The 144,179-nt window shown below is 42.2% G+C and overlaps 2 long non-coding RNA genes and 1 pseudogene across 2 annotated transcripts; 1 reads left to right on the top strand and 2 right to left on the bottom strand.

Moving 5' to 3' along the window:
* Positions 1-33,174: 33,174 nt before the first annotated feature.
* LOC120435212 lies at positions 33,175-124,453 on the bottom strand (annotated as a pseudogene).
* Positions 59,679-61,873, top strand: LOC120437997. The gene is made up of 3 exons (XR_005611568.1): positions 59,679-59,739; positions 60,853-60,964; positions 61,716-61,873. It is a non-coding gene; the product is annotated as an uncharacterized LOC120437997 (long non-coding RNA).
* Positions 66,955-67,795, bottom strand: LOC120437999. The gene is made up of 3 exons (XR_005611570.1): positions 67,759-67,795; positions 67,187-67,660; positions 66,955-67,074 (listed from the first exon to the last, which is right to left on the bottom strand). It is a non-coding gene; the product is annotated as an uncharacterized LOC120437999 (long non-coding RNA).
* Positions 124,454-144,179: the final 19,726 nt, after the last annotated feature.

Below are 144,179 nucleotides of genomic sequence, written 5' to 3'. Positions count from 1 at the left end.
GTTTGATGGTTGTTGAAACTGTGGGAGCTTTAACCTGAGATTCAGGCGTTTCAGCTAAAATACATTTATATTTAAACATCGATTCAGGATTTTAATGAATCAATATGACGTTATCCAAGCTAGAATCAATTTCAATCACTAATCAAAACCCACCCCTACCTGCTAACCATCGGCATTATGGGTAGTGCAGTAGGAGACACTCACCTGACTTAAAATAGTGCCGGAAATGAAATAAAAGACCTCCAGAGACGATGAGAACAAGAACCAGGAGAACCAGGAGAGCCAGGAGAACCAGCAGAACCAGCAGAACCAGCAGAGCTGTGGCCCAGGATGGAAATGGTTCTGTAGAGAAACACAAATTGTCAGGTGACCTTTGACTGAATGTAATGAATGAAAGAATCTGCTTAGATTTAAAATGGTGAAGCAAGCATGCTTGATGTTGGAGCTTAGACAGTTCAGGCCAATATTTTACTTAGTTACATCATGCCATATTTAAGTATTTGTCATGATCTTTGAGTTTCTAGTTATAATCTTCATTATTTTATGTTATAATGTAATATACTGTGCTCCATAAATTAATCCTGCTTTGTTAATCTTTTGTGTTGTTGTAAAGTGTTGATAGATGTCGTAAAGGGGGTGTGTATTTTGCCCGCATGTGGGGGGGAGAGGTCAGGTTAGTCTTAAGCAGGACGTGGAGCAACAGTTTTCTGACCGTCGCCGTTTAATGTTGTTTTCGTTGTAGCATAAATGGAAAGTAAACGGAGCTCCACCGGAGGCATTTGTTTTGTATTTTTTTGGTTGGTACTGAGAATAAATGTTTTGCCCTTTTTTCCTTCGCCTCGTTTTTGCTACCGGAACGCATCCAACTGATTTAACAAGAGCACGAGTCAGAAACTTTACGTCCTGCAGAAACGGCAAAGAAGGACCGAAGGTTGCCGTTACATTAGTCAGAAAACTGCTCCGAAAGTGAGAGGATTACACACGCGTCATCGGCGCACGGAGTTAATCGGCCCGCGGCGCGGCAAGGAAAAACGGAAAAAGTGCTTTACAAGTGAGGACGTTAAAGAGGATGCTGCTTCAGTCTTCCCGTGTTTCCTGGATCCTTTCGGCAGTAAGAGAGCCCCGCATCTGAAAAGTATGATGCTGTGCCTGCTTTAAGGTTTGTGAAAATTCCTGTAAGGTTAAGAGGTACATGGCTGGTGTAAAGGATTAATTGCATTGAAAGGTTTGTGGCAGCGCAATTAATATGGAACTGCCAGATAAGAGAGTTTCAAAGCCAACCTTTAAAGCACAAGAGGAAAAGCTTCAGCAGCTTAAAGTGACAAGGAAAACCAAGTTGGGTTATCTTACTAGAAAGATAAAAGAGACTGAGGACCTTATGGAAGATGATGGCAATTTTGAGGAAGTGTCTGTTAAATTAGCCACTGACTTCTCAAAAATGTATATTGAGTTTTGTGAAAACAACGATGCAGTTAAAAATCGCTTGACTGAGTCAGAACTTCTTCATGATCAGACACAGTGGTATGAGCCAAAGGCTAGCTATTTGAGAGGTTTTGTGGAAAAAGTCGAGAGATGGTTAAAAAGAGTGGAAATGCAAGTAGATGAAGCAAGAATGATTGATGCTGAAGTAGAGCCTGCAGACAGTGCTTCAGCGATGTCGTCCAGACACAGTAAAGCCCATCGAAGCAGCCGCACCTCTTCTGCTGTGTCTTCGGCCACATATTCGGCCAGGCTAAAGATTGAGGCAGAAAGGGCTGCTCTTGTAGCACGTGCTGAAGCCTTAAAGCAAAAGATGGAGATTGACAGACAAGAAGCTGTTCTTAAGGCAAAAAGGGAGGAATGGGAGTTGCAAACAGCTATTGCTGCAGCTAGCGCAAAGCTTGACGTGCTGACTGTGAAGGAGCCAGCCCATAACACTTCTGCTGACTTGGTTAACGAAATGGCTGCCTGCCAAAGAGCTCCGGGCCAGAATATTGGGGCCAGTTTTGGTTTCGTTCAGCCAGAACATGGAGACGTTTGTCAAAAGTGTGAGTCGGAAGTAATGCAGTGCTCAGAAAGGAGTAGCAGGCTTCCTCATCCATTGAGTAAGAAGGGTAATAGCCAGTCTATTACTAGTCAAAGCAGGATGGCTGATGTTAAAGACTTGTTGAATGTCATGAAGCGACAAAACGAGATTACAGAGCTCCTAGTAAAACAACAGAAAGCATCCACTCTCCCTCCCTTGGATGTTCCAGTGTTCAGTGGGGATCCACTGGAGTTTGGGTTTTTTATGAAAACATTTGAGCATGGGATTGAGGAAAGGACAGACAGCAATAGAGATAGGTTGCGCTTCCTGGAGCAGTTCACCCAAGGGAGACCCAAGGTTCTTGTTCGTAGCTGTTCGCACATGCATCCTGACAGGGGCTACACTGAAGCCAAGAGGCTCCTGCGTAAGCATTTTGGGGATGAATATACTATTGCCTCAGCCTACATTGAAAGAGCTCTAAAATGGCCTGTAATCAAGCCAGAGGATGGTGATGCACTGACGGAGTTTGCTATGTTCCTCACTACTTGCTGTAACACAGTAGACAGCATGGAGTACATTGAGGAGATGGATAGCCCTACTAATATGAGAACTGTCATCTCCAAGCTTCCTTTTAAATTAAGGGAAAGGTGGAGGGGTTTCGCCTGTGACATTCAAGAACGCACAGCAATGAGAGCTAGATTCGCTGATCTGGTCAGTTTTGTAGAAAAGCAGGCAAAGATTGCTTCTCACCCATTGTTTGGTAACATTCAGGACACCACTTTGTCAAGTGACAAGGGCAAACCAAATGTACGCAGAGAGAATGCTCTGAAATTCAAGGAGAGGGAAAGCATCTTTGCTACTAATACGGCACCTGTGTCAAACAGTGCTGAGCAGACAAAGAGGGAAAAGGAAAATGTAGGCTCTGCAGGTGGAAGACAGTGTCTTTTCTGTCATAAGGGAGGGCATAACCTCAATAGCTGCAGACTCCTCAAGCAAAAGCCCCACAGAGAAAAGCTTGATTTCCTCAAATCAAAGAGTTTGTGTTTTGGTTGCCTGTCACAGGGGCATTTGAGTAAGGGTTGCCAGCAAAGACACACGTGTGAGACTTGTTCTCAGAAACATCCCACCATTCTGCATAAGGAGCAGTACTCTCCTCCTGATAGTGACGCTAAAAGTATCAGGGAACCTGCAGCAAGTTTTTCTCCAGCAGCAGGCAGTGAAACATGCGGTTGTACCGGGGCTGGCGAAGCAGTCTGTGCGCTTTCAATTGTGCCTGTGAAGGTCAGATGGAGCAAGGAGCAACGCAACAGTTGAATCGTATGCATTCCTAGACCCAGGAAGCACTGGAACCTTCTGTACAGACGAGTTGATGAGGGATTTACACGTCACAGGAAAAAGGTCCAACATTCTGCTACGCACCATGGGAAAAGAAGCGACAATCAGTACTCATGTCATTATGGGTCTCGAGGTCAGTGGTTTGGATGAGGACAACTTTTTGAAGATTCCCCAGGTTTTCACACAGGCAGAGATTCCAGTAACAAAGGAGAACATTCCACAACAGAGCGATGTGGACAGATGGCCCTATTTGAAGGAGGTTCAGCTCAAGCAGATTAATGGAAAAATTGGTATGTTAATAGGAACGAATGTACCAAAGGTGCTTGAGCCCTGGAAGGTTATTAACAGTGAGGGCATATGCTGTAAAAACTGCACTAGGCTGGACAATTAATGGACCTCTGCTAAGAGAAGAAGAGAAGAGGGTATTGCTCAAGGAGCTGTTGAGTGGCCACCGGTGATGGTGAACAGGATATCGGTGACAAAGCTAGAGGAGCTCTCACAGCAGCAAATGAAGTATGACTTCCCTGAGCATGAGTCGTCCGAGAAAATGGAAATGTCAGCCAGAGACAGACAATTTATGGAGTCTGTGTCACTGTCAGTGAAGCAGGTTCACGGACACTACACCATTGGCCTTCCTTTAAAGAACAAGGAGGCTGCATTTCCAAACAACCGAGTTGTGGCGGTACAAAGAGCAGAAGGCCTGAAACGGAGGCTGTTAAGAGACAGTGAGTTTCATCAAGAGTACACAAAGTTCATGACAGAGACACTGGACAGGGGCTATGCCGAAGAAGTTCCCGTGGCAGAAACTTCTAAAAGTGGTAGCAGAATATGGTATCTCCCACATCATGGGGTCTACCACCCAACCAAGCACAAGTTGAGAGTGGTATTTGACTGTGCATCCACGTATCAAGGCATGTCACTGAACTCTCAGCTGTTGCAGGGGCCAGACTTAACCAATTCCCTTATAGGTGTTTTGATCAGGTTCAGGCAGGAGCCAGTTGCCTTCATGTCTGATATTGAAGGCATGTTTCATCAAGTCAGGGTTCCCGCTGAAGATGCTGATCTGTTGAGATTCTTGTGGTGGCCACAGGGAGATCTTGGTAAAGGCCTCAAGGAATACAGAATGGTAGTTCACTTGTTCGGTGCAACTTCTTCACCAAGCTGTGCATGCTACGCGCTGCAAAGGTGTGCTGAGGACAATCAGGCGAGGTTCAACCATATTGCAACGAACACTGTTCTAAGGAACTTTTATGTGGACGATTGCCTGAAATCTGTTGGCACTGAAGAGCAGGCAATCTCACTGATTCAGGACCTCAGGGCTTTATGCGCTGCAGGAGGTTTCAAGCTCACTAAGTGGATTTCCAACAGCAGAGCGGTGCTTGCATCTATACCTGAGGATGACAGGGCCAAAGAAGTCAAGGAGCTCGATCTTGAAAGGGACTGCCTCCCTATTGAAAGGGCTTTAGGGGTTCAGTGGTGTGTGGAGTCTGACACGCTGAAATTCAGAGTTCTGGTTGAGAGCAAACCACTCACAAGGCGAGGACTGCTTTCAATGGTAAGCACTATATATGACCCGCTTGGGATCTTATCCCCTCTGATCTTGCCAGTGAAGCACATCCTGCAAGAGCTAAGCAGAACAAAGCATGCATGGGATGATAGCATGCCAGAAGCTCTGTCTCTGCAGTGGCATCAATGGGTCGGCAGTTTGCACCACTTAGCTCGGTTTGAGGTAGACAGATGTGTGAGACCAGTCAACCTTGGCAAGATCACTTCAGCTCGACTTCACCACTTTGCCGACGCAAGTGAAAGGGGGTATGGCATAGCCACATACCTGGTTTCAAAAAACAATCTGAACCAGCCACATAGTGCTTTCATTATTGGTAAAGCCAGGGTTACACCATTGAAGCCAGTTACCATACCACGACTCGAGCTTACTGCTGCAGTGGTGGCAGCAAAGATGGACAGGATGGTAAGAGCCGAACTGGAGTTGGAGCTGGACGAGTCTGTCTTTTGGACGGACAGCACGTCGGTGATTAAGTACCTCAAGAATGAAACAGCGAGGTTTCGTACGTTTGTTGCCAATCGAGTTGCTGCCATTAAGGATAGATCAGCTGTCTCTCAGTGGAGATATGTGAACACCTCGGCCAATCCTGCAGACTTTGCTTCCAGAGGGCTCAGTGTTGGTGCCTTTCTCAAGGCAAAGACATGGATCACGGGTCCAGATTTCATCACAAAACCAGAAATGGAGTGGCCAGAAATGCCAGACAGTGTATGCCAGCCGATCTGTAATGACCCAGAAGTCAAAGAAGCATCAGTATATGCTCTTATGGTTGAAGAAGGTGCAGACGCCACCACTCAGCTCATTCATCATTACTCAAGCTGGCATCGGGTTAAAAGAGCCGTTGCATGGATCCTGAGATTAAAAGGTGTGCTGAAGCTTCTCGCTCAAAAGAGGAAGGATTTAGAAGCGAATCTCTATGATGGAAGGCTGGAGCAGGAGAAGCAAATGACACACCTCAAAGCTAACCTTCCCATCTTGCCACTTTCTGTGAGTGACATGGTTGAGGCCGAAGTAGAGATCGTGCGCTTCAGTCAAGGGCAGCGGTTTGGCGAAGAGATTGCCAAGCTGCAACAAGGAAAGACAGTGTCAAAGGATAGCCCTCTTTGTCAGTTGTCGCCAGTTGTACAAGATGGCATTCTGAGAGTGGGCGGCAGACTGAGCAGATCTAGCATGCAAGAGGAGATAAAACACCCTGCAATCTTGGCTAAGGATCAGCATATAGCCACTCTCATTCTCAGATCTGCTCACGAGGATCTTGGACATGGTGGCAGGAATCATGTCCTATCAAAGGTACGGCAGAAGTACTGGATACTAAGATCCCATGCTGCTGTCCGGAAGATTTTGTCCCAGTGTGTTGTCTGCAGACGGCATCATGGGAAAGCGGCAAGTCAGATCATGGCAGATCTTCCTGCTGAAAGGCTCATACCCGATGAGCCACCGTTCACGAGTGTCGGTGTGGACTACTTTGGTCCCTTCGAAGTCAAAAGGGGTAGGTCAATGATCAAAAGGTATGGCGTAGTTTTTACCTGCTTGACGGTGAGGGCTGTGCATATTGAACTGGCAAATTCATTGGACACGGACTCTTGTATTCATGCATTGCGGAGGTTCATTGCTAGGAGGGGACAGGTTCAGTTGATGCGTTCTGACAATGGAACGAACTTTGTAAGTGCAGAGAGGGAGCTGCGGGAAGCAGTGCGTGCTTTGGATAATGCAAAGATTCAAGAAGCCTTGTTGGTTAAAGGCATCACATGGATATTCAACCCCCCAGCTGCCTCGCATTTTGGAGGAGTTTGGGAGCGGCAGATACGGTCAATACGCAAAGTGCTCAGCTCCGTTGTTGAGCAGCAGGTCCTTGATGAGGAGGGTCTGCACACACTGCTGTGTGAGGTAGAGGCGATTATCAATAGCCGCCCTATCTCAAGAGTCTCTACCGACCCGAATGACCTGGAGGCCTTGACGCCAAACCATTTGCTTTTGATGAAAGCCAGAACTCCGCTACCTCCTGGAGTATTCAGCAGGAGCGACTTGTACTCGAGGCGTAGATGGCGTCAAGTCCAGTACTTGGCGGATTTGTTTTGGAGACGGTGGATTAAGGAGTATCTGCCGGACTTGCAAAGGAGACAAAAGTGGGCCCTTCCACAAAGAAATATCAGTCAAGGTGATATTGTCCTCATCGTGGATGACTCCGCTCCAAGAAATTCATGGCTAATGGGTCGAGTGATTCAGACGTTGGAGGATGCCAAAGGTCGGGTTGTCAAGCCAAGGTGAAAACCAGCAAGAACATTCTCCTACGACCTGTGGCGAAACTTTGTGTGCTGCTAGAGTGTGATATGTAGCGCCCCTTCTACATATCACTCTAGAGACAGCGGTAAAGGCTGGTCTCCTACGGTGGGTCATGTGCTTGAACCTCTGACTCCATTCCCTAATCCCCCCAAAACACACACACATGCACGCATCCATGAAGATATGTTCCAGCTTAAGAAGAGTTCCTGCTGTAACAAGGCGGAGCGAAGTTTCTGTTGGAATAAGGACATTAATGTGCCATATGGGAAGTTCAAGTACTTTGTATATTTGCCTGTTCGTTATCTGGAAAGTTTGGTGTTCTGAACAATATATATGTATAAGAGTAATTGTTTTGTGGCTTACAAGAACAATTAGGGGCCAGGATGTTGGAGCTTAGACAGTTCAGGCCAATATTTTACTTAGTTACATCATGCCATATTTAAGTATTTGTCATGATCTTTGAGTTTCTAGTTATAATCTTCATTATTTTATGTTATAATGTAATATACTGTGCTCCATAAATTAATCCTGCTTTGTTAATCTTTTGTGTTGTTGTAAAGTGTTGATAGATGTCGTAAAGGGGGTGTGTATTTTGCCCGCATGTGGGGGGGAGAGGTCAGGTTAGTCTTAAGCAGGACGTGGAGCAACAGTTTTCTGACCGTCGCCGTTTAATGTTGTTTTCGTTGTAGCATAAATGGAAAGTAAACGGAGCTCCACCGGAGGCATTTGTTTTGTATTTTTTTGGTTGGTACTGAGAATAAATGTTTTGCCCTTTTTTCCTTCGCCTCGTTTTTGCTACCGGAACGCATCCAACTGATTTAACAAGAGCACGAGTCAGAAACTTTACGTCCTGCAGAAACGGCAAAGAAGGACCGAAGGTTGCCGTTACACTTATTGTGACAATATTAAAAGTTCAGTTTGAGTGATTGTGATCGTCTACAGCAGGGTTTTGGTTTGATGTTGACCTTTGACCTGCAGTGGGACATCTCTCAGTCTAAATGATCTGACGGCGCAGGTGTAGGTGGCGCTGTCAGACAGGTGGAGGTTGGTCAGGTTCAGGCTGAGGTCTCCAGTTTCCAGAGCGTCAGTCTTCATGGATGTTCGGCCGCTGTAACGCTGCTTTGGATCTTTCAGTTCGTCTCCTTGAAGCTGGTGGACGGTTGGAGGACTGAGGTGGGAGCGACTCCACACCACTGTGGGGCTGACCAGCTCAAAAGTGGGAAACTCACAGGGCAGCAGGACAAACAGCTCTCCCTCATACAGCTCCACAGCCGAGGCATGCTGGGAAACTGAGGACACAGACAGAGTCCATGTGTCACTTTGAGATCAAACGTGGACACAGCTTCAGTTACACAATATCAAATATCTACATATAGAAATAAAATCACTGCAGGTCAAATAAATAAATACAATAAAGAAAGAAATAAGACGTGGTATAAGTGAAAAGTCTGAGTTCAGCTCGTCGGCTCACAGAAACACTGACTTCCTGTTATTAATGAGGCGGCTGTGGGAACAGGTAGGAGGCTCCTGATTGGTTCATAAGGTGTGAATAAATGTGTCATGTAGCAGGAAGCAAAGCCACACACTCACATGAGACGCAGACCTTCACAATAAAACAGGAAACGAGAACAAATCCTTAAACATAACATAAAACAAAACACTGACAACATTAAATCGTAACACTATACTAGAAACAAACACAACTGTGTTGGTGATTCATGCAAACTTGCATATCAGCCTTTGAAGGTTTTGTAGTATTGAGAACAAAGAGGTTGTGTTAGGGCTGAAAAGCCCGACTTGTTCTCCTCTGCAGGTCATCAAATGCACCACAGAAGTTTGTATTTGCACAGCCTGTATATGTTTGATGGCTTTATTATTCTCTGTTCAAAGACAATAAATGTGCAAAATGTCTCATGTAGTATCAGCTTCATTTAAAATGACTGCAAACATTTAGAGAACATGTGCTGCTGTTTGTCCTACATTTCAACACTGAATGAACCCTGAAAACGTGATGGCAGGTGGCAGATTGGAGTCCACATGAAATATAGGCTGTATGAAGACTGGAAATATAGATGATACAAACATGCAGCCAAACATTTGTGGACATGGATAAACTCTCTGATCCAAAAAGCAGGAAGTGCCACAGCTAGAAAATGAAAGTGTGTAACAGCTGAAGTCAAATGTAATGCAGAGTTGAATCTGCACTTGGATCCATGTGTGAAAGGTCCACATGTAGGGATCACATGAGTCCTGATGTTTGTCAGTGCAGCTTGATAACTCCATCTACTGTGGGCTACATATACTGGGCTGGTAGCTCCATAGTGTTGCAAAGAAACTATTCAATGTGCAAATTTAAAATCAGAGGCTCTTCTAACACAGGAGCCATGTTGAGTTTAGATCACAGCGACCACCGGCAGTCTGAAATGGAATGAAGCCCATTGACAGCCAGCAGGTCTAAACAGGAAGGCAGCCATTTGTATGCGTGGCAATGATGTGGCTGCAGCTGACACAGGATTGGTTCAAACTAAACATCATTTCACAGAGTTCACAAATAAACTCACGTTTTTATCTCTGAAGATCATCATAAAGTAGAATTGATGGTCCAGCAGACAACAGCAGGAGGTTTGAGCCCTTCTGATGCAGCAGAAACAGGATTTGGAGGAAGATGTTAATAGATTAGAAAGAATTGTACACTGTGAATCAATGCAAGTCTTTCTAGATAGACAGATCTTTAATAATCCCTCAGGTAGGTTCCTCTGGGACAGTCACAGATAGAGACACCAATTCTGACGTCCTTTGAAAGTTTTCATCACTTGTCATGTACACAGATGTTAATTCTACATATTCCTAGTACTGAACTCTAAATCAATATGAAGAAAATGCTCCTACTAATCTGCATATATGTTGATATCAAATCCTTTTCCAGCACATGGATAAATCTCTATAAATCTTTCAGTCTGATCAGAATGGGCACAGTGTTGTTATTGCAGCACTCCCTGATGTTTGAAAAGCTAAATGTCCATTTTAAAATGCTCGTGTGTAGGATTGTGTTTCCTTCCTTTGTGCAGTTCTTACAGTAAACATGTTTGAATGTTTCCTGTTCCCCTGATGCTTCTTCCTGTTGGATAAAGTTGGTTTGAATAACATGTTCTTATAGGTTTCAATGAACTTCAAACTGGGATCCACTTACAAAACTGTCTCATTTTATTGGAACGATCCACATTTGCATCCATTCACGGTACATTTGACATCTGAACACGTTTGTACACATGATGAAAGGACAGATGGTGTTTGTGTGTCCTTCTTAAACTTAGTGTGAATGTTTCATCATGTAGAACTACTTAGAACAAAGTCTTTGGGAGCATTTGGAGAACACGTTTAGGAAAGTAACATCCTGGTAGAACATTTTCTTAAAGCAAAGCAGAGCTGCAACATGACTGTGAGGATTCACAATAATAAAGTCACAATACTTTATTATTATGAAGACTAAAGTGCACCTTAATGCTGCCAATGAATACACATGTTCTTTGTGAAAGCATGAGCACAGCTGACATGCACCACACTGACCCCACTTGCCCCATTTCTTCATCCACTTCTTGTTCTTGAAATGAAATGAGACGCAGACGCAGCAAAAGTCAGAGGCTCTAAAATCCACAAAAAGGGGGCTTGTTAGATCAGGATATTGATGTGATCCATAGAAAACATGGATAATACACCACTTTATTTGAAGACATCTGTAGCACTGCCTCAGGATGTTTCCTCCTCTGTGCACCTAAAGAAAAGGTCAAAGGTCAGCAGCACATGTAGTTGGGACAATTCTTCAGTCGCACAAACTACACAATTATTTTCCTCCAATTAGGACTTTTCACTTGCAGAAATGGTCCTGTGTGATTTCTAGGCTGTGATATAAAAACTAGTTCCTAATGGCAGCGATTCACTCAGTAAACATGTGTTTCCTTCACCAACCTCACACACAGATCCAATAAGATCAGGAAGTGGGCAGTATAGTACAATATGTCTTATTTTGTACTGTACTGCCCAAACTAAAGATCTGCTGAAGTGTTGGAAATGATTCAGATGTTTATTTTGGACGATACAGCAGAAGATCAGACATGAAAGTGGAGATAACACAGAAGACCTGCAGCAAAGGGTCAGAGGTCAGACTGGGCCACGTGATTCAACAATGAGCCAATGATCATCAAGTAGTGACTAAAGCAGAGCCCTGACGTTCTGACATTTATCACACAGTTAGAACAAATGTCTGCTGATGACTTCATCTCATGAAATGACTGATAGATGTCAATTCATTGATCAGCTGAGCTGCTGATCTTCATCGTGCACAGAAACATTCAGCTTGTTTCAATCAGTAAATAACTCCCACTACTCCCAGTTTGAACTGTTCCCACTCAAAATGCTGTCAGAACAATGATCATTGTAGAACTTCACAAACATCACGTGTTGTTTTCCACATGGAAGATCAGCAAACATACAGAAACTTCCTGTTGCCACACACGGCCTCTAAAATCTCTTCCACGCTTTCTGTCTGAAGTCCACTCTCTGTGTCGGATCCACAGGAAACAACAAGATCTTATTAACATGGTTTTCAATGTGTCTCCTTCCAAAAGTCCAACCAATGAACAAATGTGTATATTTGTGGAGGCCGAACAAAAGCATGACACATTTGTCTGTTTCTATAAACTGGTGTCAAACACAAATATGAAGAGTTTCATTGACAGACTCCAAAATGCCCCCAGTGTGAATCACAGGAAATCCTACAGTGTGCAGAGAATCTTAATGGCTCCAACATCAACACATCCACAATGTTGGATCCAGTTCTACCTCACAGAGTTACTAAGACACACCCTCTGCCAGCATTACAACAGCTCCACCTGCTTCACCTGCCTCCTCAGCCTCTGTACACCTGAAGAGAAAAGAAAGGCTCCAAAAGCTCAAATCTACAAAGGATTCATGAAGTTTCATCCAACAAGAACATGTTTGCCTTCCACAGTGTGCTGTTAGACACCACTGTACCTCTGCCATTTCAAAAAGAGCAGCTTGGGAACATTTTGGCTCCAAACACTTTGTGTTTAACTTCCTAATCTTTGTTTTCTTTGTGAACAACATCTGGAGCTTTTTGACTCATAGAAACATCATTTTGTTCTTTAGATGACAGCAGATTGGGACTGAATAATCAATCACTATCAAACCAATAAAGATGCTGATTTTACAGGAACTTTGTTGGAGAAGCTGGAAAGACATGAAACTGATCCCAAACCAGTTGATAGTGCTGATTATTCCAAATAAAGCTGTTTTCCATTTGAGATGACTTTCTGTCCTGATATATAATAAAGATGTTGGTTTTTTTTTTTTGAGCCCCTGTATTAAAAGTAGATCCAGTTTAAAGTCAGCTTGAGTTTGATGTCTTTATGTCAAAGCTGCTCATGATGTTGAGCTGCTGATGGAATAAAAACAGGTAAAAATCTGCCTCAATATAAAAGCATGTAGTCCAGACTTAAATGTAGCCTATTGTTAGCTGAGGTCCACACACAGTGTTTGACAGTGTAAACTGTGTGAAAGGGCTGCTGGTGGAGCTCACTAGGATGAGCAGGTGACCATGTGCCACGAGGTGGAGAGCAGCTGGCCTGGCTTTGATTCTGACCACGCCCCTTTCTCTCTCCCTCTGCTTTGCTGTCACTTATCTTCACTGCTCTGTCCAATAAAGCTGAAAAAGGCCCCAAATCAAAGAAATCTGCTGCAGCCTCTGAAATGTCTTCTGTTTCCTTCCCGACGGCTTTTTCACCGTCAGCCCATCAGACAGTCCAGCAGCATTTATGATGATGTCATGATGTTGAAGAGACTGCTATGGTGGCCTCCCATGACCCCCAGCCTCATCTACACTGAGATGCAGACATTTGAAAAGCACACAACTGAATAATAGTCCAACACAACAGTCTGTGTACAGACACACACTGAGCTTTCATAGAGTCAAAGGAGTCAATCAAACACAGCTAGTTGAGTCATTTCTTGTGTGAGTCTAAAGTGAATCTAGTATTTGAAAGTCCACTTCCTGTATTTGTTGTTGAAGACTTCTTCAGCTTCTTCTCAAGGACATCAGCTGCTTGTTTGGCAGCAGAGGCAGTTAAAAGCTTCCTGAAAACACTGAACAGTGAGTTCACTGTGGCATATGACAAATTCAGCTTTCTATGTGCAAATGTGTCTGTGTCAACCTTTCAAATGCTGTTGAATCCAAAACATCAGCGGCTCCTTGGCTGCTCACTTCATGCACTTCTGTCTTTGTGACAGTCCAATGACATCACAGCTGTTTCCACCCCCAGTGTCTCAGGACTGGACACCTTTAAACATGTGGAGGATCAAACAGCCGTCCAGCTAAACATACATGAAACTATCAAAGCTGACAATCATTCCAATAACATCTAATGCTACATATATATAGACACAGGACTACAAGGAAATGGCTCTCAGCATCTGGCTGTGGGAACAAATGATCCCTGTTTGTCTTCAAATTGTGTGCATGTTTTAGACGTGTGTCACATGTAGAAACACAAAAATGACACAAAGATGTGTTTGACACAACTGTGCAGCTGTAAGTTGTTTCTAATGATTCATTGAAGCTCTTCTAACATTCTGGAGACAATCAGTCCATGAATCTGTTCAACACCACAACAATTTGACTTCAATGTGAACGTTTGCCATTAAATAACCTTCTTCATCCAGCTGACAGCATCCTTCATTCTATGATATGAACAGTTCCTCCTGTTGATGACAAACCTCTGACATGATCTGCTTGAGGAGCTTTTTCATGTGAAGCTCTCTGAGCTCAGGGCTAAGTTGCTGTGTTTCATCTTTAAGAGCTGCTGCCTCCTCGCCGGACTTGTTCTTCTCTTCTTCTCCTAATGACTGATTGAGAGAGATGGCGGCGCGGCAGTAGCACGCAGCGGCCACTCCGGAGCCAAAATGGTGCTACATTGTTTACGTTTTTTGTGTGTATCGTGTTTTTATTTTTTACTCCATGTATGGATATCGTCGGAACTGGTGTCCGTACATACAACACTTTGCAACCTAAATAACCCAGTTAACGACATCCAAGAAGGGCTGCGGAAAACGCTACGCGAACTCGGCTTGCTCCGCGAACCAGGCCTCGAAGCCTCGTCGTTGCCTGATGCCGGCGGCCGGAGGAGGGGACATCGGAAGCGGTGCGCGAGGAAGCGGAAGCGCGGCAAGCGGGCGGGAGTCTGTGCTAGGCTAAAAACAAACCCTAGCCGGCCGGCTCTCCCGTCCATCATCTTATCCAACGTCTGCTCCCTGGATAATAAACTGGACTACATCCGACTCCAGCAGGCTACACAGCGTGAGGTTAGAGACTGCTGTGTCTTTATTTTCACGGAGACATGGCTCAGCGACAGAGTACCGGACGCCGCTATTCAGCTGACCGGGCTGGCCTCGTTTCGTGCCGACAGAAACGCAGCTCTGTGCGGTAAGACTCGCGGTGGCGGCCTGTGTATTTACATCAATGCGAAATGGTGCAAGAACTCTGTGCTAGTTTCTAGCTATTGCTCATCGCTGGTGGAGTTTGTGACTGTTAGATGCAGACCTTTTTATTTACCACGGGAATTCACCACTGTTTTCATTATTGGAGTGTACATTCCACCTAGCGCTAATGCTAAGGAAGCGTTAGGGGAACTGTATACAAATATCAGTGAACTGCAAAACACACACCCGGATGGACTGTTCATTGTTACTGGAGATTTCAACCATGCAAATCTCAAGTCAGTGCTTCCTAGATTCCATCAGTATGTGGACTTTGCAACGAGAGGGGAAAACACGCTGGATCTTGTTTATACAAACATCCCCGGCGCATACCGGGCAGAGCCCCGCCCCCACCTTGGCTACTCAGACCACATCTCTGTTATGCTAATTCCAGCATACAGACCACTCGTCAGGTGATCAAAACCGGTTCTGAAGCAGGTGAAAACCTGGCCAGTAGGAGTCATCTCTGCTCTTCATGACTGTTTTGAGAGCACTGACTGGAACATGTTTAGGGAGGCTGCAACTTACGGCGACTTCACTGACTTGGAGGAGTACACGTCATCAGTGTCCAGCTACATCAACAAATGCACCGATGACGTCACTGTCTCCAAGACCATCATCTCACGACCCAATCAGAAACCGTGGATTACTGCGGAAGTGCGTGCACTTCTGAGGACCAGAGACTCTGCCTTCAAAGCGGGAGATAAGGTGGCGCTTAGCAGAGCTAGGGCCGAACTTTCTCGGGCCATCAGAGAGGCGAAGCGTGCACACGCCCAGAGAATCCAAAACCACTTCAAGGACAGCGGCGATACACGGCGCATGTGGCAGGGCTTACAAGCCATCACCAACTACAGGACGACAACACCTGCCTGTGATGGTGACGGCTCCCTCCCAGATGCGCTGAACAACTTCTACGCTCGGTTCGACAGGCAGAACTACGTGGCGGCGAGGAAGTCCACCCCTCCTCCGAACGACCAGGTGTTGTGTCTCACTACAGCTGAGGTGAGGAAAACTCTACGCAGAGTCAACCCACGTAAAGCTGCTGGTCCAGACAACATCCCAGGCAGAGTGCTCAGAGAATGTGCTGAACAGCTGGCAGATGTTCTCACCGACATCTTCAACATCTCTCTGAGCAGTGCCGTCGTTCCCACGTGCTTCAAGGCCACCACCATCGTCCCCGTGCCCAAGAAGTCTTCTGTGTCTTGTCTCAATGACTACCGTCCTGTTGCACTTACACCCACCATCATGAAGTGCTTCGAGCGGCTCGTCATGAGACACATCAAGACCCTGCTGCCCCCCTCACTGGACCCACTGCAATTTGCATACCGCCATAACCGCTCAACGGATGACGCCATCTCCACTGCACTCCATCTTGCCCTCACACACTTGGACAAGAAGGACACACACGTTCGAATGCTGTACATAGATTTCAGCTCAGCATTTAACACGATCATCCCCCAACAACTGATCGGAAAGCTGAGCCTGTTAGGCCTGAACACCTCCCTCTGCAATTGGATCCTGGACTTTCTGACCGGAAGGCCTCAGTCAGTACGGATCGGAAACTGCACCTCCAGCACCACCACACTGAGCACTGGGGCCCCACAAGGCTGTGTGCTCAGTCCTCTGCTGTTCACACTGCTGACTCATGACTGTGTAGCAACACACAGTTCAAATCACATCATTAAGTTCGCTGATGACACGACCGTGGTGGGTCTCATTAGCAAGAACGACGAGTCAGCGTACAGAGAGGAAGTGCAGAGGCTTTCGGACTGGTGTAAAGACAACAACCTGTCTCTGAATGTTGACAAGACAAAAGAGATGGTTGTTGACTTTAGGAGGACACGAGGCGACCACTCACCGCTGTGCATCAACGGCTCCTCTGTGGAGATCGTCAACAGCACCAAATTCCTTGGCGTTCACCTGGAGAAGGACCTCGGCTGGTCCCTCAACACCAGCTTCCTGCACAAGAAAGCCCAACAGCGTCTCTTCTTTCTGAGAAGACTGAGAAAGGCCCAGCTTCCACCACCGATCCTGACCACCTTCTATAGAGGAACTATCGAGAGCATCCTGAGTGGCTGTATCACTGCCTGGTTTGGGAACTGTGCCATATCGGACCGCAAGACCCTACAGCAGATAGTGGGAATAGCAGAGAAGATCATCGGAGTCTCTCTCCCCTCTATTAAGGACATCTACACCACACGCTGCATCCGCAAAGCCACCAGCATTGTGGCTGATCGGACACACCCCTCTCACACACTCTTCACACTACTGCCATCTGGAAAAAGGTACCAAAGCATTCGGGCACACACATCCAAACTGTGCAACAGCTTCTTCCCACAAGCCATCCGTCTCCTCAACAAAAAGGGACTGGACTGATAAACACACACACACACACACACACACACACTCTTTCACTCAGCTCAACTCAACTACCTCAAAGCATTGAGACTGGACTTACACATCAACCTGTAAATGCTCTTTTTGCACAATATTTCTATGTTTACTGTTCCTTGCACTACCTACATACCAAGTATGTTTACGGTTTCCTTTGCACTACTTACCTAGTTAGAATAGTTAGTTTTAGTTAGATAGTTAGTTTTTGTTAATTTATGTTTGTAATTTATGTTAGGTCAGTCTGCCCTGTCTCGAGTTAGCTAGTTTAGTGATTTTCTGTTAATTTATGTTGTAAATTTATGTTGCATGTAGCACCTTGGCCCTGGAGGAACGCTGTTTCGCCTCACTGTGTACAACTGTATATGGCTGAAGTGACAATAAAGCCAACTTGACTTGACACCATTTCTGCTTCAGATCTTTCACTGGGCCTAAAACAGATGAAGAGTAGATCTACTGCTGTTCACTGTTTGTGTCAATATGGAGAAATATGAAAGACAAACACAGCACATACAGAGAAATGTAGACAGAATGTGCAGCCAGTGCAGTAAATGGTCTAAATATCAGCTCTTTAGAAAATGATCCTGATGAACATGAAACTAACATCCAATGAGAAACACAGCTTCCTTGTTTCATGTCCAATAACAATAAATGAAGAGCTAATAAAGAGCTATTCTATTGTAAAATGCTGAGATGATTATTAGACAGAAGCCAGCGGCTCACCAAAAGCCTGCATTGCAAATCTATATGAAAGTAATCTATGCTCATATATGGCAAAATCCTTTAAGTGTCACTGTGTTTTCATCTGTGCTCTTGTTGGTTGGACAAGTTTGTAAATGACAAAGAGCTCAGTGGACTTTGCATCCATCAAATCCTGTTAGATGTTTGTTTTTCCTTCACAGCTTTGTGATGAAGGCTAAAGAACAGAGATATGAACTATTGCCAATATGAATCCTGATGCATGACGTGGGCACAGACCCACCAAAGCAACACTCAGCTCACCTCATTCCAGGCGCTTGTCTGCTGGAGACCATGAGCCTTGTTAGTCACACATTAGCACCGTGGTAGGAAACAGCCTCCATCATTTCATTAGATCTGAATTTGGACTGTTTCCCTCTGGATGAGAACCAAGTCTGTCAAATCTATTGATCCAACACAAACTATCAAACACATTGGCTCACAGTCAGATTGGCTTTGTATCATAGATCCTGTTTGACAGACGAAGCTGTCCCTCTAAGTGTAATCTAACACAGCTTTTTAAACTCACTGCAGTCTGTCCTACCTGGACATCGGGATAGACATCAGCTAGTTTTAGTGATCAGTGATGGAGTGTAGAAGAAGATGGATGATGACATATTTGTTACTGTGAGGAACTGAAGCAAAGGCTGAGGACAGACCCTGGATTAATCTGAGGACTTTGGTGGGCCTGCTGATGTGTTCAGTCTGTGATTGGACAGAGAGCAGGGGTCCAGGACCTGATGGGATTCGAACCATTAACTGTGTTTATATCTGTCACCAGAGCTTGACATTTTTTCTTCTTAAATGAGCTTCATAGTGATGTTCTTCACTGGTTTTGTGTTTGCTCTACACATCCTTCCACAGACGACACCATCATAAACACCAAAGGTGGTTAAATAAGTCCAAACTGCTCTGACTGAATCAAACACTTTCTATGTCTCTTTGGTGTCAGGCAGAACATCAGTCTAACACCTCATTATTTCACTCTGACCTCCATGTTGGTAGAAGGTGTTAGTAGAAACATACTGAGCTGTGTGGATGGACTCAAACGTACCGATAAGCCATGTATTAGAAACAGTTCTCTGTGTTCGTCTGTAGAGCTGAAGTAAGAAGACACAAAGAACACCAACTGGGTGAAGTCCAGGTGTTTGACTTGTTCAGTGTAGAGCACTGTGACCTGGATGACTGAGAACCTACGCACCACTATGATGTTCTAGATCATAGACTATGGTTTCATTATGTTAGAGACTGTCTCCCAGTTTAACCTACCAGTGATGGACACAGTGGAAGTGATCTTGGTCCTGCTGATGTTACAGATGTCAGGCTGATCTTTATTATCACTGATGCACAGATACATTTGGTTTTTGTGTTGTTCAGACTTCAGTATCACTGCTGCAGGTTGGATGAACTCTTATACTACGAAACAGGTTTGTGTTTCTTTTATTTGACATGATTCACCAGGAAGTTCTGATCAGTTTGTCTTTCCTGTCTCCTTTTACTCTGAAAGAACTTGGTTTAAAGGTGGTTTTATTTTGGAGTCCCCTCTGACTATAATCATATATTTAATGTTATTGTTTGAGTGGAGCCTTTGAGTGGTTCATCTACACGGATCTATATTCATCAGGAAAAATCCTGTTTCTATGACATTATTGTTCTTACTGATCAAACCAACAGTAAAGATGTTTAAAGGGTTTAGTGTGAAGACTGTGATCCAGGTCTGAAAGAGATCCACGTTCTGTCAAACCTGTCCCTCACTCAGGACTAAAAGTCTTTATATTTTCTGACATCACTTCCTGTGCTGTAAGTCCCGCCTCCCTCAGTTTGAGAAGCTCTGAGGTTAATAACACACATATAAGAGTCAGAGTTCAGCATCAGCCCACAGTCATGTTACAGGTGACTCCAGGCTGCCAGCAGAGCTGAGACACTGACAGAGGAGCTGTGAGTGTGAATGTGATGAAGCATCACTCAGTGTTTCACATCCATCATGTTAAAAACACTCAGAAAGTGTGACTGTGTGGCTGTGACGTTTACAACAGTCTAACATGTGCTGTCAACCAAATCATTTCATGTTTCTACACAGCAAATTCAAAAGTGTTAAATTTATTGGTGTTGGTAGTCTTCTTGCAAAAGTAGAGTTAATTTTACTCTTAGTAGAGTCACATTCCTTTAATGTAACTCTGATGTGTAAAATTAAAGTAGTTAAAACCGAGTGTTACAAATGACTGTTTCTATGTCAAATCTGGAGGCGTTACAATGGAAACATTAACGCTTGAGCTCTTAACTCCGAACTCCTAGAGGGGCTATGACACTAATAGAGTAAATTCACAGACTCCGCCCCCAGCACCATAGGCTCCAATTGAAGCTGAAGTGAAACATTTCAGAACCTTTTGCTCTACATATTTGAGCTGTTTGCCATGCTTGGTAAATCATTTTTTCAAAGATTGTTTCAATTTTTATTATTAGCTTTTAATTCTGTGGCTCTTTGGAGTTGAGACAAAGCTGTGTGAAAGGCATTAGCCATGTTGCTCGGGGATAGCATAATATTCTGTTTTAGCTAGCTGAAAGGTATTGTTTCCAGGCAAATACTACAGCCTTGAAAAAAAGCTTGCATGTGAATTTTCAGTCAAATCTTTGGTCAACTTAAATACACCTAAAACAATGTCTAGAATGTGAAATGTTGTTATAATGGTGCTACTTGAAGCCTGAAAACGATCTCCTATAAAAAAACAAAACAAAAAAAACAACAACAAAAAAACAAGCAAACAGCAGTAGCAGATGTCCTGACTGGGTTCTACGTTAGCATTTAAATCCCTCTAGAATTTTGTGCACTCGGTTTAGGTAAAAATGAAAAAGGTTGAGGTTTTAAATTTAGTTCAGTATTACCTGTTGTCTGTGTCCTTGTCTTTTGGGAAAATACTTTACACAAGTAATGGCTCAAAAATGATTCCTTTTTTTTACTGTGCTGCAATTGATTACCGGGTTATTTGTGCAATTAATTAGTGTCAACTAATTTTTAATCAATTTTTAATCAATCTCCACACAGAATATGCTGTGAATATGAAGGTGGAATATTGGAGAGAGCAGAAGTGCGTTGAAGTTCCACAAAGTGATGAATGAAGGACATGCATATTGTATTGAAGAAATAAGTGATGAGAATGCTGTTATTGTTTTGCATTGACCAGCTCACCTATGTCAGACCTTTTGATAAACAAAATTCTATTGAAAGTGAGAACATTGTTACATTTTTGAGAAAATGTTTTGAAATTGTGGTGCACAGGTCAGAATAAATGTTTTTCAAAAACCATTGCATCTTTTTAATAAATGTTTATTTCCAAAGGAATTTCTAGAAGTTCAGAACACTAGAATTTCTACTTTTTTTAGAATTAATTAGAAGATAACTCTTATGTAGTTAAACTAAAATACTCTTTGAGAGTTAATATATAAACTCTTAACACCTAGTTAGCATTCGTAAGTGTTTAATTATGAACTCCAGATAGATTTGGTGTTTAACACTAAATCAGAGTTAACTTACCAACTCGCCAAAAAGAGTTAAATTAACACTCTCTGGTGTGGACCCATATAGACACTTTAATAGTGTTGAAATCAAATCTGACAGTGTTAATTTGGACATGCTGGATTTGCTGTGTATGGTAACTAAATCATTAGGATTGAATCTGTTCTTGTTGAGGTGACCTGTTAGTGTTTGGACTCGTGATCACGTCACAAGATCACGTGAGATTTCAAACCACAGGAGAATCACTGTGGTTATAAGAGGCAGACACCCACACACACACCACGTGTCTGCTGTTTTTGTTTATTGTGTTGAACCTGTCAAAGATACAAACATGAAGAAAAATCAGCACCAAGCCCTGTAATCATAACTGTGCTACTGATTTTAGAGGGTCAGCTCTGCTGCCTCACAGCAACAAGGTCCTGAGCAAGAACTTTGTGCTGAACATTGGGGGGTCAACATCTCTGTCTAAATAAATAAATACATTTGTTTTAAACAGCAGAGGACCACGGGCATTTTTGCAACGATATATTCATCCATTTTTATTTAACAATGTCAATAATGTTAATATATGCAATACAATCATGTAATATATTGTTACTGGTGTCAGTACAGTGATGTAAATGATTGAATATATCCATAAATAAGCAGAGTCACCATGTGGTGTTGTTGCTATCTGGCAGTACAGCAGCGGAGAGCTGACAGCATTCTCACCTGATCATCTGTCTGACTGTTGTGAACCAAACAAAGATCAGTTCAGTGTTCTGACAGTGTGTGTTTCCACGCACAATTATTGTGTTGTTTTTACCTGCTCATCCTTGTGCAGCCTTTCTCTCTTTGCTGACCCACTGTCACCTCCTCCTTTCTCCTGCCCAAGCTCTGCACCTCCTCTGTCACCACCTTCATTCTCCTCCGCACCTCCTCTGTCACCTCCTTCACTCTGTTTCTACCTCTGAGGAAAACTTTTATTATTTCATCATTTTATTGTGTCAAGAAATGATTTTTCGCAGTGGCCACTATAATGCTGTGATTGTAGCTAATCAACAAGCTAAATGTAGGACATCCTAGTTAACGTCAAAGTTTGCAGTGATTTATGGTGGAAGACGTCAACAAACAGGGCAAATATTTCCTTTTTCTTACATTACAATTATTTTACATTCAGTATTTCAGATTTTTTTCAGATAAGCTAAAGAACATGCAGCGTCATTCACCGTAGGTCTGTGTGTGCAGGCGTGTGTGCTGGAAATGATTGGAGTCGTCTCTGAACCTTACTGTCTATGCTCTGAACAAACCATCAGCAGCTAGCTGTCAATGACAGAGTTAAGCAGGAGGGATGGCAGAGAGCTAAACGATGCTAACACGTGTGACTGTATTGTAGCAAACAGCTACTTAAGTTACAATTCAGTGAAACTGACATTGATCCTAGACAGTCGGCTACATCACTGGCAGCCTCTGGCTTTTCCTCACAGGAGGCTCGGCTGGCAATCAAACAACTAACTAACCAACTCCAGTCAACAAATCATCAGCTAACTTAACAACACAGGTATTTACCTCCTTTGGGTCGGACATTTTTCTTTTTACAACCGGTTGGTCTCGACCAACAATTAAATAGTGTCGCTTGTCCGCCTCTTTTCATGTCTGATGTCTCCACAGTTCAGTTAGCAAGCATTTAGTTAGCATTTAGCTAACAAACATACAGCAAACAGTGAAGGTTTGGTAGAGAAAGCCGGTTGGGTAATACCAAGTATGCAGCGAAGGAGGCGGGGTTACATTACTAAATAATTAAACATGAAACTATTTTGCTGATAATAATTGAAACGATTAAAGAAAATCAACAAGCTATTTATTCAAGATAATTCATAATTTTATAAACTGGAATGATGAAATTAAATTGGCTGGATCTGATTATTGGGGGGTCATGACCCCCGTAAGCCCCTTGGAAATTACGCGCCTGGTCCTGAGGTCAAATCCACCATCTTTGTTTCAGTGCTTCATGTTCTCCCGTGTTTGTGTGCATCCTCTTCGGTACTCCGGCTTCCTCCCACAGTCCAAACACATGCAGTTAGTGGGGTCAGGTTAACTGTGAGTGGTTGTGTGTCTCTGTGTTATTCCACCTTAATCAATGACTTCCTGTTAGCATTAAGTGCTTCTGTAGGACTGATGTCATTTTCATGATTGGATCATTTAAATGAAGCTGGACTCAGATGCAGTAAATAAACTGATCATTAATTAATAAAGCTGGTCAAATCCATCACGTGGACACATGTGATTGTGTAATGTAGTATTGATCCAATGCTGGTATTAGTACTGGATCAATAATACTGGATTAATGCGTTAACAGCTGTGTTACAGACAAACATGAAACTGACAGGTCTGTGTCATTCACAGTCTGTAACACTTCTAAACAACAGAGGCTGACCCAAGTGCCTCAGAGCCAGGCACGCTCACATCACAGCTCTCTAAAGAAGTTTCAAAATAAGAGCTGAAAGCTGTGTTTGCTTGTGTTAGCTTATTATTGTGGAGACTAACATTCAGTGATCATGTGTTCAGACTCATAATGATTACTCTCATAAATCCTGATCTTTGTATTTACTGTGTGTTGGATCAATAACTGAGATTCATCGTATCACACAGCTGTGCTGCTGCTGGTGATGTCAGCACATCTGGAACAATACGAGGTATCTGCTACCAGACTGAGCAGGACGTGAGACCTGTGGACTGTTTAAAGCTGTCCCTCCACAGGTCACTCAGACCTGATCCACACCTCAGTAAGATTCTCTGACTTCCTCAGTAGAGACAGAAACCATTCAGATCTGGGACGATCAGCTGACTGATGATAATAATAATAATAATGATAAATAATAATACATTTTATTTGAGGGCGCCTTTCAGAAACCCAAGGTCACCTTACAAAAATACAATTAATAAATGATGAATAAATGATGTCACACAGACTGTGTTTTTCAGGAACAGTGATTCTGATGTGAGCCTGCTAGCTGACAGCAGACCTGATGAAAGCACATGTTGACATCTGTGAGGACAGACTGGACTCTTTGACTGCACCTTGGTTCTCCTCAGAGGTCTGTACAGGAGCATGTCCACCCCCACTGAAGATCTCAGTCACTGTGAAACATAGAAACCTGCTTGTGTGGCCTCTGCCTCACATGTAGATGCAGCTACAGGTTTCTCTGTCAGTCAGACTGAAACAGTGTCCTGATGCTGCATCATTCAGCTCTGTGCCCCAGTCAGCATCACTGTGTCTGCCAGTGTCAGTGTTTCTTGCCCTCTGTCCTGATGTTTCTCTGGCTCAGCAGCTTCTCCATCAGAGGTTCACATGGAGCTGATCCAGTATCTCCAGTAACTGTGTTATGTGCCTCACTGGCTCATCCTTCTGTCTTTGTGACATCAGTCAGATGTTTAAGTCTGCTAAAGTCTGTAATCTTCACTGTGTCCCTTTTACAGAGTTCAGTGAGTCCCGTTATTCACAGTATAAATCCGATCATCCGAGAACAGCTGATCAGCAATCAGTGGTGACAACAGCTGACCTCCTGTGGTGAGAGGATGCAATAATGCAATGTAGGATTTTTTACCTTGAACACTTCCAGTCATGGAAACTGTCTGTTGGATCTGTGTGACGTTGCTTTCTTGTTTTGCTTTCTTGGTTAAAGTTCCTCACAAATGTCCAGATTATTCTTCTAATGAGGCGTTGACCATGTTTTCAGTTCTTTGGAAGAAAAAATCGCCCTTTGCAATCGTTAATTTTTTTTTTAATTCTTCAAATGCACCTGAACTCCAGCTGGTATTTGTAGTGGATTTTGGAGCTGTTTATGGTCATCAGTTCATTCCTGGAAACCTCTGAACCTGAACAACAATGATGCTGCATTGCTGGCTGATCCCAAAAAGTTGATTATATTCATCTAGATGTTTTTAGTGGGAGAAATGTTTGGTCACTGATCCAGGTGACTTCTTCAGTCTCAGCTGACTGCAGGTTTCCCCAGTCTTATAAACAGCACATCTGCACAATGACTGAAACTAGCAGCAGTGGCACCTAATATATATTATACTAATATAATACACATACAAATATAATACATACTAATGATGAAGGAACTGAGCTCACAGTCCATTGTTGATTCAATGAACTACTACTGAATTTATTTTGGGCCTCAGAAATGCTCACTCTGTTTGTACATCACTTATTGTCAGCAATAGAGCTCATTCTGCTTTGTGGACAGAAATACATGTAACATCACTTCCTCTTTGCTTTTGATGCAGCGTTTGATCAAATTAGAGCTGCATGAAAAACAACAGATGGCAGCTATACAACAGCAGCTTGCAGCTTTGACAGCACAACAGTGTAATGTCAAACCACTGTTTGCTGCCTGCCCAGCTCCAAAGCCCTATGGGCTGAAGAAGGTTGGTAAGAATCCAAAACCTAGCGTCCCCAGCCCTAAACCAGGGTTTTGCTTCCGCTGTGGAGAAGATGGTCACATTAAGCCACAATGTGAAAATGCACCCAATTCAGCATTGGTAAGTGCTAAGCAGAAACAATTTGACAACAAACAAAAGTGGCAGAAGCAAAACTCCTCTGCTTCTGTTGATTTAAACTAGTTCCAGTTCCTGTTGAGGGGCAAACAGGAGCTGAGCTGGAGCAACCTTGTCCCGCTGAGAACAAAAAGCATGCCAAGTGTGCAAAATTGCAGACAAAGACAAAGATCCACACTAGATTACCGCCAGGATTAGTTGGATCCAGATGTACAGCAGAAGTCAGCATTGCAGGTTGCAACTGCCTGTGTCTACTGGATACTGGTTCACAGGTTACCACAATTCCAGTTTCATTTTATAATGAGCATCTCTCCGATCAGCCAGTTCACCCATTGAATGAGCTTCTTCATGTGGAGGGGGCTGCTGGTCAGTGTGTTCCATACCTTGGGTATGTTGAAGTTGCCATGACATTTCCAAAAGACTTTCTTGGGAGTGACTTCACAGTTCAAACGCTTGCACTTGTTGTTCCTGATGTGAGACCTGATTTTCCAACCTCAGTACTTATTGGCATGAATACACTTCAAATTCTTTATGAACAATTCTCTTCTAGTAACTGTTCCAGCCTACCTCTTATGGGTACAGAGCAGTTCTGCAAACTCTCCAAGTGATGTGCCAAAAGAATTGTAATGATCATCTTGGTGTTGTGACCACCCTTAGTAAATCTCCTGTGCTAATTTCAGTTGGCTGCACAGTTGTGGTCGAGGGTGGTCGACTGGAAGGAGGAGGTCTCTGTGCAATGTGCGAATTGGGCCGTCTTTGCATTCTGGTTTTACGGTGTAGACGGGGAGATCTTTGGCAAATTTCAGCACTACAAAGACATCTAGTTCCCATTTGTCAGCAAGTTTATGTTTACCTCTCAGCCTCATGTTCCGCACCAAAACTCTGCTTCCAACTTCCAGCTTGGATGGTATAATACATTGGTCAAATCGAGTCTTGTTCCTCTCAGCGTTCTTCGCAGCATTCTCTGAAGATAGCAGATAACTTTCTTTCAACCTAGCTTTAATCACACACATCCACAAATGTGCAATAACACAATGTGCAATAATCTTTCTGGCAACCGTTGTATTTTTCACTCTGTTGTATATAACATTTGTATTCTATTTTTATCCTATTGTATATTTTACTCTATTTATTCTACTGTATATATTATTCTATTTTTATTCTATTCTGTACAGTTGTGTACTGTATTTATTCTTTTTTATTTTATTCTAATTGTCCTTCATAACTTTTGCACTGTCCACTTCCTGCTGTGACAAAACAAATTTCCCACGTGTGGGACTAATAAAGGTTATCTTATCTTATCTTATCTTATCTTATCTTAAACTCTTGTACATACTGTGAATATGGGTGATGTTCTTTCTCATGTACTTCTCTTGGTTCAACTCCTGGCTGGCTCGCCAAGAAATGTAACACTGATGAAGCACTAATGAATTAATACAGGCTAGGTATTAAGTGAAATAGTATGGTAATTATTAATCAGAAGATTTATGAAGGCTACTGGAGCTGATGGGCAGTAATTAATAAATACACACAACACAAAATGTTTTTACAGGTACCATGTATTTAACTGAAAGCAACGAAAAATAACAAGAAAGGAAAAGGAAAACTTAAATAATCAATCCTGCTGCAGCTATTCAATTAATCGGAAAACCCAGTGGGGGTGCACAAAGACAACTAAGCAAATTCTTCTGGCTTATACCAAGCAATATAGATTCTCAAAAAAACGTTCCCCATAAATAACTTATATTAACATAAAAAAAATGATCCACACTGAAGTCCGTGAGTTTTATCTGAATGTCCATGAGAGATGTCCAAGCGCTATTGTCCATAAATGGGGGGAATGGTGTGTGTGATTGTGGAAATCAGTGTATTCGGAAAAGGGGGACAGAGCGTCGTCTTTGATAGCTTCCTACCCAACTAGTGGAAGCTTCAATGCAGAATGAGTCCTGCTCCTAGATGTTCATTGGCTCGCCATCCTTTTTCACACCCAAAAAAGGTTCACCTGGCCTGCATTAAATAAACAAGGCCAATAAGAAATCACAAGAATAATACAAAAATGTCAGCCAGTTAAGCTAAATACATTAAGTTATTCTTGTTCCTGTGTACACAATTTATAAATAAATAAACAAACAGTATATTTAACCAATAAGGATTTAACTAAAACATTTCAACTGCTATATACATATTATATAGCTTCACAACAATTGTTATTCAACAACTATCGTCAAATCAAAAATCAAAATCAAATTGTTTGAACTGGCAGCAGCCAATTAGCGTCATCTGGTAGCAATACAAACAGTCAATTAAAAGTTCAAACTCACCAATTCCGTTCTGTTCAGTGCACAACAACACTATGGCTCTGGCTCACAGTAATCAGCGTCTAAGTTGCATAAGTTAGTTGGTGTTAAAAAAATGCATTAAAACGGGAAAAGCAAGTGTTTGCCAATACAAACCTGCAACACCTCTGTAACCTGGCTTGCCTCCACGCATCTGACGGGAGGAAGCTGGGACAGGCTTACTATGACCTACATGCCATCCGATTGGCTAAGCAAAGTCTTGTCATTGGAGTCATGTATTGGTGATGTGTTCAATGTAGTAGTAAAACAGATTTTACTCTGGGTTACAAAAGAGCTTCTAAAAGTTTGACATCAAAGCAGATTGTTCACCAGAACCTTTTGTGATAGTTTTCATGTTTCATACGAACTAAAGTGATACACAACATATGCAGTGCTATACACACATATTTACATGTTTCTAAGAGTTTGATAACCAAGCTGTTACCGACATCCTACACCATGGTCTTGTTCAACATGAGAAAAACACAAGACTAGTTTCAAATGAGAATTGAAGCCGTTGCTGTTTATAAGCCACATGCATTATGATCCCTCAATACAATCAGATTGTGCTTAGAACCGCATTTAAAACTATTGAGCCAATATTTTCAGCTGATATGGCTGAAACATTTTAAAATGATGAGCTTCCAACAATGAGTGAAACAGTAACAGCATGTGGAGAGTCTGGAAACATCCCATTAAGAAAAAGAATTCAAACATTTGGATTAATTTTAATGAGCTCCCTCTCCGTGAATTGCTACCCTATCGTGGTGGAGGGGTTTGCATGTCCCAGGGATCCCAGGGGCTATGTTGTCTGGGAGCTTTTGCCCCATGGTACGGTCTCCCATGGCCAATTGGTCCTGGGTGAGGGACCAGACAAAGAGCGATTCAGACGACCTTTATGAGAAAAAACATCAAGGGAACAGTTTACCCTCCCCGGGATAGGGTTACTGGGGCCCCGCCCTGGAGCCAGGCCCGGGGAGGGTGCCCGAGGGTGAGCATCTGGTGGCCAGGCCTTAGTCCATGGGACCCGGCTGGGCACAGCCCGAAGAGGAGACATGGGCCCATCCTCCCGCAGGCCCACCACCCGCGGGAGGCGGGTGGTGGGTCTTGGTAGCCAGGATCAGTCCGCCAGGGCCTTCACTCCTGGCCGCCGCACGGCAAACAATGCACTCAACCCCTCACGGCGGCCAGGGAGTGAAGGCCCTGGCGGACTGATCCTGGCTACCAAGACTGGAATTTGGGACATAGAATGTCACCTCTCTGGTGGGGAAGGAGCATGAGTTTGTGCGTGAGGTTGAGAGGTACCGGCTAGATATAGTCGGGCTCACCACTGCGCATGGCTTGGGCTCTTGAACCAGTCTCCTGGAGAGGGGCTGGACTCTGTCTCAGTCTGGAGTTGCCCCTGGTGAGAGGCAACGGACTGGGGTGGGTATTCTAATATCCCCTCGGCTTGCTGCCAGTACGTTGGGGTTCTTCCTGGTGGATGAGAGGGTTTGTTCCCTACGCCTTAGGGTCAGGCCCAGACTGTCATCTGCGCCTATGCGCCGAAGGGCAGTTCAGAGTACCCAGCCTTTTTAGAGTCCCTGGGTGGGGTGCTGGAAGGTGCTCCACCTGGAGACTCTGTTGTCCTACTGAGAGACTTCAATACTCACGTGGGTAACGACAGCGAGACCTGGAGGGGAGTCATTGGGAGGAACGGCCTCCCTGATCTGAACCCGAACGGTGTTTTGTTATTGGACCTCTGTGCAAATTACTGTTTGGCCATAACACTTTGTTCGAACATAAGAGTGTCCATACGTGCACGTGGTACCAGGAAGCTCTAGGCCGCAGGTTGATGGTCGATTTTGTAATCATATCGCCAGACCTGCAACCATATGTTCTGGACACTCGGGTAAAGAGAGGGCCTGAGCTGTCAACTGATCACCACCTGGTGGTGAGTTGGATCAGGTGGCAGGAGACGACGCTGGACAGACCTGGTGCACCTAAACGCATACTAAGGGTGTGCTGGGAACACCTAGCAGAGGCCCCAGTCTGCGAGATCTTCAGCTCTACCTGCACTGTGTATAGTGCTGGCGGAGTGCTGCTGACTTTGACTGAGAAAATTGTCGGATGGTGGAAGGAATACTTCGAGGACCTCCTTAATCCCACTGACATGTCTTCCAAGGAGGAAGCAGAGTCTGGGGATGACGGGGATGACCCGCCAATTTCCCGGGACAAGGTCACTGAGGCAGTTAAACAACTCCTTGGTGGCAGAGCCCCTGGTTTGGATGAGTTCCGCCCCGAGTTCCTGAAGGCTCTGGACGTTGCAGGGCTGTCCTGGTTGACACGCCTCTACAATGTTGCGTGGAGATCAGTGGCAGTACCCCTGGACTTGCAGACTGGGGTGGTGGTCCCCATCTTTAAGAAGGGGCACCGGAGGGTGTGTTCCAACTATAGGGGGAATCACACTCCTCAGCCTCCCCGGGAAAGTCTATGCCAGGAAAAATGCTGGAAAGGAGAGTTCGTCCGCTAGTCGAACCTCAGATACAGGAGGAACAACACGGTTTTCGTCTTGGTTGCGGAACACTGGACTAGCTCTTTATCCTCTCAAGGATACTTGAGGGTGCATGGGAGTTTGACCAACTAGTCTACATGTGTTTTGTGAACTTGGAGAAGGCATTCAACCGTGTCCCTCGGGGTGTCCTGTGGGAGGTGCTGTGGGAGTACGGGGTGTCGGGCCCATTGCTTCGGGCCATTCGACCGCTATACAACCGTTGCAAGAGCTTGGTTTACATTTCCGGCAATGAGTTGGACTCGTTCCCGGTGGGTGATGGGCTCCACCAAGGCCGCCCTTTGTCACCGATTCTGTTCATAAATTTTATGGACAGGATTTCTAGGTGCAGCCAAGTGGCTGAGGGCTTTCACTTCGGTGGCCTCAGAATCTTATCTCTACTCTTTGCGGATGCAGTCTCGGTCGTTGTCTCCTTGGGCAAGACACTTCACCTACTGCCTACTGGTGTTGGCCAGAAGGGCCGATGGCGCGATATGGCAGCCTTGCTTCTTCAGTCTGCCCCAGGGCAGCTGTGGCTAAAAACTGTAGCTTGCCTCCACCAGTTTGTTAATGTGTGTGTGAATGGGTGGATGACTGGGTGTGTAAAGCACTTTGGGGTCCCTAGGGGGGACTAGTAAAAGCGCTATACAAATACAGGCCATTCACCATTTACAACAGTGGTTCTGTTGGCTTCATCGGGTGATTGCCTCCAGCTCGGAGAGTTCCTGCCCCAAGTGGAGGATTTCAAGTATCTCGGGGTCTTGTTGGCAAGTGATGGGAGAAGGGAGCCGGAGATCAACAGACGGATAGGTGCTGTGGCCACAGTGATGCGGACGCTGCACCGGTTCGTCATGGTGAAGAGGGAGCTGAGTGTAAAAGCGAAGCTCTCAATTTACTGGTCAATCTATGATAGGTTTGTAGCATAAACCTATTCGCTGGAACGTTCAGGACAATTTGCTACACAGCAAGAACAAGACACAAGTAGGCAACATTCTTTGTGTTACTCATGCATGAGGAGGCCTGCCTGGAGCCAAGTGTCGTTCCACCCACTTGACCTCCGTTAGACTCTCAGCCAGGTTCCCCATCGCTCTCCTTTTATTGTGGTTACATCATGAATATGCATAGGTTCATTAACATATAACATCTTACATAGGTATGCATGTGAACAAAGAATACCTTGTGTGTGTGTGTGTGTGTGTGTGGGGGGGCTCAGAGTGCGACCCCATAAATGACTACCCTAAACCTGCTGGTCTGGAAGTCCAGCAGTTCATCTAAACAAATTGCACTTACAGTAAAACAGACATAGATACGTTTATCCTGTCATAAAACAATAAAAGAAGGTCTTGATGCATTCTCAATCATCCAGGAAAGTAAATCTCCAAAAGCTGAATCTGTTCATCTGGACGTAGCGTTTTGTGGGAGAAACGTTTCGTCACTCACTGAAGGAACAATGGAGTCAAGGAGGCCATTTACGTGAAGAGGAAAAGACCATCTCTGAATCGAGGAAGGGGCCTAAGGGTACATCTTTCGCCATCTTACAATGCTGTGATTGCAGCCATTCCCCAACTCTCTGTGGATGGTACTCATGGCCATTGATCAGTGTTCTTTGATCAGTGGGTTTTGGTCAGTGATTGTTGATCAATGGTCATGGGAATTTGCATAATTATGATTAAGGAACTGACCTCACAGCCCATTGTTCCTTCAGTGGGCTGGTTTCAGTCATTATGCAAATGTACTGCTTATAAGGTTTGGGGAAACCTGCAGTCAGCTGAGACTGAAGAAGTCACTTGGATGAGTGACGAAACATTTCTCCCACAAAACGCTACGTCCAGATGAACAGATTCAACTTTTGGAGAATAAAAGAAGGTATGACCTCTCCCATGCTCCCAAAATGTGGGTGTGAAAGACAGAGCACTCTGGAATGCACACAAAGCCTACTATTACTACACAATCGATTATACACCTCTAAGCATATATGGTTAAATATTTCTTAATACAAATGATAATAATAAAATATAAACCCAACAATCTACGTCCTACCCTCACCTATGGCCACCAGTTGTGGGTAGTGACCGAAAGAATGAGATCGCGGATACAAGCGGCGGAAATGAGCTTCCTCCAAATGGTGGCTAGCCTCTCATTTATAGATAGGATAGGGTGAGAAGCTCAGCCATGCAGGCGGGGCTCAGAGTAGAGCCGCTGCTCCTCCACATCGAAAGGAGGTGGTTCAGGTATCTGACAAGGATGCCTCCTTGGCGCCTCCTGGGTGAGGTGTTCCGGGCATGTCCCACCCAGAAGAGGCCCCAGGGCAGACCCAGGACACGCTGGAGAGAATATATCTCTCGGCTGGCCTGGCCTCCAGATAAGCTGGAGGAGGTGGCTGGGGAGAGGGAGGTCTGGGCTTCTCTCCTTAGGCTGCTGCCGCCGCAACCCGGCCCCGGATAAAGCGGAAGAAGATGGATGGATGGATGGTTGAGCTCAGACTTATTGAAAATGCAGAGGAGCTGGTTGTGAACTGAGTTTCAGAGAAACACAACATACTGATACTCACTGTGAAGCTTTGAGTGGAAAAGACAGAAAAACAACATGTGGATCCTGGAATAATAGGAGCTTCTATCTTTAAAGGAATGAAGAGGAAAAGTTTACAAGGAATCATTTAAGACAGTTTCAAACATCAACTGATTGAATCCATGAATCTGAAAACGTGTTTGTAAGTGAAAGAGACAGACATGTACAGACTGAACTATCTGTTCAACAGTCAGAGTGTTTCTCTAACAGGAGACACTCTTTACACTCAGCACAGAGACACTGAGGAACCACGATAGACTCTAAACCCTGGATAAAGAGTTTCAGTGAATGTGGTGTTGAAGGTGTTGAGGTGGATCAGAGTGTCAGAGGAGACTCTGTAGAAGGACAGAGTGCCAGCAGGACAGTCCACATACACTGCTACTCTGTTAGAGACAGAGGAGGAGGAGGAGGAGGAGGAGGAGGAGTTGGAGAAGGAGATGGATTTTTCTCTCTTATTGTGCCAGACACGACGAGGACCTTTATCAGAACAGCTCAGACTCCAGGACTGATCATTCCATCCAAACAAACAGTCATCACTGCGTCCTTTCCTTCTGAGTCTTCTGTAACTCACTGATATATAAATGTCTCCTCTCCACTCGACCTCCCAGTAACAGCGACCAGCCAGACCATTTCTACATAGCAGCTGAGCCCAAACATCAAATCTGTCTGGATGATCAGGATATGACTGAACCTCCTCCACACGTGTCACCTTCCTGTTGTTGTCAGACAGTTGGAGGTTTGTGTGTACTGTGTTTGGGTCAATTGTGAGTTGACAGGAATCTGATGGAGAGAACAAACACAATCCAGCTGCAGTTATTGATCCATCATCTGTTCATTGATTGACACTTTGATGATGACTCCTGACATCACAGATGTGAATGAGTGATGTGACAGGTTGAAGATGGTTGAATGTGTGCTGCTTTGCTTTCATGAATCCCATTAAAAACACACTTACACTTCCTCAGACCTGGTCTCAACCATCGGACTCCAGCAGGCTCCACCCTGAAAGGAGGAGGGGGGTCAGAACAGCACAGTCTCTTTCAGCATGCACACATGGACATTACATGGCTCTAAATACACATAGTGTTAGACACCGAGGATCCTGAGGTCAGATGGCCCAGGATGTGAGTGGGCGTTAAGGCATCAACGTTAATTGCGGTAGTCAAGCCTACAATAGATAAATGTATGTATTACTCTCTCAAAGTCGGCGGATAACAACATGGTCTTGGTTTTTGCAATGCCCCTCAGCTGGAAAAAGCTGGTTTTAATACGAGAAAATATTTGTTTCTCTGATGAGAAAGAGCTATCAAGAAACACTGCCCCTACATCTTTAGCAAACAGAGTTCTGAACTTTTCCAGTGGACCAAAGTCAACATTAAGGGAAGAACAGGGGTCAGAAGGGGCGAATAGTATGAGCTCCACTTTTTGATAATTTATATGCGAAACATTTAACACGAACCATGATTTAATCTCATCAAGATAGTTAAGTAAAACTTTAAAGGAGTCTGTAGAGTTCTTTTTAAGTGGAAAATAGATTTGAGAATTGTCAGCGTAACAGTGGAACGAGATTCCATGTTTTCTAAAATAAGAACCTAGCGTGAGCATATACAGGGAAAAAAGTATTGGTCTAAGGACAGACCCTTGTGGGACCCCACAGGTAAGGGGAGGTGGATGTGGAAGATCCTGACAGAAAAGCTCCTATCAGTTAGGTATGATGTGAACCATGTAAGTGCAGTACCCTTAATGCCCACACAAATTTCCAATGTTGATAGCAGAATTCCGTGATCCACTGTATTAAATGTAGAAGCACTAAAATGACGGGATTACCAGAATCGGTAATCAGGAAAAGATTCAAACCGAATTGAATTGAATCAAATTGAATTGAATTGAATCAATCGAATCAAATTGAATCAAATCGATTCGGGACCTTGTGAATCAGAAACGAATCGATTCTAGAAATCAGTGACGATACCCAGCCCTAATTATAATGATGTGATAGTTAATGCTAAATAGGTTGCCATTAGCGGCTGATTATAATTAGGGCTGAATAATTATTAGCAGCTAATGCAAATACCGTTGTCCTATTCTTTATAAGAATGTGAGCAGCTAGTGCTAGGTAGGCTGATGTTAGCAGCTAATGCTAATTTGACGTGAATTAGCATTATATTAGTGAGGAGTTAATGCTAAGTAGGCTGCCATTAGTGGCTAATGCTAAATTTAGGTGAATAAGCATTGGCAGCTAATGCTAATACCATATTTCCTTGCTTTATAACAATGCGAGCAGCTAATGCTAAGTAGGCTGTCGTTATTAGCTGGTGCTAATTTCATGTGAATTAGCATTAGCACATAATGCTTATATTGTTTTCCTTAGCTATATCTAATTTGATGTACGTTAGCATTATCCGCCAATGCTAACGCTGTTTCCCCTTCAATCTTGAAAATGTGACTAATGCTAATACTCTTTTCCTTTGCTTTATAATGATGTGAGGAGTTAATGTTAAATAGAATGCAATTACTGACTAATGCTAATTTTAGGCAAATGAGCATTGGCAGCTAATGTTATTACTATATTTCCTTGCTTTATATAAAGGTAAGAAGCTAATGCTAGTTAAGCTGCCATTATTAGCTAATGCTAAATTAATGTTAATTAGCATTATCCGGTAATGCTAACAATGTTTTCCCTTACTTTTTAACAATGTGAGTAGCTAATACAAACACTATTTTCCCTTGCTTTATAATAATGTGAGCAGCTAATGCTAAGTAGGCTGCCATTAGCCGCTAATGCTAATGTAAAGTTTCAAACCATTAGCAGCTAATGCCAATACCGTTTAATTTTGCTTTTTAACATTGTGAGTAGCTAGCGCTAATACTCTTTTCCCTTGTGTTAAAATGATGTGAGGAGTTTATGCTAAATAGCCTGCCATTAGCAACTAATGCTAATACTGTTTTCCCTTGCTTTCGAACACAGAGAGATGCTTAGCTAAGTAGGCGCTATGCTCCAATTAGGATTTGTGTGACCATGATATATTCTGACAAACTCTTCTTTCACAGCTGAATTCACATTAAATGTGTTCTCAAGTGCATATTTTTCTGTTATTGTTGTCAAACAACAGAATGAGATTGAAAAATTGATTTTAACACAGCCCATTAGCAGCATTAGCTTAGCAGCATCAACTTATCAGAGTTTTCAGTATTTAAGCTTCCATTTTCAAATATTTGCTGCTCCTGTCTGCCTCTTTGTTACACAGACAGACTGAAATGATTCACAGCCTTGTTTCATCCTTCTGTCACTGTGACTGTGGACATACAGCATGGGAAACATACACATTTAACATGACTGAAACTTTATTAGGTACAGAGTGGCCATTATCTCAGGTACAGTACACCTGTGACCTAATAAAGTGCATCTAAATTTAAAAAATGTTGTCTCTGTCCAAATATTTATGGAACTAACTGTAGGTCTACTTTTAATGAAACTCTCAACATGACTTATCAGTTATCATTAATGTTCCTGCAAACAGACTCCAGGGAGACCCCCTACATAAATATCCATGTACTATCCAGCTAGATTCGTGTGTCTGTCCCTGAAAATATTCCATGTGTGATTGTTCATGTCTCATCTGCACGAAACAAATAGGAAGTGAGTGAAGGACACTGGAAATGTTTTCAACTCTTCCTCCTCCATCAGACATTCTCTCCATACCTGAGAGTGTCCAGTCTCCAGCCTGGATCCTTCAGTCCAGCCGACAGCAGCTTCATTCCTGAGTCTCCTGGATGATTGTAGCTCAGGTCCAGCTCTCTCAGATGAGAGGGGTTGGAGCTCAGAGCTGAGGCCAGAGAAGTACAGCCTTCCTCTGCGATCAGACAGCCTGAGAGACTGCAGACACACAAAACAAAAATCCATCTGTCAACAACCATTTTCTCTTTGTCACATACAATAACATCTATCCATTTACATCCATTCAATGTAACTTTATTTATAAGTGACAATTCCCAACAGACAACAACAGTCATCTCAAGCTGTTTAGCTGTGTAAGGTAACAGCCTCCAATATTAGAGAGAAAGCCCCAACCATCAGACAATCCACTGTGAGCAGCACTTGGTGATGGTGGGAAGGAAGAACTTTCTTTGACACAAAGATCCTCCCAGTGAAAACAGGCTCCAGGAGGAGCATCTACCACGACTGGTTGCAGGGTGAGGGGAAAGAGAAGAGATGAGCTCAGGGAGACAAGAACAAAACACAAACTAAGGAGAGAGAAGACAAAAGTTAGGGACATGCAGTAGTGACATTTAAAAGCAGCACAAGTTAGAAGAGGGGAGTGGAGAAGAAAGCAGAGCATCATGGGATGTCCACCAACAGCCTGAGTCTATAGCAGCACAACTAATGGATGGCTAGCTGATCTTCAAAGTAGAGAGGGTGTCTGTCTCCTGAAATCAAACTGGGAGCTGCTTCCACACCAAGTCCAACATAGCCAGGCTGAGTTGTTAGATTAGTCCAAAGTAAAGTCAGAAAGTCATTATTTGTGTCACATAATACTGCAAATGTAGATCAAATATCCAACAGTTATTTCTAAATCTGATATTAAACAGTTTAAATTTTGAAAAAAAGCTGTAAAGACAACAGAAAGAGTCAATAAAAGCCTCTTTAGAGGGTCACCAGTTTAAAACTCAGATATTTAAACTGGTGATTCTCCTTGTCTGCTCCATTTCCTCTCTTTTAGCCTTTCTTTAGTTCTTTGGGTGGTAATCAAAGAGGAAAACACACGAGTCATGTGACGTGACATAAGGAGCGCTCTGACTGGTTGGGATTGACAAACTATGGTGCTGTTTGCAAGCTTAGCTTTGCAGTGCCAAGGAGATCTCTTAAATAGGGATGAGACACACCACATTGACGTTTCCAGACTTTGGAGCTTCTGAAGTGCAGATGTTTGGAAACGCTGCTCCAATGCATGATTCAAACACTCAGATCACGTGACCTCATCTGCCACAGGTGGCATACCTGCTGCTTCCAGGCATTGCCAGGCTCAGGAATTCCCATTTTTGATTGGCTGGTCTTTTGGACTGAGCCTTGTAATAATTGAATGATGCTTTTATAGCACTGCTTCAGTTTATTCCACACACATTCAGTCCTATCAGCAGAGAGAGAGCAACACACTGTCTGTAACACCATTAGAAGATCTCAGAGTTTTCACAACTTAAAGAAATGCATGGAATGGACGCTCGTGACTAGTCAAAATGAGCCTGTGAAAATGGGACAAACTTTGTATAAAGAAAGAAAACACATTTAGTCTTTTCATGGAAATCTATTGTTTTAAAAGTGATTCCAAATCAAAGCTAATGCCATGCCAGCTTGTAGCTTTGATTGACAGTGTGTAGATCAAGCCTAATGACACAAACTCCCAGAAAACCTCAAAATCAACATAATGCATCCAAAGTTTCATGGCTGGGAGCAAAACATGAGGCCAACAAACAGCTGTAAACCTGTGTGCTTATTACAGGAAACACAGCAGTTTGTTCTGTTTGACTAAACTGATTTGTCTGTAGTTGTGTTGTGAACTGTGCTGGTCTCGTCTGTGTCCCTGTTTCACAGAACAGCATCTTCAAGATGCACAGGCACAAATGCTTCCAATGTTTCAGTTTGACGAAGCCTGGCTTTGCCCATCACTGCTTTTAAAAGAGCGTTTGTGTTGCCAAGGACATCTTGTATTGGTCTCATGTCATGAATGGGAGTGTTTCAGGAGGCAGACTGAACCTTTGATGAGTTTGGTGTCTTAAATGAGGAATAAAAGGACACAAGCAACAAACTAAAGAGCATCTAAAAGAGGCCGGCAGCACATGAGGAGGATAAACTGAGACTGACATAAAGACTGAGGGAAGGACAGAGCCATTCATACACCTGAGGTCATCACAGGAGGGTCATGTGACACAGCTGAAACTCATCTAGACAACGTCTGACACCAGAGACCATACTTACAAAATAAAACAGGTTATACTGAACAACCATGAGTGGAACAGCGGAGTGACCTGAGCAGCAGGAGGGAGGGTGTTTCTCCAAAACATGTGTCCATCACAATTATGGACACATGTTGTGTATAATAAGTAGACTTGTTCAGATTTGTCAAGCACTTTTCTCTGTCAGTGTTTCACAGAATATCATCAAAGAGTCATGATAGTAGCTTGCCTCCACCAGTGTATGAATGTGAGCGTGAATGAATAATGTCATTGTAAAGCGCTTTAGGTGCCTTGAAAAGCGCTATATAAATCCAATGCATTATTATTATTATTATTATTATTATTATTATTATAGTGACCATTAGTTTCACTGTGGAGATGCTTATTCCAGCATCACTGACTTCATGGTTCCAGTTTCCATCACTAAGGACAACATGTAGCAATGCTGCTGTTAGCCATGTTAGCATGTTAGCTCCAACTGGTGGTCAGTGTGAGAGCAGAAGATGATATCAGTGACATCCAAACAAGGACGGAAGAGACTGTTGAAGGCAGCGAGCTGTGACTGCTGTGAACAGTGTTCTCACTCTATTGTCTCCCTGTGTCAACATGCATGAGGCTGTTTCAGCTGCTTAGTTATTCAGTGCAACACACCACAAACACCTTTATGAAACTAAATATACTGAGAGCACACTGCTATGGTTGCTGTGGTAACCATCCATATATTCAGCTGTTTGTGGCCGAGTCTGCTTCGTCATCCTTGGAAAAAACCCTCAAAGTTTGACGTGTTTTTGACTTGAAGCTTTTTGGGATTTGGTTTCATTTGTTGTTCTACACACTGTGAAACAAAGCTAGAAGGCGGTGGTGCAGTGGGGGACTCAAACCCAGGGCCTAACCTGCTCCAACAACGGCCACAGTCAGAAGGCTTTTATTAAGTCTTATTTTTTGTTCATTAGGAAAAAATCATTAATGAAGAGCACATGTTTATAGGGGCACATTCAGACCAATTACAACAGTCCATTCACACTGACCACCATCTTTTTAAATGTGAGTAAACACAACATGGTTCTGGTGCTGATGTGGTATCTGGGACAGGTGATGATTGATTGATTATACTTTATTCATCCCCAGGGAAATTGGGTTAAGGCTGCCAGCCGTGCCTGCGCCGTCTAACCCTTCCGACCATACATACAGTACACAAACATCACATGGGGAAGACAGGTCAGAGGGCTAAAACATGGAAAAGCACAACATGAGGAAAGATAAGGAGAAAAAAATAACTCCCCCCAGACTGAGCTCCAACAGGGAGATCAGTTTGAGAACAGAAAATAAACACCTCTGCACATAGCACATGAAAAAACTCTTAATACACCAAAGAAACACATGACAAGCAACAGGGATTGGTAAAGGGTAAGAAACATCCAATGTAGACAGTACATCCGGGCCTGCTGTCATGTTTCGGCTGTGTGCAGGCAGGAGAAGGACCCAAACGCAAAACTCACCGAAACAAAAGTGAACTCAAAACACTGATTTATTGGAGGCTAGCACGAAAAATATAACAAAACTAAACTGGGACATGGATAACTAACACACAGGGAAACACAGCCATGAGGGAGACTACGACACTGAAAAGAGAAACACAGGGCTTAAATACACAGAGGGATAACGAGGGAATGAGACACAGAAGGGGAGCACAGCTGGGAGTAATCAGGCTGGACGAGACAAGGGAAGCAAAACTAGAAACACTGACATGAGACACGGACATTCAAAGTAAAACAGGAAACACTGACTGAACTCTAGACATGTAAACTTAACAGCAACCGAGGAGACAGAACATAGGGACCTGAAACATGGGACAGAAAGGCACAGTAGACACAACATGGACATAACAACGCCACAGGGAAAAAGTAAAACAAAACACAGAACCTCTTAGAAAATAAAATAGAAACCTATTGACACGCAGACATGACTACATGAACTTGACGACAAAACAGACATGAAACACATGAAGGGGAAGGAAGACTAAACGGGTTGGAAGACACAAGGGGAATCTAATAACAAAGAACTATAACAACCTAGGCATGATGAAAAATGAACTGAAAACCTAGAGGGCTTAAACATAAACATGAACATAACCTAAAACTCCAAGACGCTGGGTCAAAAGACCCAGGATCGTGACACCTGCAGCCTATGCGCTGGTCTCCATGATCCACCGTCAGCATCGGAAGGGAATAAGCGTCAAAGGCGTTTGGAGGGGGGGGAGTAAGTGTATATCTGCATGTGTATATGTCTGTGTGCGTGTGTGTGTATGTGTCCAGAGTTCAGCTGAGACAGTGTCCTTCGCCCTGCCAGGCTAAGTAAACATTCTGATGATGATTTTGAACTCAGTCTGAGGTTTGATTATGCTGAACCTGCACTGCTTTCTCCTGTTTATGACAGATTTATACCCAAAGTCTCAGCTGGATAAAAAAGAAGTACCCAGAGGGACAAGTCCATTCCAACTACCGACCAATAACCTGCCTCAGTGCTACATGGAAGCTCCTGTCAGGCATCATATCAGCTAAGATGAACAGGCACATGGGTCAATACATGAGTGAGGCACAGAAAGGGATGGGCAAGAATACCAGAGGCGCAAAACACCAGCTACTGGTAGACAGAACAGTCAGGCAAAACTGCAAGACCAGGCTGACCAACCTGTTCTCTGCCTGGATTTATTACAAGAAGGCCTATGACTCAATGCCCCACAGCTGGATACTGGAATGCCTAGAATTGTACAAGATCAACAGGACCCTAAGAGCCTTCATCAGGAACTCAATGGGGATGTGGCGTACAACACTAGAGGCCAACTTCAAGCCCATAGCACAAGTTACCATCAGGTGCGGGATCTACCAAGAAGATGCTCTATCCAGATACAGACAGACAAAATGGTGGCAGCTAACCAACTGGACATAGTGGTGGTAGACAAACAGAAGAAGACCGCCGTAGTGATAGATGTAGCGGTTCCCAATAACAGCAACATCAAAAGGAACACGAGAAGCGTGAGAAATATCAAGGGCTCAGAGAAGAGCTTGAGAAGATGTGGAGGGTAAAGGTAACAGTGGTCCCAGTGATACTCCATACAAAACATTTCATTAATGCCCAATAGATACCAAAAACATGCAATTTGGACATTTCATTCCTACAGAAACAAATAAACAAACACGACTATGTAGAATTTTATATCGTAAGTCAGAGTTTAATAATCCACTTAAATGTAAATAAAACTTTCCCTGACAGCTTTATAAAGGTTACCTGTTTATGCAATAATACAATTCACATTTTAAATGATCATCTGTGGAAAAGCTTGAATCCTGACCTGAGAGTTTCCACTGCACACTGTGAACTCTTTAGTCCAGAAGACAGAAGCTTCACTCCTGAATCCTGCAGGTCATTGTTACTCAGGTCCAGCCGTCTCAGACTAGAGGACTGGGAGCTGAGGATTGAGGACAGAGCTTCACAGCTTCTCTCTAAGAGGTTACAGAGACTCAGTCTGAAAAACAAATTGTCTTTACATTAAATAACTTCATATGTTGAACCAAGACAACAAAAATTCATTTAACACAAAAAATATTAAATAAATAAACTCATTATAATATACATATGAAAAAAATGATTAAACATTTATAAATATATGAATACAAACATTAAAATTACATACAAAAACAGAGCATGTGGAATTTGTTAGGTAAACACAATGATTCCTCTACATCTAAATTGAAACCAGTGTGTAGATTTAATGTTACTTTACATGCTGGCACAGGCTTCAAAGTACTGTTGGACACTTTTGAAATTCTAATGTTTGTTATTACATACAGTTAAAAGTAATCCTTACTTTTAGCATGTTGTTGTTTACCATGTTTACCATGTTGATAGTTCCTCGCTAAATGCTTTATCTAAAATAAAACATTTTACCTCCTTCCCCAGAAAGACCACCTTATTTTGATTGGCCAGTTTCAGGAAGCATGCTGCTCGACCTCCTCTACCTTCTGATGTAGAAATTGTGAAAACAAACTGTAAACCTGCTTGTTAGAAGGTTTTATTATGTTATGCTAAAAAGTACATTTCATTTAATTTTACTAGATGTGTTTGCTCTTTTAGTATCCAGTTTAGATAGAGAAGTTAAACTCTGTGTAACCTTATCAGGAAGCCAGCTGTGCAAGTTAAACAGGAAGCTGAACGGTTGCAGGATGTGGAGACACAGCACAGTTCCTTTATCAGGTTTCCTGCACGTTTTTGTGAAACATGATATGCTTGGGTATAAATAAAGGCTGACAACTGCTGCAGGGTGTGAGTCTCCGTTTGAGTCCTAACCCGTGCACGTTAATCTGCAAACTTGTCTGAGTGTCATTATTCTGACCTGAGTTGCATTACAGGAAAACTCCTAACACTGCTATAAACATCATTCATAGCTGATGACTGAAATGAAAATTTCAACAAAGATGACAGCAGAAAAAAAGGGGCGTTTATGGCAGCTTCTTTGGACTGGTCTGCTGTAGTTTTTGACAACTGTGTTTTGACAACTGACAACCCCAGCTGTCATTAATAAAAATAAAATTAATTTTTAAAAGTATTTTACTAGTCATTTAAAACACAGAACAAGCTTTTCCTTTAAACTGGATGCAATTGTGGCAATTATAAAAAATAATAAACCGGCACTTTATTAATATCAGTGTGGCATGGGTGTGGTCTCTGGCCCGCTGCAAAGGAGGGGTGTCACAGTGAGTTCCCGGGGGGCGTGGAGGCGGGGTGACCAGGTGTGCTAGGGACACCTGATTGATTGTGTTCACAGATGGGGTGGTGTGGCAGCAATTTTTCACACCAGTCTATTAATCAACGAAAGACCAAGACAGACTTTTAATTCATTTGAGAGCCTGATGCTTAGCCTTGTCCACCTCAGCTGTAAAACTCAGAAACCAGTCTTATTTGTTATCATCTATCGTCCACCTGGGCCTTACACAGAGTTTCTGTCTGATTTCTCAGACATTTTATCTGATTTAGCGCTCAGCTCAGATAAAATAATTATTGTGGGTGATTTTAGCATTCATGTAGATGCTAAAAATGACAGCCTCAACACAGCCTTTAATCTGTTATCAGACTCAATTGGTTTCTCTCAAAATGTAAAATAACCCACTCACCACTGTAATCGCACTCTAGATCTTGTTGGGGAGTAGACTTTATCACAGTAGATAATAATAATAATAATAATAATAATAATGTACTGGATTTATATAGCGCTTTTCAAGGCACCCAAAGCGCTTTACAATGACATTATTCATTCACATTCATACACTGCTGGAGGCAAGCTACGGTTGTAGCCACAGCTGCCCTAGGGCAGACTGAGAGAAGCGAGGCTGCCATATTGCGCCATTGGCCCCTCTGGCCAACACCAGTAGGCGGTAGGGTAAAGTGTCTTGCCCAAGGACACAACGACCAGGACAGAGAGGCCGGGGATCGAACCGGCGACCTTCCGGTTACAGGTGCCCTTCCCAACCCCCTGAGCCACGGTCACCCCCCGTGTCTTTCTGAAAGCGCTGTAACTAAGTTTAAAAATATAATCCACCAACTGTTATCATCTTCAATGCCCTATACCAACATAGAGCAGAGCAGCTTCCTGAATGCTACTCCAACAGAGGTCGATTATCTTGTTAATAATTTTACCTCCTCTAGTGATGTGTCGGTCGCGAACAAAACGGCTCTTAGAGCCGACTCTCTGAAGTGAACGATGCGAGCCGGCTCCTTATTGGGAGCCGTGGGGTTTTTTTTCTTTCTCTCACCCTCTCCCTCTCTCTCGCACGTTTTTTTCTGCTTCACTACGCAAGCGAGCCTTGTGCTTTCCACTGGGAAGAGGGGCAGTAGTTACACTCGCAATAGCACAGGAACAGAGCGGGAGGGACAGAGAGCCAGGGACAACAACGTCACATTAGAAAGGTATAGTAATCATCCACAACTATTTTCAGTTGTGGATGATAAAGGATTCAGAAAGTTTATTCATGCAGGCCCATATGACAGAGAATGTGCATCTTCTTTTTGTTTACAAATTATTTCATATTTCTATTTAATTATGTTGTGGTTTGCACTGTTTTGTGTTGTTTCACTTTAAATTTGTTTGAAGGGAAAAAGTAAAATTTAAATAGTTAAAAGTTGAAACATAAATAGTTGGTTTTTGTATTATATGATTTATTTATTACATTTTATGTGGAGTGAATAAATAAAAGTATAGTTACGGTGGCCCCTAGAGACAAAACATGTACAAACCCCGAAGCACGTAAAAACTCCAAAACACGTAAAAACTCCAAAGCAGGTACAAACCATGAAGCACGTACAAACCCCAAAACATGTAAAAACTCCGAAGCACGTACAAACCTCAAAACACGTAGAAACACAACAGAAGTGCTCCAGGATGCTATGCGTAGTGTTGGGCTTTTGTTACCTAGTGGCTACACAAGCCAGGAAGTACCGACGGCCGGATTTGGTGTGTGGTAGTAACAGGTAAATGAACATTTTTTTAAATTATTTGAATATATAAGAGTGTCTGAGTATAAATACACAAACAATACACACATGCTTTCAATAGTGCAATTTAAGTGATTTAGGTAGCTCTGTTTTGGAAGTTCAGTTAATGCTAGAAATGTGTTTTGGAGTTTGCACATGCTTTGTCTCTAGGGGCCACCATATATATTTATAAATAATAAATATATATAAATAAAACCACGTTGTTGTTTTTTTTTACATTAGTAATTCCTTTTGTGCATGATTTTATATTGTTGTTAATAACAAATTAATTAAAGCAACAACACAACCTGAAGAGCCGGTTCGGAGCCGAAAGAGCCGGCTCTTTTTAGTGAGCCGAGCCGAAAGAGCCGGTTCTCTAAAAAGAACCGGAAATCCCATCACTAGCCACCTCACTGCGTACAAGAAGCACCTGTTAGGGTACCTGGGTCGTTGAGCCAGTGGTTTCGGTTTTGTACCTTTTTATGTTCTTATCTTACTTTGTTTTTGTGAAGGTTTTGGTTTCTGTTTTGCATTTCTAATTTTCCCCAGTTCGTCTTGATGTTTAATTATGTAGTTCTCAGGTTTGGGTTTCCATACTCCCTCTATACCAGTCAGTATACACAGTCCAGTCAGTTTCTGTGTCTGCCCTGTTCCCAAGTCTCTGTTACAGTGCCTGCTTGTGAGTCTGTGTCTATAAGTTCAGTCTGTTTCCTATTTTATTTTGAAGGTCCATGTCTTATGTTAATGTATCTGGTTTTGCTTCCCCTGTTTCATTAGGCCTGATTTGCCCCAGCTGTGTATCTCTCCTGTTACTCATTCCCTCTGTGTATTTAAGCCCTGTGTTTCTCTCTGTCTGTGTCGCGACCTACTTATAATAATAATAATAATAATAATAATAATAATAATGGATTGCATTTATATAGCGCTTTTCGAGAACCTCAAAGCGCTGGAAAACTCCATTATTCATTCACTCTCACATTCACACACTGGTGGAGGGAAGCTACAGTTGTAGCCACAGCTGCCCTGGGGTAGACTGACAGAAGCGAGGCTGCCATATTGTGCCATCTGGCCATCACCAGTAGGTGAAGTGTCTTGCCCAAGGACACAACAACCGAGACTGTCTGAGTCTTCTATCTGGGGCTCGAACTGGCAAGCTTCCAATTACAAGATGAACTGCCACCTCTTGAGCCACGATCGCCCTTGCTGTGTGTTCTGTCTGCGTAAGCAGCAGATGGCCCCGCCCCTCCCTGAGCCTGGTTCTGCCGGAGGTTTCTTCCTGTTAAAAGGGAGTTTTTCCTTCCCACTGTCACCAAAGTGCTTGCTCATAGAGGGTCATATGATTGTTGGGTTTTTCTCTGTATCTATTTTTATAGGATATACTGTATAATATAAAGCGCCTTGAGGCAACTTTTGTTGTGATTTGGGGCTGTATAAATAAAATTGAATTGAATTGAACTTTTTATGTTGCAGAGACAGTTGAGGAGTGCTGGTGAGCAGACGTGACAGCTAAGCAGAAGTGCTTGTGTCCCGAGCGTGTGCCGAAACCACAGTGAAGTATTACAATAAAAATAAATGTGCTGTCACCACACTAAGTGCCCTTGCGTTTATACGGCGGGGTTTTCCTCCTCCTAATTCTTTAGTTTTTTCATGCATTTATTAAATATTTTTGTGGCTAAAAATAATGAACTTACTGAGCTAAGTATGGGGTACAACTACCACAGGTAGGTTTGAAATTGTTGTGCCTTTAATAAATAAAATCATCACATGAAATGACATTTTGTGTTTAAATGGGTTATTTTTGTATAAAAGTATTTTTTTTTTGATAATGCTGAAAATTGCAATTATTAAAAACAAGTTTACTGCTTAGTTTAGAAGAGTAAAATAATTTAATATTAGGTTGTTCCATGTGCTATTGGGATGACCCAAACATGTCATAGACCTTTTTATAATTATTTGTATTTGTTTTCAACCAGTTAGACTGATTACCTATGGACCCACCATATGTTGGTTCACTGATGTGTGTTATAGGAACAAAGGTTTTAGAAACGCTGACTCTATCTGCTGCTATGAAACACTAAATTCATCACAGACTTGAAGACAAATAGTTAAACTCATTTTATTTAACAGTTTTACAGCACCTGTTAGCACCAAAAGTTTCGTTTTTTAATGGTTCATGCCTTTTATTAAGCAGAATCAACAATTTACAAATTAAGGTACAACCACATATTTACTTACAGAGCTTTGTTGGAGGCTTTGACCACTGGCAGCAGCCTCAGAAGAGCCTCCTCGGAAGCAATGTATTTCTTCAGGTCAAACACATCCAGATCTTTTTCTGATGACAGTAAGATGAAGACCAGAGCTGACCACTGAGCCGGAGACAGATTATCTGTCCGGAGATGTCCTAATTGTATAGATTGTTGGATCTCCTCCACTAGAGAACGATCATTCAGTTCATTCAGACAGTGGAGCAGATTGATGCTTTTCTCTGCAGACAGATTCTTACTGAGCTTCTTCTTGATGTACTGGATTGTTTTCTGATTGGTCTTTGAACTATTTCCTGTATGTGTCAGCAGGCCTCGTAGGAGAGTCTGATTGGTCTGCAGTGAAAGACCCAGGAGGAAGCGGAGGAACAAGTCCAGGTGTCCATTTGGACTCTGTAAGGCCTTGTCCACAGCAATCTGATGGAAAGATTGTAGGTTTTGTTTGTTAAATAATTTAGACTTCTGGGAGGTTATTTGTTCTTCCAGCAGATTGAGTCCAGAGTTGATGAAGGTCAGATGGACATGAAGAGCAGCCAGAAACTCCTGAACACTCAGATGGATGAAGCAGAACACCTTGTCCTGGTACAGTCCTCTCTCCTCTTTAAAGATCTGTGTGAACACTCCTGAGTACACTGAGGCTGCTCTGATATCGATGCCACACTCTGTCAGGTCTGATTCATAGAAGATCAGGTTTCCTTTCTGCAGCTGATCAAAAGCCAGTTTTCCCAGAGACTCCATCATCTTCCTGCTCTCTGGACTCCAGTGTGGATCTGTCTCAGCTCCTCCGTCATACTTGACCTTCTTCACTTTGGCCTGAACCACCAGGAAGTGGATGTACATCTCAGTCAGGGTCTTGGGCAGCTGTCCTCCTCTCTGGTTTCCAGCACATCCTCCAGAACTGTAGCAGTGATCCAGCAGAAGACTGGGATGTGGCACATGATGTGGAGGCTTTGTGATGTCTTGATGTGAGAGATGATCCTTCTGGCCTGCTTCTTATCTCGGAACCTCTTCCTGAAGTACTCCTCTTTGTTTGGGTCAGTGAACCCTCTGACCTCTGTCACAATGTCAATACAATCAGGAGGGATCTGATTGGCTGCTGCAGGTCGTGTGGTTATCCAGAGGTGAGCAGAGGGAAGCAGTTTCCCCCTGATGAGGTTTATCAGCAGCACATCCACTGAGGTGGACTTTCTAGGGTCAGTTAGGATTGTAGTTTTGTGGAAGTCCAGAGGAAGTCGACACTCATCCAGACCATCAAAGATGAACACAACCTGGAAGTCTTCAAAGCTGCAGATTCCTGCTTCTTTGGTTTCAGTAAAGAAGTGATGAACAAGTCCCACCAAGCTGAACTTTTCCTCTTTCAGCACATTCAGCTCTCTGAAAGTGAATGGAAATATGAACTGGATGTCCTGGTTGGCTTTGTCTTCAGCCCAGTCCAGGCTGTATTTCTGTGTTAAGACTGTTTTCCCAATGCCAGCCACTCCCTTTGTCAGCACTGTTCTGATTGGTTCATCTCTTCCAGGTGAGGCTTTAAAGATGTCTTCTTGTCTGATTGTTGTTTCTGGTCTGTCTGGTTTCCTGGATGCTGTTTCAATCTGTCTGACCTCATGTTCATCATTGACCTCTGCAGTCCCTCCCTCTGTGATGTAGAGCTCTGTGTAGATCTGATTCAGAAGGGTTGGGTTTCCTGCTTTAGCGATCCCCTCAAACACACACTGGAACTTCTTCTTTAGTGCAGATTTAAGGTTACGAGAACAAACTGCAGCTTGAAGTTCTGAATGAGAAAAAAAGTAGACTATTATTTGAAAGTGGAAATAAACACTTAATTCCAAAAATAATTAATCTTTAAAACATGTTGCTCCAACTCATAAGACATCAGTAAGTGTTTCATTCTTCCAGCAGCTTAACTCTTTAGGGCATGGGTAGGCAACTTCAAGCCTCAAGGGCCGGTGTCCTGCAGGTTTTAGATGCGTCCTTGATCCAACACAGCTGATTTAAATGGCTAAATTACCTCCTCAATATGTCTTGAAGTTCTCCAGGGGCCTGGTAATTAACTAGTAATTTCATTCAGGTGTGTTGACCCAGGGTGATATCCAAAACCTGCAGGATACCGGCCCTCGAGGCCTGGAGTTGGAGACCCCTGCTTTAGAGAAATCCTCTTACTGCTCTCCAGGCGGTCAGCCATCTCCTCCTGCTTCATTCTCCTCAGGAAGTCCACTGTGATCTTCACAAATGCCTCTCTGCTGCTGCTCCTCTGACTCTCTAAGCATTCGGAGTAATCTGGACTCAGAACCTTTTGGATCTTCTTTAGCTCGTTCTTCGCAAAAGTGATAATGTTGTCCTCCAGCAGCTGGAACAGAATATTTATGAATGAGCCAAACAGACTGAAATCATGGAGCCAAACATCAGATCCATGTTGGACACACTGACAATCCACTGGTCTACAAAGAGCAGCATGGAGATGACTGTGGACAGAACAGATGTAACAGTAGTTGTTGTACATGTACAGACCATAAATATGGAGTCCAGTTGTGTTTGATGCTGCTGGGCAGACTGACCACTGGGAACCTCTGAGCTCTGCTGGTCCACTCTGTGGAGGAACCATGAAGGATTAGTTCAATCACAGGATAAAGAACCAATAGTTTTTCACTCAAATAACTTCATCTGAATTATGTTTGTCAAGTTTTAAATTCTCAGATTCTGAAAATATTGGTAATTTACAGTATGGGTTTTATGGACTCCCTTTCAGTGATGATGGATGATGTTGCAGAAGCTCAGAACAAAGTTTGAGATTTCATTAATCGGAAAAAATAGCAAATATTTTTGAACCTCCTCGCTTAACCCCACAATTTTATATGCTAACCTTTTTTTTTTTTTTTAATTACTGTTCATACCAACAATATTGATTTGTAAATGATTATCTACAAAATGCTACAAGATATTTTCAAAAAACAGTTTTATTGATTATAAAATAGACCATATCATTTCAACAGATATCCAAGTTTATGATATTAGCATCGGTATCAGACATAAAAGTAGTATTGTACCATCTCTAGTTGAAATAGTTTTTGATCTTTAACCTGAGTGTCACGGTTAGCCGGTGCTAGCCGTGTGGAAGTATTTAGGACCAGAAGCAGCAGCTCAGGTGCAGGTGAGTATTTATTGACAGGAGTACAAATCAACAGACATGGCGGGCGACATGAACAGGAAAACCTAAACTGGGTAAACTAACAAAACAAACCAGAAACAAAGAAGCAAGGAGGTCCGGGGAAATACACATGGAGAGACGCAGGGAGACCGAGGGGAAACAACACAGATGAACCAGCAACGACAAAGACACCAGACACGACTAAATTACACTCAGAGAACACAGGGAGATTACACACAGCTGGGAGAGATTAACCTGACGAGACAAGGGAGGCAAACTGAAAACACACACATCAGACGCAGACCCTCACAATAAAACAGGAAACACATACACACAAAGACACAGACTAGGAACGCGGACTTAGCACAGGAACAGATGGGCAGAACAGAATAACACTAAACAGGGGGAAGAACAGAACCAACATCACACTAAAGGAAAACACAAAACGCTGGGTCAAAAGGACCCAGGATCATTACACTGAGATTCTGGTGTTTCTGCTAAAATACATTTATATTTAAAAGTCGATTCAGGATTTAATGAATCGATATCGCGTTATTCAAGTTACTCACCTCTCTCTAACTCCCTGCACTTTCAAACGTCCACATGCGAAAGACTACAGGAATATCTGGACCACGGCCCATCAGAGAGGTCCAACCCCTGACTATCTCTGATTGGTTTATACCATGATATGGGCATAATGTGTGTCTTTTGTTGACCACATGAAGGCTTTAAGGGTGCGGAGACTAAAGTTTTGTCAGATGCAGTGAAATCTACAACAACAGCAGGAGATGTTTCTGGAGTTTAAACAGTCACAGATCTCAAACAACCTGTTGTCATGGTGATAGTCTACACATTCATTGTCAGTGTAGTTATGCTTCAGCTCTGGATTTTCAGTTCAGAAACTTCTACAATGTTTCTGCTGGATTAGGAACCAGAGTTTGAGTTTGTTTGGTGCTTCTAAACCATTTTATTGTGGAGGTAAGCATGAACAACACAGAGCTCTAAGTTCTCACTCCTTCTTTCTTCCTCTCCAACATCAACTGAACACATTGCACCACAAAACACAGCAACACACTTCCTCAACACTGGGTGTGAGTGGATCCCTCTAGTAGTCCACCACATTATTATTATTCTTTGATTGTCCTTTGGAAGAACGACTTGTTTGCTTTGTGTCCCAGTCTGACTTTCTCCTGAGACTCAGTGATTCTACAAGAGGAGCAGCAGTAGGGAGATTTAGAGCTGAGTTAATAACACTAAATAAAATATGAGGTATGTGACATTTATTAGACATGATCTTGGAGAACAACAGTGATCTGGTAACATTATTCAACCAAGGCTGGGTTTTAGGTTTTAGACTCCTGGTTGTGAGATGACCAATGGAATCAACGATTTCAAAACTGGTTGAATTAAACAGAAAGTAAGTCGTTGTTTGTCTGAGTAGATGGATCAATGAAAAAGAAAGGCATGATTCAAGTTTTTATAAGAACAAACAAAATGATCAGCTGTATCTGAGGTGGAGGAACATTGGTACGATCTCTATCATGTGTGCATAGTGGGATATTTGATCATTTCTGATATCCTGGGACCAGTCAGGACTGCTCCTCAACAGTGGCTCAGGTATTTAAAACAGAAGAGTAGAAGAAACAAAGTGACCATGAAAAGAACAGGTAACAGCAGGCAGCAAGCCACACACACACAGCGCCATCTTGTCACAACCCTATGACAGGCAGCCTGGAGCTGAGCCTGCATGAACACCACTGTTGTTCAGTGTTGTCCTGATGTAGTCTCATTAACAGCAGCCAGCGTGATCCAGGCTTTAGCTGCTGAGTCTCTTTGTGACCTCTCAGACTGTTTAACAGATCATACACAAAGACATGAGAATCAGAGACAGAGCAGCTCTGTTCTTTAAAGACAAACATGAAAACCTAATCATTACAGACTTTCCCCACAGATATGAGCATCACTGTCCTCAAACAGCAAATGACCAAGTCTAACATTTTCATCTTTTCTCTTTCATTGTTTTCTTTTTAATGAATCTTTGTAACAATCTGAGGATTTTTCAGGTCAGATTTATCCAGGAAACACAAACATGTAAAGGAGTCATCACAGCTTTCTGACCTCATTGGTTCAGGTTCATCACTGAAGACTAGAGGCGGATCTTTGGACCTGTCACTCCTCAGAGACAGAAAGCTGGATCCTGCAGACTGTGACCTCTGACCTCTGCAGACACAAACATATTTTATTCAATGATAAATTCTCTGATAAAGTGATTGAAGCAGCTGTGATCACACAGACTGCAAATAATGCAGCTGTTTCCTGTCAGTAACAGTCCTCTTAGATTAGAGTTCAGCTTTTTACAGAAAAACAAATATCCCTGAATGCAACAGTGAGAAACAGTCTGCCTCTGTGGCTGTGATAGCTGCTGTTTGCAGTTGGACGAGGAAGGTGGCACAAACCTTTGTTTGCTTTCTAAAGCAGCGTATCATCCTCACAGAGCACAGCTGGCACGCTTGTTTCTGTTAGCTTAGCCACCAGACTACAGTCAAACTACTAGCAGCTGTTTCTATCATAGTTTAGGATCCAGATGTGTGAGGTCTAAATGTACACCTATGATTAAAATAAATAGTTAAAAGCAACCAAATATGTCCAAATGTGTCTTAAACCAGATAAACTGACAGTTACAGCTGAGCCTGTGTGTCCTTTGAGATCTCCTACAGAGTTGCATTTTAGAAACCAGGAAACATCAAAATCATTTAAATCAGACAACAAACAACAAACAGTGCCGCAGCAGCCATGGGGTGGAGTGCTGAGCTGTGACATGGAGAAGAGTCATGGACAGTTAGAGATGGTCATCTCACCTCTGATCTTTGGTCTGGCTCTCATGTTCCCCACACAGAGTGCTTTTAGAGGGAGGGACTCCCTCCTCTCTGTCCTCACACTGATCCATGCTGCTCAATTCAGCTCACACACACTTTCTACCATCACCTGCAGAGGAAACACAAATCATTCATGTGCACATCAACTGAAATCCTCCTTTCCATCATGTGTGCTGTCCAAATATCAGCTGCTTCTTTCCTGCTTCATCTCAGTGTCAGCTGAATGCAGTCAGACAGCAGTGTGAGGCAGAGGAAGCTGCCATCAGCTGCTCTACTATCAGTCCACTAGATGGAGCCATGAAGCTCACACGATGCATTCACTGACACACACTGATTCACTGTGACTGGAAGCTTCAGTCAGTTCAACACGCGTGAACAACATTTTAAACATTTCAGCTGATCCATGATTCAAAGAGGATCAGCAGAGTTAAAGCTTCTCACTAATTATTCCTACTGAGTTTGCAGAGAACTGCACACACACTGATTCACTGTTTGGGAAACTAGAAAAACATTCTTGTCATGAACTGGAGAATGATGTAGGAACAGAAAACACACGGGGGAATGCAGCTGAGACCAATTAGACACAATGAGACCAGGGGAAAAAATGAAACACACTGAACAAGGAATGCAAGACTTTGGCAATAAAACAGGAAACAATAGGACACACGACTGACACGTGAACTTCACAGAGGAGTTGAGGAAAGTCAGATGACAGGGATCTAGGGAACAAGAGAGACATGACGTGCTTGGGAAACATACAATGGATTACAAGGAGAGAAACAAGACACAAGGACTCACACAAACACACATGAATACAGACACACACAAAGACACAAAGGGCAAAGACACAAGGGGGAATCTAATAATCAAGGAACTAAACAGGAAATATAAGACACTCAAAGCAGCATAACAAAGACTATAAATGACCCAGAACATAAACCATAATACAAAATATCACCAAAACACAAGAAACTCAAAATGTTGGGTCAAGAGGACCCAGAACCATCACAGTACTTTCTTTTCTCTTCACTGTTGAGTGCAGACAGACTCCACATTAAACTATGACATCAGTATAAACTGAGACCATACTGTACTATGACAGTATCGTCTCTGCTGCTGCTGTCAGACTTTTTATTCACTCACTTCTCCCAGAGTTTCTAGTGAAGGTTTTACTCATCAATGAGAGTTAAAAACTTGCACTTACACGGTGACTACCAATAGAAGTTAGTGTGCTTCACTGTCAGGGCTGCGATGATTCATCCAGTAAGTCGAATGACTTGATAATAAAAATGTTTGTTTGATGCTTTGCATGGAGGCCCATTGTTGAATTTGCAGAGACAAAATAACCTCAGAACAAATGTGCAAACCACTGCAGTATAGAGCCATGTTATAAACAATTATAATAATAATAAGGTCAATATAAGTGATTTTTTTGTTTGACTGAACTAACAAAAAAGCATCACATATAATGTAACAAACAGTCAAATCAGGTTAAGTCCATTATCAGCATTTGGAGGATCTTCTTATCTTTCTCTTCACTGCTCACCTCTTACACAGTGTTCACACAGTTTGCTAGCTTCACCGTCATCAGTCCTCTGTGTCTGCAGGCTGCCGTCACAATAAACACTTCACACCAGCAAAGAGGCTGAAGCTCACAGGTTAAAGATAAGCTGCCACACTGTATATAATAATTCACTTTCAACAGTAGATAGCCTGACTGTGGGCGTCTTTGCAGCCATAAACAGTTTAAACATTAAACACTGAATCATAAAAGAAGCTTAACCTGCAGCTCACAGGTTAAAGCTCAGCTGCTGCACCCAGTTATGAGTTTAAATAAATCATCAGTCAATATTTTCCCTCTCGGCACATTCACTTGGGCTTGGGGTGTTTTGAATGAGTGACACAGTTTGTTTCAAATGTTGTAAATAACAGAAGTCTTGAATTATGGAAGAAATATAGTATCATCAGAATTCACCTATTTTTAGACATTGAATTTATAACACTGAATTTTTATGCTCCACATTTCCCAGCAAAAATATTCACCTGCAAAAATTCACCTGCAAAAATTCACCTGCAAAATTGATGAACTTAAATGACCAGAGCAATCAGGACTAGATCGAGCCGAGAGGCTCTAAAAACACTTGTGTTGGGTTTGTGTTTCCACAAGCCCCCCTGGTTTTAGAGACGTATACACCATGAAGAAAACAAGTGAGTCAGCAAGGGAGGTCTCGTTGGTGTCTACCACGAAAATGACCCCAAATCCGACCTCCTCCCGCTGCCTTTTTATTGAGAAACAGTTCACACAAAAACACATCACAGCAAAGCAACTCCCACATGGTTCTAAGACAAGGCATTGTATGTATATGTGTGAACTTCTGTATGTATGTAAGAATGTGTGTGTGTGTGTGTGTGTGTGTGTGTGTGTGTGTGTGTGTGTGTGTGTGTGTCCTCCTCCTTACATCAAAAAAACCTTCACAAGGATGTGTCTTGTTACGAGTTCAAAATATTGGGGATGGATACAAGAGGAAAACCAAAATAACAACACTGGTCAGGCCGGGTCAGGTCAAAATGATGATTTTAATGCACACGTGTGGGAGATGAATACTGCATGCAGACAGCATCGATCTCTCACCAAAAATCACACAACAATAGTTTTTATGAACATCAGGGTATTAGAACGCCCCCTCATGCGTAAAGTAGGTACAATACAATCAACGTTGACAACTTTTAACACATTGAAAGAACATCTTCTTCTTCCCAAGGCCAGATCCTTCCCAGTAATCTTCCACTCTGCTTATCCCCTGGAACAAACAGTCTCTCCTGCAAGCACAATCAAACAGCTACAAGGCCTTGCAAACTGTTTTCTAAATATTTGAACTCTCACCTACACATGAGTTTAACTACTGCTTGTGTGTGTGCGTGTGTGCCTCGACCTCAGCACTCACTCTGTCTATAAGGACAGAGGCCAACTCTTCATGTGTGCAATAACCTAACTGAAACCATACATGTAATAAATGTTCTAATCAAATGCCACTACTCAAAGCTTAATAAAAGAATATAAATGAATAAAGGACAATAGTGAATAACATGGTATATGTGTTTTGTAAGCGTGTTCTTTCTATAGCTCAAGATCCTGAACACAATAGATTGTTCGGTCCTCGCGCTGAACAAAGTTTCCGACCCTCCACTAGTTGACCGAGCCCCCCTCATTGGCAAGCACAAAAATACAATGCATGTATATGAAAAGGATTATCACTGCACCTGTAATAGAAAATGTTAATATGGGATTATGACCATACCTGTAATAGAAGTTGTAACATAAGGCCGACAGCCTAGAGAAATTCTCTAATGCAATAACAATTAGTGATGATAAGTAAATGAAGTAATGAGTAATTATTGCCAATACAGAGGTTAACAAAAGATATCACTAAATAAAAGATCATAAAACAACATGATGTAAGTGTCTTGTAAGCATGTGCGGCCTTCTACGCTCTACATCACTTCCTTCAATAGATCAGTCAGACATCCTGCTGACTGTAGCTTTTAACCCTTACTGACTTGAGCACAACTCCATAATGAGCACCAAGTGGCAATATGTATAAAGATGATCCTGGTTACAAAACAAAAATAGAAAGAACCCACTGTCCCCCTCCTGAGATGGAGGAGCTCGAGTGTAGAGGTTTCCTAACAGCAGAAGATACTTTCCTGCCCAGAAGAAAAAAGAGAGAGAAAAAAAACAAGAAAGCACCCCAGGAGCTCTAGCAACGCTTGCAACGTACCACAAATGTTCCACAGGATGATTCTAGTCGACCTCGTAGCGAATGACAATAATAGTGAAACGTTGTATGTGCAACATCCGAAAAACAGGAAGAGAAATCAGCACTCACTCGTCATCAGGTGCAGGGGTTAAGTCCGCGACTCGATGAAGCCTTCTACCTCAGCCGCATCTCTGAAGATCTTAGTGGATCCACGATGGGTCACCTTAAGCAAAGCGGGGTAGATCTGCCTATAGTCAACTCCAATGGACCTAAGGTGCTTCTTTACTTCGTCAAAACTTTTCCGTTTACATACAACCGCGGCTGAGTAATCCTGGAAAATCATCACTGTGGCGTTCCCGTGCTTCAATGGCTGGTTATCCCTGCTCATCGCCCATGCTGCGTTCATGATCCGCTGTTTGTCTTGATAGTTGTGCAACCTCACCAGTGCAGGACGTGCTCTCTGTCAAGAGGACGAGGCTTGCACTACTGAAAGATCTCTTGTGTGTCCTTCTTAAACTTAGTGTGAATGTTTCATCATGTAGAACTACTTAGAACAAAGTCTTTGGGAACATTTGGAGAACACGTTTAGGAAAGTAACATCCTGGTAGAACATTTTCTTAAAGCAAAGCAGAGCTGCAACATGACAGTGAGGATTCACAATAATAAAGTCACAATACTTTATTATTATGAAGACTAAAGTGCACCTTAATGCTGCCAAGAAATTCAAGGTCAGTTACATTATGGATGTACTGTTTTTCATGCACTTGAATGTCACTTTTTCACATAAACAGCAACTCCACCACCACTTCTGTTTGCCATCTGGGGAAAGTTTGTGTAGGACAGGTGTCTGTTGCGTTTGAACAAACTGTAATTTTCCAAGTGGAGACTCTCTGCGACAAAAGACCCCCGCAGGTGTGTTTCTGTTAGGCACAAAACATCTGTTAGACACAATTTATGGTGACTCTTGATGTCATTAATGTGAGCCTGCAGTCCTTCTGTGTTATGATGAACAATGGTGAAAACATCTGACCTGCTCAGTGTTTGTCTCACGTGTAGAAGAGGCATCATGTCATCAAGGTTGGCTTGTCTCATGTTCTCAAGCGCCGCAGTGATTTCTGGGTTGGTGAATATTTTTTTCTCCTCCATATCAAGAAGATACTGAGAGACTTCACTCTACTGACAGCTACGTAGGCCATGCCGGGCTCAAAAATGCTCTTAAGAGAGACAACAGCTGATGTCATACCCTGTACCTTATGTATTGTACATGCAAAGGCCAGCTTCACCAACACGTTCTCGCTCCCAACTCGTCAAATGTGTGACGCATGGTCAGGCTCCCTCTGCTTCACTTATCGACGCGCAGGGTCCCCCTGGCGTCGAGAATTGACGTGCAGGGTCCTCCTATTGAATACTATACTGATCCCTAATCGTTGTTTATCGACGAAAAGAGATTTCCGCAGAAGAGCCTGTTGTCCGTATATTTATACATTTCCAAAATCACATTGTAGTGACGTGTACTGAACACAATATATTATATAATGTAAACAACTACCTGAGAAACAGCAGATACAGCAGATAAATTAATTATAGGCCATTACTTTTGTATCGTTTATTGCATTTATGGAGGGAGAGGTGTATGCTGGGTAATGGCACAGCTAGCGACTGGGTGACTTTATTCACCCGCTTCGGCTGTTATCAGTCCATACAATGGGCGTTATTAGCAGAAATCAGTCCCATAGATATGGGCCATCCACCTGCTAGATTGTTCAGAAGGTTGTTCTCATCCATCCAGATGGAGGATCAGTAACAGGAGCGTGGAAGACTCCAGAATCCACTCTGGCTGGAATCCGGTGGATACAGCAGTGTTACAGGTAAGACCATTTAAACGGACAGCATTTATAGAATGACTATTAAAAGTCAGCGAGTGTCAATAATGTTAATGTGGTTATGTTAGTAATACACCGAGTGCTAATATAACAGCTTTAAGATGCATTTGTAGATATTATTACGTGTTTTACCGTCTTTATGGTGCTAGCTTAAAGTTACGGTGTAAACGTTAGCTTATATTGTAGTAAAGCTGTTACTGTTTAAACGATGTTAGCACAGAAATATTAGCTTCTGTCATGACTGATGAAGTTACTAGTTAATAAAGGTTCCAGTAAAGTGATTAATCGCAGCCACAGATTGACAGTAAATATGCCGATTAGCTTCAATGCATCTGTAATGAATATGTGCAAGTTTCAGTGCTTCGTTTAAACTGTATGATACTTATACTGACCCAGGGTCAGTGTAAATACAATCCTAGCTGTGTGAACAAAGCCTGGCTCCTTTAATCCTGCATGACAAACCTCAGGATGCAGGTTATTATGACTCTTTCCTGCTGGCACACCTGTCACACCTGCTAGTCAGCATGATGTCCACAGTGACGTGGACATCATGCAAAGACTGACGACTCTGTAATACTGTAAATGATCAGTGACTCAGGTTAACACTAAACTTTAAACAGTCCCTCTGTGTCTCTGTGTGTGCTGAACATCTGGATTGATTCAGGCTGCATTGACTGTGGGACTTTTCTGTGTTAAAAGCAGGTTGAAGACAGCTCAGAAACATTTGAAGATTAAAATTTAGCATCATGGCTGCCCGCAGTGTGTGAAGCTTCAACTCAGCTGTATTTTTGTTACCAATTTATGTTTGTTGTTGCTTAACACAGATTTCAGAAGAGCAAAGATGAGCACTGTTGCTTAATCCCTAATAGTTTAAAGCAGGACTGGATTGGAAATAAAAAAAAAAAAATCCAGATTCTTCTTCCACAGAAGTTTCATTTGTCAGTGTGGGACTGCTGAGTCTCCATGATGTTGATTTACAGAAATGTTTCACAGGAACTGATTCCTCCCAAAGGGTGAACTAGTGTGTTTCCATAGATTATCTCTGTATGAATGTACTTCTTAAATGAAGGCAAGTGTTTGTCCTCTTTTGTTCCTCAGGTACAGTACGTGATATTAAGGGCAGGCGGTCATCACTGGGGGAAGACAAGAAGCAGACGTACTTCCAAGAGGGAGCTGCAGTGAGGACACAGCCTGGTCACTGAGGTCAGAGGTCAGAATCTGAAACAGCCCAGGTTTATATTCTAGGGGTTATAAAAAATTCTAAATGTATTTATAAAGAAACCTTTAAATAATATTTTAAATAATAGTCATAATTATGATTATTATTAGAAATATCAAACATTTAAGTGGATTTTCTGTCACACGTATTGTGTTAGCCCTGCGATAACTGGCAGCCTGTCTTTGTCCTGTATCAGCTGGGATAGGCTTCATCCTCCCACGACCCTGAATTGGATACATGAATTATATTGAATTGTATTCCAATTATGTAATCTGATCTTTTACAAATTCAAGGTATCCAATCAAAATGTAAGTAATAATTATAAAATGTGAAAGCAGAAATAAGTGTGACATGAATGTAAATGTGTGAGCTGACATAGAGGACAGCTACATGTAGTCTGAAAAACCTTTGTTGTCAAGTTTGTAGGTCCATCAGTACGAGACATTCTTACATAGAAGAGACTGTTAAAGTCTCTAACTCAGTGAAGCATTATTGGTCCCGTCTGTTTGGATAAATATAGTAAGCTGATGTTTGTCCATTTATTCACACATTTTCTTAAGTGCTTATCCAGTTCAGGATCACAGTGGAGCTGCAGCTGGATATGTTCAGTAAAGAAATCTTACAAAAGTTAACATAAACCTGCATCTCTGTACATTGTTGTCCACAGGATGAGAAAATCAAACTGGAAGACTGTGGAACATGTTAATAAATGTTTGTGTGTTTATGCCTGTGTCTTTCACAGGAGGCACTGAAAGGTTTCCCTAATAGTTCCTGGTGAATCAAAGCAGAACCATAAAGGTTGCTGGACTGCATGATGGCCTTACCCCTGAGCAGTCATCCTGTTAAAGGAGGAACCAGTTAGAAGCTGTTTTCAAAGTAGCTGAGCAGATTTCATCTCAAGTAAGCGATTAACTGTTTGTTCATTTGTTCTCCCACTTAAAGAGCATTTAAGGACGTCTTTTGAGTGTTTAGTTGAATTAATTCTACTGGTTCTCATGGTCATTTGTGATTATGGACATATTTTTCATGTACATCAACCATTTAGTAAATTCTATCTTACAGTCTGAGAAATCACAGTGTTGATATTCAGCACGAAGAGAAAAGCTCACTTGTTTGATTTTATTTACAATCATAGTTTTTGTAAATTCGGACTGTAAACAGCTTTTACAGCTTTGATATTGTTTGACACTCAATATCAGGTGATGGTATTTAATTTAAAGGTTTCTATGTCCCAATGAGCCATTTACACTGACCAGTGTCAGTTTGACTGTAACACATTCATTATTTAGATCCAACATTTCTAAGAGAAATAACTGAATGTAAAAATGGCAGCACTCAGACCAGGTTTAATTGATAGAGATATATGCATGCATTATGAAATTTATGTATCCCAGATAATTGTTATTCATCTAGTCCTGGCAGACCCACCCCTTCCTCCCAAGTTAACTGGAAACCCAAAAGAACTAGTGGGGCTATTTACACACTCACAACCAGTGTGGGGTAGAAAGAGCCACCAAAAACCTGTCAGCCTGCACAGCTACAGATGTGCTAAAAGCTATAAGAGTTAGAAGCTCTGTTTATGGAGAAACTTTCTAAGCCTAACAGGGGACAGGTACTCCTGCCCAAATAACATGATATAACCCCACATACAGCCCAGCCATAAAGTGAACCAAGTCATTTGGTTAAAGACAGCATGGGAGCAAATGCATGTAACCAGCCTGCACCAACCTGACATTTCTTCCTCCTGAATTAAATGAATGAATGGATGAAAGTTAAATGACTACAAACCTAAAGCCACTAGTTCCCACACTGGAGTTCCCTGACACTGTGTGTTAACCATATTTAGCTTGTATCAACAGTTGTAACAGGCTAAGCTACCTGAGACACTGCATTGAACGATTGTTTCTATCTTAATGGTTTCAGCTCATATGTTCTTTTTCCTTTCAGTAGATCAAAGCAGCTCGTGCTCTGTCTGCTTCCATTTTGATGGCAAGAAGAAGAAGAAGAAGAAGAAGAAGAATGCTTCAGCGAAGTGGCGTTCATGGTCTCAGTGTACAGTCATGGTCACACACTGCATGTGGTTTTAAAAGCAACATGTCTGTTCACCACAACAATGCAGATGTGTAATATCAGTGCAGCTACAGTTTGTTCTTGAACATCAGTTCTGTTTTCTACTTTGACCACTTAGACCAAAAAAAGTGTTGTTTTCAGATTCTTTCTTTTTAAATCTGTAAAGCACCTGCTCATTTTTTATTACAATTAGTTTCACATAAATGTTAGTGTTTCCTTTATGGTCTTTTAATGCATACACTACACTGTACACGTCTACATTAGAGACATTTCTGTTACTTATTTATGAGACTGGGCTGCTTAACTACAATTTGGAAATGGATGCAAAATCGTGCTATTGTTTGTTTTTTAATATGATTCAATTCAAATCAATAAAACTTTATTGATCCTGAAGGTTGACCCCGAGCAAAATTTGGGTTAAGGCCAACACAGGACGTGTCTGACTAAGCAAAGATTAATCTGATCCCATTTCTACCTGTCTCTACTGTTTCAACTGTAATTGTTAGGATATATATTTATTCCAGCTCTCATAGGGCAAAGGAATGACTCAGACTTGTCAAATGTTCTTTGACTTTATAAACAATTTGAAGTTCACAATTTTCTTACAAATAAAACTATAATGACAAACATGAACAGCTGTGCTTATTTCTGAGACATGATTTTTTTTTAATGTGTTCATATTTAGACAGTGTGCATCTGTATGCTGAAACTGTAATGGTGAACCTGAGGTGATGGTCAACAGAAGGCAAATATATATAAATATAAAACAATACTGAAGTAATGTCATTACCTTCTGCAGCGTGTGGACGTTGTGCACACAATCACCTTAATCACTGTAGTAAACATGCACCGCTAGCTCACGTGACTGACTGTCTCCATGGTTACATCGTATATTATTAGCTATGCAAACAGCTTCCAAAGATACCGCCATAGCTCTCTGCAGCTGTAACACTTTCACGCTTTACAAATCATTTCACGTTTTTGATAGTTATGAAGACAGAATATGTTTTTAAAGTCATGCTAGGCTGTTGCTATGGTGGTTGCTGTGGACTAGGGTGGACCGCGTCCGATTCCTGTTGTTAGCTGTCCGCCATAGGAAGGCTGCGTTCCATTTAGTAGCGACAGTCTGCCGTAACTCGAACTCAAACCCCGCTTTGTTCTGTAATTAAAGGCATTTTATAGCCGTTCATGACACACACGCACACACACATAAAGCACTTTGCCTCACCATGAGAATGCAACTTTACTAAAACCTTTAAAGTTTATGATATAAAATAGAAAAATGAAGCAACCAGAGATTTAATGATGAAGACTCTGGGTTCTGTAGTTCACGTTTTACAGTCCTGAATGACTCTCTGCACATCCATATAATTTATTGAAGAGGAGTTTAGAATGCACTTTACATTTAGACTGTTGCTGTTTAATTTTTTGCATTGTTACTGTGTTATGTCATGAATAAGGTTCACCTACTGGGGGTTTGATGGATCAGCTGGACAATACAGTCAAAGACAGACTTCATTCATCATATGCAAGAATCCTAATTGGATTTTTGTTTTCACTCATATTTTAGAACCAAATATTGAAAACAATTCTGACAGACTGGATACCTGGTCAGGGTGTACATTACCTTTCACTCAAGCATCCCAGGACAGAGCCCTGCCCCACCATGAGCCTGGGTGGATACGTGGTTATAATATAAAATGACTGATACTGAATATGAATATTTCATGAAAATCAAATTATAATATGAATTCCTAGGTGTTTGTTATATCCAGCAAGAGATTGATTACATATGTCTGAATTGCTAACCCTAACCCTAGCTCAACAGACCACAATGCCCTGGACTGTCACTATTATTACATGCTGTGAACATAAGTAGCTTTGATCACAGTTTATGTTGTAAAAGAGAAGGAATATTGAAAAAAAAGATCAACATTGTGATATTATTTCTTCCAAACTGACCAGAAACATGCTTATCATACTCTCACAGCACAGGATCAGACTCACTGTGCATGATGGCTCAGGCCAATAATGTTTGTTAGATTGTCAGTTGTTTAGTGCTTCTGTACAGTTAGTGTCACCGTCTCTATTTCAGTATAATTAATATGCAGAAAACACTAAAAGCTGATTGTCTTCCAATATTCTAGCATAATTAAAAAACTTTGACTTTGTTAGTACATATTGTTACAGTCCTAATGCCAATATGATTCTTCATAACTCCTGCTTTGAAATACTGAACTTTAAAATTGACCTGATGAAAGATAATTTACAGTGGCAGTCTGTCAGAATAATTCTGACTGTAAGATCACTGTATTAATCTGAATCCTTCTGCAATGTGCTGTGAATGAATGCTGATGCAACTGACTGTGGGAAAGCTGTTAATAAAATGAATCTGTGACACATGCAACACATTCACAGAGGAAGAGGACACAAAGGGAGGACACGCAGAGACTGTGTTACAGTCAGAAATCCAAATCTTTAGTCAAAAACAGGCGTCGGTTACAAACAGGAAGACAAGCAGTCCATCAAACAGTTTACAGGGTCAAACATGCAGAGAATTCAAACAGCAGTAAAAAATAGCTGGACACTGGAAAGATGTAAAGATGGAAACATACAGAATGTAAACTGTGTGAGTTTGGTGAACTTTGTTAGTAACAAATGAAGTAAAAAACAGACAAAACACAGAAAGAGGCTCTCAGTATTCATTAATAATTAGAAAGCATCTAAACATTCTGATTTTTACAGTCTTAGTTCCGCTCGCTGTCATCATTATAATCATCATGATCAATGGCGAGGTCCTGAGGTGGGCGGGGCTGTCTCTGGTGATGTCACCATGAAGGAACAGCGTCTGGCACGTGTTGGTGAAACAGCCCAGTACACTGGTGTAGTTTCCTCTCCAGCTGTTTGACATTTGACACTTCAACATTAAGGGGAAGAAGAAGAAACAGTGTTAGGTCAGGTGACCACATGGTTTCTAAAATAACTGACAGGAAGTAACCAGGCTGTTAGAAATGGATATCATGTGTTTAGAGTTACTGTAGTTAGGTAACTCTACTTACCAAAAGCAAAGCTGCTGAATGTTGCAGGAACATGCTCATGTGTGGTGGTCATTCAGTGCTGCTCCGGCAGGTTAGACAGTCCAATAGTGATATCCTGCCCATCTGAGAGTTTGAAAACACACATGCAAAGATTTAATTGTGTTACAGTCAAAGTTGGATGTTCGTTTTTGTCCTTTAAAAATGTTTGGGTATTTGAAAGCACTAACATTTGAGGATGACTCTGATCGTCTCTCTCTAAGAGTATCTCCTTTAAAGGGGAGACAAGTGTGTCCACTGATCAACAAGTCAAGGTGGTGAGATGGACTCGTGCCCTTGGTGACTCCGCTAGTTCTTCTGAGGAAACACCAACGTCTCTCCACACCGTCACCATCTGTGAGCACAAACTGCTGCTCTGCTCTGTCAGCATGTAGGAAATCACATATAGCACACACAAGGGTGAAGAAACATTAGAGCTCGAGTATGGATACTTTAGATCTAAACTAGTTCTTAGTTTCAGCAATCAGACAAACAATGATACCAAACTGATTCTGTATGAATACAATATGGTATTTTCAATACAGGTGTCAAATTAATGTATAAAAACTAATACAGATATATGTATATATATTTTTGATAAATTAGTTTGCTAAATTAGAATATATTTTTTTTATTATTGATTTAACAATTGCAACTGAAAGAAATTAAATATTGAACCAAAATATATTGTCACATTCTGCATTCTCAAATACAAATTTCACAAAGTAAATTTTTGATTAACAGAAAAAATATGAATTACAAAAAATAATTGTATATTATTAAAATATTATGCAACCGTGACCAAAGTCAGAATCATCATTACAGTACTGTGGACTTAATGCTTGTATAATAGTGATAAACTTCAGGGGAGATCATGATGACAGAAAACTGTAAACAACACTCTGAAGCTTCTTTTCTTGTTTCTGTGACCTCAGCACGCTGACAGACCTGAAGTTGCTAAAGATTTTAAAAAGTGATAATTATAGGGAAGAAACTTTTTCATCCGTTTAATCAAACATTTGATGCCTCAGCTGTCTCAGTCCTAAAGCATTCTGCAACTACAACTAACCTGAGGAGGCTTGGATTTGGCTGCAGGTGCCCCTGTACATCCTTCTCAGCAGCACACATGTGGGTACAATTTAATCACACTTTGTCCTGAGCTTTGCTTCATCACAAGACTAAAGGTGGCATCCCGTGTCACAGTCTTATCATCATCCAACTGGAGAAGAAACATTTACGGTCATCCTGGGTTTGTTTTCTGATCCTGCAAACAGACTGAGGACAACAAAGCCCAGAGAACACGAGATACACAACATCCAACATTCAGACTCAACAGCCTCCATAAATGAAGAGCACCAGGTTGGTCCAGTTATACTAGTTATGAGCATACTTCACATTACTGTGTATGAATAATAATCAAGAGACAAACTTTGAAGATGCAGAGCATGATGTCCCATCATCAGTCTGTAAACAAACATCCACCAGGCTTCTTTGTTGGCAGAGGTGATGATTCTCCCATCAGGGATCAGTAGCATGTATTAACCTGTGATATAAGCAGCAGTCACTGAAATATTACTGTTTCAGATAAGAAATCTAGCACATAAAAGCCAGGGTGGGAGGGATCTCTACAAACTGACTTACCTCTGCAAGTGTGAGGCTGTTCCTCCAGCTCCAACAAATATCTGACTCTCCAGTCACAAACAAAAAACTCCAGCTGGGAGATAGAAAACATTGCCTGGGTCTTGCTGGATGTTGCTGGTCAGAGTCCTCACATTAGCAGAGCGCTGCTTGGTCCCACTGACCCGTGTGGACAGCGACTGTGGCGAACTGTTCTGGAAAATGGAAAAGAGAAGTAAAATGACAAAAAGCCAAACAGGATTTCCACAAAGACTCTCTTAGAATCAGCAATCTAGAAATCATTGGTTCATATTACAATTAAATATGACCAGGCTCCTTAAATGTAAGCAGTTAAGATCTGATTTGATTTACATCCTTCACACAGCACATTTGTCCAGGCTGACAGGTAAACATAGAATTAATCTCAGGTAACATGACTCACAGTAGAGATTCAGTAAGAAAGATTGCTAGCTCTAATATTATTACCACACCAACAGCTCAGATTTCTAGAAGTATTTAAACAAATGTCTGGTACATCGCTTCACTGCAGTCTTAAATATTATCCCTACACCTGAATAAAAAATATTGATATTTACAAATAACAGATTCAGCTGATGTAGCCTGACTCAATCTGATTCCAGATGCTCCCCAGATAGCAAGACGACATTGAATCTATGTTGATTTTTCATCCGAACCGTCGTATATGGTCGGGGTTGAAATGCCAATGTTGTAACAACATTGAAATACTGTGGTAAACCGACGGTCTTACTATAGGGACATTGTAACAATGTTGATTCACCGTTGTTTTTTTGTCATTGATATTTGATCTATTTGTAGTCGACCAGGTGACAACAACAACATCGAGAAAACGTCTATTTATAGTTGACGATCATTCGGCTCCGGTCATCATCAAAAACCATCGATTTGTAGTTGAGCATTAAATTGCATTGCAACTGATCGGGTATAAAGTACCAGAGAAAGTAGATTTATTGTTCATTTGTTATCAATGACTTGGTCTAGTTCACCAGCTTTAAAAATCGTGTCTACGTGCAATTTATGTATAGTTGACCGGAAATTAAAGCAGCGATCACTTGGACTATTCCGCAGCACCCCTCTCACATTGGTACATCCCCCCAGGTATTGTCTTGTACAGTAGAGCGGGCAATTTGATTTACTCTCAGCGGAATTGACCGAAGAAGGCATCAGTTTATGCACGACCTGCACCACGATTAGTATAAGGTAAGAATGAATGATTTTTTTTTCTACTCGTTATTTCCATGTTTGCATTTGAATAACAGTAAAAAAAAAAACTTGTTAATGTTGTACATTAACAAGTTTTTTACTGTTATTTACGTTGTGTATACTTCTTACAATCCGGCAACAAATAAATTGCACTGCGAACAAAGTATATCAACAAAGAAAACATTTTCGTTTCATAATTTCTTCGTTATATTCCCTTACAAAGCTAGCTTTAACGCTTCGAGCTTTCCTTTGTTCTTGCCGTGGCCTCGGCGCTTGACCCAGACTTTCGCTCTGTAGTTGCTTAGTACTACAAAAAATTCTAAATCTGTGATATATGATTGATAACCGTAATGGTAACTGTATAAATGTGTTCAAGGACTTTGTTACTTTTAATGATTGGAGAGCACCCGCTTCAATTCGCACTCAATTCAAACTTTACGTTGCACGCTCACCGACCAATTGCGTTTGCACCTTTCGTCCACACGTAAACAGCGTTTTTGGTCACTGAAAATCTAGATTTCTAAAAAAGCCTGCCAAGGTGGATATTTTCGAAAACTCTGTTTTTGCATTTATGTGTGGACTGAAAAACGGCGAAAACGCAGCGTCAAAGGTCTGCGCCAATTTTGACGTCACACTGTGCGCCACGTTTTTGTCTCGCTGCCATGAATTCCTACAATGGCAGCCTTAGACAAAATACTGTTAATTTTAGTATATTCAGTGTTTAAATGCTTACATATACACACACAGTAACTGTCCCTTCACACATACGACTAAGTGAACACTGTGATACGTCTGACCTTCAGTCTGAAGCTGAAACTCAGACCAGTCATAAAAGAAAGCACAAGTAAAACTTTTTTTATTCACAAACATATCTTTTATTTTTAAGAATTTATAATCTTGTCTTTTGTACATATCTGTGATGCATTTTTAAAAAAATGCAAAGCCAAACTTACACTTTTTGGACTATATTATGTGTACATAGTGTACATGTACACTTGTGCACTTCAAAAATTCATTGTATACTGCACCTTCTTGCACATCTCCGTTTCCTGTGTGTTTGTTATTATAAATCAAACTGTACCTTTAGGAAAAAATATGCCAAAAGCACATTTGTAATTACTTCTGAACTTTTTCTACTTATTTCTTTAGACCAAATCCCCTGTACACATATAGTGACTCAGAGGATGAGCAGCACACAAAAAAACGGTTTCCCCAGGCACCTCGAGTGAAAATACCAGGTAATAAAATAATGTCCAGTGTCTGTGTACATATCTGTGTGTGACACATGGAAACTTTTTGGACAAGTTGTCTGTATTTTTAAATACTTTAAAAAATTTATCTTTTTCTAAACAGCCCTCACCACTCCACAGTCTTCCCCCCAGCCCACTGACAGCAGGCATCATAATGCCCCTCCCAGCTTCCGGCACCTTTCGCCACTCCGGCAGAACACTCCAAACGACACAGCTTTGCAATCAGCATGCAGAGTCTGACGTCGAGGCCTTCCCTATAGATGGTATGCTTTTAAAATTGTTTTGAAGCTGAATCACAATGTCATTGTGCACTTATCTACAAAACACCAGTTTATACTCCTGAATGTCATCTTGTTGTGATTTGTTTTTCTGTAGATTCCAGAGACTCTGTGAGGCCACTATTACAAGGCAAGTTCGAACATCTTGGAATTTCAGATTTTACATGGTATAAATGGTAAATTGCCTATATTTGTACAGCGCTTTGACTAGTCCCTAAGGACCACAAAGCACTTTACACATTCAGTCATCCACCCTTTCACACACATATTCACGCACTGGTGATGGCAAGCTACATATACAAATATATATATGTGACAGGCAAAATCTATCAAACACTTTTAGCAGTTAAAACAACTAATACTTGAGTGCAGAATGTTACACCATCACTTATGGTTTTCTTTGTGTGTGTGTGTGTATTTTTGTCCTAGATGGCCTGACGCAGCAGTTAGGGGCAAACTCTATGTCAGAGTTTGTCTTTGCACAGGCAGTGCAGAAATGGCTCCGATACGCCCCAGACCGTTTGGGTGGTGCAGGACGCACATCATCCGTCCCCATCCCGGAGTAAAAACTACAAAGTTATGTTAAAATATAAATGTAAATAGAAAACTGTGTTTTAATAAAGTATTTAGCAAACGAAACATGTCTATTTAACTTTTTTTTGTTTAGGTTTTTTTTCTCTGTTACATCACATGCAATGCTTTCTTATTTTAGGATATTAATATTGACATGATACATTGTGAGACATTTGATTTTTATAAAGGGTGTCCAGTTTGAGGAATAAGTGCAATTATGTGTTCAGGTGGTTTAAGTATTGATGGAAACATGCAGTAGTTTAGTATTGGTTAAAATAACTATAAAGAAAGGTAGATTTCCAGTCATGATTTAACTGTTGTTTTAATGAAAAACAAGAGTGACGTTAGGTCAACGTCACACTTCAACGTTGATTCAATGACGTCGCCTGATATTGACTCAACATTGTTTCAATGTTTCCTTGCTATCTGGGTCAGCACACACAGAGACACAGAGGTACTGTTTAAAGTTTAGTGTTAACCTGAGTCACTGATCATTTACAGTATTACAGAGTCTGGCAGTCTTTGCATGATGTCCACGTCACTGTAAGTTTCTAGCTGACTCTCAGGTGTGACAGGTGTGCCAGCAGGAAAGAGTAATAATAACCTGCATCCTGAGGTTTGTCATGCAGGATTACAGGAGCCAGGCTTTGTTCACACAGCTAGGATTGTATTTACACTGACCCTGGGTCAGTATAAGTATCATACTAAGCACTGAAACTTGCACATATTCATTACAGATGCATTGAAGCTAATCGGGATATTTACTGTCAATCTGTGGCTGCGATTAATCACTTTACTGGAACCTTTATTAACTAGTAACTTCATCAGTCATGACAGAAGCTAATATTTCTGTCCCAACATCGTTTAAACAGTAACAGCTTTACTACAATATAAGCTAACGTTTACACCGTAACTTTAAGCTAGCACCATAAAGACGGTAAAACACGTAATAATATCTACAAACGCATCTTAAAGCTGTTATATTAGCACTCGGTGTATTACTAACATAAGCACATTAACATTATTGACACTCGCTGAATTTTAATAGTCATTCTATAAATGCTGTCAATCTGCATCTGCATCACAATCTGCATCAAATCTGAATCCACAAAAATTATTTGTGCCACTCCAAAAAATAATTTCTGTCCACTATGAGGTAAAGAAGAACAACAGCCTGATACCTGCAGGCCTGACAACAGGAGATGTATTACTCCCGTAACACCTGTAACATTCAGCAGTCGACTCATTGTTCTGACACACACAACAAAACTATTGACTAAACTACACAATAAATAATAACAAGATTTGCGCTAAACGTCGCAAATCTCTCACATCTCATAACACCGCCATCTTTCCTAAAACTTTCCCCCTTCCTGAACAACTAAATGCCATATTGCAATATCATGTGACAGGCTTCATAACAACTTTGTACTTGAAAGTTGTATCTGTGACAGTTCATTTGTTAAAAATTTCTGAATGAATTTCAATCAATGATAAACCTTTTTTATTTGAAGTTAATTTAAGAGAGTTTAAGTAATATTCAATTTCAATCAAAAACAAATTAAATGATGGGGTCGAGTTTTGAAATTTACATTTATGTAAATTGAATTTCCCTAATAAGATATAAAGATTGACAACGGCACAGATTTTTTTTCTTTAGTTTCAAAGTAAGCGATAATGTTCTTCCATTCAGTTTTGACTTCGTATGTTGTTTTGCACAGTATATAATTTCCAAGTTCTCTCCAAAATGTAGCACTATACAAACATCCATAAAACAAACGATTTACACTTTCAAGTTCAGTTTTACAAAAGGTACATTTTCTATCAATGTCACAGAATTTTGAAATGTATGTGTTGGATGGCATGATACATATGTTATTTAATATTTTGTATGTAATATTTTCAAATGTAATTCTCTTACTATGTTTGTAATACAAAATTTAAAAGGAACAAGCCACGCCTTATCCCAGTTGATATTTTCAAAAATAGCATTCCATATAAACTTCCCTCTTGGAGTAATTTTCTTAGCATTGTGCAAACATTCTCTAATATGTTTATTGGTGTATTTCTTGCTTAAGAGACCAATACCATTTATATAAATTGGTGTTAATGGATGCATGTAGTGCGTTCTGTTTTTTGTAGCTTTTCATCAACTCAGTCAGTATTTGGCCTTCAGAGTCAAATAAGTCTTTTAAATAGATTATATTTTTATCAATCCAGTTCTGCAAATAAAGTCATTTGTTCCTTTTAGTAATACATTCGTTATTCCAGATAATAGATCTATGTGGAGAAAAGTTATGTGAATAACATAGTTTCCAAGCCAACAATGCCTGTTGATAAACTGCAGACATTTTAACTGGTAACTTTGATATACTGTAATAGTTTTAATCCGGTGGCAGTTGAGAATTCATCTATTAATGAAATAGCATTTTTAATCTAATCTTTGTTTTTTAACCTACTAAGACCCGAACTCTTTCATGGCATGCATTTTTAATTTTTCTTTGCTATTTGGGTTGATTGGGACCTAAAGAATGTAAAAACAAAGAATTACCAAAAAGAATTTCTTACCTAATTTTTGTTTTTGAGAAAAGTGAGATCCACATATGAGGGCATTTGTTTCAAATTTTGATAGAACAGTGGCAGTATAATGTCCTCGTAAGTGGATATCAGGCCCTTGTAGAGAAAAATTAAGTATTTTGGTCTAGATATGCCAAAATGTGATGTCCACATATGTGGACGTCAGGTCCTAGGAGGTTAAGAATAAAACAGTGTTATCTGCTAGTTGAGTCTATTTGATTTCTCTACCAAAAACAGATAAACCTTTAATTACTGTGTAATGAAAGTAGTTCAGCCACAATCAAAAATAAAAAGGGGGAAATTGGGCAACCCTGGCGAACAGATCTCATGACTGGAAATCTTTTAGTAGTATTTGGATATAGTATAACACAACTGTCAATATTTTTATAAAACATTTCGATAGTTGAGACAAAGTTTGGACCAAAACCAAAAGTTTTGAGTGCTTTAAATAAGAAATAATGTTGCACTGCATTGAAAGCTTGATAAAAATCAAGAAACACAATAAGGGAATCATCATCTATATTTTCAGAATAGTCTAATAGGTCAAAAATAAGCCTTATGTTTGAACTGATATGGCGGTTGGTCATAAATCCGGTTTGCGTTTCAGCTATGATCTCATAAAGACCTTTTTTAAAAATCTTTTGGTATAGACCAATGAGATAATCTTATAATCTATGTTCAAAAGTGTGATAGGTCTCCAATTTTCTATAACAAGAAGATCTTTATCAGGTTTAGGAATTAAAGTTATAATACCCTGTTTAATGCTTGTGGACATTTCTTTTCTATCAAGGCATTCCTTAAATAATTTTAATAAAGGATCAACATGATATCCCAGAAATGTAAATAAAATTCCACTGATAAACCATCATTGCCTTGAGATTTGCCCTTTTTCATTGATCGAATTGCCTCTGAAATTTCTGATTTTGTTATGGGACGTTCACAATTAGTTTTAAAGTTTTCTGAGATAGTTGGTGCAAAATTTTTAACTGACTTGATAAATCTATCACAATCATTGATTTTACAATTTGATTTGTATATATCATTGTAGAATGAACCAACATGTTTTGAGATCTCTAAATGATTAGTGATACTATAATACAAAATGCATCATCATTCAATAAATTATTATTTAGCTTCCAAAAACCCTTGGTTTACTTTGACTTTGTTTATTGCCAAATAAGTGAATTGTGATCAATTTGTGATCAGTTAATGGAGCAAAATCATGATAAGATTCTGAAACAAAATGTAAACACGAAGAAGATATTAACCACAAGTCAATTCTGGATTGTAGAGATCTATTTGCATTGCTCCAGGTAAACTCTTTTGTATCAGAGTTTAAGAATCCACATACATCTATAACTGCAAGTTGTTCACAAACAAAACACAGTGCTTTTAAATTTTGAGTGTTGAGATGTTCTTATTGGTGCTCTATCTATAAGATCATATGGAGCATCATTATAATCTCCTCCAAGAATCATTTGGGCTCCCCTGTGTTTTGATTTAAGAAAATCAAGTTCCTCAGATAATTCTATGCACATAGATTTGGCCTGAGTTGTGTTGTTATGACTATATAAATTACAGACTATAAAGAAGGTGTTGTCCAATTTGAAAACCAGAACAATCCATCTACCTTCATCTGAAGACAATGACTTAATAATGTTACCTTTAAAGTTGTTAAGGAGAATGGGTACGCCTGCCGAATGTTGAGAGGCATGGCCAAAATAACACTGATCACCCCACTGTGCTTTCCAGAATTTTACATCATTAGCACTCGAATGAGTTTTTTGTAGAAAAATCAAATCAGCATTTTTCCATCTACAGAAAATGAAAATGTACTTTCTTTTGGTCCTGTCATGAATAATTTGAACATTAAGGGATGGTATTTTTAAGGAGCTGAAATGTAAGTCTGTCATAAGGGAAAAAGGGAATGAATAAAGTGAACTGGATGTCTGTTAAATTAACTAGAAACTTATAAGGTGCTAAGTATAAACACCTAAAGAAGATACTCTCAAAAGGGAACACTAAGTATTGAGTACCTAAGTAAAAATCTTCAGACTCTGTTTGTTTTTCTTTTCCCCGATGAAGTTGGCCCTGGAGGAACGCTGTTTCGCCTCACTGTGTACAAACTGTATATGGCTGAAGTGACAATAAAGCCAACTTGACTTGAAGTTACCCAAATGCTTAAGCAAATTAACATTTATACTCCAATAAAAGTAGAATGTTTAACTACTCACATTGTAGAGCATAAACAAGTCCAAACATTACCATAATAATGTTTGCCAAATATTGGTACGACTAACTTGGAGGTATGAAAAGTTTTATAGAAAATATAAAGGGGTTATTATTCGTTGTAAACATATATTACCTAATGAACCTGAGATATTTCAAGCAAAAACCAGAAAAAAGAAAACAATGTACAAGTGCCTCGAAATTATTAAATATTGAACAATAACACTGAGAGCCTGAGGTAGTTGAAATACCTGTTAATGTTAGGTAATTTACAGAGTGAACTTAAGGTATTTCAGTCATCTTGCTGATCTTTCAGTAATCTCTTATTTATGCAGTGTCTCTTACACCATCAATGATAGCCACAGGACAAACCCATTTGGTCTTCTTTCCCTCGTCATGGGCTTGTTTGACAATTGGCCACAGTTTATTTTTGCACTGTCTCTCCATGTAGGTGAGATCATCTGCCAATTTGAGATTCTTCTTCTTCATCACATCAGAGTTGAGGGAAGCTCTCCACACTTTGTGTCGGAAGGTGCGCATGGTGAACTGTATAATGATGGGGCCAGAGCTGTTTTCATCTCTTGTTCGACCAACTCTGTGAACAGTATCTATCATGAACTCGAATTTGTTTTTTTCTTCTGGGATGATCAGGGCGATTATATCCATCACCTCTTTTCTTATATCTTCGTTACTATGCTCTGGGAGATTCAGTAATGCAGCAATATCTAATAACATCGCCAGCAATATCTCTCCGTCTCCTCTTGTTTCTCCTGAAGTGCAGCAATGCGAACTTTCAGCTTCTTCACAGTTACCTCTGTCTCTTTACTCTGTATTTCAAGACCTTTCACATGATCCCGCATTGCAATAATCTCCGCCATGTTTCTGTTCACCATTTGTTCGAATTTGGATAATCTGTCATTCAGCCCATTAATAGCTTTTAAGATGTCGGCATTGGATACAGCTTCCTCTCTCACCTCATGAGCTTCAATGCAGCTCTTCTTTGGGTTGGGGCTATTAAGAGGGGTTGGAGGAAGAGGTTTGCATAGGCCTGGAAAGGTTTTATCTGGCTCCAAATCCATTATCAGTCCTTCCTTTCTTCTTGCCTCGTTTTTGGCCATTTTGCAAGCTTATCCCGTGGCTGTTAGCTAAATGTTTCTGTACAAGCTAACACTTCACTGTATCGGAATTCGATGGGGTAAAAATGAAAGTTCGGCCTGATTTTAGGATATAAAGATGTCCTGTACGTACGCAAAACACAAGTGCAATGAGTCACTTCTAGTCTGTTTAGATCATTTAAAACATTAGGTACTCATCAGAAATTCAGGAGCTTACAGAGAAGCGTCCACACAGGTCGCCATCTTGGCTCCACCTTCACAAATCAGCATCAATGAAGAGTTCAAGGAGATGTTAGTGACATCAGAGCTGTATGTATTGATCTGATCAATATGGAAGTTCATGTGATTGTGATCTTTGATGGGATCAAAGAAAAGCAGCTGCTTTATAGAAAGAGAGAAACATGAGAGATGCTGAATGTCTTTAATATTTGATACACTGAGTTCTATTGGATGTCCACTTATGATGGAAACATCCCATTAAGAAAGAGAAATCAAACATTTGGATTAATTTTAATGAGCTCAGACTTGTTGAAAATGCAGAGGAGCTGGTTGTAAATTGAGCTTCAGAGAAACACAACATACTGATATTCACTATGAAGCTTTTAAGTGGAAAAAGACAGAAAAACAACATGTGGATCCTGGAATAATGGGAGCTTCCATCTTTAAAGGACTGAAGAGGAAAACATTTACAAGGAATCATTTAGAAGAGTTTCAAACATCAACTGATTGAATCCATGAATGTGAAAACGTGTTTGTGAGTGAAAGAGACAGACATGTACAGACTGAACTATCTGTTCAACAGTCAGAGTGTTTCTCTAACAGGAGACGCTCTTTACACTCAGCACAGGGACACTGAGGAACCAGAAGAGAATGTAAACCCAGGATAAAGAGTTTCAGTGAATGTGGTGTTGAAGGTGTGGAGGTGGATCAGAGTGTCAGAGGAGACTCTGTAGAAGGACAGAGTGCCAGCAGGACAGTCCACATACACTGCTGCTCTGTTAGAGGAGGAGGAGGAGGAGGAGGAGATGGATGTTTTTCTGTTATTGTGCCAGACAAACTGAGGACCATTACGAGAGCAGTTCAGACTCCAGGACTGATCATTGTTTCCAAACAGACAGTTATAACTGTCTCCTTTCCTTCTGATTCTTCTGTAACTCACAGATATATAAACATTTCCTCTCCACTCAACCTCCCAGTAACAGCGACCAGTCAGACCATTTCTACATAGCAGCTGTTGAACATCAAATCTCCCTGGATGATCAGGATATGACTGAACCTCCTCCACATGTGTCACCTTCCTGTTGTTGTCAGACAGTTGGAGCTTTGTGTTCACTGTGTTTGTGTCGATTGTGAGTTGACAGGAATCTGATGGAGAGAACAAACACAATCCAGCTGCAGTTATTGATCCATCATCTGTTCATTGATTGACACTTTGATGATGACTCCTGACATGATGAAGATGGTTGAATGTGTGCTGCTTTGTTTTCATGAATCCCATTAAAAACACACTTACACTTCCTCAGACCTGGTCTCAACCATCGGACTCCAGCAGGCTCCACCCTGAAAGGAGGAGGGGTCAGAGCAGCACAGTCAGCATGCACACATAGACATTACATGGCTCTCATACACACTGTTACACACTGATAAAGGAACAGTCCAACATTTTCACAGATACACTTCAATCCATACGTGGATCAAACTGCTGATGATTTGGACTGATCCTGGATCTGTCAGTACACCACCGTATTGAATGAAATATGACTGATTCAAACTGTCACCTTAATTATCTTTATATTCCTCTTCTGTTTAGCTGGAAAGGAAACCTCCCTGCCTTTGCTGTCAGCTGTTTTCCCCCCTTGGTATCTTTACTGTTAATGACCTCTGACCTCTGTGTCAGTGCAGCATTGTTTTAATGTGTTTTAATTAGGGATGCAACGATACCAATTTTTTCAAACCGATCCGATACCGATACTTGGATCTGAGTACTTGCCGATACCGAGTACAAAAACCGATACTTCTACCACACACAAGTTAAACTTAACCAGTAGTAAAGAAACGACCCCAGACAACTCTTTAACCCAAACAAAACGCTTACTGAACGTAAGGGCAGAGACAGATACTGTACAACACATCCCTTTTTTAAACTCAAATGATATTCCAATTCCTTAACCAAATGAAATACACTGTATAAATGACATAATTCCCTTTCAAATTATATTAAACAACCCAACTTATGTTATCACCTTTTGGTAAGTGACTCACTAATATACACTCCAAAACACGTTATATAAATCCACTAAACACACAATATTCACACATGGGCCCCACACACACTCACACTTGTTGCAGGCCTGTTTGCTGCTCACGCCGGACGATGGAGAAAAATCCTCTTCTCCCCAGTAAGAGCACAAAAGTCTGACTTACAGTTCCGTTGCTCGGTAGGTCGCCGTTCACCAGTCCCACACTAAATCCACTCCCTGCGGACCCGATGCTGTCTCTGCTACAGCGCGTTAGCCCGTCACTGTCCAGCTCTCCGACAGTCCATAGCGGCTGCCTCCTTGGCGAAGCCAAGCAGTCCGGGCTAGCCTTTAGCCTCGGCGGTCGTAGCTGGAAACACAGCACGGTGGTGCCACCATTGAAACAAAAAGTCACTTCACCCACACTCTGTTGTGAAGCTCCCACACGCTCAGCTTTCTAGTCACACACTCTTTTGTGCTGGTTAACCTCAGTAAAACTAGCCGAGTCTCTCACTTTGGTTCAGCTAACCTCGTGCATCTCCCCATGCAAGGTCCCGTTTTATGCTACCTTCACAGGCCTCCAGAAAATGAGAACTTTGAAAAATATTTTAACTCCCTTCAGAGTTACATACCATAAAATAATACTTTTATGATTAACATAACAGTTTGATTGCTCTAATTACCTGTATTTACCTTGCGACATATTACAGGGCAAATTATATTCAGGGTAGAGTTACATCACATAACATCAACTGTGAACACCTTATGTTACCGTGGCGTTTAAGTCCATGGGAATTGTGAGTATCCACTCCCAAATTCCCATCCGGGCTACATTAGTATCGGTTCATGGTATCGGTTAACCTTTACGAGTACGAGTACGCACACATTTTACAGTATCGGCCCCGATACCCGATACCAGTATCGGTATCGGTGCATCCCTAGTTTTAATGCCACCTGAAACCTGTTCATGTTCTGATTTGAAAGCCGATTTCTCCACATGCACACAGAGAAATGTCTGCCTCTGTCACACAAACAGTGGACCATATATTTGTTTTTGAATATTTCACGTCCTGCCACATCCTACTGTAGAAGAGCACCTGTCGGCTTGAAAATTTGCGACCACATCTCTTGTTTGCAGGTAGCTCCCAGTGTATATTCTGTCTTCTTTTTCTGTGCTTGCTTTGGAGTTCTGTGTTATAGACTTTGTGTTTCCTCATTTTTCACTTTTGCATTTGGACAAATGCTCTTTTTTGTCAATTTCGTCCTGCTTCTGTGTCTTTCACCTGAGTCCCCTCTAAATTCATTTAGTTATTAAATTGTTTTCAGTTCCATTATTTTATAGTGCGTGTTGGCTTTTCAAAGCACATTGTGGTCTTTCTTTATGAAGAGCACTGAAATACATAAATGCATTTGTGCAGGGCTGCTTTCCTTTTAATGTACAGAAAAACATCTCCCTGTAGTTCTCAGCCTACACACATCAACAACAACAACAGGACCTAGTTCATTCTGTTTTAAGCCCGAGAGGCATGATTGGGGATAAGTCTGGTGTATCTGCCTTACCCACAACTGTGCCTCAGACCGTGCCCTGCTAAAGCTCTGCAGTCAAAAACAGGCTCACTGCAGCCACTAAGGCCATGTCCACACTAATACGTTTTCGTTTGAAAATGCATACTTTTTCCATCCACACATAATAAAAATTAATGTCAATTTGTGCATGCTCCAGATAGCTTTTCTTCAATTTTTTTAATTCTAACTCACTTTTGGAACTTTGTATTTTTTTTGTAACTTGCAGAAACAACTCCACCTCATTGTTAGTCCATTTAACTCCTCAACATTTTTTAAAAGACCCGGCAGGCAAATAAACGGCAGACAGAAATGATGCAGGTCGAATTGTCTTATGTTTCATGCATGCAGGACATAAGCGTTTTCAGTCGTTTCAGTGTGAATGAACAACTCTTTGAAAACGATTGTAAATGATAGCCATTTTCAAATTTATCCGCCTTAGTGTAGACGTAGCCTAAGAGTGAATAGCATTAAACTCTCATTAAATTATATCTTTTTTCATCTCTGTTCACAACCTTCTAGATTTATTTATTTTTATAAGACTAAGACTTAACTTTGGTTTCCCATGGCCATGCTGGGCTCAGGTGGAGACTCTGCCGACAATCTGCCCCGGCGATGACTTCTCTCACCAAGCTTGGAGTTTTGTTCGTTTTTTTGATTAAACGATGCTAGCTACCGTTCACGGTTTTTCTGCAGGCTTTATTAAATGGGAATTTCCACAACAACATCGGTTCAACAACAGGATGGTCTGTGTTGTCGCTGAACAACGGTTCCGTGGATGGGCTAATGAATCAACACCCCCGAGTCATTCTAACTACCAGAAACCTCGAAGCACAGGCCGAGGGGGCGGTGTTGCAGCAATTTTTCACACCAGCCTATTAATTAACGAAAGACCAAGACAGACGTTTAATTCATTTGAAAGCCTGATGCTTAACCTTGTCCAACCCAGCTGTAAAACTCAGAAACCAGTCTTACTTGTTATCATCTATCGTCCACCTGGGCCTTACACAGACTTTCTCTCTGATTTCTCAGACTTTTTATCTGATTTAGTGCTCAGCTCAGATAAAATAATTATTGTGGGTGATTTTAACATCCATGTAGATGCTAAAAATGACAGTGTCAACATGGCATTTAATCTGTTATTAGACTCAATTGGCTTCTCTCAAAATGTAAAAGAACCCACCCACCACTTTAATCACACTCTAGATCTTGTTTTAACATATGGCATAGAAACTGAACATTTAACAGTGTTTCCTGAAAACCCTCTGCTGTCTGATCATTTCCTGATAACATTTACATTTACAATAATTGATTACACAGCAGCGGAGAGTAGACTTTATCAAAGTAGATGTCTTTCTGAAAGTGCTGTAACTAAGTGTAAGAATATAATCCACCCACTGTTATCATCTTCAATGCCCTGTACCAACACAGAGCAGAGCAGCTATCTGAACGCTACTCCAACAGAGGTTGATTATCTTGTTAATAATTTTACCTCCTCACTACGTACGACTCTGGATACTGTAGCTCCTGTGAAAACTAAGGCCTCAAATCCGAAGTCCCTGACTCCGTGGTATAATTCTCAAACATGAGCCTAAAGCAGATAACTCCTAAGCTGGAGAGGAAATGGCGTGTCACAAATTTAGAGGATCATCATTTAGCCTGGAGAAATAGTTTGCTGCTTTATAAGAAAGCCCTCCATAAAGCCAGAACATCTTACTATTCGTCACTGATTGAAGAAAATAAGAACAACCCCAGGTTTCTCTTCAGCACTGTAGCCAGGCTGACAAAAAGTCAGAGCACTACTGAGCCAACCATCCCTTTAACGTTAACTAGTAATGACTTCATGAACTTCTTCACAAATAACATTTTTATCATTAGAGAACAAATTGCCAATAATCATCCCACAGATGTAATATTATCTACGGCTACTTTTAGTACCATTGATGTTAAGTTAGCTGTTTCTCCAAATGATCTTTCTGAGTTAACTTCAATAATATATTCCTCCAAACCATCAACGTGTCTTTTCGACCCCATTCCTACAAAACTGCTCACAGAAGTCCTGCCATTAATTAATTCTTCAATCTTAAATATGATCAACCTATCTCTAACACCACAGGCCTTCAAGCTGGCTGTAGTTAAACCTTTACTCAAAAAGCATCTCTAGACCCAACTGTCTTAGCTAATTATAGGCCAATCTCCAACCTTCCTTTCATATCAAAAATCCTTGAAAGAGTAGTTGTCAAACAGCTAACAGATCATCTGCAGAGGAATGGCTTATTTGAAGAGTTTCAGTCAGGTTTCAGAGCTCATCACAGCACAGAAACAGCTTTAGTGAAGGTTACAAATGATCTTCTTATGGCCTCTGACAGTGGACTCATCTCTGTGCTTGTCCTGCTAGACCTCAGTGCTGCGTTCGATACTGTTGACCATAATATCCTATTAGAGCGATTAGAACATGCTGTAGGTATTACAGGTACTGCACTGCAGTGGTTTGTATCATATCTATCTAATAGACTCCAATTTGTTCATGTAAATGAAGAGTCCTCTTCACACACTGAGGTCAATTATGGTGTTCCACAGGGTTCAGTGCTAGGACCAATTCTGTTTACATTATACATGCTTCCCCTAGGCAGTATCATCAGAAGGCATAGTATACATTTTCACTGCTATGCAGATGACACGCAGCTCTATCTGTCCATGAAGCCAGATAACACACACCAATTAGTTAAACTGCAGGAATGTCTTAAAGACATAAAGACCTGGATGGCCGCTAACTTTCTGCTTCTTAATTCAGATCAAACTGAGGTTATTGTACTCGGCCCTGAAAATCTTAGAAATATGGTATCTAAGCAGATCCTTACTCTGGATGGCATCACCTTGGCCTCCAGTAATGCTGTGAGGAACCTTGGAGTCATTTTTGACCAGGACATGTCCTTCAATGCACATATTAAACAAATATGTAAGACTGCTTTCTTCCATTTGCGCAACATCTCTAAAATTAGAAATATCCTGTCTCAGAGTCAAAAACTAATTTTCTTTTATTTTTCATTTATTACTTCCAGGCTGGACTACTGTAATTCATTGTTATGAGGATGTCCTAAAAACTCCCCAAAAAGTCTTAAGTTAATCCAAAATGCTGCAGCAAGAGTCCTGACAGGGACTAGAAAGAGAGAGCATATTTCTCCTGTATTACCTTCCCTTCATTGGCTTCCTGTTAAATCCAGAATTGAATTCAAAATCCTGCTCCTCACTTACAAGGTCTTAAATAATCAGGCCCCATCTTATCTTAATGACCTCCTAGACACTATCTCTACTTTTAAGATTAGGCTTCAAACTTTCCTTTTTGCTAAAGCATATAGTTAGGGCTTGACCAGGTGACCCTGAATCCTCCCTTAGTTATGCTGCAATAGACGTAGGCTGCCGGAGGGATTCCCATGATGCATTGAGATTTTCCTTTCCACTCACCTTTCTCATTCCGTATGTTCTAATAGACCTCTCTGCATTGAATTATACCTGTTATTAATCTCTTTCTCTCTTCCACAGCATGTCTTTATCCTGTTTTCCTTCTCTCACCCCAACTGGTCGCAGCAGATGGCCCCGCCCCTCCCTGAGGCTGGTTCTGCCAGAGGTTTCTTCCTGTTAAAAGGGAGTTTTTCCTTCCCACTGTCGCCAAAATGCTTGCTCATAGGGGGTCACATGATAGTATGTATGTCAGTCCTTCCTCCCTCCAATGCTGCTGTAAACCAGCCATCTCATGTAACCAGAGGGGTAGCATAGGCGGTGCTGATGAAACCCTCACAAATGCAACAGACCCAGAAACCATATATGTTCACTGCTGTAGTAGCCTCCCTGATGAGAAGACTGTTACTATGGGTTCACTAAGAGTTGGCAGGGCTAGTGAGTAGGGATGGGTATTGATAAGATTTTCACGATTCCGATTCCATTTTCGATTCTGTTTAACGATTCGATTCTTTATCGATTCTCTTATCGATTCTTTTGAAAAAGGAGAACACTCGGGTCGATTAGCTTAGAACTTTGTTTTTATCTTCTCTTTGAACAAGATAGAAATTTAGGAGTAACATGGCCTTACAAACCCAACAGTGCGATCTCAAGAGAACCAGCCTTCAATGGGGTGTCACAGGGTCCCCAGGAAAAAAATGTAAATGTAAAATAATAAAATAAATATTCTTCTGTACTATAACATAAATTATTCTGTAGCAATTACACAAGAATATCCAGTAATGGCCCTGCCTGCAATTAAACACCTTCACTTACCGAAAATCGGGGGCATCTGCTGTGACAAATGGGTGCAAGGCTTTGACCACAAACTTAGTGACTGCTCGGTGACATTCATCTATCCTGGCCTGAAAGGAGACGCTACCTGTAGACTGCAGCGACAACTGCCAGCAGCTGAGCCAGCCAGACTCTGTCTGTCTCTCTCATCATGGTCACCTAAATGCACAGTAATGGCAGGTTTTGTAATAAGGCAGATCGCGCTAACATAATATGCACTTTTAGTTGATTATTTACCTGCCGCATTAACGGGAGAGGATGTGCAAACGTTACCGCTGCTGCTGAGTTCAGATTCACGAGTCCGGAGCGGAATTAAAAACACGACATTCATTTAAGGTTGTCGCGTGTTTTGTGAGCAAATGCTTTTGCATGTTCGTAGTGTTTCCTCCCTTAAATGAAATATCTACTTTGCAAGTATTGCAAGTTCCCTGTTGTCATCCGTTCTCGTAAAGTATAAACAAACTTTTGAGCGTTTGAGCCGCCATGTTTCCTGCCAGGTAAATGACGCTCCGCAACGTGGTGACGTCATTCGGGGCGACTGGAATCGATAAGGGAATCGTTTGCAAAAATGGCAAACGATTCCAAGGAATTGAAACAGTGGGAACCGGTTCTCAACAAGAACCGGTTTTCGATACCCATCCCTACTAGTGAGTTGCTTTACACTCCGGTATCAGTCAGTGACTAGTGTTCCCTAACAGGTATGTTTGATTCAGAGAGTATGTCATGCACACTAAGTGAAGAGTTTGATAGCAAGCTATGAACTGCTGGTGTTGCTCTTAATCTGCAGCATGTCCCTGAAAATGTGGTGCTTGTTGGTTGTGGAGGCCTCACACAACCCAAATGCATCTATGATTTGGATATTGAAGTATTTGGGTTAGGTTTCTTGTGCCAACATTTGTGGTTTCTGGGCAAAAAGATTAACTCATTGTGGGGAGCAATGTGATTCCACCCATCATTCAGAAGATGAAGGCTGATACGAAGTACTGGGAGATGTAGCCTACCTACTGTCTCTAGGATCAATGTCAGTTTCACCGAATTGTAACTTAAGTAGCTGTTTGCTTCAATACAGTGAAACGTTTTTGCATCGTTTACCTATCTGCTATCCCTCCTGCTTAACTATGTCATTGACAGCTAGCTGCTGATGGTTAGTTCAGAGCACAGGCAGTAAGGTTCAGTGTATTTCGGTGAGTTGAGGATTAAGAGAAACATCTGGTTATCTGTTTTTTAGCCTGTCTGCAAAAAAATCTGAAATACTGAATGTAAAATAATTGCAATGTAAGAAAAAATAACTATTTGCCCTATTTGTTGACGTTTGCCACCATAAATCACTGCAAACTTTGATGTTAACACTGTGCTGTATATGTGGGGAAGGGGCATACTGATGATGCAGTTTGGTGGAGGGGAGTTGGCAGTGTGCTGTGTGCATGCGAAGTGGGCTAGGAACATGCATTTTCCAAAACCATGGGAGTATAGCACCTCCCTCAAATGATTTAAAAATTAACTAAGCTTTTTTTTTCAGGTTCAAGAGGTTTGCAGAACAGGTAATTAAAGAGGGACACAAGGAAGCAAAGATGAGGAGAGCGACAGAGGGGGAGCAGTTCAGAGATAGAGAGGGGGGGGGGTGCGGAGGTGCAGAGGAGAGTAAAGGTCATGACAGAGGCGTTGCAGCAATTAAAAAAGGAGAGACAGAAGAAGGCCACAGAGGAGGAGTGGTACTTGGGAAGAGAAAGGAGGTGATAGTGGGTCAGATGACCAAAGAGAACAAAGAGAGAAAGCACAGAGAAAGGCTGCACTGGAGGCATGTACGTCCAGGTAAAAGACATAAAAACAACACAAATAATTGTGCATGCAAACACACACTGTCAGAGCACTGAACTGATTTGTATTTGGTTCATGTGGGTCATATGGTGAGGGCAACAGTCAAACAAATGAGCAGATGAGAATGCAAGGATATATTAATAGATTATTGCAATTCAAATTCAGTCAAACACAGATGACAGGGACAGAGAAGGATTTAATGTTTCAGACATCATCACCAGCACAAAGCCTTCACAACCTGATCCTAAGTTTATAGTAGCACAGAAGTGAGCTTCACGTTCTCAGGACATGCAAAAAGTCAGTTACATATCCATACCATGAACATCTGTGCTCAAAATGGGAACACTGTAGCTTCACAGCTTTCTTCAGCTGTTGCCAGACAACAAGAGCAAGTAAGGTTTAGCTCTATGAGGTCATGTAGGTATAGTTTATTGGTGTCAATACAGTGATGTAAGCGATTGAATATATACATAAATAAGCAGAGTCCCCATGTGGTATTTTTTTTTTACCATCTGCTAATAATTACTTAGGGATTAATAAAGTATTCTGGTTTTGATTCTGAATATAGCAGTTGAGAGCTGACAAGCAAAAATGCAGATGGTCCTCGTTTAAAACAAATCTATTTATTTATTTAGTCAGAGATCTTGACCCCCCCCCCTCCAGTGTTCAGCACAAAGTTACACCCATGGAGAAAGATTAAAGGTGTGAAAACAGCTGTGTACTGCCTCTTGTTCCTGCAGGAAGTATTTTAAACCCAGGGCCATGCTGGGTTCAGAATGACAACCATCTGCCTCGGCGATGGCTTCTCTCACCAAGCTTGGGGTTTTGTTCTTTTTTTGATTAAAGGATGTTAGCTACCGCTCACTGTTTGTCTGCAGGCTTTGTTAAATGGAAACTTCCACAACATCTGGCAAGGTTCACATTTTGTTAACTTGTTGCTTTTCTGAAGAAGTGGTGCAGACTAATGAAGCAGTCTAGTGACAAAAATAGTTGTTTGAAATGAAAGTTGTTGTTTTTTAAAAAATAAAAATTACTAAAGGATTCATTGTGATTGAGTTTATTATCTAAATAAGTTGCATCTAGTCTTCTCATCTAGTCTAGTCAGTCATTGTTTTGTTTAAATGGGGCATGAAAATATTTCTACTTGCCATGTGGTAAGTGCTGTAAAAAGTTTGGGAACCATTGTTTTATTCTATGGTAAATATGTCCTCCTCTTTATACAATGATTAATCTAATTTGCACTGTGACATATATAATTAGATATATACTCTCTATATACACTACAACCTGGTTTGCCTCTTATCTGTTATTTTTATTTAATTTAATAACTGTACAATATTCTGTATATAGTAACCATTGTGCTTAATGTAAATATGTAAGAAAAATTGTGTATGTTTCTGTTCTGTGTCCTGTGTACTGTTTGTTGTATATGTGTCTTTTGGCTGCTGTTTTAACCAAATTTCCCCTTGTGGGACAAATAAAGGGTTATTCTATTCTATTCTATATACAAATTGTTCTTGGAGATGTTCTCCCTGGAGACCTCAAATATTAACTTGCCTTTTTGATAATTTTATGTCATATCTACATGAAACAACAGGAATTGAGTGAAGGACACAGGAAATGTTTCCAGCTCTTCCTCCTCTATCAGATCTTCTCTCCATACCTGAGAGTGTCCAGTCTCCAGCCTGGATCCTTCAGTCCAGCCAACAGCAGCTTCATTCCTGAGTCTCCTAGATGATTGTAGCTCAGGTCCAGCTCTCTCAGATGGGAGGGGTTGGAGCTCAGAGCTGAGGCCAGAGAAGTACAGCCTTCCTCTGTGATCAGACAGCCTGACAGACTGCAGACACACAAAACAACAATCCATCTGTCAACGAGGATTTTTGGTTTGTCAGATACAATAACATATATCTATTTCAATCCATTTTCCTCTGCTTATCCAATTCGGGGCCACAGAGCATGTGCTGTAGCACCCTCTGGACAGGGTACACAAAGACAGAGACCAACAACCATTCACACTCACATTGTTTATTTAGTAACACCAGGTAGCCTAACCTCACTATATGTATAAAATTTTACTGATTTGAATATAGTTGAACTAACTGCATGTCTTTGGACTTAATGCTTTATCACACGCACAGAAGGGCCATTGTGAGTTCTTGGGAGACATTGAACAGATGTTGAGACTCCTTTTCTCTTTTCTCGGGAGGTTGGAAGAAGGGAGGTGACAGCTAAGTGAAAAACATAAGAGTAATACTCTCTCTAAAGGGAAGGATTCAAGGATGGAACTGAAGGTATAGGCTCATGTGATGGGGCATCATGCAAGAGCTGTGGAATATTTTTGACCACCCCTCTATTTATAGAAGTGCTGTGCTTTTTATCTTCAGAGACCACTTTTGGGTTTGAACAGAGTGCTCTCTCCACGCTGCAGCTTGTGATTAAAAAAAATCAAGAAATGTCCATTGAGTGTTTTCAGTTTATTTAAAAACTTTCATAACACCCAGGAACCTTTTTGCGTTATGATTAGCAGCAGTTCTAATCATTGTACCGCTGTGCTGCCCTCGAGACTGTAACTTTCACAATGAGGTCTTATACTAACTGACTACATGCAGTTCTGTCTTTGTAAAAGAGACTCAGCAAAACAATATAACAATGACTAATATGACTTTACAGGTGGATACATTTTATGAAATGAATAAATGAACGTTCCAGCTGGGCGTTAATCAGTGGCGTTAGTAATGACTAAATCTATATCACACTTAAAGGATGTAAATAAAATAATCTGTAAAAATGTGTCACTTCCATATATTCAATAATGCACAAAGTAATTTTCTTTTAACAACAGTAATCCCCTCAAAGGTAAAGTTTCACTATAAAATTTAGCTCTTTATGCACAGATATGATTCATATTTTAAATTGTCATCAGTGGAAAAGTCTGAGTCTTGACCTGAGAGTTTCCACTTTGCACTGTGCATTCTTCAGTCCAACAGACAGAAGTTTAACTCCTGAATTCTTCAGGTCAGAGTTACTCAAGTCCAGGTATCTCAGAGTAGGCGACTGGGAGCTGAGAACTAAGGACAGAGCTTCACAGCTTCTCTCTGAGAGGAAAAAGCCACTCAGTCTGAAAAATAAAACAGACAACAACAAAATCACTGAAATCAAATGTCTCGGTGCATGGTCAATCATCCAGGTCAGAAATCCCCCCCCCCCCCCCCTCCAAAAAAAAAAAATCATTTTGTTTATCTGGACATGTTTTCTGAGGTAGAACAAGTCCAGGTGAACAGAATCTATTTTTATGAGTGAAATTAAAGTGTATTGATGGTGTACTGAGGATTTACTAGATCTGGTAACATTTAATCAAGTGGAAAGGCACTCAATCTGAAAACAGAAAAACATATAAAATCTGTGTTCAAAACGCTTTTAATCTTCAGCCTCAATAGTAACCCCCCAAACAAAAAACAAAAAATTTCGAGTTTGATTTGAGTTTGAAAAAAAAAAAAAACAATCCACAGATGTCCACTAACCACAAATGCAGAACGGTCTAACTAAATAACTTTTAGCTGCTTTTTTCCCTAAACAGTCAGTCAGATGACCGAGAGAAATGCAATCCACATGGGTCATTGTTAAGGCTGAAGGAGATGTCCTCCACAGTCACATCTTATACTTGTATTTCCTACACTTACACCCTATTTTCTTTTTAAATCCAGAAATAAGATTGTCAAAACTTTGCTTTACATCAGAATTATCTGCCGTCAGCTCCTCTGAATCTGCTGTATTACCCTGAACTTCCTGCAAAAACGCGTCAGGTGTTCCTTGCTTTGACCCCACAACAAATGCTATAACGTTTTCTAGGTGAGTATTTCCCTTTTCCTCCTGCTCAACTCTTTCCAACAACTCCCCATACCCATCTTTCTTCAGATTATCAACAAAGTTTTCAAATATAGTGAGCAGAGGAAAGGCATACTCAATCACGCTCTCGTTAAGCTTCGGAAACCCGTAGAAAAACCCGCCACTGTGCAGATCAAACACTCGTCCATCAGCATCGAAAACCGGGGAGCAGGAAGAGCCGTGGTACATTAAAGTGTTATAGGTGACGTAGATATTTTAGTATGGGTCATTTGTGATTTCCTGATGAATGAATGAATGAATGAATGCTTTATTGGCCATATGCAGGTTGCCCCACAGAGGAATAGGACCCCCCGACTTACACACACAACATAGACAACACATGGGAGTACAGGTCGTGAGAATGACGTCGGCAAGGATTCGGAGCTCCTGACATGAAGAGATCGATGTCTGAGCGGAGAACATGTGGGTGGTGTCTCTTTTTAAGCCCGACCCGTGATCAGCTGATCACTGCCTGACAGGACACCCCCCCCCCCAAACCGGCAGCCGACGGTCCAGGATGGTTGCGACGGTAATCCGAGATGAGGAGGGGTCCAAGACGAAGCAGGGCGGCACCCAGGAGCGCTCCTCAGGACCGCAACCAGCCCAGTCCACCAAATACTGGACCCCCGACCCGGCGACGGGAGTCCAAGATCCGCCGGACAGTGTAGACAGGATCCCCATCAATGAACCTGGGCGGGCGGGGCTGGGAGGGGGCGCCAGTGAGGAAGTAACGCTCCGCTTGAGCTGCGAGACGTGGAAAACAGGGTGGACCTTCATGGCGGACGGAAGCCGGAGACGGTAAGTTACGGGGTTGAGCCAGGCAGTGATCTCATATGGGCCAATGAACCTGGGAGTGAGCTTCCTGGATTCAGTACGGAGCCTCAGTTGCCTCGTGAAGAGCCAGACGCGATCCCCGGCTGAAAAGGATGACCCGGACGGTGGCGGCGGCGATGCTGCTTGGTGTACCGGCGTTAGATCGGGAAATGGCAGCCAGCGCCTTGATCCAGGCCTGACGACAGCGGCGGACCATCCGTTCAGCCGCAGGTACTTCAACCTCCACCTCCTGATGGTTAAAGATAGGAGGATGGAAACCATGACAGACTTCAAAGGGCGAGAGGCCGGTGGCAGAAGAGACGTGAAGATTATGAGACAGCTCAGCCCACAGCAGGTAACGAGGCCAGAGCGGCGGTTGGGCGGAGACGAAGCACCTTAAAAAGCGCCCCAGATGTTGATTGGTCCTTTCAACCTGCCCGTTGGTCTGAGGGTGATAGCCGGACGAGAGGCTGGGAGAGGCTCCAATCAGACGGCAAAAGGCTTTCCAAAACCTGGCAGTGAACTGGTGCCCCCTTTCGGAGACTATGTCCTTGGGGAATCCATGAAGCAGGACGACATGGTCCAAGAAGAGCTCGGCCGTCCGTTTAGCAGAAGGAGGCCAGCCAGTGCGACCAGGTGCACCGTCTTTGAGAACCGGTCCACAAAGGTGAGGATGGTGTCGAGACCGTCCACGGACGGGAGGCCAGTGACAAAGTCAAGGCCGACATGGGACCAGGGACGTCTGGGCACAGGCAAGGATTCGGAGCTCCTGACATGAAGAGATCGATGTCTGAGCGGAGAACAGGTGGGTGGTGTCTCTCTTTTAAGCCCGACTCCATGATCACTGCCTGACAACATCTATATATACACTGTCAAAGATACTTGTCTTTGAGTGAAGATTTAAGGTGACAGGAAGTATAAATAACTGCAACTTGAATCTTTACTGAAGCTCAGTATTTTACACAGACTTCAAGTTCACTGCTGTAATGACTAATGATTAATATAATAACTTAAATATTGGCCATATTATATTTACATTACCAAAGTGAGAGTGATTTTAGGGTCATGAAAAATATTTCCTAATCTTAAAATGACTGTTCAGTACAGAAATGAAGCCCAACAATCATGTCTTACAGTCCTGTGGTCTCAGCCTCAGATCTTCCATGCAGGCGATATGGTCTCTCAATCACACCATCACATAGTACTGACCCACACATGTGGTTCTTACACACACTGGACAGTCTGGACTTTGTCTATGCTAATTTGATTAGATGCGTGGTCATCTAATCACTCCATCACTAAATCACTTTAAGCATATTTGCACTGCACAAGACACCTACAATGTGGTTTGCACAACACTGGACGTTATACTTCTTCATTTCCTTTTAATACTTGTACAGCTGCTGCTATTGTATATAAATATTTATATTTCTTCATACATTCTTATATATTTCTATACTGTGTATTGTGTACTTTGTTGTACAGTTATTTTATTTTCAACTTTATTCTTATTCTTATCTTATTCTTTCCCAGTTAAATTTATCCTTCATTCTAATTTGTGTTGTACAGTTATTTCATTTTTAACATTAAAATTTATATTTTATTTTATTTATTTTATTTTATTCCTTCCTAGTTAAATTTACCCTTTTTAATTTTCATATTTATTTCCTGTCTTATTCATAGCCCTTTTTTTTTTTTTTTAGGTCACGAGCAGTTGTGTAAGCATTTCACTGCATATCGTACTGTGTATGACTGTGTATGTGACAAATAAAATTTGAATTTGGATTTGAATTTGAGATATTATCAAATCACACAAAGTTCATGTAGAAAGAAAGAAACAAAATAATCATGGTTGCTAGGCAACCTGGGCAGCACAACAGAGGCTAGACCATCCCATTTCACAAGCCTACAAGCTTCACACTTCCGGTCTTAGCGGTCAATGAGTACAGAGCCCTTGAGGACCTTTAAGGCTGCAGACCCCGGGTGGGATACAGCCATAGTGTTTGTCCTCCAGTGTTCAGTGTCACGTCTTTAACGTCAGTTCTCCCTCGTGCTGTGTCTCTCCTGATGTATTTTGGTTCTAGCTTTCCAGTTTAGGTTTTCTGTTTGGTTTTCCTTGGTCAACAATAAAGCTGCTTTCAAGTTCACGTTTTACCTCAATGAGTCCAGCGCTTGGGTCCTCTACTTCTGCCTGCACACAGCACATCATGGCAGAACGATGCAACCACAAAACGGACCCAGCGGACTCACATTTAGGCTGGGAGGAGGAGTTGCTGGAGCAGCTGTTGGATTATTGCTGGGACGCAATTGACGCTGTGGAAACTCCCAAGAGACTGTTTCCCCACCACTAGCCCCATTTTCACTTCAGCTATCACTTCAGCCACTCAACAAATCTGCTATTCAGCCTCCTATCTTGCCATTAGCTCAGTCTGCTAATCAGTGTTCTGCTCAACCTTTAGTTCGGCCACTTGTGGAATCCATAGCTCACCTTCCTGTTCAATCCATTGTTCATTTGCCTGTTCAGTTCCGAGCTCAGTCTCCTGCGCCGTTACTAGTTTAGTCTGATGCAGCTCAGCAGCCACTAGCTCAGTTTCCAGTGGCACCTGCTCAGCAGCCAGTAACCCAGTCAGCCGCCTGGCCTGTAGCCCAGTCGCTAACTCCACCAAGATTTTCACCTCAACTTCAGTCGCCCTCTGTTCAGCCTTCCATGTCGTCACTAGTTCAGTCTCCAGAGTCACCCGTTCAGTCGCCACTAGTTCAGTCTTTAGCGCCCCCGCTACCCGTAGCTCAGTCTCCTGCTCAGCTCCCTTTAGCTCAGCCATTAGCTCTGTCTTTAGCAGCTCCGTTTGCGCCTTAACCATTAGCTCCTGTCGCACTCATTTCAGCCTCCTGTAGCAGTTCAGCCTCCTAGTCAGCTTTATATTCACCCACCTGGTCAGCTACACATTCAGCCAGGGGTCTCAACACCCTCTGGCTTGCATCTGCTCCTGCTGGGGGCTCGAGTGAGCAAATCCAGCACTCTGCAGGTCCCGCATCGCCATCTGCTTCATCCGCTGGGGGTTCTGGAGAGCCCTACCAGTACTTGTCTGTCTCCGCTGCAGGGTCCAACGGGCCGCTTCAGCTGCTTCAGTGGCTGGGCATCATCGCCATCGTGGCCGGCCTCCCTACCTCCTTCGCCTGTGTCGCCGTCGCTGCCTTCCGTGCGGCTGGCCTCCCTACTTCCTTTGCCTGTGTCGCCATCGTTGCCTTCCGCGTGGCCGGCCTCCGGATCAGCTCTGTCGTTGCTGCCACTACCACTTTTCATGTGGTCGGCCCCCTGACTTAATCTGTGGACTTTTGTACCATCGCCTGCCGGGCCGACCCCTTGAACTGCTCCCTTGTTCCTTGTGAACTTCTTGTTTTGGACTCTTGGTGCTCCTTCCGTTGAGTTTTGTTTCAGTTCTATACAGGTCCTTCTCAAAAAATTTGCATATTGTGATAAAGTTCATTATTTCCTGTAATGTACTGATAAACATTAGACTTTCATATATTTTACATTCATTACACACAACTGAAGTAGTTCAAGCCTTTCATTGTTTTAATATTAATGATTTTGGCATACAGCTCATGAAAACCCAAAATTCCCATCTCAAAAAATTAGCATATTTCATCCGACCAATAAAAGAAAAGTGTTTTTCATACAAAAAAAGTCAACCTTCAAATAATTATGTTCAGTTATGCACTCAATACTTGGTTGGGAATCCTTTTGCAGAAATGACTGCTTCAATGCGGCGTGGCATGGAGGCAATCAGCCTGTGGCACTGCTGAGGTGTTATGGTGGCCCAGGATGCTTCGATAGCGGCCTTAAGCTCACCCAGAGTGTTGGTCTTGCGTCTCTCAACTTTCTCTTCACAATATCCCACAGATTCTCTATGGGGCTCAGGTCAGGAGAGTTGGCAGGCCAATTGAGCACAGTAACACCATGGTCAGTAAAGCATTTATCAGTGGTTTTGGCACTGTGAGCAGGTGCCAGGTCGTGCTGAAAAATGAAATCTTCATCTCCATAAAGCTTTTCAGCAGATGGAAGCATGAAGTGCTCCAAAATCTCTCCTGATAGCTAGCTGCATTGATCCTGCCCTTGATAAAACACAGTGGACCAACACCAGCAGCTGACATGGCACCCCAGACCATCACTGACTGTGGGTACTTGACACTGGACTTCAGGCATTTTGGCATTTCCCTCTCCCCAGTCTTCCTCCAGACTCTGGCACCTTGATTTCCGAATGACATGCAAAAGTTGCTTTCATCCGAAAAAAGTACTTTGGACCACTGAGCAACAGTCCAGTGCTGCTTCTCTGTAGCCCAGGTCAGGCGCTTCTTCCGCTGTTTCTGGTTCAAAAGTGGCTTGACCTGGGGAATGCGGCACCTTTAGCCCATTTCCTGCACACGCCTGTACATGGTGGCTCTGGATGTTTCTACTCCAGACTCAGTCCACTTCTTCCGCAGGTCCCCCAAGGTCTGGAATCGGTTCTTCTCCACAATCTTCCTCAGGGTCCGGTCACCTCTTCTCGTTGTGCAGCGTTTTCTGACACACTTTTTCCTTCCCACAGACTTCCCACTGAGGTGCCTTGATACAGCACTCTGGGAACAGCCTATTCGTTCAGAAATTTCTTTCTGTGTCTTACCCTCTTGCTTGAGGGTGTCAATGATGGCCTTCTGGACAGCAGTCAGGTCGGCAGTCTTACCCATGATTGCGGTTTTGAGTAATGAACCAGGCTGGGAGTTTTTAAAAGCCTCAGGAATCTTTTGCAGGTGTTTAGAGTTAATTTGGTGATTCAGATGGTTAGGTTAACAGCTCATTTAGAGAACCTTTTCATGATATGCTAATTTTTGAGACAGGAATTTGGGGTTTTCATGAGTTATGTATGCCAAAATCATCAATATTAAAACAATGAAAGGCTTGAACTACTTCAGTTGTGTGTAATGTATCTAAAATATATGAAAGTCTAATGTTTATCAGTACATTACAGGAAATAATGAACTTTATCACAATATGCTAATTTTTTGAGAAGGACCTGTATTACTTAGCTTGTGTATTCCTTTGCCACTGATGTCACTCTGGCCCCTGTACCGTGTTCCTCCTGTTCTCGGTCAGAGTTATGTTCATGCTGTGTTCATATCTTATGTCAGTGTTTCTAGTTTCGCTTCCTATGTCTCGTTAAGTGTAATTTCTCCCGGCTGTGTTCCCACCTCTTCCTAGATCCCTCATGTTCCTACCTGGGTATTTATAGTGTGTGTACTCCAGTGTTCAGCGTCGGCGTCGTTAACGTCAGTTCTTCCTCGTGCTGTCTCTCCTGATGTTTTCTTGTGTATTTTGATACTGCTCTAGAGACTGACATACACTGATGTGATCAAGACCATTTTCAGGTATCAACAAAATGGCAGAAAACAAATATGAGCATGACCTAAAGCCCTATGATGACGCTGCGGTTTATGCTGAAGTGTAACACAATAAAGACCATGATATTGAAACAGAAGAGACATAAAAGTGACGTTAAAAAAGTACACTGCATTCCGTAAATAATACAAGACTGAAGCAGAAAAATTAGGTGGGTTATGCAACAGGAAATGTATCTCTCTGTCCCCTGACTTTGATTCTCATAATGGGTTTAGTCTTTCCAAGTACTATTAGAATTATGTTCTAGCAAGACATGTAACAAAACTGTTTTCCTTTGAGGAATGTGTATGAACTTCATGCATGTCTGTTCCCAGATTTTGGTATGAAAAATGAAAACTCGGCAGGACTGTCCTGTGAAGCCCTTGCAAAGATTTTTTTCTCTGTGTTTTCTGTTAAGATGTTCTTTATTTGATCACCCCTGTGTGGCCCTCTGTGTATCTGTGAGCCCTCGTTTCCCCTCCTTGTGATTTATTCTATGTTTTCCCCAGCCTGTTATCCCCGCTCTCTCTCCTCCTGTCTGCACATCTGTGTACTTCCTGTTTTACTTTGACAGTCTCCCGTCAGTGTTGTGTTTACTCCTGCAGTGTCTCGTTATGATGATCTGTGTCAGCTCTGTTCCCGTGTGTTCCCATTTCCTCTCGTTAACCCTCTGTGTATTTATGTCCATGTCTCCCTCAGTTCAGTGTCGCGTCGTCAATGTCTCCTCCCCAAACCTGTGTGCCTTTCTGTGTTCCCTCAGTCCTCAGTTAGCATTCCCAGTTTAGTTCTGTTTCTTTGTGAAGCCTGCAATAAAGCACTGATTTTGAGTTCAGCTTTTTGTCTCCATGGGTTTTGCGTTTGGGTGCTCATCTGCCTTCACACAAGTAGTTCATGACACTACCTAAGTGTTAAAATTGCTGCTCCGTACCCCTTATAAGAAATTTGTCTAACAGTCTTAAGATTAATTATTAATCTGTTTATTAGATTTAATGCAAATTACTTCTTCAAATAGCACCAGGTAGGTTTTGGCAGCTTACATAGCTGAAAAAATTATTATTTAAAACTGCATTTTATATTTACTTGAATTTTCTTTTCCGAATATTACAATCTGCTTCATAGTCTGAAACATTTAAGTGTGGCAAACACAACGAAAAAAAACAACAAAAAAAAAACAAGAATCAGGAAGAAGGAAATATTTTTCTGCTAACAGTATTTGACTGCAAGTACTGGCAACTATTAAATTCAATGGGTACAAACACATATTTACTCACAGAGCTTTGTTGGAGGCTTTGACCACTGGCAGCAGCCTCAGAAGAGCCTCCTCTGAAGCAGAGTATTTCTTCAGGTCAAACTCATCCAGATCTTTTTCTGATGACAGTAAGATGAAGACCAGAGCTGACCACTGAGCAGGAGACAGTTTATCTGTGGAGAGACGTCCTGATCTCAGGGACTGTTGGATCTCCTCCACTAGAGAACGATCATTCAGTTCATTCAGACAGTGGAACAGATTGATGCTTTTCTCTGCAGACAGATTCTCACTGAGCTTCTTCTTGATGTACTGGACTGTCTCCTGATTGGTCTTTGAGCTACTTCCTGTCTGTGTCAGCAAACCTCGTAGGAGACTCTGGTTGGTCTGCAGTGAAAGACCCAGGAGGAAGCGGAGGAACAAGTCCAGGTGTCCATTTGGACTCTGTAAGGCCTTGCTCACAGCACTCTGGTGGAGAGACTTTAAACTATTTTTAAATAATTTAGACCTCCAAGAGGTTGTTTGTTCTTCCTGCACATTGAGTCCAGTATTGATGAAGGTCAGATGGACATGAAGAGCAGCTAGAAACTCCTGAACACTCAGATGGATGAAGCAGAACACCTTGTCCTGGTACAGTCCTCTCTCCTCTTTAAAGATCTGTGTGAACACTCCTGAGTACACTGAGGCTGCTCTGATATCGATGCCACAGTCTGTCAGGTCTGATTCATAGAAGATCAGGTTTCCTTTCTGCAGCTGATCAAAAGCCAGTTTTCCCAGAGACTCCATCATCTTCCTGCTCTCTGGACTCCAGTGTGGATCTGTCTCAGCTCCTCCATCATACTTGACCTTCTTCACTTTGGCCTGAACCACCAGGAAGTGGATGTACATCTCAGTCAGGGTCTTGGGCAGCTGTCCTCCCTCTCTGGTTTCCAGCACATCCTCCAGAACTGTAGCAGTGATCCAGCAGAAGACTGGGATGTGGCACATGATGTGGAGGCTTCGTGATGTTTTGATGTGGGAGATGATCCTGCTGGCCTGCTCCTCATCTCTGAATCTCTTTCTGAAGTACTCCTCCTTCTGTGGGTCAGTGAACCCTCTGACCTCTGTCACCATGCCGACACAGTCAGGAGGGATCTGATTGGCTGCTGCAGGTCGTGTGTTTATCCAGAGGCGAGCAGAGGGAAGCAGTTTCCCCCTGATGAGGTTTATCAGCAGCACATCCACTGAGGTGGACTTTCTAGGGTCAGTTAGGATTGTAGTTTTGTGGAAGTCCAGAGGAAGTCGACACTCATCCAGACCATCAAAGATGAACACAACCTGAAGTCTTCAAAGCTGCAGATTCCTGCTTCTTTGGTTTCAGTAAAGAAGTGATGAACAAGTCCCACCAAGCTGAACTTTTCTTCTTTCAGCACATTCAGCTCTCTGAAAGTGAATGGAAATATGAACTGGATGTCCTGGTTGGCTTTGTCTTCAGCCCAGTCCAGGGTGTATTTCTGTGTTAAGACTGTTTTCCCAATGCCAGCCACTCCCTTTGTCAGCACTGTTCTGATTGGTTCGTCTCTTCCAGGTGAGGCTTTAAAGATGTCTTCTTGTCTGATTGTTGTGTCTGGTCTGTCTGGTTTCCTGGATGCTGTTTCAATCTGTCTGACCTCATGTTCATCATTGACCTCTGCAGTCCCTCCCTCTGTGATGTAGAGCTCTGTGTAGATCTGATTCAGAAGGGTTGGGCTTCCTGCTTTAGCGATGCCCTCAAACACACACTGGAACTTCTTCTTCAAGACAGATTTAAGTTTAAACTGACACTTTTGAAGAACCTCTGAATTAAAAAAAAAAAAAGGCACAAAAAAATTAATTAGTCAGTTTAAACAATGTCAAGAACAATTCATTATTTATGTTTTGCATCTTTACAATAAGTTAACCTTAAAACCTGTCAGACATTTGAGTCATTTCATCTCAAATTAGGCCTCTTACTCGGCCATCTCTGATTTCCATTAAAAAAATGCTACAAGATTTTGATATGCATGCAATTTTAGATATATACAGTGGGATTCAAAAGTTTGGGCAACCTTTCCCATATGGGAAAGTCATATATAAATCTTAGAAAGTTTGTATCTGTATTGTGTGAAACTTGAATGAAAAGCATACAAGAGTGAAAACAGATATAAGATCCCTAGAAAAATTATATAAATGAAACTTGTATGTTTTGGACGCTTACTAAAACAATACTAGAAAGTGGCCACTTTCATGAGTAAATCATATACTCCTTAAATGATTCACTATATGAAGTAGGCACATCTGATGCATGTCTTTTCTATTTCTTTTCCATATGGGTGTTAATAGTCATTATTTTCCTGTATAAATTGTTGGTTGTGACAATAAAAATGTCAGGTAAATGTATCATATAGCAGACACACATTGTGATATTTGAGAAGTGAAATGAAGTTTGTTGGATTTACAGAAAGTGTGCAAAAATTGTTTAAACAAAATCAAGCAGGTGCATAAATTTGGGCACCACAAAATAATAAATAAAATAAAACAAATGAAATCAATATTTAGTAGATCCGCCTTTTGCAGAAATTACAGCCTCTAAACGCTTCCTGTAGGTTCCAATGAGAGTCTGGATTGTGGTTGAAGGTATTTTGGACCATTCCTCTTTACAAAACATCTCTAGTTCTTTCAGGTTTGATGGCTTCCGAGCATGGACAGCTCTCTTTAACTCACACCACAGATTTTCAATAATATTCAGGTCTGGGGACTGAGATGGCTGTTCCAGAATGTTGTACTTGTTCCTCTGCATGAATGCCTTAGTGGAGTTTGAGCAATGTTTCGGGTTGTTGTCTTATTGAAAGATCCAGCCCCGGTTCAGCTTCAGCCTTGTCACTGATTCTTGGACATTGGTCTCCAGAATCTGCTGATACTGAGTGGAATCCATGTGTCTCTCAACATTGACAAGATTCAAAGCGCTTACATGCTGCTCTCTGGCAGGTAGCTCCATGCCCTCCTGGGTTTTAAATGCACCTTAGAAAACATGCATCAACACTACATATGAGCGAGCAAAGGGAGGTTTGGAGTCTTCACACACCCCCATTCTCTGCTGCCTAATGGAGTGGGGGGGCTAGGAGGAGGAGTTGGCCGTCCGATTGGGGTCTGGAATGTGGGGCCTCCCTGCTGCTGCCGAGCCGGGGCGGTCTGCTTCTCTCCACCCCAGGGAAAAGGGTAACACCACCTGGGTCTGTGTGCAGTTTCCCCCTCCAGGGGCAAGGGTACCTAGACCTGGGGCTTAGAGTACGCTTGGGGAGTATGATTGTGTGTACAGTTTCTTTATTTATGTCTGTCTCCACGTTGGGTGAGTATAGAGTATTTGCATATGAGACCATGAGGGTGGGAATGGATGTTTGCATCTGTGTGTGCCTGTATGTCTGTGTCCATATGTCAGGTTGGGTATCAGATGCCACCTCTCTGGGGACATCTCAGGCCCTCCAAGGTTTGGAGGCCTATCTCCCCCCACCACTTCCCCTGCCAGTGGCAGACGCCCTCAGACATTGGTGCATTGGTGGTTCTTTGTGTCTGGGGATGGGCTCACTCCTGGTGGCTGCTTGTCGGGGCCTGGAGCCTGGGGCTCGCTAGGGCCACTTCGGGGGTGGGGTGCCCTCACCCTCTCGGCCTGGGGCTCGGTCACTCTGGCACAGCTGGCTGCCAGCTGAGCTCATGGCCACGTCACTGCAACCCCCCCTGGCTTCTGCTCCGGGGCTGCTGAGTGACCCCTCATCTGGGGCTCTCCTCAGCTCTTTCTGGGATAGTGTCACGGCTGTCCCTTTTGTTGGTCTTCCTTGGTCTCTTGTGTTCTGAGGGCCTCTGGATTTCTGGAGTTTTGATCTCCTCCATACCTGCTTCATGCCCTGGAGGACTGGCCTGTGGCTCCCCACACCCTCTAGCAGATCATTACATGAAGGAACCTTTTAAAAACAAGCACGTTCATGCTCACAGGTGCACACACGGGTGATCACACACACAAACTACACCCTTTTTGGCTCCTACCTCAAAGTACACTGTGCGCTGTTGATCTGAAATAAAATAAACAATAAAAGGCGAATCAAATAGACCAATACGGCAAGGCTGGGTTGGACCGCGTTTCCTTGTTAGTAACTGTAAAGCCGTTGTAACGATAGGAATAGTAATTAGTTAGATTACTCGTTACTGAAAAAAAATAACGCCGTTAATAACGCCGTTACTTGCAACGCCGTTATTCCCATCACTGCATACAAGGTCTTAAATAATCAGGCCCCATCTTATCTTAATGACCTTGTAGTACCATATCACCCTATTAGAGCACTTCGCTCTCGCTCTGCAGCCCTACTTGTTGTTCCTAGAGTATTTAAAAGTAGAATGGGAGGCAGAGCCTTCAGTTTTCAGGCCCCTCTTCTGTTGAACCAGCTTCCAGTTTGAATTCGGAGACAGACACTATCTCTACTTTCAAGATTAGGCTTAAAACTTTCCTTTTGCTAAAGCATATAGTTAGGGCTGGACCAGGTGACCCTGAATCCTCCCTTAGTTATGCTGCAATAGACGTAGGCTGCCGGGATTCCCATGATGCATTGAGTTTTTCCTTTCCACTCACCTTTCTCACTCACTATGTGTTAATAGACCTCTCTGCATCGAATCATACCTGTTATTAATCTCTGTCTCTCTTCCACAGCATGTCTTTCATCCTGTTTTCCTCCTCTCACCCCAACCGGTCGCAGCAGATGGCCCCGCCTCCCCTGAGGCTGGTTCTGCGGAGGTTTCTTCCTGTTAAAGGGAGTTTTTCCTTCCCACTGTCGCCAAAATGCTTGCTCATAGGGGGTCATATGATTGTTGGGTTTTCTTTGTATTTATTATTGTGCTATCTACTGTACAATATAAAGCGCCTTGAGGCGACTTTTGTTGTGATTTGGCGCTATATAAATAAAATTGAATTGAAATGAATTGAATTAAAGTTGTACAGTCAACAGTTCCGTTGAGCAGCAGTCTTTCTCTGTCAGGGTTCTTGAGTCGGTGACCCAGTGTTTTCAGTTTTGTCACGTTTAGGTTATGTTGCCACATCAATGTCCTCACTTCCTGTTTTTCCCATGTCAGCTTGTGTCATTAGTCAGATTATGGTCAGCCCTGTACTCACCCGTTTCCAATCATTGTCATCATTCAACCTGTGTATTTAAGCTCCTCGGTGTCACCAGTTCGGGGTCGTGTCATTGATGTTAATGTGATGTTATGTTGTCGGTTCCGCCGGCGTTCAGTCAGCCATTCAGTCAGCCATTCAGTCCTTCAGTCAGTCAGTTCTTCATTCGTTCATTCAGTCAGTCGTCCAGCCAGCCAGCCATTTCCTACTTCTTCTGTTCTGTTTGTTCACTCCATCGACAATAAACACCCTCCTTCTCCTACCTACCTGTGAGTCCAGCGTTTGGGTCCTCCTTCTCTCATCCACGCCTCCACGACACAAATCCTGACAGAATGACACGACCCCGCGTTGTGGACCCAGCGGACTCTGAACCTTTTGAGCCGCAGGAGGCAGCGCTCCTTCGCTGGGCCGAGGAGCTCAGGGGGAAACAGCGGCTCTTCGCTGAGAGAGACCACGTCTTCGTAGGGACTCGCCTGGCTCTGGGCGGGCCTCGAGGACGCCGCGTTCTTCCGCCTGCTGCCTCTACTGCATCGGAGCATTCGCCGCGGAGAGTGGGCAGCACTGGCCAAGCTTCGGCCACTCGCCCCCTCACCACTCGGCTCCTCGCTCGCCTCACTCTCCAGCCTCTCCGCCCCACCACGGCACAGCGGCTACGCCTCCCACCTCGGCTCAACGGAGGCTACAGTCCCAGAGGCTCAGCTGTGCACCCCGCCCGCTTCCTCTTCCCGGAGAAAGCGGCGCTCACGCCGACATAAGACGGACTATTTTCAGCAACTCCCGGTGGTGAGTTCCTTTGACTGTTTTCCACACCCTTCATCAGATTCTTCATCTAAAACGCATAATAGACTCGTTTCTGATTCATGGGGAACTTCCCTCCTAGAGGATGAAGTGGACTGGGAAGATTTTTTCTGCTCTGCTCCCCCTAAGACTGTTCAGTCAAAGACTAGTGGTGGCATAAAGACCAGAACAATCCCTGATAAACCCACCAGTATCACCTACCCAGCCACTATTTCCACACCCATCACTCAGCCATTTCCTGCCGGCATGGCGGCCCAGATTCAGCCTTCCTCTTCCACCATTTCACCTGCTCAGGTGAAGACAGCTAAGGCTCAGCCTTTCCCTAGAACACCACCTCAGATGGCTATGGCCCAGCCAGCAACCACTCCTGTTCCAGCTCCCAGGACGAGGGCAGCTGTGACCCAGTCTACCTCCACACCCGCTCCTGTTTCTCGGGTGGGGGTGACTGGTGTCCAGCCACCTCCCGTGCCTGTCCCAGCCCCTAGGCTGAGGGCAGCCAGAATCCAACCTGATCATCCCAGAGGCCCAGCCGAGACTCTCCAGCCAGTGCCCTCATGCTCTGGAGGCTCAGAAGAGCTAGCCTGCTTCCCCATCAGTCCACCACTTCATCCACCACCTGAGCCAGCCTTTCACGCACTAGCTCTATCCCTGGTTAGGCTAGCTGCGGTGTCCCCTGCTCAGGCACCAGCTTTACTTGCACAGGCTGTAGCTTTATCTCCCTCACTAGCTCAGTCTATAGCTCAGCCATCAGCCACACCAACCTCAGCTCCATCGTCAGCTTCGCCTACCTCTGTTCATCCCTTAGCATCCCCACTCCAGTCAGTTCCCTCACCTGCTGTTCAGCCGCCACTCCAGTCAGTTCCCTCACCTGCTGTTCAGCTTCCAGTCCAGCCAGTTCACTCTCCTGCTGTTCAGCTCCCAGTCCAGCCAGTTCACTCTCCTGCTGTTCAGCTCCCAGTCCAGCCAGTTCACTCTCCTGCTGCTCAGCTCCCAGCCCAGTCAGTTCCCTCACCTGCTGTTCAGCCGCCACTCCAGCCAGTTCCCTCACCTGCTGTTCAGCTTCCAGTCCAGCCAGTTCACTCTCCTGCTGTTCAGCTCCCAGTCCAGCCAGTTCACTCTCCTGCTGTTCAGCTCCCAGTCCAGCCAGTTCACTCTCCTGCTGCTCAGCTCCCAGCCCAGCCAGTTCCCTCTCCTGCTGTTCAGCTCCCAGTCCAGTCAGTTCCCTCTCCTGCTGTTCAGCCTCCAGCCCAGTCAGTTCACACGCCTGCTGTTCAGCCTCCAGCCCAGTCAGTTCCCTCACCTGCTGTTCAGCTTCCAGTCCAGCCAGTTCACTCTCCTGCTGTTCAGCTCCCAGTCCAGCCAGTTCACTCTCCTGCTGTTCAGCTTCCAGTCCAGCCAGTTCCCTCTCCTGCTGTTCAGCTCCCAGTCCAGCCAGTTCACTCTCCTGCTGTTCAGCTCCCAGTCCAGCCATTTCACTCTCCTGCTGTTCAGCTCTCAGTCCAGCCAGTTCCCTCTCCTGCTGTTCAGCTCCCAGTCCAGCCAGTTCCCTCTCCTGCTGTTCAGCTCCCAGTCCAGCCAGTTCCCTCTCCTGCTGTTCAGCTCTCAGTCCAGCCAGTTCCCTCTCCTGCTGTTCAGCTCCCAGTCCAGCCAGTTCACTCTCCTGCTGCTCAGCTCCCAGCCCAGTCAGTTCCCTCACCTGCTGTTCAGCCGCCACTCCAGTCAGTTCCCTCACCTGCTGTTCAGCTTCCAGTCCAGCGAGTTCACTCTCCTGCTGTTCAGCTCCCAGTCCAGCCAGTTCACTCTCCTGCTGTTCAGCTCCCAGTCCAGCCAGTTCACTCTCCTGCTGCTCAGCTCCCAGCCCAGCCAGTTCCCTCTCCTGCTGTTCAGCTCCCAGTCCAGCCAGTTCCCTCTCCTGCTGTTCAGCCTCCAGCCCAGTCAGTTCACATGCCTGCTGTTCAGCCTCCAGCCCAGTCAGTTCCCTCACCTGCTGTTCAGCTTCCAGTCCAGCCAGTTCACTCTCCTGCTGTTCAGCTCCCAGTCCAGCCAGTTCACTCTCCTGCTGTTCAGCTTCCAGTCCAGCCAGTTCCCTCTCCTGCTGTTCAGCTCCCAGTCCAGCCAGTTCACTCTCCTGCTGTTCAGCTCCCAGTCCAGCCATTTCACTCTCCTGCTGTTCAGCTCTCAGTCCAGCCAGTTCCCTCTCCTGCTGTTCAGCTCCCAGTCCAACCAGTTCCCTCTCCTGCTGTTCAGCTCCCAGTCCAGCCAGTTCCCTCTCCTGCTGTTCAGCTCTCAGTCCAGCCAGTTCCCTCTCCTGCTGTTCAGCTCCCAGTCCAGTCAGTTCACTCTACTGCTGTTCAGCTTCCAGTTCCGCTCAGTTCACTCACCTGCTCTCCAGTCTGCTCCTGTCCAGTCCCCTGTAGTTCAGTCTGCTCCTGTCCAGTCACCTGTAGCTCAGGCTGCTCCTGTCCAGTCCCCTGTAGTTCAGTCTGCTCCTGTCCAGTCACCTGTAGCTCAGGCTGCTCCTGTCCAGTCACCTGTAGTTCAGTCTGCTCCTGTCCAGTCACCTGTAGCTCAGGCTGCTCCTGTCCAGTCCCCTGTAGTTCAGCCTCATCCCGCCCTCCAGTCCCCTGTAGTTCAGTCTCCTCCTGCCCTCCAGTCAGGCCAGTCGTCCCCTTTAGCTCAGTGCCCTGTTCTCCAGTCGCCTCCTGTCCAGTCAGTCCAGTCGCCCCTGTAGCTCAGTGCCCTGTTCTCCAGTCGCCTCCTGTCTCCCAGTCGCCTGTCCTCCAGTCTGTCCAGTCTGTTGTTCAGCACCCTGTAGTTCAGTCGCCCGCTACCCAATCTCCTGATCAGTCTCTTGTCCAGTCACTCATCCACAATCCTGTTCAGTTCCCGGAGCTGCAGCCACAGCAAACAGAGCCAGCTGTGAGCGCCCAGCTCCTCAGCCAGGGTTTCCGCACCCGCTGGCCCAGCGCCTCGGCCAGGGGTTTCCGCACCCGCTAGCCCGGCTGCTCCCGGCCAGGGGTTTCTGCACCTGCAGGCCCGGCCGCTCCTCGGCCAGGGGTTTCCGCACCCGCTGGCCCAGCCGCTCCTCAGCCAGGGGCTTCCGCGCCTACTGGCTCTACAGCTGCTCATCAGTCTCCGCCGTCTCCCACGCCGCCTCCTGCAGCTGCTCCTCAGTCTTGGCCGCCCACCTGAACTGTCTCTGTTTGGACTCCGTCCCTCCGTCCTGGGCCCCTCTGCCCACCCTGTTCTGGTCCTTCTTCTTTCGGCCGTCGGTGCCGGCCTTTGAAGGGGCGGGGGTACTGTCAGGGTTCCAGGGTCGGTGACCCAGTGTTTTCAGCTTTGTCACGTTTAGGTTATGTTGCCACATCAATGTCCTCACTTCCTGTTTTTCCCATGTCAGCTTGTGTCATTAGTCAGATTATGGTCAGCCCTGTACTCACCCGTTTCCAATCATTGTCTTCATTCAACCTGTGTATTTAAGCTCCTCGGTGTCACCAGTTCGGGGTCGTGTCATTGATGTTATTGTGATGTTATGTTGTCGGTTCCGCCTGCATTCATTCAGCCAGCCATTCAGTCCTTCAGTCAGTCAGTCCTTCATTCGTTCATTCAGTCAGTCGTCCAGTAAGCCAGCCATTTCCTACTTCTTCTGTTCTGTTTGTTCACTCCATCGACAATAAACACCCACCTTCACCTACCTACCTGTGAGTCCAGCGTTTGGGTCCTCCTTCTCTCATCCACGCCTCCACGACACAAATCCTGACATTCTCCATGATATAATTAAGAACAAAAACGCACTCTTTTGGCCTCAGTGGCTTCAAAATGATGTAAATATAACATTTGTACTAAATTATTTGAGGAGAAAACACAAAATTAAAATATTAGACTAAAAAAGATTGTCACAGTTTATTTTATGAATGTATTCATGTCATGTCTGCTGTATTGAGTGTTTAATGTTTTTTTTTCTCTGACTGACCTTTTTTCATCTTTTTTAAAATCAACCCCACCATCGCCATCACATGGTCAGTAGTATACAGTGTTGGGTATGTTACTTTAAATTAGTAACTTAGTTACATTACTAGTTAATTCTATCAAAAGTAACTCAGTTACTTCAAGTTACTCGTTACTTTCAAATTAACTAGTTACTAGGGAAAGTAACTTTGGTTTTACTCTGAATTCTCTTGTTAATGTGTTGCTTCCATAACTGAATACCCAGCAAGATTGCCAGTCTTCTAGCTTGCTTACTAGCCACAAGTGCACTGTGCCACCTACCAACAGAAAGGAAAAATAATGTGCATATTTCCACGAGAGAAATCCCTCGCCTGGACCATCGCTGACCGCCGCCATGATTCTAGCCTACGCCACAGCGTCATGTGTGCTTTTTTTGATTGTACTCAGAACTCTGAAATTCTGCCTTCTGAATACAATCAAAGCACCACACATATAGGTAACATTAGACTGCAGACGAGCTGCATACCGGGCTGGACTGGAACAAAAATCTGCCCGGGCATTTTGACTGACTTTGAATGAAAACAAACACTGCTGTGACAGTGATGTACACTGTTTTGGTGGTATATATGTATCAATCTATCAATCGTTTGTTGTAAGACTCGCATAATTATTTTTAAAAGCTAGATATTTAAATGACAATAAGAAAGAAAAGTACATCCCTTTCCGTGTTAATGCCCTACCTGGCCTCCTGGCAAGACTTTGCTAGACCCGCCCCTGCACAGTTACCAGCTGCCAGCTACATAGAAAAGGATCCTGGTGTTATTTGTCTCTCAGAAACAGTTCATAACTTCCTTCAACTCATTCATGTCACCTAAAAGGTAAACCTGTTTCTCCATCACCTGTTCAGCTCTGATGATTCAGTAAGGACATCTCCTGGTTTCATCTTCATGTTTCCTCTCACCACATATCCAAACCAACATCATGACCAGCAGCTTTACAGCTGTGGCTCCAGCAAACATCAGCTGATACTAGAAATTAATATTAAATAAATTCTAACAACAGCTGATCAAGCTTAAACGTGCTGCTGCTTTTTAGCGTGACACCCGCTGGTTTCCTCTTTCTGGCGCAAAGTGGGCGATAAATAAACAAGAGAGAAAAGCCGATCAGCTGATCATTGATCAGTTTCATGATTGAAGTAGAAACAGGAGAGGGAGGGGAGAGAATGACAGAAGAAGACGCAGCTGCTTTGTGTCTTTTTTTTCATTCTAGCTGAAGCACGGGACAAACTGTGGGTCTTTTCAGCTCAATACGAAACGCATAATATTTTATCTGAATACGGAACGATTCCGGTTTTTACGGACGGTTGGCAACTCTAACAATTAATCGTATGAACAAAATAAAGTTCAATATCAGTAACATCATAGCACCCACCCAGCTGTATAGAAACTCCGTCATGCTAACTAGCACGCAGTACAAAAAAAGTCAGACTAACGAAAATAAACTCCACCTAAACTTGGTTTATATCTGACCCAGATAGACTGCAGGTCATAACTTCTTACCTGAATTTCAGTTTACCTACCACGCGGACCGCGGCCGCCTCAGGTCTCTCCTCTTGCCTCCCCTTTCCCTCATCCACCTGTTGGCCTACACCACTTGCTAATGTTACTGAATCTGTGGAAGCTCCGTGATAGCCAACACACGGGTAACGAATAACTAGCCTATCTAAATCCCAGTAACGATTACCACAATAATCGTTAAATATCGTAATAATCTAAGTTATAGCCGAAGATAGCGCAGGCACCGCTAGCTGTTCCCCGGCAGACACCAAGCAGCTGGGGAAAGAGGGCGGTTGGGTGAAGGTGAGGAGGAAGCATGGTCTTAAACAGAAGCCCCAGGTACACCACCAACCTGTTCATGTGTTCAACTGTTTTTCCCCACTCGGCGACACACCCGCCGGGGTCAAACTCTGGTAATTGGTGATTCTGTTCTCAGACACGTGAAGCTAGAGACACCGGCAACCATAGTCAATTGTCTTCCAGGGGCCAGAGCAGGCGACATTGAAGGAAATTTAAAACTGCTGCCTAAGGGTAAACGTAAATACAGTAAAATCATAATTCACGTCGGCAGTAATGACACCGGGTTACCCCAATCGGAGGTCACTAAAATCAATATTGAATCGGTGTGTAACTTTGCCAAAACAATGTCGGACTCTGTAGTTTTCTCTGGTCCCTTCCCAATCAGACCAGGAGTGACATGTTTAGTCAAGCATGTTCTCCTTAAATTGCTGGCTGTCTGAGTGGTGTCCCAGAAACGATGTGGGCTTCATAGATAATTGGCAAACCTTCTGGAGGAAACCTGGTCTTGTTAGGAGAGACGGCATCCATCCCACTTTGGATGGAGCAGCTCTCATTTCTAGAAATATGGACCAATTTATTAACCCCCCAAAATCTGACTATCCAGAGTTGGGACCAGGAAGCAGAGTTGCAGTCTTACACGCCTCTCTGCAGCTTCTCTCCTCCTGCTACCCCCAAAACCCATCTCCATTGAGACTGTGTCAGCTCCCAAACAGACAAAAAACAAACCAAAAACCAGCAATAAAAACTTAAACATAAAAATCAAAAGAAAGAACAATACAGTATCCACATCTGAACCAAAGAGTAAAACAGTGAAATGTGGATTGTTAAATATTAGGTCTCTCTCTCCAAGTCTCTGTTAGTACATGACTTAATAATTGATCAACAAATCGATTTACTCTGCCTTACAGAAACCTGGTTGCAGCAGGGATGATTATGTTAGTTTAAATGAATCAACACCCCGAGTCATTCTAACTACCAGAAACCTCGAAGCACAGGCAGGGGAGGGGCGTGTGGCAGCAATTTTCACACCAGCCTATTAATTAACGAAAGACCAAGACAGACTTTTAATTCATTTGAAAGCCTGATGCTTAGCCTCGTCCACCCCAGCTGTAAAACTCAGAAACCAGTCTTACTTGTTATCATATATCGTCCACCTGGGCCTTACACAGAGTTTCTCTCTGATTTCTCAGACTTTTATCTGATTTAGTGCTCAGCTCAGATAAAATAATTATTGTGGGTGATTTTAACATCCATGTAGATGCTAAAATGACAGCCTCAACATGGCATTTAATCTGTTATTAGACTCAATTGGCTTCTCTCAAAATGTAAAAGAACCCACCCACCACTTTAATCACACTCTAGATCTTGTTTTAACATATGGCATAGAAACTGAACATTTAACAGTGTTTCCTGAAAACCCTCTGCTGTCTGATCATTTCCTGATAACATTTACATTTACAATAATTGATTACACAGCAATGGAGAGTAGACTTTATCAAAGTAGATGTCTTTCTGAAAGTGCTGTAACTAAGTGTAAGAATATAATCCACCCACTGTTATCATCTTCAATGCCCTGTACCAACATAGAGCAGGGCAGCTATCTGAACACTACTCCAACAGAGGTTGATTATCTTGTTAATAATTTTACCTCCTCACTACGCACGACTCTGGATACTGTAGCTCCTGTGAAAACTAAGGTCTCAAATCAGAAGTACCTGACTCCGTGGTATAATTCTCAAACACGTAGCCTAAAGCAGATAACTCCTAAGCTGGAGAGGAAATGGCGTGTCACAAATTTAGAGGATCATCAATTAGCCTGGAGAAATAGTTTGCTGCTTTATAAGAAAGCCCTCCATAAAGCCAGAACATCTTACTATTCGTCACTGATTGAAGAAAATAAGAACAACCCCAGGTTTCTCTTCAGCACTGTAGCCAGGCTGACAAAAGTCAGAGCACTGTTGAGCCAACCATCCCTTTAACGTTAACTAGTAATGACTTCATGAACTTCTTCACAAATAAAATTTTTATCATTATAGAAAAAATTACCAATAATCATCCCACAGATGTAATATCGTCTACAGCTACTTTTAGTACCATCAATGTTAAGTTAGACTCTTTTTCTCCAATTGATCTTTCTGAGTTAACTTCAATAATTAATTCCTCCAAACCATCAACGTGTCTTTTAGACCCCATTCCTACAAAACTGCTCAAAGAAGTCCTGCCATTAATTAATGCTTCAATCTTAAATATGATCAATCTATCTCTAATAATCGGCTATGTACCACAGGCCTTCAAGCTGGCTGTAGTTAAACCTTTACTTAAAAAGCCATCTCTAGACCCAGCTGTCTTAGCTAATTACAGGCCAATTTCCAACCTTCCTTTTATATCAAAAATCCTTGAAAGAGTAGTTGTCAAACAGCTAACAGATCATCTGCAGAGGAATGGTTTATTTGAAGAGTTTCAGTCAGGTTTCAGAGCTCATCACAGCACAGAAACAGCTTTAGTGAAGGTTACAAATGATCTTCTTATGGCCTCTGACAGTGGACTCATCTCTGTGCTTGTCCTGCTAGACCTTAGTGCAGCGTTTGATACTGTTGACCATAATATCCTATTAGAGCGATTAGAACATGCTGTAGGTATTACAGGTACTGCACTGCAGTGGTTTGTATCATATCTATCTAATAGACTCCAATTTGTACATGTAAATGGAGAGTCCTCTTCACACACTAAGGTCAATTATGGTGTTCCACAGGGTTCAGTGCTAGGACCAATTCTGTTTACATTATACATGCTTCCCCTAGGAAACATCATTAGAAGACATAGCATAAATTTTCACTGCTATGCAGATGACACGCAGCTCTATCTGTCCATGAAGCCAGGTAACACACACCAATTAGTTAAACTGCAGGAATGTCTTAAAGACATAAAGACCTGGATGGCTGCTAACTTCCTGCTTCTTAATTCAGATCAAACTGAGGTTATTGTACTCGGCCCTGAAAATCTTAGAAATATGGTATCTAACCAGATTCTTATTCTGAATGGCATTACCTTGGCCTCCAGTAACACTGTGAGGAACCTTGGAGTCATTTTTGACCAGGACATGTCCTTCAATGCACATATTAAACAAATATGTAAGACTGCTTTCTTCCAATTGTGCACCATCTCTAAAATTAGAAATATCCTGTCTCAGAGTGACGCTGAAAAACTAATTCATGCATTTATTACTTCCAGGCTGGACTACTGTAATGCGTTATTATCAGGATGTCCTAAAAACTCACTGAAAAGTCTTCAGCTAATTCAAAATGCTGCAGCAAGAGTACTGACAGGGACTAGAAAGAGAGAACATATTTCTCCTGTTTTGGCTTCCCTTCATTGGCTTCCTGTTAAATCCAGAATTCAAAATCCTGCTCCTCACATACAAGGTCTTAAATAATCAGGCCCCATCTTATCTTAATGACCTTGTAGTGCCATATCACCCTATTAGAGCACTTTGCTCTCGCTCTGCAGGCCAACTTGTTGTTCCTAGAGTATTTAAAAGTAGAATGGGAGGAGAGCCTTCAGTTTTAAGGCCCTCTTCTGTGGAACCAGCTTCCAGTTTGGATTCAGGAGACAGACACTATCTCTACTTTTAAGATTAGGCTTAAAACTTTCCTTTTTGCTAAAGCATATAGTTAGGGCTGGACCAGGTGACCCTGAATCCTCCCTTAGTTATGCTGCAATAGACGTAGGCTGCCGGGGATTCCCATGATGCATTGAGTTTTCCTTTCCAGTAACCTTTCTCACTCACTATGTGTTAATAGACATCTCGGCATCGAATCATGTCTGTTATTAATCTCTGTCTCTCTTCCACAGCATGTCTTTATCCTGTTTTCCTTCTTTCACCCCAACCAATCACAGCAGATGGCCCCGCCCTCCCTGAGCCTGGTTCTGCCGGAGGTTTCTTCCTGTTAAAGGGAGTTTTTCCTTCCCACTGTCGCCAAAGTGCTTGCTCATAGGGGTCATATGATATGATTGTTGGGTTTTTCTCTGTATTTATCATTGTGCGATCTACTGTACAATATAAAGCGCCTTGAGGCGACTTTTGTTGTGATTTGGCGCTATATAAATAAAATTGAATTGAATTGAATTCAATTAACATAGTTTCTGTAACGCGTAACTTAATAACGCATTAGTCCCAAGACTATGTCTCCACCATAAGATCCTTTGTTCTCGTTCTGCTTTCTTTCTCCAGATGGCTCTTTTGATGGTCATGAAATCACCTCCAGGTCCATTCTGCAGGTGCCAGTGGAAACGTTCCAGCTCCTCTTCTCCCAAATTATCCAGCATGTCCAGCAACAGCTCTGGAACAGTTTTCTGAACATGAAAGAAAGTGAATCAGTCTAATCTACTTTGTACTTATTTACTCTATTTCACAGCAAATTTCATTTTAATCTGGATTAATTAGGAGTACTTAGGACTGAATTTTCTGAATGGATTCTTCTGTGATGATAATAACATCACATTCTGAATGATAAAGAATGAAAAAAGACCTTATGTGAGAAGACCTGACCCAAAAAGCAAAGGATCATTAAACCAGAATTATGTATAACTAAGTGTGACACACTTAACATTGACATCTAGTGGTCCTATATATTTTATTTAAAGTAACTTCAGCTGCAATACTGCTGTTAACATAAAAATTCAAGCGAAATTCATGATATCAAAAAAAAAAAAAAAATCAACAGAAAAGTCTTTCAGTCTTTATATATCAGCTTAAACTGAAGTCTCTACACATCACATCAGAAAACATAACTTATATAAAACAAAACAAACAAAGAAAATAAAATCAAAAGACTCCAGAAAAATGTGAACACTCAAATTAGTTTTATCAAGAGTTATGCTGGGACCAGTTTGACAGTGTAATGGGAAAATTCTAGTTGATCCTCACATTTAGATTTAGGTGGTTAGAACTTCACTGTATGATTTTGTACAACCTTTGCATGCTCTGACAGTATGACCTTGTAACAAAAAAAAACTGCTTAGCTAGGTGTAATGATGTTTCACTATGTTATCTGCTGTTTTTCTAAGAAGGATGAGACTCAGGGCCAGTGCCAGGAGCTTCCTGGGAAAATATTGTGTGAGTTGCTCTCTGCCCAGCCACAGCCCATGGGATAGAAACCTGTTATAATTAAAAGATACAGAGAGTTGTGTGTGTGTGTGTGTGAGGGGGGGGGGGGGGTATATAAAAGAGGAGTTGAGACATCCCAAGGGCAGAGCGCTTATAACTTAGACCTGTGAAGTTTTGATTTGTGTGTTCACTCTCCTGTATGCATGGAGTAATGAATAGCTCTTTCTGTGTTGCAGACTTTACTTTATCAGAAAATTCCACGACAATAGGTTTCTGAATCTGCTCTGGAATAATATTGCCATATTGTGTATAAGGAGCCCAAAATGGCACCTGTTAAGAGACTTGCTTACGAAGCAGATTTCAAACTCAAGGCTATCAGTCATGCAGTGTTTTGTTTTCTTTAATGTGCCTTATGCTGACTTATCTTTCTTGGAGAAACGTGCAAATAAAGAACTTTCTGTTGACAAGATTGTTAGTTAATCATTTACAAATCAATATTGTCTGTATGAACCACAATTTCTTTTTTTAAAGTGAGAATGTAAAGCTGCAGTGTTAAGCGCTGTGGTTGAAAAAATTTGGGTGCACCTAAGAAAAAAAGTTAGGCACACCAGTGCAACCACGGCCAAAAGTAAGTCTAGAGCCCTGTAATGGTAATATCCCACCCTGCTGTCTTTTTCCTCCTCTCCTGCAGAGTGAAACTATGACTTCAGGGATTGGGAGCTGCTGGCGATCAAACTGGCTTTAGAGGTTGCTCCATCTGTTGGAAGGAGCAGAACACCTATTTGTCATTTGCACAGACCACAAGAACATGGTCTACCGCCAAAGGTTAATTTCTCGCCAAGTTCGCTGGTCATTATTCGTTAATCGTTTCCGTTTCAATATCTCTCATCAGCCCAGATCTAGGAATGTCAAGCCTGATGCCCTCTCCCAGCAGTTTTCACCGGGTTCTGATCGACCCACTCCATGTTGCCAGCCACTTGTTCGATTGGGAGCCTTACTTGAAGGAGACCATTCAGTAAGATCTCCTGGGAGACCCTGACCTAGGGACCAGACCCCTGAGCGATGCTACTTGCCTGCAGGTGCTCATGCAGTTGTTATACACTGGGGCACACAGCATGTTTTTCCTTCCATCTAGGGGTGATTCAAGTGTGTTGCTGCTCAAACTTTAATTCTGGTTGCACACTATGGATAAGGATGTGAGGGAGTATGTTTCAGCCTGCACCATCTGGGCTTGAAGCAAAAGCAACACCACTCGGCTGGCAGGGCTTTTGCAGCCCCTTGCTACACCTCACCGGCCGTGGTCACACATCATTCTACTTAATGGTCTCCCACCATACAACCATTAAACTGTTATGTTCTCTGTTGTGGACAGATTATCCAAAGCAACTCGTTTTGTACCTCTGCATAAGCTCCGAGATTGTAGAGACCGCTCTCTTAACATCTGATTATTATGATCTATTAATGGCATCTGATGCATGGAATTGTTCTGTGATCATTTTGCTTGATCTTAGTGCAGCCTTTGACACCATCGACCACAAAATCCTACTTAACAGGCTCAAGGTTTTGGCTGGTGTATCTGGCTCTGCCCTAGACTGGTTTTCTTCCTACTTATCAGACAGGAACTTTTCTGTTAGGACTGACAGGTTCACCTCTGACATTGCGGCCCTGACCTGTGGTGTCCCACAGGGTTCAGTTTTAGGTCCATTACTATTTTCTTCTTATATGCTTCCTTTAGCTGGTATCATTCACTCTTTTACCGACCTGTCTTATCATTTTTATGCTGATGACATTCAGCTTCATATGTCCTTTAAGCCTCATCGGATGGATAGGCTGTCCACCCTAGTCCAGTGCTTAACCGAGGTTTCTGATTGGATTTCAAGCAACTACCTTGTTCTAAATGCTAACAAAACCGAGACCATGATCATAGCTCCTCCTGAGCTACATTCTAAAATCAGTCAGGTTCTTGCCTCTTTCTGTCCTTCTGTCAAGTCAAATATTCGCAATCTCGGAGGAATATTTGACTCTTCTCTGGGCCTCGACTCTCATGTAAAATCTTTGTCTCGTTCCTGTTTCTATCATTTAAGAAAAATCTCTAAACTGCGACATATGGTTTCCTCAGCTGAACTGCAAAAACTAATTCATGCATTTGTGTCATCACGCTTAGATTATTATAATTCCCTGTTTACTAGCTTGGATAAATCATCTCTCTCTCGCCTCCACGTCATACAAAACGCAGCAGCCAGACTATTAACTCGTTCTACCAAGCGTGTTCACATCACTCCCATCTTATATTCTTTACATTGGCTCCCAATAGAGTTTAGAATTTGCTTTAAAATTCTTGTTTTAACATACAGAGCACTAAATTGCCAGGCCCCAGATTATTTATCCAAGCTTCTTATAAAATACACTGCTGCTCGTCATCTCCGCTCACAGACTCAGAGTCTCTTACTGGTTCTGAAGACTGAAGAAAAAAGGGGGTGGAGCCTTTCAGTCTGTTGCACCAAGGCTGTGGAACAGTTTACCACTAGAATTACATTTGCTTGACTCTGTGGATTCTTTTAAAAAACAGTTAAAAACTTTTCTGTTCAAACAAGCCTTTTGTTGATCTACATATTTTATATTTTTTACACTATTTACATTTGATCTTTTACGTTGTGTATAATGTCTATTGATTTTATTGTTTATTTTAATATTTGTGTACAGCGCTTTGTGACTGTCTGTCTGTGAAAAGCGCTTAATAAATAAAGTTTACTTACTTACTTACTTACTGTTGGCTGCTGAGACGGCTAAGATACTGACTGATCATGTTTTTAGGATTCATGGCATTCCTACTGAGATTGTAGGAATGCCAGACCGGGGACCCCAGTTCATCTCTTAAATATAAAAAAGCTTTCTATTCTTCTTTAGGAGCCAAGGTGTTTCTCAGCTCGGGGTATCATCTGCAAACTATTGGACAGACCAAATCGGTGAATCAGGAGTTAGGGGTGGCACTCCACTGTGTGGCTACCCAGAACCCTGCCTCCTGGTCACAGCACTTACCCTGGGTTGAGAATGCACAAAACTCCCTTACCACGTCTGCCACACGTCAGTCACTGTTTAAGGCACAGCAAAGCAAAAACTGTGGTGTAAAATGACGAACCACACGTTTGATAGAGAAGGACTGAGAACATAACATAACATATTTAGTAGAACACAAAGAAGAACACAAGAAGCTCATATTTTTGAGAAACAAAGCTGCCTTGAATGATGCTTGTTGTTTTCAGCAAAGGAAACTTTCTTCATGGAAGTTCAAACTAGAAAAACTGGTAACTGTATGCAGCATAGTTTCAGTTTAAAGCATGTCTGATCTTGTTGAACCATCAAGAGTAACAACATGTTATTTAACAGAGCTGTAAAACACTGTTAGAGTGGATTGTTAAATGTTTGTCATTTTTATGCTTGCCAACTCTGATGAAAGGGATTCCACTGTCCTTCCCCCAGATTCTCGGGGTTCTGGGTAGGGGGGGCTGTAATGTTTTATTGCAGATACATCCTATCTGGAGGATCTACTTCTTTTGATGTAAGCTTCCTGCGGTTACGACCCTTTGGTCAGCAGGAGGTCTTTCACACACACACACACACACACACACACATACACACACACACACACACACACTCCTACTTACATATAGAAGTTCACACATATACATACAATACCTTAGAAGCATGTGGGCATTGCTTTGCTCTGTTTTGTGTGAACTGTCTCTCAATAAAAGCCAGCGAGAGGAGGCCATCATCGGGGTCATTGTCGTGCTGGACACAGATGAGAGGTCTCCCTTGCGCAAGTAATCGATCGAACACTGTTGCCGTGTTTTTCTTTCATGGGAATAAGTCCTGGATACAGCGGGGTCTGAGTTTAGACCCAACATTTATTTGGTCCTCCGAGCCGGAGCCTAACACATCGCATCCACCGCGAGGAGAGGGAGAGGACGCCACCGCAACGTCTGGGATGATTGACGGAAAGCCCTAGTGCCTTGCTTGTCACTAGGCCGGAAAGTTTGTGTCCGAACTCCCCTCGGGATGGATGGCGATTGACGGGATACAGAGACTCTTCCCATGAACAGAAACAACACGAACAGTAAGTACAGAAGGCCTTAGAGAGCGGCTACGTGACCCTGCGTTGACCGCAGGAACGGGAGCGCGCTAGCTGCGTGAGAGAGACGCAGGCTTCTCCGCCGTGTAGGGCGTGGAGACAACCTAGGTTCGGTAGCTCCGCCGTGAGGAGTGTTCGGAATCTCCCCCATTTGGGGCGTTTGAGAGTTTTCAACAGAGAGCGCTAGCTGTGCGTGTAGACGCAAGCGATAGGCCTATGTTGTGTGTGTGCGGGCCAGACGTGGTCTGCGTGAGTGTGGCTGATTGTTGTCTTGTGTGAGAATAAAATGTGTAAGGCTGCCTTAGAAGGGGATGTAAAATTTATGGAGAAATTTTCACCGGGCAGCACGTAGTATGTAGATTGTTGGCGTAAGAAATATGGATTTGAAGGGACATTAGTGGAAGTTCAATGTAAAATGCTGGTAGAAAGAATAGCTGTAAGTGCAGCAGGTAAAACAGGAACAGCTAAGCAGAGGAAGGAATAGCAGTTAGCGGTCGCTAAGTTGGTGGCTGTAGTGGCTGGAGCAGGTTCAAAAGAGAAGAGAAGCACAGAATGTTAAAAGAGCAATATTATAAGCAGTAGTTGTGAAACCTGAGGATGAAACCACAGCTCAATCCACTGCAACTACTCTAGAACAACACCGTGAAAAGTAGTAGAAAGAGTAAGAATGTTAGCAGAAAGAAGAGTCAGAGAAGAGCGTTCTTTTGAAATGACGTCATTGCTGGCAGTAGAAACTTATTGCGTCATGAGAGGTTCTACTGTCAGCAAATAAAAATGAGTGGAAAACTGACTGACAAAAGCTGACAAGACGGACTGACTTAAGACCATTGTGTGAAGTTAACCCCACCTGACAAATGTGTGGATGTATCTCTGTGTGTGTCTCTATTGCAGGAGCAGAAGGAGACCACAGGAGGAAACTTGGGTCACATGACTATGTGAACTCTGCAAATTTAACCTTTTAGTTTAAAATTTTCTGTGTCTGTGAATTTACCATGGGTGTGTCATTAACTACTTTGTGTTTTGTTTAATCCTTTAAGACGGTCGAAGCGGACACACTCCGCTTTTGCGTAAATTTTTTAAATCCCAGTAGAACTTGTAACAGCAGTCTGGCGAGGCGGGAGCGGCTAGCAGGCCGGCAGGCATGTGGTGTGGAGGTTAGCTGAAAATACCCGAAGCCAGTCGGTTAAATCCAATAACAGACCTTTATTTGCCGTCAGCAACATAAGACCATACAAGCCAGGTCTCCACGGCTCTACTCTGTCCGTATATACATGTGCGGGATCGGTAGTCGCCGCGCCAGGCCGTTACAACAGTAAGGTTTCTCAGAGAGAAAGAAGATGAGCAGCATGAAAATGGCTGCCGCTAACAACAACAACCCACTAGGAGACTCCCACAACTACTACAAAAGTAGGGCAACCCCCTAATGGTGCTATAACCCAAAAGGGTTGTTACATCACCCCCAGCAATTAGAAGGCTGTCCTCAGCCGGACCCAGGTAACCCTCCTCCCGCTACCCCCTTTCACTCTACAAAGCTACTTTAGGTAGTAAGCAGGCCGTGGAGGAATTGTCATACAGCATTGGTACAGTCAATACAATCAATAAACAAAATTAGTGCTCGCCGGCAATTAGAAGGCTGTCCTCAGCCGGACCCAGGTAACCCTCCTCCCGCTACCCCATTTCACTATACATAGCTACTTAAGGTAGTAAGCAGGCTATGGAGGAAATACTACACACCCATCCAGCCTCGGTACAGTCAATAAACAAAATGAGTGATTGAAGCAAACAATACAGAATATGCAGTGTTACTGGCTAGTCATCCTCTGGAGATGGTCCTAGACAAGGGAAAAACAGACAAAAATAAAACACATCCCGTCGCTTAATTCAGTACAATAGAAAAGCAAACCAAAAGCCTCTCATGGGCTGCGGTGACGAGGGTTCAGTGGAACAGAACAAGTAATCATCCCTTATGAACAGAACAATCACATTACATACATCTTGCATGAAACCAACCCTCAGTCAACATTGAGTCTGTCCGTATGATAACGGTTAGTCCACCTGGTACCCGTCCAACCAGCGGTCATTACGGGCACTGGCGGGGTTTGTTGGAAAGATGGCCGCTCTCCGTCTCTCCCCTAGCTCCATGATCCAAACGCCCATCAGGCTCCCTTGTAGCTCCAGTGAATCCTGCAAGCAAACTCGTGGCTTCTCGACCTCTCCTTGCAAGTTTCCCACTTCAAGGTTGAGGTCAAGAGGTGTAGAGGAGGATGATGTACTTTGTCAGGCCATGCGCCTCGGCATCCGGGTCGCCGCCTCTTCCTCATTCCCGTGTCCGCGTGGGACGCCATTTTAAGTGTGGACACAACTCTCTCCCACAAAAGTTATGGCGAAGTGAAAAGAGCGGTCACACACAGTACTTAAGCGTTAATATCAGTCAGAGAGCGTCCGTGCACACTTTGATGCTTCGATGCTTCACACAAAACAATACGTCCCTCTGAATGAACACTGAGTCAAAGTCACTTTAGCGTTAGCCTTAGCTTTAGCACCGCCGATGTCGTAACGGTCCAATAGCACGGCGTTAGCGGTCCGACGGACCGTACAGTTACTCACTGAGTACTCTCCCTCGGCAGGCGAGCGTGTCAAGCGACGGGTCGGCGCTCTCCTGAGCCTGCAAATATCGTTGAAATCGCGGGGAGTCGGCTCCTTCACGGGGTCCTATCGGCCCGGCCAATACAGCCAGACGAAGAGAAAAAAAAACACGCCACCTCAGCCGAAGTGCCGATCGTTGAAAAACACGGGAAAAATATCCGAGCCAACCGTCTGTCGGTCCGGATGAAGATGAAGATCCAGAGAACAATGTTCGGGCGCCACTTTGTAACAGCAGTCTGGCGAGGCGGGAGCGGCTAGCAGGCCGGCAGGCATGTGGTGTGGAGGTTAGCTGAAAATACCCGAAGCCAGTCGGTTAAATCCAATAACAGACCTTTATTTGCCGTCAGCAACATAAGACCATACAAGCCAGGTCTCCACGGCTCTACTCTGTCCGTACATACATGTGCGGGGATCGGTAGTCGCCGGCGCCAGGCCGTTACAACAGTAAGGTTTCTCAGAGAGAAAGAAGATGAGCAGCATGAAAATGGCTGCCGCTAACAACAACAACCCACTAGGAGACTCCCACAACTACTACAAAAGTAGGGCAACCCCCCCTAATGGTGCTATAACCCAAAAGGGTTGTTACAAACTGCAACCACGTAAGCTAGCGCAATAATTGTTTTTGCTTATGAAACTGGAGGAGTTGGACTTACATCTTATGTCATCAGCTTGTGCTAGGTCACAGTTTCCTTCCACATATAGCTTTGCAAAATTGCATAAAACCACTTGCAGGAACAAAACATAATATTCCAGAAACCAGCTTATGAACAGCTCCAATCAGCTGTTCATAAGACTTCCTACGTTGGAATAGATCATAGCACAAACTATCGCATGTCCGCCATTACCTGCCCGAAACCAGAAGTGACGCCACTTTCCTGGACATGTAGTTTTTACCTTCAGGGCCTCATATGCCTATACTGGTGGTTTTGAAAGCAATGTTTAACTTTATGACTTTCTATATCGTTTCTGGGATGCTTAGAACTAAAATTGTACTGTTGGAAATAGTTTATTTTGATGCACATGCTGTTTTTTGTTTTTGGCAAATTTGCTTTGTAATATTTAGTTTTGTTTTTCCTTTAGTATATAAAAATTGGGTTATTTCAAAAATAAAACTATGAAGACACTCAGATTTCCTTTGGTGGGAAACTATTTTGTGCAACTTTTTGTATTTACAGTTTTGAGGGCTAAGCCTCTTAAATTTCTCTAACTAGAAACATATGTTTAAAAAAACGATTTTCATTTTTTTGTAGTTTATTGCACTTACTATGCACTTAATGCATACATATTATTAAAATTTGGGCTATTATGGTTGTATTGATGTATATCAACTTGAAATGCTCCCAAAAATGGCACTACAGCATGTAAAAATATATTATAAGCTCTGGAGGACTTGGTTCTATGGTAGAGCTTAAAGGGTTAAGCTACCTGTTCTCACTTGTCTCCTAAAGTTGATGTTTGTGTAATGTATGTATGCTTGGAATGGTTGGAATGGAATTCAGCCAATTCAGAAAATTGTTGATAAAAGTTCTCGGAGGTGCTCCAGAAATATTTTAGCTTTGATCAGAGTTTCCACAGTGAGGTAAAGACGTGGTTTTAAACTTTAAGCTGTTTTTGCTTAAGCTGTTGTACAGAAATTATATTACACTCTAACAGTACTGCTATATACAGTCATCTGTGTATTTAGTTTTTGTGGGGTACATAACTACACACACAGACATATAAAACTTTTGTCCATGCTGCCATTAAATCATTTGGGAAAAAAAAATCAAATCAGGCACAGTGGATCCATCTTTCTGTTGATGAAAAACAAGCAAATATATTAAACGATCAGGAGAGGCGGGGGTGGGGTTCATATTCACTGCAGTGAGAAAAAACAGTTTACCTCAGTACAATATCTACATATGGTTCATTTTTTTTTTCTTTTCTTTGACCAAAGCTATATATATATATATATATATATATATATATATATAATAATTTCTATTTTTTCTCATCAAGAAAAGAAGCCAAAAATATGAAAATTGTGACTGAAGCAACTTTAAATGTTCTGATTTCTGAACAGACTTTTGTTCAGTCTGAGAAACCTGAAACCTATTTTATCTTCCTCTCTTTGTTTCAATGTGAACAGTTGGAGCAGAACCATCAGTTTGTGTTGCAGTATTTTCTAGACTGACATGTTGAATCCATCTCTAACACAGATCTAAACAAAATATTCATTTACCCAGATCTCAGTAAAGATCAGGCTGCATTCAGTGTGTCACATACCAACAGAAAATGCCGAGCAAAATCAGCCTCGTCAGAAAATAGTTCAGACTGACTTTAACGGAGAGACCAGAAATACAAACACACACAGTTTAATGTGTGAAGAAATCAAACATGAGCTGAACAAACAGTAAAGTTCCTAAAGACAAACTGTTAAAGGAGGAAACAAAGCAAACTTACAGTTTCTTCACACACCAACAACAAGCTCCACTGCACAGCTGGACACTAAACACAAAACACACAGGTAAACCCTGTAAGGAGGTGGGATTGGCTTCATGATTGTTGGGCTTCATTTCTGTTCTGAACAGTCATTTTGGATTAGCTAGTGAATAACAATTAGCTGAGGTTGTTCATGAGACTAAAGTCATCTCACTTTGGCAATGTAAACATAATATGGCCAATATTAAAGTTATTATCATATTAATCATTTTTATTTATTTATTCAGTTACCCGAATGATGCTAGGTGTTTTCAGCAAAGGAAACTTTCTTCATGGAAGTTCAGACTAGAAAAACTGGTAACTGTATGCAGCATAGTTTCAGTTTAAAGCATATCTGAAAAGTTTTGAACCATCGAGAGTAACAACATGTTATTTAACAGAGCTATATAAAAACGCTATCACACATCACATTCTGGTCCTAAAGTTCCTAAGATAAACTGTTAAAAGAGAAAACAAAGCTCTTCTTTGGCTCTTGCGCGGGCAGACACATCTTTCACCCTCACCTCACTTATTTGCATTATTTTGTGCAACTTTTTTGTATTTACAGTTTTTGAGGGCTAAGCCTCTTAAATTTCTCTAACTAGAAATATATGTTAAAAAAAAAGATTTTCATTTTTTTGTAGTTTATTGCACTTACTATGCACTTAATGCATACATATTATTAAAATTTGGGCTATTATGGTTGTATTGATGTATATCAATTTGAAATGCTCCCAAAAATGGCACTACAGCATGTAAAAATATATTATAAGCTCTGGAGGACTTGGTTCTATGGTAGAGCTTAAAGGGTTAAGCTACCTGTTCTCACTTGTCTCCTAAAGTTGATGTTTGTGTAATGTATGTATGCTTGGAATGGTTGGAATGGAATTCAGCCGATTCAGAAAATTGTTGATAAAAGTTCTCGGAGGTGCTCCAGAAATATTTTAGCTTTGATCAGAGTTTCCACAGTGAGGTAAAGGCGTGGTTTTAAACTTTAAGCTGTTTTTGCTTAAGCTGTTGTACAGAAATGATATTAAACTATAACAGTACTGCTATATACAGTCATCTGTGTATTTAGTTTTTGTGGGGTACATAACTACACACACAGACATATAAAACTTTTGTCCATGCTGCCATTAAATCATTTGGGAAAAAAAAATTCAAATCAGGCACAGTGGATCCATCTTTCTGTTTATGAAAAACAAGCAAATCAACACGTTCCCACTCCCAACTCGTCAAATGTGTGACGCATGGTCAGGTTCCCTCTGCTTCACCCCCCTCGCGTCAAGAAATGACGTGCAGGGTCCTCTTATTGAATTCTATAGAGCTCCCTAAACGTTGTTTATTGACGACAAGAGATTGCCGCAGACGAGCCTGTTGTCCGTATGTTTATAAATTTCACATTGTAGTGATATGTACTGAACACAATATATTATATAATGTAAGCAACTACCTGAGAAACAGCAGATACAGCAGATAAATTAATTATTTAAATAATAATCATAATTATTATTATGATTATTATTAGAAATATCAAACATTTAAGTGGATGTTCTGTCACACGTATTGTCTTAGCCCTGCGATAACTGGCAGTCTGTCTTTGTCCTGTATCAGCTGGGATTGGCTTCTGTCACGGCTGGGGCAGCAGTTGTGTTGTGGAATGAAAGGAGGACCCAAAATGCAGGCAGCCGACTGATGATATGAGTGAGAGTTTATTTACAGAAGTGGCAGGGTGGCAAACAGGCAGTGAGGCATGACAAATACTAACGGAAACCTAAACTGGGAAAAACTAAATAACAAACATGAGAGCATACGGAAAGGGCTGCGGGGCAGAGAGACACAGGGACAGGAACGAAGCACCATGGAACGCAGATATACACAGAAGAACGCAGACTAACGCAGAAGCTTTACCGAGAACACAAGCAAACGCAGACGAGCCGACAACAGGCACAGACTGACACCCACTATATATACACACACAAACAAGGAGACCAGGTAATGACATACATGTGGGAGCACAGCTGATTCTAATACACAAGACGACCTGAGGAGACAAGCTGAACACGATGACAACAGACACAGACCTTCAGAATAAAACAGGAAATCCAGAACACGAACAGGGCTCAAGGGGAGGACACAGAATACCAAAATCAGAATAACTAGAACAGAGAAAAATAATCATACAACACAAAACGCTGGGTCAACGACCCAGCACCGTGACCGTTAACTTCATCCTCCCGTGACCTTGAATTGGATACATTGTATTCCAATTATGTAATGTCATCATTTACAAACTCAAGGTATCCAATCAAAATGTAAGTAATAATTATAAAATGTGAAAGCAGAAATAAGTGTGACATGAATGTAAATGTGTGAGCTGACATAGAGGACAGCTACATGCAGTCTGAAAAACCTTTGTTGTCAAGTTTGCAGGTCCATCAGCACGAGCCATTCTTACATAGAAGAGACTGTTAAAGTCTCTAACTCAGTGAAGCATTATTGGTCCCGTCTGTTTGGATAAATATAGTAAGCTGATGTTTGTCCATTTATTCACACATTTTCTTAAGTGCTTATCCAGTTCAGGATCACAGTGGAGCTGCAGCTGGATATGTTCAGTAAAGAAACCTTACAAAAGTTAACAATAAACCTGCATTTATGTACGTTGTTGTCCACAGGATGAGAAAATCAAACTGGAAGACAGTGGAACATGTTAATAAATGTTTGTGTGTTTATCCCTGTGTCTTTCACAGGAGGCGCTGAAAGGTTTCCCTAATAGTTCCTGGTGAATCAAAGCAGAACCATAAAGGTTGCTGGACTGCATGATGGCCTTACTCCTGAGCAGTCATCCTGTTAAAGGAGGAACCAGTTAGAAGCTGTTTTCAAAGCAGCTGAGCAGATTTCATCTCAAGTAAGCGATTAACTGTTTGTTCATTTGTTCTCCCACTTAAAGAGCATTTAAGGACGTCTTTGAGTGTACAGTTGAATTTATTCTTGTGACTCTCATGGTCATTTGTAATATCTATCTATTTAGTAATATCTGTCAGCTATAAAATGTAATATAAATATAAAAATATCTAAATATCTCCTGCCCGTTATATTTTAATGATGTAAGACCAGACGTGTGTTATCGTGTTACATTAGCATTCCTCACATATCAATGAGATGCTGTACAGTACAATCCTACTGACACAGCAGAGGGATAACGACGGCTATTCAACATCGTTACACGACACACTCAAGCTGCATGATGCAGACAAAGTGACTTAGGCTACGTTCACAGTGCAGGCGAAAGCGCATTAAATCCGATTTTTTTGACCCTATGTGACCCATATCCAAGCATGGTATGACAGTGTGAGCAGCACAAATGCGATATTTTCAAATCCGATCTGGGTCACTTTCGTATGTGGTACTGAATCCCATACATGTCAGTGAAACTGTTGGGAAGACAACGTGAACATGTTATTTGTATTGTATAATCTGCAGATTCTGACAGAAATCTGCAACTATCCTTTGAAGCGCCGCTCCTCTCTAAAACAGCAATAGGGATCATTATTAGGTTATTTACATTAACAAAATAACTTAAAGCAAAAATTGGGAAACGTAAGTCTTTATATTAAGGGCCATCAGTCAAACAATATTGTTTGCTCTGGGTCTAAACAGAGCGCGTTGTGTGTGACGTCTTCTTTTCCGCTTTGAGCGTTCACACTAGAGCGCGTTTGCTGTCGCATTTTATTTGTAGTGTGAACAAGCAGACAAAAAAAATTGGATTTGATCAAAAAATCGGAATTGAGCATTAAGACCTGCAGTGTGAACGGAGCTTAAATCATTTTTTTGTGGCTTATTGTCTTCAAACCAGCAGACAAAGCTGATGGCAGAAGATGTTTGAAAAAGAACTTCAGGCCGTGTACTGAAAAGGTATTTTTTTCTTGTTATCAAAAGACATTTGGAGTGACGACTTCTACAACTGTGCTGAGGTAAAGCTTACAGGCTAATAAGCCACAGTGTTGATATTCAGCACAAAGAGAAGCGCTCACTGGTTTGAATTTATTTACAATCATAGTTTTTATAAATTCTAACTGTAACCAGCTTTTACAGCTTTGATATTGTTTGACACTTGATATCAGGTGATGGGATTTAACAGTAATACATTCATTATTTAGATCCAAACAGAAATAACTGAATGTAAAAATGGCAGCCCTCAGGCCAGGTTTAATTCATAGAAATATATGCATGCACTGTGAAATTTATGTATCCCAGATAATTGTAAAAGTAAGTAAACTTTATTTATTAAGCGCTTTTCACAGATAGACCATCACAAAGCGCTGTACATAAATATTAAAATAAACAATAAAATCAATAGACAATGTACACAATATAAAAGATCACATGTAAATAATGTAAAAATATAAAATATGACGAGATCAACAAAAGGCTTGTTTAAACAGAAAGGCTTTTAACTGTTTTTTAAAACATTTGCTTGACTCTGTTGTTTTTTAACAACAGAGTCAAGCAAACGTAACTGTAGAGGTAAATTGTTCCACAGCCTTGGTGCAACAGACTGGAAGGCTCTGTCCCCTTTTGTCTTCAGTCGTGTACGGGGAACAACTAAGAGACTCTGAGTCTGTGAGCGAAGATGACGAGCAGAAGTGTATTTTATAAGAAGCTTGGATAAATAATCTGGGGCCTGGCCATTTAGTGCTCTGTATGTTAAAATAAGAATTTTAAAGCCAATTCGAAACTCTATTGGGAGCCAATGTAAAGAATATAAGATGGGAGTGATGTGAACAACCCAAAAGAACTAGTGGGGCTATTTACACACTCACAACCAGTGTTGGTTAAGTTACTTGAAAAAAGTAATCAGTAACTAATTACTGATTACTTCCCCCAAAAAGTAATCCTGTTACTTTACTGATTACTTATTTTCAAATGTAATTAATTACTTAGTTACCTAGTTACTTAGTTACTTTTTAAAAACACAATTTACAAACTGAGCAGGTAATAAAGCGATAGATCTTTCAGCCCAATTCTACTTTTTCTGCATAATCCATCATACAAAATGTAATCAAATAGAAAAGTCTCTTTGTTAAAACTTGTTTTATTAGTTTTAATCTTTTAACTTTATGCATCAAGAAAAAATTAAATCATATGCAACATTCTCTGACTGGAAGAAATTTGTTGAACATTTAAACCTATTTTCTGCACATTCCAGCACATAAAATAAAATCTTTTTGTTTACACTCACTCTTTCAAATAGATGCAAGTAAAACACAGCAGAAAATAAATAAAATCAAAGACTCAGCAGTCCTGTTGTTCTATTTTCACCTGTAAAGCAGGACTGGGGTAGGCGGAGGTTTACCCTGGTGCAGGTGTGCTGCAGTGGTCAGTTGAAGAATCCGTGAGTTTCTCCAAGAATTTCCCATTACGTTGTAGTGCACTCTGTGCTTGTTTAGGGTTTTTTTCGCTGTAAAAAGAAGTTTTTATGTTAATGTTTTTGTCACTTTTATGGAATTAGACTCAAAGTAAGGTCAGTACTTCAACGCTTTAAACGCTGCACGCTCATACTCTCTCCCGCACTCGATATATTATCCATTGTCGATCTGCACACAGCTGTTGTCACGAATGTCGCACTCGCTTATGTCATTGTCATGAGACACACTCGCAAAAAAAGTCACGGTTTTAGTAACGCGGCGTTCCTACGGAAAGTAACGGTAATCTAATTACCGCTTTTACAATAGTAAACCCTTACTTTACTCGTTACTTGAAAAAAGTAATCAGATTACAGTAACGCATTACAAGTAACACATTACTGCCTATCTCTGCTCACAACCTGTGTGGGGTAAAAAGAGCCATCAAAAACCTGTCAGCCTGCACAGCTACAGATATGCTAGAAGCTATAACAGTTAGAAGCTCTGTTTATGGAGAAACCTTCTAAGCGGACAGGTACTCCTGCCCAAATAACATGATATAACCCCACATACAGCCCAGACATAAAGTCACCCAAGTCATTTGGTTAAAGACAGTATGGGACCAAATGCATGTAACCAGCCTGCACCAACCTGACATTTCTTCCTCCTGAATTAAATGAATGAATGGATGAAAGTTAAATAACTAAAAACCTAAAGCCACTAGTTCCCACACACTGTAAACCCAGATAAGTTCAATACACTTAAATCGTTTGAGGAAACCGATTCCCTTCAAATGATTTGAGTAATCAACCCAAAACAAAAAATTAACTGATTCAGTCAAGTAAACTTAAAAGTAAAATTGTCACAATTTACTATATTGAGTCATCGCTACCTAAAGTGTTTAAGTATTCAATATTTCAAAAATAATTTGTTTAAGTACAGTTAACTTAATACTAATAGAAAAAACTAAATTGTTTAAGTAGTGCTAATATTACAAAACTCACTTTTTATGTAGTGTTTAATTAAAAGAGTCTTTTAATTAAATGTATTATTATTACTAAAACCTAATATGTCAAGGCAAACACACTCAAAACCAAAGACCACTAAAGTGTTTCTTGTTTTTTTTTTTTACTTTATTTATAACAAAACAAGACTTTTGTTTTCCTTTGAACAGTATTCCAATTTTTACACATGGTGCTTCTAAGAAGACATTTCTTTCAGAAACAAACACAATATTTCAGTTGTTCCTAGCCACTTTTTGACAAGAATTTATTTTTGGTCTCTGAGGTAGTTTTTTTTGAACAGTAAGTTTTTTGTTTGCACAATTGGACTTCCAATATAACATTTTCTTTAAAACAATCCTTTTAAACAGATAAAACTGTGTATCACAAGTAAAGAACTTTGGTGCGACACTCTGGGTAACAAGTTGTAACAGTAAAACTTATTTTCACAAATATTTTAACTTGGAAAAATAAAAACTATGGAATAAAGAATAGCCCCAGCGAGACAATGAAATTAAAGGAATAGTTCACTGATTTTACATAATAAGATATGTTCTTACCTTAGCTTTGACGAGTTGATGTGTACCAGTCTTGTCTTTGTGCATGCCCTCAGTCATGCAAATGGAGCAAAGTCTCTCCCATATATTCCAAATACCTCCACTTTTTGCTCCTTTTAGAAGCTACCGAGCTCCCCCACGTTTTCCCTATTTATGTAAAATTACATGAAAAGTGACACTCTCCAAGTTTAGTTTAACTAAATTTAACGTGTGGATTTTCTAAGCCGATAAGAAGAGGTACCATATTACAAGGTGTAATAACACTGTAGGAGCACTTCTTCATCCCCCCAGTAACTCAGTCTATGCTCCAGAGTGCACTAGGGTTACTGCGCGCTTGTAATATAGTGCCCCTTTTTATCGGCTCAAAAAATCTATACGTTAAATTTAGTGAAACTAAACTTAGATAGTGTAACTTTTCATGTAATTTTACATAAGTAGGGAAAACGTGGAGGAGCTCGGTAGCTTCTAAAAGGAGCAAAAAAGTGAGGTAGTTGAATATATGGGAGAGCCTTTCTCTCGCACAAAGACAAGACAGGTATGCATCAACTCTTCAAAGCTAAGGTAAGAACATATCTCAGTATGTAAAATCAGTGAACTACTCCTTTAAGCCCTGGTTTTGCCATCCACTAAAAACAAAAAAAGACAATTACAAACACAATAATGACTTCCTAAACTTGAGAAAGCTGCTCAATGAAGAGTGAACATTCAATGTATCTATGCACACATTGAAAGCTCATTTTTTAGCCTTTGGAGTTTTGGAGGAGGATCGTTTCGTCCCAGATTCAGCATAATCTGCTGGATAAACAGGAATGTATTCTTCATGCACTTTGGGTACTCCAAGTGGAGTGCATAAGTCAGTCCAAACAGGAGACACATTGCCAAAGGAAGACTGCAGATGGAATCCATTACCACATTGCCCTCTAGAAGGATCCCCAGCTGGGAGGGGTTCAGTTCTTGCTCTGGACTTCCGTTTTCACCATTGAAGATGATTCCTATTGGGATTTCAAGGTCACCATCAGCAGCATTCTACAGAGGGGGGGGGGACGACTGTGAGGTAATCTGTTGGTGGAGAGTAACACAAGTATAAAAGGTCAAAGTATTGTATTTCTATAAATGCTCTTTATTATTTAAGTACAAGTTAATTGTTCAAATTAAAAAAAAAAAAAAAACAGGAAAATTTGGGGAATCTGAAAGGCTTATTGTCATTATACAACTGTATAATGAAGTTTGTCCTCTGCATTTGACCCATTCTTCAATGTTGATAAGGCAGCAACCCGTCAAGAGAATGGGTTTTTGTAGATTGGCTGCAGGAGCCTGTACAGCAGGTTGCGACCTAGGCTTAACCTGGAAGGAGGATTAACCTGTTGTGCATATTTTTGTAATTTTTCTTTCATAAAGATGATGAGCTTCATCTAACACCGTCCACTGGTTCACTCTTCTACTCTGGTCCACTCCAGTTGTACATTCTCATTTCGCTCTCTATAGAACATGTCTCACCCCATAGGCTGACCAGCAACAGCTTTTTCGGTTGCACTGCAAAGCCATTTAGACCTTTGTCCCCAGTCCCACCCAGTCCTTTTTTTTCAGTTTTCTGAGTCATTAAAGGAATTGTGAAGGGCTTAAATGAAACTTAAAAGTTTTACAGTTTTTAAAGTTGGCATTAAGTTGTAATTTCTTGATCTTTTATCCACAAATTCATAAAAAATACAAAAAGTATGGACCAAAGCACATTTAACTCCAACACATAGAACAATTTGGGAGAAGCGCTGCGTGGGTACTGATGTACAACATGTGCAGAAATGTAGAACAGGTTTTCTTTGGAATGGGGTTCTTTGTAGATTCAGAAACTATTACACAAGCTAGTCTGTAGGGTAAATATAAAAAAGATTGTAAAGGTACCCACAGACAACAACAAAAACCAAGGCACTCTGTCTGTTATGAAAAAGTTACAAGCCTTTATTTTAACATGGCCTTCAATTAAAAAAATTACCCAATGCGTTTCAGCCAAGGTAGCTTTTATCAGAGTGCAGAAACTAAATGTTTTGTTATCTGTGGGTACCTTTACAATTTTACATTTACCAAATGGACTAGCCTGTGTAATATTTTATCACATTTAACTGCATGTTTTGATGACATTTCCAGCACTATTTTTTACTTTGTTTTGCACAATGATTTTGCCCAATTTGTGGAATATCCAAATTTAGCTCTATTCCTCTGCTTAATCTAATGTTTTTGGGACGTAACCCCCGCGGTAAACGAGGGTTCACTGTAGATTGAATTAGCGTGCACATTTGCGTAATGTAACATGCAACTATTTTTGCTTAAAGTTGAAATACAAAGATTTAACTCCCCAGTTTGCGTGGAGGTTTGAGGAAAAGTACTCCCTATCGACTGTAGACTGAAACAAACATGTCCAATCCCAGGCAAAACCACCAAAAACGACTTGTCTTAATTTTTTCTGACAAACAAGTCCAGACGTGTCTTCGGTTCCAGTGCCGGGAAAAATATGGGAGGGGCAACAAAAACTTAAAAATAGTGAAAGTGCTTTCAACTAAACATAATCAGTAAACATCAAATTTACTTTTATTATTTGAGTGTTGACTTTAAAACTTATTCTCTTATAAAAAATTGAACTTAAACTATTTATTAGAATAAACTTAAAATAGAAAGGATCATGTTAAATGTATTCATTTGAGTGCATCACATGCAAAACAATATAGGTTACGTGCAAAAAGCTTCCACCAATGAGTTATATGATTTCAGTTTTACAAAGAAAATTAATTACCATCAGTGATTATAGCTAAACCATTTGAATGCAAATAACTTTTGGGATTACAGTGCACTGGAGTTCCCTGACACTGTGTTTTAACTGTATTTAGCTTGTATCAACAGTTGTAACAGGCTAAGCTATCTGTACACTGCATTGAATTACTGTTTCTGTCTTAATGATTTCAGCTGACTGGTTTCAGCTCAGATGTTCTGCTTTTTCCTTTCAGTAGATCAAAGCAGCTCATGCTCTCTCTGTTTTCATTTTAATGGCAAGAAGAAGAAGAAAAAGAAGAAGAAGAATGCTTCAGCGAACACTCGACATTTTTAAAACCCGGTTGGAAACACATTTGTACGCTGTAGCTTTCAATTGTGACGAGTCTTTATAGTAATTATTGTGTATGTTTCCTATTTTATCTCTACTCTGTGCAGCACTTTGGCTCAAGCTGTTTTTAAATGTGCTGATAAATAAATGTAGATTTCTTTGAATCAAACAGTGGAGCCGAGCTTTGAGCTCAGTGTGTAACAGTGTGTGTATGAGAGCCATGTAATGTCCATGTGTGCATGCTGACTGTGCTGCTCTTTCAGGGTGGAGCCTGCTGGAGTCCGATGGTTGAGACCAGGGGCCTGTTCTTCGTACCTCGCTAAGTAAGTTAGCCGGATTTGAATGTTGACGATTTCGCGTGATCTTGGATCGTTCGGTTCTCCGAAGCTCATCTGGGACTTGCTGTCATAGCAACAGATCCGTAAGAGTAAGCCTGCTCGGGAGCAGGTTTACTTTATGTAAACAGGATTAGATCGCGGCCACTCAGGTATGTCCGCTGCAGTTATACGAAAGCAACAGCGATATTTCGCCACTGTTTTACCATAAATAAATATTATCAATGTAACTAAAGATAATGCAGTATTTGATGCTTTATTGCTTTCATACAGATACATACAGGTCATTTCACAAAAAAAGGGAAATGTAGTATTAATCATTCTATTACATGTATTTGATCATTCCAGATGTAATTCATATTTTAGAGTAGTAATAGTAAATTACTACGTGCAATCAAGATCAGAGACCACGCTACAAAAGCGAAGGTGGAGTTGGGAAGTCTGTTGCAGCCATGTCCTGTCCGTTTGTACGCGAGCAACCCATTGCGGAAGGTGCAAGATTGATAAGGAGGGTTTACAGAATTCAGCGTAGATTGCGGGATAGACGGGATCCTTTAGCTCAGCGCAACAGTGTGCTCATAGAGAGATATCGATTCTCCCGTGAGGGTATTATTTACTTTCTCTCTCTCTCTCTCGATATATATATATCTCCCAACTTACTGTGCATGCTTCAGTCACCCCTTGCATGGGAACAGGTAAAAGTGATGGAGTGTTATGTCAAACTACACACAAAAAACCCCACAACGTCAATAAATGGCACAGTACGTAAAGGGGTGTGACGAGGGGGTGCAGGACCACCACCTGTCTTTATGTGCTCTGCCCTTTTCTGGGTTGCTGTTATAAACAAACAAACAGATTATTCCAGGGTCTCGTGTCATAGACTAAAAGCAATATAAGTGATAAATATTACCATTCTGTAGAATATTCTTATATTTCACTTTTACTTGTTCCCATGTTCTAGTGGGTCCTGTTGTGGCTATGGTATAATATAATATCACATGATATAATGTAATATCATGGATCACTTACGAGTGTAATTTGTCAGCAACTTTCTGCCAGCCCTCTCTCCTTGCTTTTGCAGCCTTTGCAGTGTTCTCCTGCGTTTTAATTAAACTCTGAAACTCCTGATATCCCAAATCAAGAGTTCTTGCTCTGCTGCCGTAATACACTGAGTGCGCTCCTTCCACATCTTCGCCGACCAATCACAGGGTTGCCGATCAATGTTTCTACTATCGATGCGTAGCCCCTTTTAAGCCACCCAGTGATCTCAGATTACTTCATCCAGCTGTACTAATCGTCAACAACAGGTGCGTTCGGAGAACCGGATTAGCGAGCTCACAGTTAGCGCGATGATTTGATCTTGGATGTGTCATTTGATCTTGGATGTAGTAAGCGAGGTACGAAGAACAGGCCCCTGGTCTGAGGAAGTGTAAGTGTGTTTTTAATGGGATTCATGAAAACAAAGCAGCACACATTCAACCAATAAGGATGGCAAAGGACGATGTTTTCTTCCAAAGAACTGAAAACATGGTCGACGCTGTGACAAAGTGGAGCAGTTGTAAAGCTCTCCATTTGTCCCCTATATGTGTTTACTTTATTTTGCACATTATACACATTATTTTGTTTCTATGTATTTGCTTCCATTTGCTATTTGCCAAGTAACATTGCTTCACTCACTATCCCGGGTTTGTTTGTGTAAGCATTCTGTTGCCGGCAAATCAAACATTCTGCAAATCAAGACAAATACTAAGTTATGTTTCTTTATATTTTATTATGTTACAGATTAAGTCATTTGTTCATACTTACTTTGTTTGTCTTTTCAGTCTTCATGAGGGTCAGGTGTGGGGAAACGCCCGCCTGGCATTTTCTCATTTTAAAATCCTGATGATGTCACGCATGACATCAGCAGGTCAAACTAAGTGGAGGGGTTTCTTTTTCCATAGAGATGCTTCCTTTTGTTTGTGTTAAGGTTTAAAGGAATTTGTTGAATGTTTTTCCTTTTGTTAATATTGCCATTTAGTTGTGTGAATGTGCATATTAGAAGTTTGTAGAGGTTTTGTGTTTTTAATCATCTGTGTAGAGTTTTACATCCCTCAGTTGAGTGAGTGGTACTGGCTGGGCAATTGGAGGGAAATTGATGGCCCTATTTAAAGCCAGTCTCTATCAGATGTAAGGGACAGGTGAGCTGTGTTACCAGAGCCATGTTATGTTGAGTTTTGTTAATTGAATTGATTTGGGGAAAAGTTTTGTTAAGTTCTATTATATTAAGTTCACTGTAAATAAATTGCTCACCTTGAAATCTGAAATGCCTGTCTAGTCTGCTTCCCTACCACCTTCCTTGACGTTCGTGTCTGACTACTTCACAGACGCCTCATTAGAAGAATCATCTGGACATTTGTGAGGAACTCTAACCAAGAAAGCAACACAAGAAAGCAACGTCACACAGATCCAACAGACAGTTTCCATGACTGCAAGTGTTCAGTGTAAAAATGCTACATTGCATTATTGCATCCTCTCACCACAGGAGGCGCTGTTGGCACCACTGATTGCTGATCATCTCTGATGATCTGATTGATCCTGTGAATAACGGGACTCACTGAACTCTGTGACACAGTGAAGATTACAGAGTTTAACATCTGACTGACGTCACACAGACAGAAGGATGAACCAGTGAGGCACAGAACACAGTTACTGGAGATACTGGATCAGCTCCATGTGAACCTCTGATGGAGAAGCTGCTGACCCAGAGAAACATCAGGACATGACAGGCAGCTGCACTGATCTAACAACATGTAGCAGAGCTGATCTATGTTAGAGGATCTATCACAGCAGCTGAAAGTCCAACACTGGATACCAGCTGAGCCTGTGCTGAGTGTTACAGGAAAAGAAACACTGACACTGGGAGACACAGTGATGCTGACTGGGGCACAGAGCTGAATGATGCAGCATCAGGACACTGTTTCAGTCTGACTGACAGAGAAACCTGTAGCTGCATCTACATGTGAGGCAGAGGCCACACAAGCAGGTTTCTATGTTTCACAGTGACTGAGATCTTCAGTGGGGGTGGACATGCTCCTGTACAGACCTCTGAGGAGAACCAAGGTGCAGTCAAAGAGTCCAGTCTGTCCTCACAGATGTTAACATGTGGTTTCATCAGGTCTGCTGTCAGCTAGCAGGCTCACATCAGAATCACTGTTCCTGAAAAACACAGTCTGTGTGACATCATCAGTCAGCTGATCGTCCCAGACCTGAATGGTTTCTGTCTCTACTGAGGAAGTCAGAGAATCTCACTGAGGTGTGGATCAGGTCTGAGTGACCTGTGGAGGGACAGCTTTAAACAGTCCACAGGTCTCACGTCCTGCTCAGTCTGGTAGCAGATACCTCGTATTGTTCCAGATGTGCTGACATCACCAGCAGCAGCACAGCTGTGTGATACGATGAATCTCAGTTATTGATCCAACACACAGTAAATACAAAGATCAGGATTTATGAGAGTAATCATTATGAGTCTGAACACATGATCACTGAATGTTAGTCTCCACAATAATAAGCTAACACAAGCAAACACAGCTTTCAGCTCTTATTTTGAAACTTCTTTAGAGAGCTGTGATGTGAGCGTGCCTGGCTCTGAGGCACTTGGGTCAGCCTCTGTTGTTTAGAAGTGTTACAGACTGTGAATGACACAGACCTGTCAGTTTCATGTTTGTCTGTAACACAGCTCAGGGGCTCCATGCTGAACGCATCCATCCAGTGTTATTGATCCAGGACTAATACCAGCATTGGGATCAATACTACACAATCACATGTGTCCACGTGATGGATTTGACCAGCTTTATTCATTAATGATCAATCAACTTATTTACTGCATCTGAGTCCAGCTTCATTTAAATGATCCAACCATGAAAATGACATCAGTCCTACAGAAGCACTTAATGCTAACAGGAAGTCATTGATTAAGGTGGAATAACACAGAGAGACACAACCACTCACAGTTAACCTGACCCCACTAACTGCATGTGTTTGGACTGTGGGAGGAAGCCGGAGTACCGGAGAGGACGCACACAAACACGGGAGAACATGAAGCACTGAAACAAAGATGGTGGATTTGACCTCAGGACCAGGCGCGTAATTTCCAGGGGGGTTACGGGGGTCATGACCCCCCAATAATCAGATCCAGCCAATATAATTTCATCATTCCAGTTTATAAAATTATGAATTATCTTGATTTTCTTTAATCGTTTCAATTATTATCAGCAAAATAGTTTCATGTTTAATCATCTAGTAATGTAACCCCGCCTCCTTCGCTGCATACTTGGTATTACCCAACCAGCTTTCTCTACCAAACCTTCACTGTTTGCTGTGTGTTTGTTAGCGCAGTCGCTGGTGCCAGAGACTGCCAGTGACTTCAGTCTGAGGGTTTGAAGTTTCCATGTCTGTGTGATGTGTGGTGTGAAGGCTGCTGGTTAAACTGGGACTCACTGTTTAAAGCACTGAGTGCTCATAGAGAGATGCTCCATGAGTCCCAGTACAGACTACAAACATGGTGGAAACTTAGCTTTGATATCCACACACTCTGCACGTCTGTGAGTAACTGTGATGAAGATGTGCAGAGATCTGTGTCCAAAAAGGAGAAAGACTGTAAAGACTCTGTGCTTCTAACAGCCTCTGTTAACATATGTGAGGCTGTTTGTTGTTGTTGCCATGGAGCTTTTCACTGTTTGGGTCAGCAGGTCATGTGATCAGGTTTGTTCTGCTGGACGATGGTTCAGTGTCAGGGTTTGTTTGCATTCATCAATAAATATCTAAATAAATCAAAGACTCCATGTTTGTTCTTTCATCATGTGACCTCTGCTCATCCATCTCTGTGTGTATCAGGATACATTTAGTTCATAATACACAGAAAAATCAAAGAAAAGACAGCGTGATGTCCTGTATGGACAGGTGGAAGGAACCAAGTCCTCAGCTGAAACACTCGTGTTTGTCCACAGACAGGAAACACAGCAGGAAACAAAGAAGCTCATGGATAACACACTTCCTGTCAGTCACAATGAGGCTGGAGCCAAACACAGAAAGGTGTTTTTTTGTCCAGATGAGCCCAGAGAAGAAACACGAGTGTTCACAGACATCAGAAGCTCAGAGAGGTGAAACATGAGGTTGGAGTCCTCGTCAGCATCCAGAAGAGCTGCTGTGAAACCCTGAGTACTCATGACAGACTCTGATGGCACAAACACATCATGATTCAAACATGAAGACAAACATGGAGCTCCTGATCCTCCTGCATGAGAACAAGCTGACATGAGCGCTGTGTCTGAGAGTGTCTCCCTGTCACAGTGACAAGAACACAGCTGCTGCTCACAGTCATTAAACTGACCTGAGGTCAGCTGCTAGGACGTCTCTGTGCTCCTTACATATGAACCATGTGACCTCACATCAGTGCTGTGGATGACTGTAGTCATAGAAGAGTAGAGCTGTAGCAGGTGGTGTGAGGAGGAGGAGGAGGTGGTGTATTCTAGTTAACGCAGTACTGAAACACTCCAGCAGAGGGCGCTGTTAAGTCCTTATTGTAACACAGTTACTGTGTGCAGTTATACTTCATACATAATCTGCACTTATTTCCATCAGACATGCTGTCAGTAAATGATTGTTTCTATTGATTCTACTTCCTGTTGACTAGTTTGATGACAGTGAAACAATCACAGCTGATTGTGTGATGATGTAAACTGTCACTGTTACATTCAGTGTGTGTGACATCATGTTAGTGCAGCTGATAACAGCCTGGTTCTGTTAGAAACACATGAACGTGTCCATAGATCAGTGTGTGTTTAACATGAGAGCTTCAGCCCTGCTGATGTGTTCAATAAAGACATGCAGGAAAACTGATGAGACTCTGAAATAACTCTTTATATTTATAATGTAACTCTGCATCAAAAGAACAACAAAGGATCCCAGACAGGTTTATGTCAACAAAGACGATTCTGATGTTTCTGTGTTTCTAACAGTTTGACATTATTAGTAAACAGACTGCAGTGAACAGGATTTATAAAGAGCTTCTATATAAAGATATGACAGCTGTTTGTTGATCACTCTGTGTTTGGACCTGATCAGTCCAGCTGTTTACTTGAAATATGTTCATTTACCTGTGACGTTATATTTATGTTCTTGTCTCTGTTGAAAACACATTTTAATGTCCCTCAGATTTTTCTCCCAGATGAATAAATATAAAAATGACACAAACTGACTGCAGCTACTTACTTTTGTCCTTTCTGTCAGAAACCTTCATGTGACTCATGAGAGACACGTTTCAGCTGTTTGTGACAGATCAGAGGCCAACAAGTCATTTATAACACTTTCCATCATTGTTTAGCACAAACACATGTTGACACAGCAGCGGGGCCGCAGTGAGAGTCAGAGCCAGGAGATAAAAACTCCTGTTTGACCACAGCCTCACTTTGTTCCTGCAAACACTTCCTGTTGTTGACTGGGTGGAGTCAGGAAGCCAGCGAGGCCCTGCAGGACTGAGACTGCAGACTGGGACGTGCTCTGTGATGGAGATCAACAGCATCACTGACTGTTTCTGTGAGGACACCATCATCCCAGCAGGGCTGTTTCCCAACAACAAGCCTGGACCATCAGAGACCTGAAGCTGCTGCTGAATGAAAGAAGAGGATCTTCAGGTCTGGAACAAGGACGAGCTGAGAGTGTTAATAACGTTACTAATGTTCAGCTACACTTTACTAGGTCACATCTGTGACACACGTCACTTAAATAAAGAAGGAAATATTGGCTCTGTTTTATCTGCTGGGCCCAAAAGTGACTCCCCGTATTTAAACTGCTATGAATAACTTGTTGGTCTATAATATGTGAAACATGTGTCAAATGTCTCCATCATGAAAGACCGGGGAGCAGGAAGAGCCGTGGTACATTAAAGTGTTATAGGTGACGTAGATATTTTAGTATGGGTCATTTGTGATTTCCTGATGAATGAATGAATGAATGAATGCTTTATTGGCCATATGCAGGTTGCCCCACAGAGGAATAGGACCCCCCGACTTACACACACAACATAGACAACACATGGGAGTACAGGTCGTGAGAATGACGTCGGCAAGGATTCGGAGCTCCTGACATGAAGAGATCGATGTCTGAGCGGAGAACATGTGGGTGGTGTCTCTCTTTTAAGCCCGACCCCGTGATCAGCTGATCACTGCCTGACAGGACACCCCCCCCCCCAAACCGGCAGCCGACGGTCCAGGATGGTTGCGACGGTAATCCGAGATGAGGGAGGGGTCCAAGACGAAGCAGGACGGCACCCAGGAGCGCTCCTCAGGACCGCAACCAGCCCAGTCCACCAAATACTGGACCCCCCGACCCCGGCGACGGGAGTCCAAGATCCGCCGGACAGTGTAGACAGGATCCCCATCAATGAACCTGGGCGGGGGCGGGGCTGGGGAGGGAGGCGCCAGTGAGGAAGTAACGCTCCGCTTGAGCTGCGAGACGTGGAAAACAGGGTGGACCTTCATGGCGGACGGAAGCCGGAGACGGTAAGTTACGGGGTTGAGCCAGGCAGTGATCTCATATGGGCCAATGAACCTGGGAGTGAGCTTCCTGGATTCAGTACGGAGCCTCAGTTGCCTCGTGAAGAGCCAGACGCGATCCCCCGGCTGAAAAGGATGACCCGGACGGTGGCGGCGACGATGCTGCTTGGTGTACCGAGCGTTAGATCGGGAAATGGCAGCCAGCGCCTTGATCCAGGCCTGACGACAGCGGCGGACCATCCGTTCAGCCGCAGGTACTTCAACCTCCACCTCCTGATGGTTAAAGATAGGAGGATGGAAACCATGACAGACTTCAAAGGGCGAGAGGCCGGTGGCAGAAGAGACGTGAAGATTATGAGACAGCTCAGCCCACAGCAGGTAACGAGGCCAGAGCGACGGTTGGGCGGAGACGAAGCACCTTAAAAAGCGCCCCAGATGTTGATTGGTCCTTTCAACCTGCCCGTTGGTCTGAGGGTGATAGCCGGACGAGAGGCTGGGAGAGGCTCCAATCAGACGGCAAAAGGCTTTCCAAAACCTGGCAGTGAACTGGTGCCCCCTTTCGGAGACTATGTCCTTGGGGAATCCATGAAGCAGGACGACATGGTCCAAGAAGAGCTCGGCCGTCCGTTTAGCAGAAGGGAGGCCAGCCAGTGCGACCAGGTGCACCGTCTTTGAGAACCGGTCCACAAAGGTGAGGATGGTGTCGAGACCGTCCACGGACGGGAGGCCAGTGACAAAGTCAAGGCCGACATGGGACCAGGGACGTCTGGGCACAGGCAAGGATCCGGAGCTCCTGACATGAAGAGATCGATGTCTGAGCGGAGAACAGGTGGGTGGTGTCTCTCTTTTAAGCCCGACTCCATGATCACTGCCTGACAACATCTATATATACACTGTCAAAGATACTTGTCTTTGAGTGAAGATTTAAGGTGACAGGAAGTATAAATAACTGCAACTTGAATCTTTACTGAAGCTCAGTATTTTACACAGACTTCAAGTTCACTGCTGTAATGACTAATGATTAATATAATAACTTAAATATTGGCCATATTATATTTACATTACCAAAGTGAGAGTGATTTTAGGGTCATGAAAAATATTTCCTAATCTTAAAATGACTGTTCAGTACAGAAATGAAGCCCAACAATCATGTCTTACAGTCCTGTGGTCTCAGCCTCAGATCTTCCCGCAGGCGATATGGTCTCTCAATCACACCATCACATAGTACTGACCCACACATGTGGTTCTTACACACACTGGACAGTCTGGACTTTGTCTATGCTAATTTGATTAGATGCGTGGTCATCTAATCACTCCATCACTAAATCACTTTAAGCATATTTGCACTGCACAAGACACCTACAATGTGGTTTGCACAACACTGGACGTTATACTTCTTCATTTCCTTTTAATACTTGTACAGCTGCTGCTATTGTATATAAATATTTATATTTCTTCATACATTCTTATATATTTCTATACTGTGTATTGTGTACTTTGTTGTACAGTTATTTTATTTTCAACTTTATTCTTATTCTTATCTTATTCTTTCCCAGTTAAATTTATCCTTCATTCTAATTTGTGTTGTACAGTTATTTCATTTTTAACATTAAAATTTATATTTTATTTTATTTATTTTATTTTATTCCTTCCTAGTTAAATTTACCCTTTTTAATTTTCATATTTATTTCCTGTCTTATTCATAGCCCTTTCTTTTTTTTTAGGTCACGAGCAGTTGTGTAAGCATTTCACTGCATATCGTACTGTGTATGACTGTGTATGTGACAAATAAAATTTGAATTTGGATTTGAATTTGAGATACTTATCAAATCACACAAAGTTCATGTAGAAAGAAAGAAACAAAATAATCATGGTTGCTAGGCA

Source organism: Oreochromis aureus, linkage group 3 (assembly GCF_013358895.1).
Source record: "Oreochromis aureus strain Israel breed Guangdong linkage group 3, ZZ_aureus, whole genome shotgun sequence".
NCBI classification, from domain to species: Eukaryota; Metazoa; Chordata; class Actinopteri; order Cichliformes; family Cichlidae; genus Oreochromis; species Oreochromis aureus.
This window is presented reverse-complemented; position numbering and strand designations above follow the sequence as displayed.